Source organism: Hyperolius riggenbachi, chromosome 5, assembly GCF_040937935.1.
Source record: "Hyperolius riggenbachi isolate aHypRig1 chromosome 5, aHypRig1.pri, whole genome shotgun sequence".
Classification (NCBI taxonomy): domain Eukaryota; kingdom Metazoa; phylum Chordata; class Amphibia; order Anura; family Hyperoliidae; genus Hyperolius; species Hyperolius riggenbachi.
Window position 1 is genome coordinate 110,034,142 of NC_090650.1, and position 130,442 is coordinate 110,164,583.

Below are 130,442 nucleotides of genomic sequence, written 5' to 3' on the forward strand. Positions count from 1 at the left end.
TTTTTTTTTTGGCTGATTCTTTTGTGTATAGCTAAATACATTGTAATTGAAAATGCGCAATGTGAGGAAAAACGCAGAAGGTTGTCTACTTTTTTACTGCAGAAAAATGGAATGTGGATGAATGCAAAAAAATTCTGAGCAAGCCATGGACTTCAGCGATGAGTGTGACTGTGTGCGTGTTTTGCCCCATGCGATAAGACGCACGCAAATCAAACAAGTGTGTTCCCTGCCTAACTCATTAGAATCTTTGGCCCTGATTTTATTTACTTTTCTCCTAAGTTTTCTCATTGGAGATGTTTTTAATCCTCATCAATAAAATACTTTTTCCAGCCCCAGCAAAAAGTGCTCTATGTAAGTTGTCCCAAACTAACTTGCTTGATCTAACTTTTTGTACCTACTTTTTAATAGTTTTTCACTAGCTTACATTATTGTCGATGATATGAAAAAAACATCACCTGTGAGAAAATTCATGAGAAATTTAACTGAAGAACTGAAAAAATAAATATTTATGCTGAACAGATGTAAAGATGGCTTGTCTAATAGCTTTATGCTCAGTCTACATTATAGGTGTTCATGGCAATAGTTGTCACCTTACCATCCATGCAACGGAACACCCATGGAGCAGCATTCAGATTTGTCCATTGCATCAGACATTTCAAAATAGCATTACAATTTGTCTAGCCTCCGTGGAAGTACCAACAGGGTGCGAAACGGTCATCAAGCTACTGGACCCCTAGAACACCAACACACTGCTACTGCACCAACGTACACCTCTGTGACGATTTATATCTTATGATGTGATGCATCGTTGAATGTCTAATAAATCACACCAGCAAAGGTACTGTGCCAGACTTCTGCATTCTTTCTGCTGCATTGGTCTACTATTATGATGTTCAACTACTGTCTGGTGTCTGGAAAACATTGATGGGTACGGAACTTAAAATTCAAAACAGACAAAACAGATCCTATTGTTTAACACAGGATCTGTCGACATGTGCTTCATTTTAGGAATCGGAGCAATTTTAGGCAGAATTGTGAACCAAGCCGCATAGTAGCTCCTATGACATCTGAACACACATTGAATCATGTTAATTAACTATTTTCTCCATCTACTCTTACGGAGTACACATAACTTTGAAAGGAATGACTAAGATGTGAAATGTTGATTCATCCTTAATTAGACCTCAAGAAGGTTAAATCTGAACCTTTTATTTGGTTCCAATCCAACAAAAATATTTACAGTTGTTGGTAGAATGTAAAGGAGATATTAGTGTGCTTTTTATGTCATCTAAGTCCTTACGCCCTTTATACTTGCAAGTCAGTTTCTCTTAATATGCTTCAGCGCTGGATCCTGCAGGTGTTGTTAGCTGCTGGCATTGATAGCTTTCAGAACACATCTTATTAGCATTCCAGCTTCTTCAAAAGCATTACGCAAAGGACTTTTATTGCCAATGCTTTGGGGGCTGATTAACCCTCCTGGCGGTAAGCCCGAGCTGAGCTCGGGGTAAGCCGCCGGGAGGCACCGCTCAGGCCCCGCTGGGCCGATTTGCATAATTTTTTTTTTGCTGCACGCAGCTAGCACTTTGCTAGCTGCGTGCAGTGTCCGATCGCCGCCGCTACCCGCCGATCCGCCGCTATCCGTCGCGCCGCAGCCGCCCCCCCCCCTCAGACCCCGTGCGCTGCCTGGCTAATCAGTGCCAGGCAGCGCCGTGGGGTGGATCGGAGTCCCCTTTGACGTCACGACGTCGATGACGTCGGTGACGTCATCCCGCCCGTCGCCATGGCGACGGGGGAAGCCCTCCAAGAGATCCCGTTCTTTGAACGGGATCTCTTGATCTCCGATCGCCGGCGGCGATCGGAGGGGCTGGGGGGATGCCGCTGAGCAGCGGCTATCATGTAGCGAGACCTCGTCTCGCTACATGAAAAAAAAAAAAAAAATTTAAAAAAAACTGATTTGCTGCCCCCTGGCGGATTTTTACAAACCGCCAGGAGGGTTAAGCAAACTTCTCTGATGCCAGTTTTAACTTCCATTTTGTGAAAATTCACTTTACACCAAGTTCAAAAAGATTTAACACTCAGGAAGGAAAAAAAAGTGATCTGATTGCATTGGAATGACGAGACCATCCACCACTCCAGTCCAGATAATGTATATAGGGGTTTCCCTAGACCTCCCACACATTTGCCCAATATGTAAAATTTAGAGAAAGTAAAACTCAAGGCTTGTGATAGTACAGTAGAATATCAAAATAGTAAACTCTAACATAGTAAACCTCACATTATACAGTATTAAACTCAGTCCACAGGGGGCGACCATGCACCTGTAGGAATATACAATAATAAAAATAAAAATATTTTTTTTTCCTCCCTGGGGACTCAAAGTGCTGTGACCCTGTGGGAAAAGAGGTGGGTTTTTAGCTTTTTCTTAAAGCTGTCCAGAGAAGGAGCCTCCACAGAGTAGGGGCTGCATGGAAAAAGGCTCGGGCACCAAATGTTATCTTATTGGCAGAGCGGAGGGTGCGTAGAGGGGCATAAAGTTCCAATAGATCCGCTATGTACTTGGGTCCCATGTGGTATAGAGCCTTGAATGTCAGCTGCACGGCCTGCACGGGCCTATGTCCGCCTCTGCTTCTGGTATAGTGATCTACTGAGCCAGGTCCCTTAAAGTTTACTATAAAAGGGTTCTGCTGTTTTTTAATGTGAACTGGGATATTTATTTATTTATTTATTAATTCAAGTATTTATAACGCGCCGACATATGGATATGCCCAAGCAGTGGTGTAACTACAACTCAAGGGGCCCCCAATGTTCCCACGTCTTCCCTTGCCTCCCCTTGGTGCCCTTTACAGCCTTGGGGCCCATCTCACAAGGATAATAAAACAAGTGTGGCCATAATGAACTTCAGACCCAAAACACCCGATCTGAAGTACAGTCCCGTGTATTGGAGGAAGGGAAGGTTAGCAGTTGGAGTCCTGCAAAGCTCTGGGCCGCTCTGTGATCACTGGTGCTGCTCCCCTCTAGTTATGCCCCTGTGTCCAAGCTGAACCAAATCCCTCTTCCCCTTTTCACTGTTTATCTATTCCTACTTCAGGTCTTATCATGTATATGTATGTATAAGTAAATGTATTATTTAAAAATATTGGCTGATTCACTAAACATGCATGGCAACCTTACCAGCACTAATGCCAGGGGACCCTGGCCCTTAACATATTAGTGTCACGCGCATTGTTGGGATAATGCATGTGTTGCTATGGTAACGTGTTTTATCCAGGTAATGCACATGGAGCTAATAGGGTAACAGACAATGCACCCCCAGGGTTAATAATGGTAAAAGGCAATGTTAGCACTGTTTGGTGAATCAGGACCTTTGAGAGGTATGAAATACACCCCCTTTATCAGTGGCATAGCAATAGGGAATGCAGAGGATGCAACCCACCAGGGCCTACGAGTAGCCCACCATCAATCATTATATTAGCTGTTCATTGGTGCTCTGCTGGTAATGATTACATCTATATGTGCTTTTGAATAATGGTAATTATTGACAAACTGTCCCCTTTCCCCACCTAAACTCCTCTGACACTGTGGGTGTCCTTGGATGGTTTTAAAGTTGTAAAAAAGCAAACATCCGGAACCGCTGGCACTGTGACTTCATTGCAAATTGCTCAAAAAATGACACAATACTTTCACAACATACGTAGGTCGCGCTTTTGCACAAACTTGTGAGACATACTAAATTGTCCTACTGTGCTCTGGAAGGGAGGGTGATACAGTGGGCACTGGGCACTGGACCTAGGCCTAGATTTGCCCTCATACTCACACTTTATCCCCCCTACCATTCCAATAGACAGATGGTGCCATACACACCATACTTTCCTTCTTGAAACCTCTGGACTCGATTGGTTTTAATGCTACATTTCAATTACTAGGCATACAGTTCTTGAGGGAGCCTAATATAAAAACTCCTTAGCTATACCACCATCCATTACAACACTTTAAAGAAAAATGGAACCCTGTAAATCCCATTACTTGCACAATGTTGGTGAAAAAACTACATGTCATTCTTGTTTTGAATTGCTTTACTAGTTCTCTTCCTGTGCTGCTACCTAGCAACAGCAACTCTTATTTAAGTATATTATATGTCACTGATCACATCATCGTGGCCTTCTTAGCAAGAAGATCGTCTGGTAAAAAAAAAAGAGGCATGTGCTTTGTTTAAAATCTATAAATCAGTAATAATAATAATGATGATGTATAGCTACGCTCAGATAATGCAGCACTGCAGATATGGCCCGTTATATAAATGTTTTTATTTTAATGATGACAGCACAGCAAAAATAAAATGCAGTTCAAAGCGTGTACTGTAAAGCTTGCAAGGACATGTTAAGACAGATGCACGCTGTTCCATTATTTCTCATAAATCAAAAGCCTTTAGCGAAACATGCTCTGCTATTTCTTTTTTTCGAAACAAAAATTACGCTTCAATATGTTGCTAATGTAGCTATTTCAGGAAAGCAAACATGAATGTATTAATTAAACGTGTTCAATACCATTCCTCAATTTAAACAGTGTGTGCCCTGCCATTGTTTAGATCTCAGATTCTTTTACAGTATGCTGTTTTAGTTTTTATCTAAACCTATTTAGCATGGGAATGGGATAGATAAATCATGGTTATCCTTTGGCGCCCCCTTCTGGTTACTTATGGACTTTATCATGGCTAAGATAAGCATATATTTTCTATATACAGTACACGGGAAATGTGTATAGATGTACTCTATGATGGCTGAAATAACATGTAGTAATAAAAGGAGTTGCATTAGATGTGTTAACTTAGCTAGTGATTTTAATTTGTAGTGATCGTCCTCATTTTTGTTTTTTTAATTTTTTTGTTAAATCAGTAAAATATATATCAACACTTTCTTTTATCATGGAAATATAAAGTATTAGTATGACTTTTTTCCTTTTTTAGAGCTTTACCTTTTGGCAAGTTTTTAATTTAGATCACATTCTAGTTTCATGACTGTGTATTAAACTTCTGACTAGGGATGGTCGGAAATGCTGATTACCGATTCCGTGGGTTTCCAATTGATTTTTAAGTTTTGATTTCTGAGCAGCCTTTTTTGGGGTTATTTTTTGCATTCTCTGATTGGCCAAATACTTCGGAGTTGTTTTTGCATTCTGTGATTGGTCCAATGCTTCCGAGTTCAGTGATTGGTCTGAAATGACTGAGTTGTGGTAATGCGGTATTTCAGCCAAAATCCGTTTTCCGAGTTCCTTTTTTTCCGATTTCCGAGTTCTGGTCAGAATCTGAATAGAAATATGGATTTCCGATCCGAAATGCAGAAATTTCAGTTCTGCGAAATACGAATGAGCATCCTTACTTCTGACTCCATTATCAGCAATAGTCCAAAAATGTTAGCAATTACACCTGGCTTGTCTAATGTTAGAAACTTTTTTTACTACAACAGCAAAATGAAGATGCTTTTCCCTTTACAGGATTTACAGATGTGAAACTGCAATAGATTTACCTCTTTCCTGCTGCTTGATGCTGGCATCTTCTTCCACGTTAGAATGCTCACTTGTGTCTTTTACTAGGTATGGTCGCTAAGATGCAAATAGTTGATGCAGGATCATCATCAGCCATACTTGCCAATTAAAAAGCAGGGTGGGAAGGAAGGTGGAGACCCAATGCATTATTTTCTATGTGCATTTCTGCACAATTTTCATGCTGTTGTTCATTTTGCGTTTGCATGTTTCCCAACAATTCCCTAGCAAAATCTCCCCAGGTAAATTGCGAGAAAATTGCTTTTTCCTTGCACTCTTATTGACTTTCTCCCAAGCGCAAAAACATTTGCATTAGTGCATGGTTTCCAATATGTAGAAGCTTTCCAGAGGCGCCAATAGAATAAAAGTCACTTAAACGAGCTTAAAACCGATGGGGCAGTGGTGGGCCTATCCCATTCATGCAGACAAAGCAAACAAAGGAAGGACTGTGGCATCAACAGTCAAACAACAATTTATTTATACTCCACAGTAAAAATAGGCAACACGTTTCACGGGCTCAATCCCGCTTCATCAGGCCAATCAAAAAGGAGCATACAGCTTAACAGCATCAAAACCACACTGAGCGCCTCTGGCGCTCAGTGTGGTTTTGATGCTGTTAAGCTGTATGCTCCTTTTTGATGAAGCGGGATTGAGCCCGTGAAACGCGTTGCCTATTTTTACTGTGGAGTATAAATAAATTGTTGTTTGACTGTTGATGCCACACAGTCCTTCCTTTGTTTGCTTTGTCTGCATGGATGGGATAGGCCCACCACTGCCCCATCGGTTTTAAGCTCGTTTAAGTGACTTTTATTCTATTGGTGCCTCTGGAAAGCTTTTACATATTGCTAAGTCCACCCTTGGTGGAGGGTTGTACCCATCTTCTTCCCATCTACAGAGAGCGACTTTTAATCCTGAGTGGGGTCAGGTTAATCTCCCCACCTGCCTTCACAGTGGTTGCCTAATGGTAACCCTGGTTTGTGAGTATTAAATTGTTATATTACTCATTATTAATTATCATCTATACAATATCACACTATTGGGTTCTTGGTGTCCCCCCTTTATATTGTTTCCAATATATTGATGGTGGCCTTGAGTTATGCCAGATCTATAAACAAACTTTGAGAACGCTCAGCTGATATAAACCTGACTATGGCAAAACAGCTGCCATAGTCAGGTTTACTATAGCGTGCACATAACTTAAAGTGGATCCGAGGTGAACTTTTACTCATTGCATAATTGTGTTCCTTTCCAATTGTTTATAGGGCATTCCTCAACCCAAATACTTTTTTGTTTTAATACTCTAATTCCTTATAAACTAAATAAACCACGCCCACAGATTTTCAGAGAGCCTTGGCAGTAGCAAGGGCTCATGGGAGCTCAGTCTGGGCAGGAGGAGGAGGAGGTGTTACTAGCCATTGATTTCAGAGGCAGAGGGGAGGAAGGAGGAGGGGGGATTAGGTTTTTTTCACAGGCTTAGTGATCAAGATACAGATAAGCCTGCCTCTGTGTAATGTTTACAAACAACATGGCTGCTGTCATTGTATCACAGGAAGAAATACCGTATTTTTCGGAATATAAGACGCACTTTTTCTTCCCCAAAACTAGGGGGAAAAAGTGGGTGCGTCTTATATTCTAAAGGTACGGTATTTGGGCCCCAAAACATACTTACCGGTTCCTGCAGCCGCGATCCTGTCCTCCTCCGTCTGACTGCCGCCATCCAAGGGTCATCCGAGGGTCCCAGCTGTGGTCATCTGAGGGTCCCAGCCATCCCATCCAGAATCCCGGCTCTTCAGTGTCCCAGTCGCCAGATCGTCTTCACTGCAGACAGCAGCCATGCGGTAATCACGCGCTGCTGCCTCGCCGACATCCTCCATGGTAACGGCGTCCTCTTCCTAGTTACGGTGCCCCCTTCTGTGTGACGAGCGGCGCATGTGCGCCGGGTCACGCATGACTTCAGGCGCACGTGCGCTGGGGTCACGCATGACGTCAGGCGCACATGCGCTGCTCGTCACACAGAAGGGGGCACCGTAACTAGGAAGAGGACGCCGTTACCATGGAGGATGTCGGCGAGGCAGCAGCGCGTGATTACCGCATGGCTGCTGTCTGCAGTGAAGACGATCTGGCGACTGGGACACTGAAGAGCCAGGATTCTGGATGGGATGGCTGGGACCCTCAGATGACCACAGTTGGGACCCTCAGATGACCCTTGGAAGTCGGCAGTCAGGCGGAGGAGGACAGGATCGCGGCAGCAGGATCAGGTGAGATGCTGCAGGGGCAAAGTGTAGTGTAGTTTGTGTTGGGTGCAGGATTTAGTTAGTGTAGTGTAGTGTAGTTTGGGTTGGCTGCAGGGGTTAGTTAGTGAAGTGTAGTGTAGTAGTGTAGTGTAGTTTGGGTTTCTACAGGGGTTACTTAGTGAAGTGTAGTGTAGTTTGGGTTGGCTGCAGGGGTTAGTTCGTGTAGTGTAGTGTAGTGTAGTTGGTGGGGGCAGCAGGGGTAAGTGAAGTGTAGTGTAGCAGGATTTAGTGTAGATGAGCAGTTCAGCTTAGATAGAGACAGTTTTGGGGGGTTTAAAGGTCCATAAGACACCCCTGCAACATAGACGCACCTAGGTTTAGTTTTTTTTTTTTTCCTGATTTTTGCCTTCTAAATCTAGGTGCGTCTTATATGCCGGAGAGTCTTATATTCCGCAAAATACGGTAATCATTCTCTATTAAAGCTATTTGCAGCTATATTTGCTGTGTAAACTATCTAAACTTTAGATAAGATATATACACAAGTTACTTGTTATAGTTTTTCATCTCGGATCCGCTTTAAGGCTACGTTCACAGTGCTCAGTTACGTTGCATCATACCAGAGCTTTTTTAACTGAGAATATTGCACAGCAATGAAAAGTAAATGCAAAGTTCATAGTGCATGCGGTGCGTCAACGGGGTACTTAAAAATAATGCAAATCCTGCTCTGTATATATGCAAGTATATGTGTTGACGCGCTCAATGTTAGTCTATGGTAACGCTTGCATGTTTGAATTTTAGTGCTGCATCGCACTACGTAATAGGGACTGCACATGCGCACATTCGTTTTTAAAAAGGCGGAGCTTTATACTCTCAAATGTGCGACACAAATGTCGCACACCTATGATGCCATTTTCATTCTTATGCCTTCGTTACATCGCATGCCACCGCAACCACATTACTTGCTACTTTGTGTTGCATTTTATCTGCGTTGTGCAGCAGTACAACGCGCTAGTTCACAGCGATTAGTTGTGTTGTAGAATAATTCCGCATGTCAACTCACGTCCCATACAATTCTATGGGCCTGTTCACTGTACTGTATGTTAACATATTGCGTTGTTCGAACTCATTGAATGCAGTCTATGTCCAGTCTCCATTGCAGTTCACACTCATTATAATGCGTGTATTATGAAACGGACCACTGTGAACCTTGCCTTAAAGGAATCATCAGTGAAAAAATACAAAAATCAGCTTTACTCACCTGGGGCTTTCTCCAGCCCCTTGCAGCCGACTGTCCCAAGCTGACAGCTCCGCTCTCCACCGCCGTCCCGGGCTACCCACATGGTGCAGAAGCCGACCTCGAGGTTGTCCTTGCTGTGACTGCATGAAGCGCCGCTGTCAATCAAGGCCACGTTGTCCACGGCTTACTGCGCAGGCGCAGAACTACTGGGTAGGTACCCAAAATGGGTACTTTCCTCAGTAGAGAGAAGCCTCAGGATAATCCAGAGGGTTTCCCCATCCTAGTCGTTACCAGCACTGGGACCCCACAAACCTCTTTAAAAAAGGCCTTGTTGAAGAGTGTGCGTGGCTGCACTCCTATCCGTGAACAAGCATGACCGCACTGCACAGACACAGGGAGCCTGTACAGTAGCATGAAGCTGCAGCTGAGCTTGAGCAGCTCCATGTTATTGTGCAGGCACGAGGCACCATACACCTGCGCAGTGCTGCTGCACCCATTCAAGGGTGGGAGCATGGTCGCAATCATCCAAGGGGTCCCAGCATCCAGCGGTGGTCTGGAGGAGGATGTGGGAAGCCTCTGGAGGCTCCACTTGGCTTCCCTCTACCGAGGTAAGGATCTGATTTTTTTTTCTCCTTTTATACATACATGTTTGCTTTAAAACTTCTTACATATTTAGCTATTTGGGATATATCTGTGAAAACCTTGCACCGTGTATACAGATTGGGCAAATTTACATTGAAAATAATAGCCGCAGTGAAGTAGAATATGCCATCATTGAACCAGATTGAATGAAGAGTTGAAGACAACAAACTGAAACTGAAAAAACTAAAAATATGACTAATATTGCTTGATGGATTTGAAGAAATGATATAGGATGTTTTATCCTTTGAAAAAGAATTTATAGTAGCTCCTCTGTACATGATATATGAATATGAATCTATTACATACTACTTTATACAAGCAGAGGGTAGGTTACATACATTTTCACTGAACCATTTAACAGCTTCTGTTCATTAAATGAAATTGGCCTGATCTATTGCCTAACAAAAGAGGAAGCTCACCAATTGCACAATAATGCTTAGAGAGACTCTGAAGCCTCTGAAATTCGCCCTTTTTTTCAGCAAGTTCTGTTAAGCACTAATGGTTTAGCTAAAACGCCGCTATCCTGCGGCAAAACGAGGCTTTCCTGGTCGTGGATTTTTTTGCCCGGGGAGGCAGAGCTTTGAGCTGTAGTTCTGCCTCAATGCTAGTCAATCAGCGCTGATCGCCGCCTCTCCCCCGCCCCTCTCAGTGAAAGAAGTTAGAGAGGCGGGAGGAGGCGGAGATCTGCGGGAGATAGATGCGAATGGAGGCAGAGCTGCAGCTCAAAGCTCTGCCTCCAACAGGAAGGAGCCCCGTAATTTGCCCCAAGCATTTTGGGGTGAATAAAGCCTCGCTTTGCCACGGGATGGTGGCGCTTCGGCTAAGCCATTAGTGCTTAACAGGACTAGCTGAAAAAAAGGGTGATTTTCTGAGGCTCCAGACTCTCTTTAAACAGGGCTTGCTGTAATGTTCAGCTGTTTCCAGAGACTGCTGTCAGATGTGATTAGAGAAGTAATATAGCAATTTTAGTGGTTTGGAATTACAAAAACATATAATGAGTATGCTCATATGTTTTTTACATATGATCAGCCAAAACAGTGTTGCAGTTCATCATAATGACAGGCTCTTCACAATGTCATGCCACAGATGATGCTGGTTGTCATAAATGATTGTCTGTATCAATCGTGCACCATCATACATTGATAAATAACACTTTGTGGTTTATGCATTGAATGTACAACTTATTTGATACATCCCTCATTTATCCTGTTTATTTAAGGTGGATATTCAGGATGGGAGCACACTGTGACTTGGAATGTTATTCATTTAATAGCTTGCACTCAAGCAACTGTAACATTTATACATTTTAAACATCATGTCAAATTTGCTATTGTAATTACCAGTTCTGTATTTTGTACCAGTGTCCATCTTTGATGTATATCATTGTATCATTATTTATGTATCCCTTGTTTGTTTTCTTACATTGTACAGCGCCATGGAATATGTTGGCGCTTTATAAATAAATAATAATAATAATAATAGTAGTAGGCATTGCAGAAAACCATGTTTTACATTTTTGGGTGGGATTTTGGTGAGTTTTGCGCTTGTGTTTTTTATGCATTTTTGGGGTGTTTCGCGTTTGCATTTTTTATTATTTTCCCTAATCAATGGAGTAAAATACAGCATCATATTTAAAAAAAAAAATATGCAGCAAGTTTTAAAAACGCACAACGTTAGACATACATATATGCGTTTTTACCAGGGCCAGTTCAAGGGGCCCTGTGGCCCCGGGGCAAACTTCAGTGTTGGGGCCCCTGCCCCCCCATTACCCCTTTGCTCCCAGGGGCCCTGCTGCAATTACATGCTATCTCCCTCCCACTCTATGACCCAACGCGTCATGTGTAAACACGCGCCAGGTCATAGAGTGGGAGGGAGACAGCATGTCTCCTAGTGCAGCCGCTGCCCGCTTGCTCACCCGACGGGGATAAGGTAATTATCGCTGCTAATGTAATTGCAGCAGGGCCCCGGGGAGAAGTGCGAGCGGGCGGGCTGGCAGAAGAAAATATTGCAGGGTCGGTGCTGCTGGGGCCCGAGCAGAGGTCGGGGCCCCAGGGCAAATGCCCCTTTTGCCTCTATAGTAGTGCTGGCCCTGGTTTTTACATACTTTCATGAGCTTTTTCTGCAACGCTAGCATTTCTGCCTAGTGGCTGAATAGTGTGATGGTTAAGGGCTCTGCCTCTGACACACGAGACCAGGGTTCAAGCTCTTCCTGTTCAGTAAGCCAACACCTATTCAGTAAGGAGTCCTTGGGCTAGACTCCCTAACACTGCTACTGCTTACTTAGTGGGCCCTAGTAAAAGCGCTGAAGCGCGCTGAGTCCACCAGGAGAAAAGCGCAATTTAAATGTTATTTGTCTTGTCTAGTGTGTTCCTAGCCTCAGGAAATCTAGCTGGCTCATAGCAAACTATTTGCACCATTCTGTTTATTCACATCTGGGACTCTAATATATCATTGTTGTGCTCCAAACAGGAATAAAGAAAGGCTGCTGTTTTTCTGCTAGGGTTTTAGCTTTTTAACTTCTTAGTTCATTTCCTTTTAATACAGTGCTTTTTGTTGTCCATTAAAGAATGCAGTTACCTTGCTGTCAGTTTTTAAAGGACCGTTTTCTTAACTAGCAGGCAAGCTTTGTATACTGCTAATTAGTTGGATTGTTTACCTTTAGAAAAATGTATATATTTCAGTCTGAAATAGCTCAGGCTTTTGCTTTCAGTGGGTTCAATGATGTAATATAAAGGTGTTAGAACGCAGCCTGTAGGAATAAATATAGCAGGTCTGGTATGCTTTTAACTAGTATGTTTACAGTCACTTTTTATTTATTGCTTCTTAAAGGACACTTCCGAGCACCTTCAAAATAAAAAAAATCCACTTACCTCTGGCTTCCTCCAGCCCCTGCCAGCTGTCCTGTGCCCTCGCCGCAGCTCTGCTCCCCGGCGGTAGCCCGGTGTCCCCTCCAGCGCAAGATGCCCACTGCGCCTGCGCAAGCGGCTTTCAGAGTTGCGCTGAAGTCAGGACTGTACTGCACAGGCGCAGTAGTTCTGCGCCTGCACAGTGCAGTCTGGATGAATTCAGTGTGACTCAGTGAGCCGCATGGTGAAGCACAAGCAGATGCCGACCTGGCAAGGTCCACATCTGCACCAGAGGGGACCGGGAGCCACCGGAGCTGCAGGAAGGGCACAGGACGGCTGGCAGGGGCTGGAGGAAGCCCGAGGTAAGTGGATTTTTGTTTTTATTGTGCTCGGACCTTCCCTTTAAGTGATCTCAGCTTATAGTCTCCATGTTGCACAATACAGGACAGTGTTTATCTTGTTAAATGTATTTTTTCGAGGATATGTACTATTCCCCTGTATAAGTGCATCCTGTTCAGTTACAAGATAAGGTGAAGGAGCTAACAGAACACTTAAAATAAGGAGCCAAGATTTGGGCATTGGGATCAATATATAAGGGTTGATAATTGGAGTCACAACTAGAAGAAAGAAAAAAGTGTAAGGGAATCCGGTCCTAAATTAGCACACCATAATGGATATATGCTGGGGATGCTTTTTCTAATGTAGTAGTATTGCTCCAGCAGTCGTTATCAGCCGCCTCAGCTGACTTAATTTATGCGTGTGTACGAAGCTTTAGATCTAACCTTTTAGCAGCCCCACCTGAGTTATCTTGTGCACAAAAACTCGTGGCAGAGCTGCTGCAGCCAGCTATATCCAGGTTGCCTCCATCAGCTTAATGCAGAGCGGTGCAGGGAGCGCTTAATATGTACCTGATCTGGACACCAGATCAGCGCTTTCATATTTACCTGATCTGAGCGCAGGATCACCTCTCCTCTTCCAGTGGTGCTGTAATGCTGACATCATCCTCTGGGTCCTGATCACATGATATAAAATGTAATTGGGACCCAAAGGAGGCCTCAGCATTCCTGCCCTGCTAAGTGGTGGAGATCCGATCATGCTTCCAGATTAGGTGTAATATCAAAGTGCTCCCTGCACTACTCGGCATTAGGCTGAGGGACACAAAAATAATGAAAATGACAAGGACAAGAGGCATGCATAGCTTATGAATGAAAGGAGATTTCACCACTTGTTTATAAAAGGGGTCCTTTACAATAAGATTAAGATTTGGAGTATCTTACGAGAGGAAGTAATGTTGGCAAATGCATTATTTGCATTTGAAAGGGGCTTGTATGGTTTCCTTACATATCTGTTTGGTACTATGTGCAGTGCTAAGGAAAATGTTGACTCTATATATAAATAAATAATAATAATTAAACAGTCACGTAATAGTGTTTAACGCATAAAGGTTAGCAGTACTATCGGAGGAAAAAAACATCACGTACACAGTATAAGTAGATAAATACTTGTTCTACTTACATAACATATGTATTGTACTGTCCACATTTTGATTTAAGTGAATTTTATACAGTAAATAAAGAAAAAACTGATCCAGGCATTTTCCATCGTAACTTCCTCTGACTGAAGCCAATCCTTATGCCATTTCCTCCCTTAGGGCTAATTCACACTGCAAGAGCTTTTCTAAGCACTCTGTGATTTTAAAAGCTCTTGCTAATGATATCCAGTGTGTGTTTACTCACTGGAGCAACGTGATTTTGTAAAATCCACCATAACATTTCATTAGCAAGAGCTTTTAACGTCTCTAGTGCTTAAAAAGCCCTTGCAGTGTAAACCAGACCTTACTTTTTTCCTCCTCTGCCTGAAATGGTGTACACAGAACTGAACTGTCATATCTAGCTTGCTTTGTAAACACGTAGCACACCATCATTCAAATTTCAGCAGCTTCTGCAGAGGGTTGGGGTGATTTATCTTATATTTCTCTTCTCAGTCTCGTATCACAGTGAACTCCCCTTAGCTGATCAGCAAGGAGCAGGAATGTGGGAGGGGAAGAAGGGGAGATAACAAGGATTTTTTTTAGTTTCCCTCTCCTGGGCAGTGTATGAGAAAAGAGTCAGGCTGACTGAGATAAGATTCATTACACAGCAGACACATTTATGATTATATTGGAATGCTTGCATTGCAGGGTCAGGATGTAGACTACATAATAAACACAGATCAGTAGGTAATAGGAATTTGATTTTATGGCTGTCAATCCCCTTTTAAGATGTGTATATATGTGATAGTGTATGGTGTTAATAAATACATATGTTGAAAAGTTCTACTTTATTATATACTCAATTTATGTAGTCCTAAAAGGAAAACATAGTACCGTAACAAAAGATACAAGAACCAGAAGATGTATAAAGTGAAAAGTATTGAAATAGGATACAATTTATTCATCATAGCCACAGTCAATTCCCCTCCCCTCAATCTCCCAGGAGTACCAAAATGAAGGTGATCACCCAGTTTGAAAGATAATAAATGTGATGCCATATTGATAAACTCACTCAGCCTGAGATCAACCTTTCAGGTTACTGATATATGACAGTTTAATAACCAGTGGAAGCTCTCTTGCTGTGATGTAATCATTTTTTATTGAATTCTGAAGACAAATCATTATTTTACAATTTATTGTCTAATTGTATAACATTTTAATTGCAAGCTGAAAGAGATTGTATTATATCATTATTGATGGCCATGTTTACATGATGCTTGGCATCTATTAAAGTTTCTCCTTTCTATAAAAGAAAGTAATCCTACCTAATAAAGTGTCCCTGCGTCCCATGTCCGTGTGCAAGTGCTTTTGTGCTACTGCGCATGTCGTGCACTGGCACAGCGTTGGGAGAGGACGCAGGGGCCAGGAGATGGGTCGGCCCGGCAGAGCAGGCGGGCGGTTGTGTGCACATGCGGCGGTCAGATGCGCGCGGCGGGTGGGTGCACACGCACAGCGACAGACCTAGAGCCCATTTTTAACCGGGCTTAGGTCACTAGTTATAAATACTGTAATTGATTCCACTGGTCTACTCTTAAACGGAACAGTTATATTTAACCACTTTACCCCCGCCCGTACGAATTTCTCCGTCCCTTTTTCCATCCTTTAACCCCCAGGGACGGAGAAATCCGTACTTTGCGCACTCCCGCTCGTAAACACGCCGCCGGCCGCTCGTGAAAGACGCCGCCCGCCGCTCGCCCGGAGATCAATGAACGGAAAAATCCATTCCCGTTCGTTGATCTAAGCCCCCAATGATCCGCTGCTCTCCGATGAGCAGCGCGATCATTGTGAAAAAAAAAACACTTACCCAGCCTCCTAGTACTTCCTCCAAGAGTCCGGAAGGACTCTTGGAGGTCGCATTAAACAAAAAGTTACTGTGGCCATCTTGTGGCCGAATAGTAAAACTACACCCTAAACATTTTTCACATACAAATAAATTACTTTTACACAAAAAATTAACTCATTACCTCCCACACTCCCAATTTTTTTTTTTTTTTTGTAATTAAAAAAAAAAATAAAAAATGTACAATAAAAAAAATACATAAATAGTTAACTTAGGGACTGAACTTTTTAAATATTTATGTCAGGAGGGTACAACACTGTTACTTTATAAACTATGGGCTTGTAATTAGGGATGGACGCAAAACTGAAAAAAATGCACCTTTATTTCCAAATAAAATATTGGCGCCAAACATTGTGATAGGGACATAATTTAAACGGTTTTATAACCGGGACAAAAGGGCAAATACATTTCATGGGTTTTAATTACAGTAGCATGCATTATTTAAAAACTATAATGGCCGAAAACTGAAAAATAATAATTTTTTTCCCAAATGTTTTCCTATTTTCCCATTAAAACACATTTAGAATAACATAATTCTTGGCATAATGTCCCACCTAAAGAAAGCCTAATTGGTGGCGGAAAAAACAAGATATAGTTCATGTCATTGCGATAAGTAATGATAAAATTATAGACGAATGAATGGAAGGAGCGCTGAAAGGTGAACATTGCTCTGGTGGTCAGGGGGTAAAACCCCTCAGTGGTGAAGTAGTTAAGAAGGATTGATTTATAATTCTGCATAATTAAGGCAGGGTTGCCAGCTGTCTGTAAACGTACACACTATCAGTAAAAACTTTTTAGCCCTATTTGTAATGTCTGTAAAGATACTAAATTGTGGTTTTAAATCTCCAAACACTACAAAGGATAAAAGTGAAATTTGCAGCAAATGAATTGTCAGCAAATAGTAAGAACCTGGGAATCAACCTATGGTGGGAATAAAGAAACATAACTTTATTTATAGGACACCAAAGTACAGGCCGCACAAAGTTTTAGGCTATTGGATCCCATCCCCACTAAATGACATGCAAAAAAAATGCTATTAAGTGTTAATCCGCTTTAGCGCGAAAATCTGTACAAGGGTCGGTTCACACTTGTTTCAAAACTGTATCCATGGCGCCGTTTTTTTGCCCTGCACAAAAACGGAGCCTCAGATACCAATGTTAAAAATAGTGTCCGTCTTCACACACTTCAGATCCGTGGCCTCAGCTTTAGAAAACTGAACAGAGAGTCTGGAATTTGCAGATTTTCACGAAGCCCGGATCCCCGCTTAGGCAATGAAAGGCAACACAAAATCGGATCTCCCTCTACACAGAGAACCTTTGCACACAAAATGGAGGACAAAGCAGATTGCCTACTGCCTGCTCCTCTCCTCAGCGTCATCTTTGCAGACCTCTTTTTCCAATAGAAACACACATGAAGGAAGGACACGTTTTTGCCATGTGTTTAAACTGACTGGAAACGTATGCTGCAAAAGCCCAACATTTTGAAAAACAGACCAGTTTTTAGAAAAACTGAGCCGTTTAAAATGCATTCCGATCTGCAACCTGACAAGTGTGGACTGAGGCTATCATGCAATACTTCCTTACTATATACTGTATATACTTGCATATAAGTTAAATGTTTGGGACAAAAACGGTATCCCAAAAGTGGGAGCATCGACTTATATCCAAGTCATGTGTTGGGATGTGTCAGGACAGGATAGTTACCTCTCCTCGTTCCTGGCAGTGTCTCCCGTGCAGCTCTCCTTGCTAGATGTCCAGGTTCTTCTCATGTTTCCCTTGCAGTTCTGTACTTGGCCACTTGATAGCAGCGGCGAGTACATACATACACTGCACCACATACAGGGGGGAGACACTCTGCCCCACATCAAGAGGGGAAAGTTTGGAGGGTTAGCTTATCTGTGGGTCACACATTATTAGGTTTTTTTAGAGGCAAAAGTTTTGGGGAGGGGGAGGGAGAGTCAGCCTATACACGAGATGGCTCATACACGACTATACACAGTACACAATTTTCAGGCAGCCACTAAAGCACACTCAGTAGGCAGTAGCAATGTTAGAGAGTCTCACCCAAGAACTCCTTACTAAATAGGTGCTGGCTTACTGAATTAAGAAGAGGCAAGATTCAAACCCAGATCTCCTATAACAGAGGCAGAGCCCTCAACCAGTACACTATCCAACCACTGACTTGATTTAAAATATACCCAGATTTTTCCTTACTCTGTCTCATTGGTGTAAAAGTCTGCTCAAAGCAAAGAATAACTGTTACTGTTCCTTTGCATTTCTTTATCCGTTTGCTTTTGTTTACTGCAATGACAGCTTCTTCATTCAACGGGCTAGACTGATCATGTGTGTGAATTCTGGTAAGTGGTTATGGCCCTTTTGTCAGTGATTGTGCTTCGATTTGTTCAACGTAAGGGCACTGGCTTTATAGGGAAAATTAAAGGGCAACTGAAGTGAGAAGACTATGGAGGCTGCCATATTTATTTCCTTTTAAACAATACCAGTTGCCTGGCAGCCCTGCTGGCCTGTTTGGCTGTAGAAGTGTCTAAATAACACCAGAAACAATCATGCAGCTAATCTGTCAGATCTGACAATAATGCCAGAAACACCTGATCTATGCTTGTTCAGGGTTTATGGCTGAAAGTATTAGAGGCAGAGGATCAGCAGGACAGCCAGCTAACTGGTGTTGCTTAAAAGTAAAAAAAAACCTTTATAAGGCTTTTATTAACTACTAGTCTACCTAAGCCTGTTTAAAAACGGGCTCTAGGTAGTGATGCCGCCTCCACCGCCGATCCATTTTAGTGCGCATGTGTGCGTGCGCCGGCTCCCTGGCCTTTACTCCTGGCCCAATGGTTGACTGTACTGCGCACATACACAGTACAGAAAAACCAGGGACACACAGACAGGGAAAGATGATGACACAGGGACAGTGACCAGGTTTTATTATAGAGGATAATGTTTATTTCACTGGGGACTATTTTTAAGAGTGGAAATATAGCTGTATTTTAAAGTACCTTTACATGTTATTGTCATTTCTCTTAAGTATAAAAATCTATATCTTATCTCATCAATAATACAACTCATTTTGTAACTAAATACTGTACCATGAAATACTACCTTTCAACTCCAAAAGTATTTCTATTGTTCCAAAGGAGAAAAAATCCTAATCGATTTGTATCTATGGATTAAAGAGATTTTAAAGGAAGCCTGAGCTGAGAGGGATGTGGAGGCTGACATATTTATTTCCTTTTAAACAATGCATATTGCTTGGCTGTACTGCTGATCCTGCCAATTGGCGTTAGACAGTCCTGGGGCTACTACCGCGTTCACGCCCATCGGCGTGATGCGGTCGTTTAGAAGTCACACATAAATGGAAAAAGGTGGCAGGTCTGAATCTCCTTTAGGCCTAGCTGGAGCACACTACTTTTGAGAATCGCCAGCGCTTGTAAAAAAGCTTTGCTAACGCAAGGCTATGGTGTTGAGAACTAGAGCGATTGCGATTTTGAAAATCGCAATCGCAGGACATGTAGCATTTTGTGAACATTTGTACATACAGTATATATATCTCTATATGTGTATGTGTGTGTATATATATATATATATATATATATATATATATATATATATATATATATATATATACAGTGGTGTGAAAAACTATTTGCCCCTTTCCTGATTTCTTATTCTTTTGCATGTTTGTCGCACTTAAATGTTTCTGCTCATCAAAAATCGTTAACTATTAGTCAAAGATAACATAATTGAACACAAAATGCAGTTTTAAATGATGGTTTTTATTATTTAGGGAGAAAAAAAACCTCAAAACCTACATGGCCCTGTGTGAAAAAGTTATTGCCCCCTTGTTAAAAAATAACTTAACTGTGGTTTATCACACCTGCGTTCAATTTCTGTAGTCACCGCCAGGCCTGATTACTGCCACACCTGTTTCAATCAAGAAATCACTTAAATAGGAGCTATCTGACACAGAGAAGTAGACCAAACGCACCTCAAAAGCTAGACATCATGCCAAGATCCAAAGAAATTCAGGAACAAATGAGAACAAAAGTACTGTAATTGAGATCTATCAGTCTGGTAAAGGTTATAAAGCCATTTCTAAAGCTTTGGGACTCCAGCGAACCACAGTGAGAGCCATTATCCACAAATGGCAAAAACATGGAACAGTGATGAACCTTCCCAGGAGTGGCCGGCCGACCAAAATTACCCCAAGACCACAGAGAAAACTCATCCGAGAGGCCACAAAAGACCCCAGGACAACATCTAAAGAACTGCAGGCCTCACTTGCCTCAATTAAGGTCAGTGTTCAGGGCTCAACCATAAGAAAGAGACTGGGCAAAAATGGCCTGCATGGCAGATATCCAAGGCACAAACCACTTTTAAGCAAAAAGAACATTAAGGCTCGTCTCAATTTTGCTTAAAAAAATCTCAATGATTGCCAAGACTTTTGGGAAAATACCTTGTGGACCGACGAGACAAAAGTTGAACTTTTTGGAAGGTGCGTGTCCTGTTACATCTGGCGTAGAAGTAACACAGCATTTCAGCAAAAGAACATGATACCAACAGTAAAATATGGTGGTGGTAGTGTGATAGTCTGGGGTTGTTTTGTTGCTTCAGGACCTGGAAGGCTTGCTGTGATAAATGGAACCATGAATTCTACTGTCTACCAAAAAATCCTGAAGGAGAATGTCCGGCCATCTGTTCGTCAACTCAAGCTGAAGCGATCTTAGGTGCTGCAGCAGCACAATGACCCAAAACACACCAGCAAACCCACCTCTGAATGGCTGAAGAAAAACAAAATGAAGACTTTGGAGTGGCCTAGTCAAAGTTCTGACCTGAATCCTATTGAGATGTTGTGGCATTACTTTAAAAAGGCGGTTCATGCTACAAAACCCTCAAATAAAGCTGAATTACAACAATTCTGCAAAGATGAGTGGGCTAAAATTCCTCCAGAGCGCTGTAAAAGACTCGTTGCAAGTTATCGCAAACGCTTGGTTGCAGTTATTGCTGCTAAGGGTGGCCCAACCAGTTATTAGGTTCAGGGGGCAATTTCTTTTTCACACAGGGCCATGTAGGTTTTGAGTTTTTTTTCTCACTAAATAATAAAAACCATAATTTAAAACTGCATTTTGTGTTTAATTATGTTATCTTTGACCAATAGTTAACGGTTTTTGATGAGTAGAAACATTTAAGTGTGACAAACATGCAAAAGAATAAGAAATCAGGAAGGGGGCAAATAGTTTTTCACACCACTGTATATGTGTATATATATATATATATATATATATATATATATATATATATATATATATATATATATATATATATATATATATATATATTTGCGACAGTTTGTATGTTTGGTACTCAATCAGGCAACAATGGCTGAATGGATTTGAATGAAATTTGGCACACACATAGTACATTACCTGGAATAACATATAGGATACTTTATATCCCCATAACCAAAAAGTGGGCAGAGACAAATACAAATTTCACTGGGGAAAATGGAAACTGCAGCCATTCTTATACTGTTAATGGCAGGGATCTCAAACTTTGCACATGTGGTCACTGGATGACTGGGATTAAGATTTAGAAAAGTGGGTGGAGTCTACAAAAGCCAATCAGAATTCACCTATTGATTTTTAAGGGGAATATTTAGTTTCTGCCATTCTTGCACTGTTAATGGCACAGGCCTCAAACCTGGTACAGTTAGTCATTGGGTGACTGGAGTTCACATTCAGAAAAGGGGGTGGAGCCACAGCCAATCAAATTTGTTTCATTTTAATGCAAGCTATTGATGCCAAATACTGCAAAGCTCACAAACTAGGTCATTGAGTTATTGAGTAATTGTGTGTTCAGGTTACAAAAAGTGGGTGAAACCAACACCAGCCAAATACATACCCGGGCAATGCCAGGCCATCAGCTAGTATAGATAGATAGATAGATAGATAGATAGATAGATAGATAGATAGATAGTATATGCATATATATAGGTTAGCTTAATCACCGGAAAACACAACTGCAATCGCCTGCAAAGCGCTTACACAAAACTCTAGCGATTGCGATAGTGTTTTGTGATTTCTAGCGTGTCCCAGGCCTTTGTCAGTTTTTGTTGAATGTCAACATATAATAAATGACCTGCACTGGTACATCCTAGAGAAAGTATTATCACAGGAAGGCAATTCCAAAAGAACACTACACCAATAAAAGGCATCTTGGATTGAAAAATTGAATATTCAATTGAATGAAGATTTAATCTTAAAATGTTTTTATTATGTGTCTATAAATAATGCATGGCTGTAATCTTTTTAAGGTTTGTGGCGTGTTCGGCACGTGTCAATGTTTGTGTTCACTGTAGAGATATGTAGTAGAGCTTCTTGGACAGCACACCTCACTTGCCTTGTCGGTCGTGCCAGGTCTAGTCAATGTGGCTAGCACAGAATTAGCAGAATCCAAAAATAGCTAAATGACCAGCACCAGCCATATTTTTAAAAATGCAGATGTCTATTCACCAAAAACACGTGAACAAAACGTAGCAAGCAGCATCCAAAGCAGCTCAAAGATGTAAGCATAGCTCATCAGTATTTAAAGCTCTTAGCTGCAGGAAATGGCCAAAGACATCCATAGGACCTTAAATGTGCCTCCACTGCAGCCTAATCTGCCCCACAGATTGGGGCAGATTAGGCTGCAGTGGAGGCACATTCCAGGTCCTATGGATGACTTTGGCTATTTCCTGCAGCTAAGGGCTTTAAATACTGATGAGTTATACTTACATCTTTGAGCTTCTTTGGATGTTGCTGGCTACGTTTTGTTCACGTTTTTGTTTGGTGAGTTAACATCTACATTTTTAAAAATACGGCCGGTGCTGGTCATTTTGCTATTTTTGGATTCCAATCGGTTTCAGCGCACAGAGCATCCAATCTCGTGGACGCAATCGATGAGCTAAAACAGCTGGAATTTTGGCAGCAGACAGACTAGAAGGAGGCGTGCAAACTATAAAACACAAAATACTAGGTTGCCACCATCTCTGTTTAAATGGGAAGAAAAGCCCAATCTGACTGATACTAATACCTGCGAATGAAACGGTTAAAACACACCCTATTCTGGCTGATAACAACACTTCTCGGTAGCGAGTCTTCAGAAAGCTAGAATTTGTTCCGTGTGGCTGAATAGTAGGTTTAACTGAGAAATAAATGACTTTAGAGTCTTTTATTATAAATGCAATATAAATAATATATATATATATATATATATATATATATATATATATATATATATATATATATATATACATACATACATACAGAAAATCATTAAAATGAACAATTATAGAGACAATAGCAGAGCAGTATAAAAATAAAAAGGGAAGAGGTAAATGAATACTTAAGTTTAGGTGAAAATGTACTTTTGGGTAAATACGTTAAGTTCCTTTGTTTTCAGATCAGAGTTCAGACAAAACTTGGTTGCGAGCTCAGTCCTCTGGCCAGCAGCAGGTTTTAGTAACCATGGAATATGGAGCACTGTAGAGATATAAGCCCTTAAAGCAGAATATAACCCTGCATTTCAACTTTGCTCTAAAACATTATTTACAGTATATTATATGCAACCAGCATTTTTTTTTTTTACTAGACCAGCATTGGAAGGGTTACACAGAGCTTTAGGGCCATAGCTCATAACATTGTGCATTCTGTACTGTGGCATCATACAAATAACATAGGTTTTTATACCTACTGTAGGTTTCAGAGAATTATTTATAATTTTCTATAGTAAATAACTATGTAACTATTGACCAACAAAATGCACCGTCTGAGCTTCAGTGAAGCATTACGTTATATTGAGGTGTCTTCCTTTGAGGTAAGTTTCACCACTTTCCTCCTCCCAACTGGATTTTAATTATTTTATATATTTTTGGTTCCTCTTAAGTGTTATCAATATATAGCAGCACACAAACAGTGAAAGCTTGTTCATACTGAGGGTGTTTTGCATTTTTTCTAAGCGCCGGCGATTTTCAAAATCACCCTAAAAGCGCTTGTGCAATGATTCCCTATAAGAGAGTTCACATCTGAGCGGTTCTTTTCCGATTCGCTCAGCAAAGCGCTGCCTGTACCATTTTTGGGGCAATTTCCCTATAATGGCAGGTATATGGTAATAGCAAAATGCTTGAAAAAGCGCTTGGTATAGCGATTTCCCCAGCGCTTTTAAAGGGGCACTACAGCGAAAAACTGTTAAATTTAAAATATGTGCAAAAATATACAAATAAGAAGTACATTTTTTCCAGAGTAAAATTAGCCATAAATTACCTTTCTCCTATAATGCTGTCACTTACAGTAGGTAGTAGAAATCTGACAGAAGTGACAGGTTTTGGGCTAGTCCATCTCTTCATAAGGGAATTCTCAGCAAGGCTTTTATTCTTTATAAAGATATTTCCAAAAAGGATTTAAAAAATGATGCTGGCCAGCTTCCCTGCTCACTACACAGTTTTTTGGCAGTTGGACAGAGCAACTGCCAATCACTAAGTGCTTTTGAAAATAAATATATCCCCGAGAATCCCCTATAAAGAGATGGACTAGTCCAAAACCTGTTACTTCTGTCAGATTTCTACTACCTACTGTAAGTGGAAGCAACATAGGAGAAAAGTAATTTATACTCTGTAAAAAAATGTATTTCTTATTTGTTTATGTTTTGCACATATTTTCCATTTTACATTTTTTCACTGTAGTGCCCCTTTAAGAATAAATACATTCTATTTATTCTTTTCCGGATCAAAGAGGTCACTTCCTGACTTGCATCAGGAAGTGAAAAAACAAATCGCTCTGCTAAAGCGCTTTGAAAAGCACTTTACAAAAAAGTGGCGTCAGTGATTTCGATTTTAGATGTGAACAAAGCCTGAGAGCAAGTTTACTTGGAGAATGTCCTATGCCTCTTTCTGGGTGCAGCATACAGCCAGACACCAAGGGCTTGATTCACAAAGCGGTGCTAACTGTTAGCACTCCCGTGAAAACCCCCTTAGCACGTCTAAACAAGCTTTTCGCGCATAAAACTTTACGCGCGCAAAACTTTATGCGCATAAAACTTTACGCGCGTACTGCACAGAGCGCAGGGCGAACCACGCGAAGTGCCCATTAAAGCCTATGGGACTTAGCGCGCGTAAAACTTTGCGCGCGTAAAACTTTATGCGCGCAAAGTTAGCGCACGATCTGATTGAGAAATCCGGTGCTAACCTACTTAGCACCCTGGTTAGCGCATCTAAAGACTTTAGACGTGCTAAGTAGGTTAGCACCGCTTTGTGAATCAAGCCCCAAATCATCTATTAAGTTAGCGGAAGTACTTATTTCTAAATATAACTTTAAATATGATTTTGCTTTGTTAAGAGCCAGACATATATCCAAAGCATGCATATAGCCTATTCATTCCACAGTGCCATGCAATTAATAGCAGATTACAGTTACATGTTTTGTATGAAAAAAAAAAATCCATCCATCAAGTTCAACTGACTGGAAATATAATTAAATTTGTGTTACTGTGGCTGATATTCATTTTATTGATGTGGTTTAAATTTACTTTGTGACCCAGGTGATACTGTCAGCTATAATATACCATCATATAGATGGTATGATTTATGCTTGTTTTAAACAGTGTAATGCTTTAACCACTTCCCGACCGCCCACTACACAGGGGCGGCGGGGAAGTGGAGCCCTGCAGGACGGCCTCACCCACAGAGGCGGCGGTCCATTTAAGGGCATGGGCGGAGCGATCGCGTCATCCGTGACGCGATCCTCCGCCGGCGCCTGTCACCGCTCGCTCGCCGCAACATCCCGCCGGCTATACGGAAGCGCCGGCGGGATGTTAACCCCGCGATCGCCGCATACAAAGTGTATAATACACTTTGTAATGTTTACAAAGTGTATTATACAGGCTGCCTCCTGCCCTGGTGGTCCCAGTGTCCGAGGGACCACCAGGGCAGGCTGCAGCCACCCTAGTCTGCACCCAAGCACACTGATTTCTCCCCCCCCCTGCCCCAGATCGCCCACAGCACCCATCATACCCCCCCCCTGCCCACCCCCCAGACCCCTGTTTGCACCCAATCACCCCCCTAATCACCCATCAATCACTCCCTGTCACTATCTGTCAACGCTATTTTTTTTTTATCCCCCCCCCCCCTGCTCCCTGCCCCCTCCTGATCACCCCCCACCCCTCAGATTCTCCCCAGACCCCCCCCCCAGACCACCCCTCCCTGTTTACTGTATGCATCTATCCCCCTGATCACCTGTCAATCACCTGTCAATCACCTGTCAATCACCCGTCAATCACCCATCAATCACCCGTCAATCACCCCCTGTCACTGCCACCCATCAATCAGCCCCTAACCTGCCCCTTGCGGGCAATCTGATCACCCCCCCACACCAATAGATCGCCCACAGATCCGACATCAGATCACCTCCCAAATCCATTGTTTACATCTATTCTCTCCTCTAAACACCCACTAATTACCCATCAATCACCCATCAATCACCCCCTATCACCACTTGTCACTTTTACCTATCAGATCAGACCCTAATCTGCCCCTTGCGGGCACCCAATCACCCGCCCACACGCTCAGATTGCCCTCTGACCCCCCCTTATCAATTCACCAGTGCATTAATTACATCTGTTCTTCCCTGTAATAACCCACTGATCACCTGTCAATCACCTGCCAATCACCTATCACCCATCAATCACCCCCTGTCACCCCCTGTCACTGCCACCCATCAATCAGCCCCTAACCTGCCCCTTGCGGGCAATCTGATCACCCACCCACACCAATAGATCGCCCGCAAACCCGCCGTCAGATTACCTCCCAAATGTATCGTTTACATCTGTTATCTTCTCTAAACACCCACTAATTACCCATCAATCACCCCCTATCACCACCTGTCACTGTTACCTATCAGATCAGACCCTAATCTGCCCCTTGCGGGCACCCAATCACCCGCCCACACGCTCAGATTGCCCTCTGACCCCCCCTTATCAATTCACCAGTGCATTAATTACATCTGTTCTTCCCTGTAATAACCCACTGATCACCTGTCAATCACCTGCCAATCACCTATCACCCATCAATCACCCCCTGTCACCCCCTGTCACTGCCACCCATCAATCAGCCCCTAACCTGCCCCTTGCGGGCAATCTGATCACCCACCCACACCATTAGATCGCCCGCAAACCCGCCGTCAGATTACCTCCCAAATGTATCGTTTACATCTGTTATCTTCTCTAAACACCCACTAATTACCCATCAATCACCCCCTATCACCACCTGTCACTGTTACCTATCAGATCAGACCCTAATCTGCCCCTTGCGGGCACCCAATCACCCGCCCACACGCTCAGATTGCCCTCAGACCCCCCCCCCCCTTATCAATTCGCCAGTGCATTAATTACATCTGTCCTTCCCTGTAATAACCCACTGATCACCTGTCAATCACCTGCCAATCACCTATCACCCATCAATCACCCCCTGTCACTGCCACCCAACAATCAGCCCCTAACCTGCCCCTTGCGGGCAATCTGATCACCCACCCACACCAATAGATCGCCCGCAGATCCGACATCAGATCACCACCCAAGCGCAGTGTTTCCATCTATTCTCTCCTCTAAACACCCACTAATTACCCATCAATCACCCATCAATCACTCCCTATCACCACCTGTCACTGTTACCTATCAGATCAGACCCTAATCTGCCCCTTGCGGGCACCCAATCGACCGCCTACACGCTCAGATTGCCCTCAGACCCCCCCTTATCAATTCGCCAGTGCAATATTTACATCTGTTCTCCCCTGTAATAACCCACTGATTACCTGTCAATCACCTATCAATCACCCATCAATCACCCCCTGTCACTGCCACCCATCAATCACCCCCTGTCACTGCCACCCATCAATCACCCGCTGTCACTGCCACCCATCAATCAGCCCCTAACCTGCCCCTTGCGGGCAAACTGATCACCCACCCACACCAATAGATCGCCCGCAGATCCGACATCAGATCACCACCCAAGCGCAGTGTTTCCATCTATTCTCTACCCTAAACACCCACTAATTACCCATCAATCACCCCCTGTCACTGCTACCTATCAGATTAGACCCCTATCTGCCCCTAGGGCACTCAATCACCCGCCCACACCCTCAGAATGCCCTCAGACCCCAGCCCTGGTCACCTCGCCAGTGCATTGCTTGCATCCATTCCCCCCTCTAATCACACCTTGAGACACCCATCAATCACCTCCTGTCACCCCCTAGCACACCTACCCATCAGATCAGGCCCCAATTTGCCCCGTGTGGGCTCCTGATCACTCGGCCAAACCCTCAGACCCCCTTCCGATCACCTCCCCAGTGCATGGATTGCATCTATTTTCCCCTCTAACCACCCCCTGAGACACCCATCAATCACCTCCTGTCACCCCCCTAGCACTCCTATCCATCAGATCAGGCCCAATACAACCTGTCATCTAAAAGGCCACCCTGCTTATGACCGGTTCCACAAAATTCGCCCCCTCATAGACCACCTGTCATCAAAATTTGCAGATGCTTATACCCCTGAACAGTCATTTTGAGACATTTGGTTTCCAGACTACTCACGGTTTTGGGCCTGTAAAATGCCAGGGCGGTATAGGAACCCCACAAGTGACCCCATTTTAGAAAAAAAAGACACCCCAAGGTATTATGTTAGGTGTATGACGAGTTCATAGAAGATTTAATTTTTTGTCAAAAGTTAGCGGAAATTAATTTTTATTGGTTTTTTTTCACAAAGTGTCATTTTTCACTAACTTGTGACAAAAAATAAAATCTTCTATGAACTCGCCATACACCTAACGGAATACCTTGGGGTGTCTTCTTTCTAAAATGGGGTCACTTGTGGGGTTCCTATACTGCCCTGGCATTTTAGGGGCCCTAAACCGTGAGGAGTAGTCTAGAAAACAAATGCTTCAAAATGACCTGTGAATAGGACGTTGGGCCCCTTAGCGCACCTAGGCTGCAAAAAAGTGTCACACATGTGGTACCGCCGTACTCAGGAAAAGTAGTATAATGTGTTTTGGGGTGTATTTTTACACATACCCATGCTGGGTGGGAGAAATTTCTATGTAAATGGACAATTGTGTGTAAAAAAATCAAACAATTGTCATTTACAGAGATATTTCTCCCACTTAGCATGGGTATGTGTAAAAATACACCCCAAAACGCATTATACTACTTCTCCTGAGTACAGCGGTACCACATGTGTGGCACTTTTTTACACCCTAAGTACGCTAAGGGGCCCAAAGTCCAATGAGTACCTTTAGGATTTCACAGGTCATTTTGCGACATTTGGTTTCAAGACTACTCCTCACGGTTTAGGGCCCCTAAAATGCCAGGGCAGTATAGGAACCCCACAAATGACCCCATTCTAGAAAGAAGACACCCAAAGGTATTCCGTACGGAGTATGGTGAGTTCATAGAAGATTTTATTTTTTGTCACAAGTTAGCGGAAAATGACACTTTGTGAAAAAAAACTATTAAAATCAATTTCCGCTAACTTGTGACAAAAAAATAAAAACTTCTATGAACTCACCATACTCCTAACGGAATACCTTGGGGTGTCTTCTTTCTAAAATGGGGTCATTAGTGGGGTTCCTATACTGCCCTGGCATTTTAGGGGCCCTAAACCGTGAGGAGTAGTCTTGAAACAAAAATGACCTGTGAAATCCTAAAGGTACTCATTGGACTTTGGGCCCCTTAGTGCAGTTAGGGTGCAAAAAAGTGCCACACATGTGGTATCGCCGTACTCGGGAGAAGTAGTACAATGTGTTTTGGGGTGTATTTTTACACATACCCATGCTGGGTGGGAGAAATACCTCTGTAAATGACAATCTTTTGATTTTTTTACACACAATTGTCCATTTACAGAGGTATTTCTCCCACCCAGCATGGGTATGTGTAAAAATACACCCCAAAACACATTGTACTACTTCTCCCGAGTATGGCGATACCACATGTGTGGCACTTTTTTGCACCCTAACTGCGCTAAAGGGCCCAAAGTCCAATGAGTACCTTTAGGATTTCACAGGTCATTTTGAGAAATTTCGTTTCAAGACTACTCCTCACGGTTTAGGGCCCCTAAAATGCCAGGGCAGTATAGGAACCCCACAAATGACCCCATTTTAGAAAGAAGACACCCCAAGGTATTCCGTTAGGAGTATGGTGAGTTCATAGAAGATTTTATTTTTTGTCAAAAGTTAGCGGAAATTGATTTTAATTGTGTTTTTTCACAAAGTGTCATTTTCCGCTAACTTGTGACAAAAAATAAAATCTTCTATGAACTCGCCATACTACTAACGGAATACCTTGGGGTGTCTTCTTTCTAAAATGGGGTCATTTGTGGGGTTCCTATACTGCCCTGGCATTTTAGGGGCCCTAAACCGTGAGGAGTAGTCTTGAAACGAAATTTCTCAAAATGACCTGTGAAATCCTAAAGGTACTCATTGGACTTTGGGCCCTTTAGCGCAGTTAGGGTGCAAAAAAGTGCCACACATGTGGTATCGCCGTACTCAGGAGAAGTAGTATAATGTGTTTTGTGGTGTATTTTTACACATACCCATGCTGAGTGGGAGAAATATCTCTGTAAATGGACAATTGTGTGTAAAAAAAATTAACAAATTGTCATTTACAGAGATATTTCTCCCACCCAGCATGGGTATGTGTAAAAATACACCCCAAAACACATTATACTACTTCTCCTGAGTACGGCAATACCACATGTGTGGCACTTTTTTGCAGCCTAACTGCGCTAAGGGGTCCAAAGTCCAATGAGCACCTTTAGGCTTTACAGGGGTGCTTACAATTTAGCACCCCCCAAAATGTCAGGACAGTAAACACACCCCACAAATGATCCCATTTTGGAAAGTAGACCCTTCAAGGTATTCAGAGAGGGGCATGGTGAGTCCGTGGCAGATTTCATTTTTTTTTGTCGCAAGTTAGAAGAAATGGAAACTTTTTTTTTTTTTTTTTTCTCACAAAGTGTCATTTTCCGCTTACTTGTGACAAAAAATAATATCTTCTATGAACTCACTATGCCTCTCAGTGAATACTTTGGGATGTCTTCTTTCCAAAATGGGGTCATTTGGGGGGTATTTATACTATCCTGGAATTCTAGCCCCTCATGAAACATGACAAGGGGTCAGAAAAGTCAGAGATGCTTGAAAATGGGAAAATTCACTTTTGGCACCATAGTTTGTAAACGCTATAACTTTTACCCAAACCAATAAATATACACTGAATGGGTTTTTTTTTATCAAAAACATGTTTGTCCACATTTTTCGCGCTGCATGTATACAGAAATTTTACTTTATTTGAAAAATGTCAGCACAGAAAGTTAAAAAAATCATTTTTTAGCCAAAATTCATGTCTTTTTTGATGAATATAATAAAAAGTAAAAATCGCAGGAGCAATCAAATAGCATCAAAAGAAAGCTTTATTAGTGACAAGAAAAGGAGCCAAAATTCATTTAGGTGGTAGGTTGTATGAGCGAGCAATAAACCGTGAAAGCTGCAGTGGTCTGAATGGAAAAAAAGTGGCCGGTCCTTAAGGGGTAGAAAGCCCTAGGTCCTCAAGTGGTTAATATGTCATTTACAATATTATATACACATTTGCCTATTGTGACCATATCATTTTCCAGTATTATTCATATTTTATACCACGTTCAAACTCCGGCATCATCTGCAGTGCTAAGCGTTGTAATGCAATAAAGTGTCATTTATTTTTATGTTTATCATTGCAATGTCCCCACCGAAATCAATGATAGCATGGTATGACCCGCAGCATGATATGACTTATTGATGTTACTGATGCTGATTATCAAAATAAATCATTCTATTATGTTGTTATACTGGGCAAATGATGACTCTCATAATCTTTGAGTACAACAGCTTTTGTGAAGTGGATTCTGCTATTGTAAATGCAATTTTCTCACTGATGTGAGAATGTAAATACAGACGTCAAACATTTTATGTAATGCCTGGCTCCCACTGCAAAACACTGATGGTTTGACTAATTTCGGAATGTATCATATTTGCTATATTTTACAGTACTATATAAGCTCTTTATAAAACAGATTGGCGTCAATTCATCAAGGCTGTTTGATAAACAAAAAACAAGTCGGGAAAATACTGCATTCAGTAGTTTAGACTTTTGTGTGCTAATTCATCAATATTTTTCACAGGTGCGGTAGAAGTTCGGTAATTTCCCGAAGCCCAGTTGTCGGTAACAGCAGAGCAGTGTGAGTTGTATGTGTTGTTACATCTGTTCTCCTTTCAGAGACAGCATTACAATAGTAAGAGATATCCTGAGATCCCTTCAGATGTACTGTACATGTTTTGTTATACTGCCTCTGCTTGCTATGAATCTGTCTGTTAGTCTCCATTACTCTTTCTTAATAGTTTATTTCTTTGCCACAGCTTAGATGAACTTTTAAGAAACTTAAAACATGCCCTGCTTAAGTGGTTTCCCCCACTAGCTCCTTTGCATCTTCAAACAGGAACCGAAGAGGTTAAACTGCCGAAGGGAGGCAATGGAAACCTGTTTTGTTCCATCTCTCTCTGCTCGCTGCCTGAGAGGTAGGAAAGCTGGACCTGCCGGAGGCTTTGGGCCCAATTAAAATCCCTTGCAGGAGACAGGGGCTGTTCCTATTGGCTTCTGCTCTTGTCAGTCATAGGCAACCGTCTCTGTTTCTGTGAGTTTTTTGAGTCCTGCACTTATTCCACACTGATTTTGACAATCATCCAGGGCTTTACCGCATGCTGTAACTTAGATAAACTGACATTTACTGACATGTGTTGAGGTGTTTACCGCACAAGTCGTTAAATTACGCCACTGCTCGATAATTTCAGCTTTCCATGCGGTAACAGCCTTGATGAATTGACACTTTCCTAAGTAAAATCAGCTGTTTTCAGCATTAATGAATGGGGTAATGCTTGGTGAATTGACGCCATTGTATATCATTCTTGGTAAGTTCAGAAAGGCTGGCCTACCCACACTGTTCAATAGAACTGCAACATTGCCCTTCAATGTTCATCTGAGTGGCACTGTGTTTTGGCCCCTTTTATTGCTAAACATTTTAAAAGAGGAACGGTCACGAAAATCTTAAAATTTAAAACCCATACAAATAAGAAGTACATTTCTGCTAGAGTCAAATGAGCCATAAATTACTTTTCTCCTAGGTTGCTGTCACTTACAGTAAGTAGTAGAAATCTGACAGATTTTGGACTAGCCCACCTTCTCATAAGGGGGTTCTCAGGGTTTTCTTTATTTTTAAAAGCACTTAGTGAATGGTAGTTTCTATGTCCAACTGCCAAAATAGTGTGCAGCGAACAAGGAGGCTGGCCAGCATCTTTGTATTAATCATTTTCAGGGAATGTCTTTATAAAGAATAAAGGCCATGCTGAGAATCCCCTATAGAGAGATGGACTAGCCCACAATCTGTCGGTAATGTCAGATTTCTACTACCTACTGTAAGTGACAGCAATATAGGAGAAAAGTAATTTATGGCTTATTTTACTCTGGGAGAAATGTACTTCTTATTTGTATGTGTTTTAAAATTTAATATTTTCACGATTGTTCCTCTTTAAAGGTTCAGCATCCCTGTGACTAGTTCGTGTATGTTTACTGTTGTTATGATGTATTTGTCACCATAGAAATGATTTTGGATAATATTGTGTTTCTTTAGACTATTACAGTAAAATTAGGTCTCTGATGAAGCAATCAGGCTCTATGAAGATGGCTAACCATACCATGGGCTCGATTCACAAAGCAGTGCTAACCCAGTTAGATACTTTAGGCGTGATAACCATTGCACCACGTTGGTGAAAAGCCAGTTTAGGCGTGATAAGTTTAGGCAAGATAAGTTTAGGCATGATAAGTTTAGGCGTGATAAGTTTAGGCAAGATAAGTTTAGGCATGATAAGTTTAGGCGTGATAAGTTTAGATAAGTTTAGATCGCGCGCAAAGTCCCGCACGCAAAGCAGCGCCATTAAACTCTATGCGAAGTGCACCAGACTTTGCTAGCGCAAAACTTTTGATCAGCTGTGCACTGCGGTGCTAACCCAGTTGGTGCTATAGTTATCACGCCTAAACTTATCACGCCTAAACTTATCACGCCTAAACTGAGTTTAGGCGTAATAAAGGGCTTTTCACCAGCGTGCTAACTGTTAGCACCGTTTTGTGAATCAAGCCCCATGACTTAATTGCTAATTAAAGAAACACTATTGATTGATGTGTTTGAAAATGGGAGGGGAATAGTTTGTCTGCATCTGTTAACCCTGTATGTACTTTATATATTTTTGCAGATGATAGGCAGTGCCCTCTAGGGTTCACTCTTAGCTCCACCCTCACATGGAAAAATGCAAGTTGATTATTGGACCAGGACTTCTCTCCATAACTAGCCCCCCCCCCCTCCCCCCCCCCCCCCTTCACCCACACTGTCCAGTCAGTAGTCACATAACTCCAAAATCTGCCACCAGCCGTCATAGGTCCCATTAAATTACACCACAGCTACCTTCGACTCTGCACCCATGCCTCCCTTGTTTGCTTATTATGTTTATTGGGGCACATGGCTGTTTAAATATGATATACTGTATGGGAACATAGCTGCTCAATTATGTTATTTGCCTATCACTACTTTCCGGTCAGTACAATGTACTGTACATATCATCTCCCGGCTATTGATCTAATATGTATGTCATTCCAAAGGAGTAACTAGGAATTGCTAGGCCCACCATCAAAATTTTTAAGAGAACCTCTCCCCAGTGATCACAGATGAAATGATTAAATATTCTTTTTGAACCTTTTTGATCAGCATTAGGTAGCCTTTCTGTGCGGCCCCCCCACCTCCAACATTACCATTACCTACCCTACTTAGAAGTTAAGATACCAGCAACTGTGATACATTTCTTGGGGTGAGGAAAGATTTTACAACGGGCAAACACTGTGTAAATGATAAAGTAATATTGTAAAAAATAAGCAATTATATTATTAATTATGTTCTAATTAGTTCCCCGTGAGGATACATGTAGATTAGAATCAGTTGAGACAACCAAAAAAGACTGCCTCAGGCAAAAATCATGCGTGCATCTAGTGTGTTTACAATGCCGCCTGACATCGCCTAAAGATCTGGCATGCCAGACCCTCAGTGACTCCCAATGCCTGAGCAGTCCACTATTGCATTGTTCTCACCACTCCTTCTGCCTGTGGGAAACCACTCCGTTGCACGACACTTGTCACTAGTTGCCAGTCTGCAGGCTTGCACACAGTCATGCCTAGGAAAACCCATGGAAAAGCATGTCATCAGTTTGGTCAGGTGATAAATATTTAAATCTTTGATTTGCTAGCAGGGGCGGACTGACAACTCATGGGGCCCCTGGATAATAGAAAATTATGGGGCCCCGTACACCCACACCCGCTTGCACATTGGAGGCTTAGGTGCCTCCAATATAGGTAGCCAGTACAGTTACCCCAGTATAGGTTAGACAGATAGGTGCCCACAGTATGGGTTAGATAGGTAGATGCCCTGAGTATAGGTTAGATAGGTAGGTGCCCCAATATAGGTTAGATAGGTAGATGCCCTGAGTATAGTTTAGATAGGTAGGTGCCCCAATATAGGTTAGATAGGTAGGTGCCTCCAATATAGGTTAGATTGGTAGGTGCCCGCAATATAGGTTAGATAGGTAGGTGCCTGCAGTATAGGTTAGATAGGTAGGTGCCTCCAGTATAGGTTAGATAGGTAGGTGCCTGCAGAATAGGTTAGATAGGTAGGTGCCCCGCTGCAGCGGAGGGAGCGGGCATAGCTGTTACAACTCACTTTCTGCCGCCGATACCCCGCAGCCTCTATCTTCTTCCTGTCCTGGCGTCTGTCGCATTGGTAACAGCACCCGATGACATGCGGTCACGTCATCACAGGGAAGTGCTGTAAGCCAGGGAGAGAGGAAAAAGATAGGGGCTGTGCGGATTGGCGGCGGAAGGTGAGCTGTAACAGCTATGCCCGCTGCCCCCGCCGTTGCGCCCACCTCCCTGCCTCTCAATCGTGCCAGGGGCAGGCCCCCAAATGACCACGGGCACTCGATCCATTCCGAGTGCCATAATGGTCAGTCTGCCCCCGTTTGCTAGTCATGATCATGTGCTACAGCAGGATGTAATCACAGCAAATCAGCGTTTTGCAAATCTATCAGTTGATCAAACAAATCACATGCTTCTCCATGAGTTCTCCTCGACATGACCATCACTACTGGACTTTTGAACAGAAGACAAACTTGAACAGAACTTTGCCACAAACTGTCACCGAGGAGTCAAGTCACAATCCCTGCCAGGCGAAAGGAATTGCAAATGTGTACATAGCTTTAGTCTCTGTCTCTTGTACCACAGTGCTCTGCGTACTTCATTACATCTAAGGGCTTGTTTCCATTCAGCACAGAGCCCCGTGCGCGTCACTCCCGGCAGGGCTTGTGATCCAATTCATTATACTGAATGGGATCGCGTGCTGAAGCGCCCCAAAATGCAACAAACCATGCGCGGCGATTCGGCAGTGAATCGCTGCGCATAGATGGAAACGGCATACATCGCAGTCTATGCATTGCCTGCTTTCCCTGCGATTGCATCAAAGCACGCTATATGGAAACGAGCCCTCAGTCATGTGTATAGCTGCATGTGTTTCTGTGGTGTATATATACAGTACATACATACAGTGTGGTCAGTGCCAATCCCCCTTTTAGCATTCTCCAGTATAAACAATTCACTTGGCTCTCAACATGGACAGTATAAAGCTTACAGCAAATTACATTAGCGCTCCAAGTTTTAGGCAGAAATCATGCATTTCCAGACTCTTTCCAAAGCTACTGTTTCATAAAGTCTGTTACATTGTGACAACGGGACCTTATCTGTGTTTCTGAGTGATTGCGTTTTACAGAGCTGTTCAGTGCATATAGCGAGTCAAAGCAAAACAGGATTCAATAGCCCGTTCTGAGACTTACCAATAATGGGTTTTAGAAAGATGAAAAGGCTGGAGAAGCATTGATTCAAGTTCACTTCAAATCTGACTTCAACAGGGAACCTCTATTCACTCAGCGAGAACAGGCTGGCAAAAGGAATGACACGCTTTTTATTTAGTCCTCATTTTGATTTTGCAGACAAACCGTCTGAACAATGTTTTATTTCTCAGCAGTGGAACTGGGTAGAAGAATTTTGGCTGAAGAAAAATAAATGAACGTGCCAAGGTGCTTATAGATGAATGGGCTTCACACAATAATAATAAACAGCAGTGTACTAAATAAAGAAAAAGCAAATCAGAAAGGTCCGCTCAGATTTTATTAGATGTTGGTGTACGAAGATTTAGAAGGAACCAATAATAACTAATCTTGATTTTATTTTAAGTTTGCTTGCTATAGGAATAATCAAAAACGAGAAAAACGTAGCAGCTGTCAGTGAGTCAGCCAGCGCCGGTTTAAGGGGCCCTGTGGCAAAATATAGCGTTGGGGGCCCCCAGCGCAAAGCTTCCCCCACCCCCCCCATTACCCCTCTGCTCCCCGGGGCCCTGCAAACAGCCATAAATACCTACGGCGGGTGAGCGAACGGGCAGCGGCTACTCTCTGAGACACGCTGTCTCCCTCCCACTCCTTTGTAAACACACGCCGGGTCACAGAGTAAGAGAGACACAGCGTGTCTCCGAGTACAGCCGCTGCCCGCCCACTCACCCGCCTGGACTAATAGTTAATAAGGGCTGCCATTATAGCTGCAGGGCCCCGGGGAGTGGGGGGAGCAGGCAGGATGGAGCAGGGTCGGCACTGCGGGTGCCTCAGCAGAGGTCGGGCCCCGGGACAAATGCCCGCTTTGCCTCTATGGTAGCGCCGCCGGCCCTGGAGTCAGCCAGTATTGAATTCACAAACAGCAAACAAGCCTCTTTCTATTTTATAGCATATGGATGTAAAGGAAAAAGAAGAAGAAAAAAAGATCAACGGGAAGATAATAACGGTAATAGAAAAAAAAATTACTTGTGGTTATTAACCACTTCACCACTGAGGGGTTTTACCCCTTGAACACCAGAGCAATTTTCACCTTTCAGCGCTCCTTCCATTAATTCGTCTATAACTTTATTATTACTTATCCCAATGAAATGAACTATATCTTGTTTTTTTCGTCACCAATTAGGCTTTCTTTAGGTGGGACATTATGCCAAGAATTATTTTATTCTAAATGTGTTTTAATGGGAAAATAGGAAAAAATGTGGGAAAAAATTACTACTTTTCAGTTTTCGGCCATTATCGTTTTTAAACAAAGCATGCTACTGTAATTAAAACCCATGAAATGTATTTAACCATTTGTCCCGGTTATAAAACCATTTAAATTATGTCCCTATCACAATGTTTGGCGACAATATTTTATTTGGAAATAAAGGTGCATTTTTTTCAGTTTTGCATCCATCCCTAATTACAAGCCCGCAGTTTACAAAGTAACAGTGTTATACCCTCTTGACATAAATATTTAAAAAGTTCAGTCCCTAAGGTAACTATTTTTTTTTTTATTTATTGTATTTTTTTTTTAATTACAAAAAAAATTAAAAAAAAAAATTGGGGAGTGTGGGAGGTAATGAGTTAATTTATTGTGTAAATGTAATGTTTGTTTATGTAAAATGCTTTTAGGGTGTAGTTTACTATTTGGCCACAAGATGGCCACAGTGTGTTTGTTTACATGCGACCTGTAAGCGTCCTTCCGGACGCTTACAGGAAGCAGTAGGAGGCTGGAGAATCACAATGATCGCGCTGTTTCTAATAGAAGCAGCGCGATCATTGCGGGGGCTTAGATCAACGAACGGGAATGGATTTTCCCGTTCATTGATCTCCGTGCGAGCAGGCGGCGGCGTGCACGAGCGGCGGGTGCGCGCGCACGAGCGGCGGGAGCGCGGACAGCGGCGGTAGCGCGGAAGGTACGGATTTCTCCGTCCCTGGTTTTTTAGGGGGGGAAAAAGGGACGGAGAAATTCGTACCGCGGGGGTTTAAGTGGTTAAAGTGTACCTGAGGCGAGATGTGACATGATGAGATAGACTTGTGTATGTACATTGCAAAACATATTAAATAACCAGGCTATTTTACTTGTTTTATTTTGCTGCTTAAAGTGGTTCCGAGATAAACTTTTACTCATTGCATAATTGTGTTCCTTTTATATAGTTTATAGGGCATTCCTCAAGCCAAATACTTTTTTTGTTTTGTTTTAATACCCTAATTCCCTATAAACTAAACAAGCCTCGCCCACAGCTTTTTAGAGTGCATTGGCACTGTAGCAAGGGCTTATGGGAGCTCAGTCTGGGCAGGAGGAGGAGGAGGTTACTAGTCATTGATTTCAGAGGCAGAGGGGAGGAGGGAGGAGGAGAGGGGACTGAATTTATCACATTACACACAGGCAAGCTTGCTCTACATCTCCAGCCCTCAGCCTGTGACAAACAGAACATGGCTGCCCTCATTGTATTACAGGAATAAATAATCCTAAAATATTGAAGCTGTCTGCAGCTAGATTTGCTGTGTAAACTATCTAAACTTTACATAAGATATATAGACAATTTACTTGTTATAGTTAGTTTTTCATCTCAGATCCGCTTTAAAAGAGAGTTAACATCTAGGCATGGAAGTGACAGGTACTGTCTTGTCGGTGCCTTGTTGGGAATATAGTTAATATCACTGAAAAGCAAATTACAGCCATAAATGTTTTCTAGGCAGAATACAACTTTTGAGGGCAGGGAACTAAAATACATGAATTATTGAGCGTTTTCTAAAGGTGGCCATACACTTATAGATTTGCAGCAGATTCGACCATCAGATAGATTTCTGGCAGATGCCTGTCAAGTTGAATCTGACAGGAATCTATCTGATGTGTGCCACACTTTAGTAACTAGGAACATTTTCAACAGAATTAAATCTACTGGAAATCTATTGGAAATTGACCTAAATGCATTATTGGACCATTAGATCAAATGTAACTCTATGGGCCATCAATCTGCTGCCAGCAGCAGATCGACATAGATTCTCCATCCTGTCAGATAGATCAAATCGATCGAATTCGGCCGCAAATCGATCGATAGATTTGCTAGAATCGATCAATGGCTGAAATCGACCAGTGTATGGGCCCCTTAACTCTGGGACACTTAATAGGCTGCCACTGATTAGAGACAGTAAAATATTCAACCTACTTTGTTTAAATATAAAATAAAACCATGAGATAACTGAAAAAACAGGCATTTTTAGGAGTAGGAGGATAAATATAATTGTTTATCTCCTCAGTTTATTTTCACCTCGGCTTCACTTTAAAGTAAGCCCAAAGTGAGATAAATATGGAAGCTTCAGTCTTTTTTGTGTTTTCAGAATAAAAGATAATTGTGTGGTTGTCCTGCTGATCTTTTGGCTGAATTTCTCAGTCACAAAGCTGGATCAAATATGCAGTCAATGGAGAGAGGACACAAGAACCACGTACTCATCTTTGGCCTCTGACACAGGAAGTACTGTATGAGAGGCTAAAAGGCTGACACAACAGCAGGACAAATAGCATTTTTTTTTTCAAAAGGAAACCAGCAATAACACATTCTATATTCACAACACTTCAAGTGGACTCTAATAGTTTCCGAGTCACTGACCCACAGCGAAATTGTTTCAAACCACCCTGAAAGCAGTGGCTACATACTAGCCACAGGTATTTCTTAGAGATGGTCCATAAGATGCTAATTATTACCAGTTCATGCAGTTTTATTTACATTTATTTAAGGGGACACTATCGTGAAAATCATAACATTTTAAATACATGTAGACACATACAAATACGAAGTACATTTTTCCTGAGTAAAATGAGCTTTAAATTACATTTCTCCTATGTTGCTGTCACTTAGGCCTTGTTCACATTGCGTTCCGATCACGTTAGCGTTGGGTGGTTTTTTTTGCACTTTTTTTTTTGTGATTCCCGGCGCTTGGGTGGGCGGTGCGTTTTTGTTAAAAACGCTTTGCTAACCTCTTTTCCAGAGCAATTTTTTAATTCACTCCCTGAGGCAAGTCAGGAAGTAAACTCTTTGTCCCGGAACATAATAAATACAATGTATTTATTCTTAAAAACGCACAAAGCGATTTTGTGAGCGTTTTTGCACTCTTTCTATACGTTCCATTGGGGCGGAATCGCCTCAAAAAAGGTACAGGCACCGCCTTGCTGAGCGGATCGTAAACCAACCCGTTGAGATGTGAACTCTCTCGTAGGGAATCATTGCACAAGCATTTTTAGAACGATTTTGAAAATCGTCTGCGCATGAAAAAAGGGCAAAAACGCCCTAGTGTGAACAAGCTCTTACTGTAGGTAATAGAAATCTAATAGAACCGACAGGTTTTGGACTAGCCCATCTCCTCATTGGGGGTTCTCAGGGTTTTAATTATTTTCAATAGCACTTAGTGAATAGCAGTTGCTCTGTCCTAGTGCCAGAAAAAGTGTATTGCAAGCAGGGAGGCTGGCCAGCATCTTTGCATAAAGCCTTTTCAGGGAGTGTCTTAATAAAGAATAAAGACCATGCTGAGAATTCCCCATGAAGAGATGGACTAACCCAAAACCTGTCAGTTCTGTCAAATTTCTACTACCTACTGTAAGTGACAGCAACATAGGAGAAAGGTCATTTATTGCTCATTTTACTGTGGGAGAAACATGCTTCTTATTTGTATGTGTTTACATGTATTTTAAATTTTTTCACACAGTGGTCCTTTAATTCCCTTGAATAATAGAGGTTGTAGTAAGGAGATAGTGGACAGGAGAACCTGTCAATAACAGCCAACCTCCATAGCGCTAAATACAAGTGCAAAAGTCCATTGAAATAGCAATCAATGTGGGAAGATGTGCAATGGTTTCATGGTAGATTTGATCAGTGATAAAATTTGTCAGGGACCGACCAGGAAAATTGATGCTTGTATGGCCTGCATTAGGCACCATTAAATGAAAACAAAAGGGAAAGATGGGACAGCACCCATACACAGGAGATAGTGGGCTTGATTCACTAACCGGCACTAAGCCGGTTTGTGTGTTTTATCACTTAGTGGGCACAAACTACAGTGCTAACCTTATCTGAGGTTAGTGTGCCTTGTCTGAGGTTTGCGATGTAGCTTTGTCCATCTTTTAGTGTGCACAAAACTATTTAGGGCTTGATTCACAAAGCTGTGCAAACTGTTTAGCATGGGTGTGCTAAACAGTTAGCACGTGAAATGCCGTTCGCGGACTTTTGCGCGCGGCAAATTGCTTGCGCAAAAGTCCACGATTGCGCGAATCGTAGCACTTTGCACGCGCAAAAGTCCGCGCTGAACAGTTTGCACAGCTTTGTGAATCAAGCCCTTAGTGTGCACAAAGCTACTTAAGGCACACTAACTCAGATAAGGCACACTAACCTCAGATAAGGCACACTAACCAGCTTAGCGCTGGAAAACTCTTTTTTACTCCGGCGCTAACACTTAGTGCCGGTTAGTGAATCAAGCCCAGTGTGTGCCTAAGACAAAAACAGTATTTCACGCCACTGGAGCCGTCAAATCCAGAATCTAACTTAGTCAGGCACCACTGTAGTAATTATAGCATCTTTTTTTTTCAACAATAATTTTTATTAATAGAAAACTTCAGCAGTACAAAGGAAACAATGTATAACAGTTTCAATGATATAAGAAAAGCAATACAGATGATAACAATTATCAGCTGAATTAAAAAAGGAACACAAAACAAGAAAGGGAAAACAAAACAAAAAAAAAAAATATTAGAGGGGGAACCAATCATTGCACATTATGCTAAAACTATATTAGCTTAAATCTGAGAAATATTGTTTTCTCTCTTTTTTTCCCCTCTTATTCACTTTAAAATGCATATAAAATAAAATAATTTTTCTTAGCAAAAAGTACCACCCAACGAAAGTCTAATTTGTGGCGAAAAAAAATGTATAGATCATTTTGTTGTGATAAGTAGTGATAAAGTTTTGAATGGACACAGCGTTGAAATGTGAAAATTGTTTAAAGCGGACCCAAACCAAACATTGTTTTAATTCTAAATATTTAGTTGTACCACTCTGACACATACAAAGATAAATAAACACTCCTTCAAGCCTATGAGCATTTCAGTGCATGTTTTTCACCCTTCTCTTTTCATAACTTGGGTTATACAGGTGGCAGCCATTACTTCTGAGCTTAGTAGGAGGTTTTAAATCATGGGTGTGTTGGTCATGAGCTACCCTCCCTCACAGGGGCGTCATCTATGTGAAATCTCACACAAGCTGAGATCACCTTCCCTGTGACATCATCAGTAGCAGCCTGTGTTTTGTTTTTGTTTTTTTTCTCCTCCACCAGTTTGCTGGAAAAATCCCGGCAATATGAAAGGAAGGGAGGGGTTCCTCCAATAAATGTAAAATATTTTATATTTGTCACCATGCAGCTGAAAAAAAAGCTGCTATTTATGATTATAATTTAGAAAATAGATTTTATTTCTGAAATCTTGTATTTTTAGTTTGGGTCCACTTTAAGGGGAGAACCGTTAAGGTGAAGTAGTTAATATCAGATATTAAGTTAATTATATCACTTCTGACTTTCAATATGTCTATTTTGAAAGTGACAGCTGTATTCTATTCAGCATTTGATATGCAAGTAAAAAACTGAAAGTCAACAATCTTGCAATCAGATCTTAATTTATTTGTTGTAAACATGTATGAGGTTTTATTATATGATGTTTCCTAATTATCAGTCAACAAAATCTTGACCCATCTACACAGATTGCTGTGGTTAGCTAGTTATTTATAAAGTATGTATGGAAGAGTTAAATCTTTCTTTTGACACACAGGTCTTGAAACGTTTTACCATCACTTATATCCACCTTTAACTTTGTATATTACCTCTTCCTTTGGACGTGACTTAAAAAGATCCCTTTCGTAGACCATGTACTGTGAAAAGATGGATGGACATAGCAAACCATAGGCATTAGATTCATCTCCATAGTTGTTCCTGTCACTAATTCTGCGGATACGGGGAGGTGCAATATCTGTTCGAACAGTAGGAATCCCAAAGGCATGGTACTCTAAATCAAAAGTAAATGATGGCATGATTTAATAATTTTAACTATATTCAACTATATTTAGACCCTATCCCCCCTGCCCTGTCCTCCCCAAACACACACACAAACAAACACATAATAAAGCAGAGTTACCCTTTAAAAAATTCCCATAACAAAAGCAGGTTTTCCCTCATGATGATAAACCTGCAGAGACTGCACAATGTTATCATGTCACTATGGACTAATATCTCTGAGGAACGCCAACAACTACCCCATGATAACAAATGCAGCTACTATGACCACCAAATTAAGAATGCAGTGGTCATTAGCCCACATTAGAAATGCAGAAAACATTACCTTACGTTTGAAATGCAGCAATGACTACCCTCACAACCCCAAAACACACATATGAAATGCATCAAACAGTACCCCACATAAGCAATGCAGCAAACATTACCCTGCATAACAAATGCAGCAAACATTACCCCACATAACAAATGCAAGTAACATTACACCACATAAAAAAATGCAGCAAACATTACTGTACCACATACGAAATGTAGCAATACTTAATCCCTCCCCCTTCCTTATGAAATGCAGCAAACATCACTCTATATAAGAAATGCAGTAAACATTTCATTCCCAAAACATAATTAGGCAGAACCCCCAACCAAAACCACCAAACATAAGTAGGCAGATTTGTCTCCCTCCCCCCGAAAAACCGAAGCATGATTTAGCAGAGTACCTCCTTAAATTGCCAAACATAAGGCACTCTGGTCAGCAGCTCAGCTGATAGTGGTCTCTATGCTGTGCCCCTTACAGTTTTTCCTGGTACTCTAGTGGTCCCCCTTTCCCCTATAATTCCCTGGTGGTCTAGTGGCCCCCCTCCCCTTCAAAGTATACCCTGGTGGTCTAGTGGTGTCCCTATCCCCATAAGGCTTCCCGGGTGGTACCCCCATCACCATACAGTTTCCCTGGTGGTCTAATGGCCACCCATCCTAATATAGCTTGCCTGGTGGTCTAGTATCTCCAATCCTATCCCCATATAGCTTCCTTGGTGGTCTAGCGGTTCCCCCATCCACATATAGCTTCTCTGGTGGTCTAGCCTCCCCCCATATAGCCTCTTTGAAGGTATAGTGCTACCCCTCATCCTCATATATCATCCCTGGTGGTCTAGTTGTCCCCGTAATCTCCAATGGATTCCCTGGATGTCTAATGCACTCCCTTCTGTGCCCCTCTATATGCAGGTAGTGCTTTAGAATCACACATGCAAGAGGCTCCACCAATGCGCCCCTCCATTTTCAGAAGCAGTCTGCCTGCTCAATCTCCTGCAACTTGCATAATCACATGAGGTGAAGAAGAACCAGGTTGTTAGCACCTGGCTGGTGCTGAGCATGGAGGGCCACATCACGGGAGCCTGTTGCAGGTTAGTAATACTTACGCTGAACACTGCACCATATGCTGCCAATGGAGACCCTGGAGGAGAGTCAGGAGAAAACAGTGCTGGTGCTGCAAGTGGTTTCGGGGTACCATGATGGGCACTCTGTGCCCTGACAATCGGGGCACAGTGGGAGAAAGATGTGTCTGGGTGTCCCAGCTTCCTATCACATGGCATGATGGGGTTGGTGTAATAATGTCCTCATACAATGGGCAACCATTGAAAAATATCAATGATCCAAAACTCATGGATTATAATTGTTTTTTTTATCAAATTGTCATCTATTAGTGGCTAAAGTTCATAACCCTGTCATGAACATGGTCAGGTAGAAAGGTTAGTACAATTGCAGTTGTACGGTTGCAGTCGCATGCATGCACCCACGTTGAGAACTTCTTTTTTTTACAAATCCAGGCTGCCCTGGATTTACTAAAAATAACCTCTTGCGGTGTGTAAGTCTGCAATAAGACAAATACTAATTCCCTAAGCGTTCAGCAAATCCGACTGTGTTCTGCTATGATTCAAGCAAGAGTAGCAAACGTTTACTGTGCAATATCAGCAAATAAAAAAAAATACATCCAGGTCTGTTTGATCACTTAACTTAGGAATCAACTACAGTGTAACACCACTGAGCAGAAAACACGTACTATACCCTGAGCAATATCTAAAGTTACAGGAAGTAGCAAACAAATGTTCAAGTCAAGAAAAACAAACTATTCATGATTTAGTCAAAAGCTTATCATTTTATGCAGCAATTTAAATTTAGGGACATGATCTGCATATTTGATTTCAATGCAAAAGCTATGATGTTTTGAATAGTGTTGTGCTTGTTCTTTGTAATTCCTAATTGACAGCATTCCCTAGTCCCGGCTGGTATGGAGCATGGTCACAGTATTTACTGCTGTCAAGGCTTAACGTTTACCACGGCTTGACAGCAATGAATCTCACATGACAACACTCCAGGCCAGAAAGGGAACGTTAGTGTTTAGTGTGGGCAGCGCAGTTGTGGGAGATGGCTTAGTGTGGGCAGCGCAGTTGTGGGAGATGGCTTAGTGTGGGAAGCGCGGTTGTGGGAGATGGCTTAGTGTGGGCAGCACAGTTGTGGGAGGTGGCTTAGTGTGGGCAGCGCAGTTGTGGGAGGTGGCTTAGTGTGGGCAGCGCAGTTGTGGGAGATGGCTTAGTGTGTGCTGCGCAGTTGTGGGAGATGGCTTAGTGTGGGCAGCGCAGTTGTGGGAGGTGGCTTAGTGTGGGCAGAGCAGTTGTGGGAGATGGCTTAGTGTAAGCAGCGCAGTTGTGGGAGATGGCTTAGTGTGGGCAGCGCAGTTGTGGGAGATGGCTTAGTGTGGGCAGCGCAGTTGTGGGAGATGGCTTAGTGTGGGCAGCGCAGTTGTGGGAGATGGCTTAGTGTAAGCAGCGCAGTTGTGGGAGATGGCTTAGTGTAAGCAGCGCAGTTGTGGGATATGGCTTAGTGTGGGCAGCGCAGTTGTGGGAGATGGCTTAGTGTGGGCAGCGCAATTGTGGGAGGTGGCTTAGTGTGGGCAGCGCAGTTGTGGGAGATGGCTTAGTGTGGGCAGCGCAGTTGTGGGAGGTGGCTTAGTGTGGGCAGTGCAGTTGTGGGAGGTGGCTTAGTGTGGGCAGTGCAGTTGTGGGAGGTGGCTTAGTGTGGGCAGAGCAGTTGTGGGAGATGGCTTAGTGTAAGCAGCGCAGTTGTGGGAGATGGCTTAGTGTAAGCAGCGCAGTTGTGGGAGATGGCTTAGTGTGGGCAGCGCAGTTGTGGGAGATGGCTTAGTGTGGGCAGCGCAATTGTGGGAGGTGGCTTAGTGTGGGCAGCGCAGTTGTGGGAGATGGCTTAGTGTGGGCAGCGCAGTTGTGGGAGGTGGCTTAGTGTGGGCAGTGCAGTTGTGGGAGGTGGCTTAGTGTGGGTAGCACAGTTGTGGGAGGTGGCTTAGTGTCGGCAGAGCAGTTGTGGGAGGTGGCTTAGTGTGGGCAGAGCAGTTGCGGGAGGTGGCTTAGTGTGGGCAGCACAGTTGTGGGAGGTGGCTTAGTGTGGGCAGCACAGTTGTGGGAGGTGGCTTAGCGTCGGCAAAGCAGTTGTGGGAGGTGGCTTAGTGTGAATGGTGCAGTTGCAGGTGTGTCCGTGCATACTTAGTTATGCACGAACACACCTGTGTGTGGCGGCTAAGTGAGGGCAGCTCAGCTGTGGGAGGCACACAATTCTTTTGAGAGTCGGTGAGTTTCTGGGCAGGTACGTACATGGAACCATTATCACATGCTAACCATTCCAGTTCTCTGTATCTTTGGTTCGAACCATAGCAGACACAACAAAACCTCATATTGTTCTTTTCTTAGATATATCAGTAGATGGAATTGCACTTACTAGCAAAATTTGAAGCCGCAACAGCTTCACCAATCCTAGAAGAAGAGGTTTGATAAACATCTGGTTGTTCGTCACCCATTGAGATGGTTTTGGTTGTCTTTTCAGATCCTCCTTCTTCTTTCCAGACAAGTTCTTCAGGTTTCATTAGACCTTTGGGTAGAAATTAGGAATTTGCTTAGTCAATAATAACTTTAACCACATCTACTGTATGTTTCTGTTATATGAATACTGTATGTTTTATAGTTGGAATCCTTTAAGCAAACCTGTCCCTAGACACATCCACATGAATACAATTCAAGTCTATGGGCCTGATTCACAAAGCGGTGCTAACAGTTAGCACGCTGATGAAAAGCCCTTTATCACACCTAAACCCAGTTTAGGCATGATAAGTTTAGGTGTGATAAGTTTAGGTATGATAAGTTTAGGTGTGATAAGTTTAGACGTGATAAGTTTAAGCACCAACTGGGTTAGCACCGCAGTGCACAGATTATCAAAAGTTTTGCGCTAGCAAAGTCTGGTGCACTTCGCATAGAGTTTAATGGCGCTGCTTTGCGTTCGGGACTTTGCGCTCGATCTAAACTTATCTAAACTTATCATGCCTAAACTTATCACGCCTAAACTGGCTTTTCCCTAGCATGGTGCAATGGTTATCACGCCTAAAGTCTCTACCGCTTTGTGAATCGAGCCCTATGGAATCATGAAAGGGGCAATTGATCAACAGCAATTGTAATCACATTTCTTTCAATGGCGTCAATTCACCAGAGGTTACCAACCTATTTATCTCTTGGGAGGTAATTTACCTCCTGTGATATCTCCAAATAGCAATTCTCCAGAAGTATAGGGGAAAATATCGACAGAGAGAAATGCAAGAGATAAATGTAAGATAAGTATGAGATAAATAAGTGATAGTAGTTAGTTTTTCTCCAAATCACAATTTACCAGGGAAGAAAGGGGGTGTGGCCATTCGTTATTTTTTCATCTCTTTATCCCCTGAATGAACCTGGAGATATCGTGGTTTTCACACAGCAGCTGCTGCTGTGGAAGATGGAGCCTTTTGAGCTTACTCTGTTAGGCCTGGTGCACACCAAAAACCGCTAGCAGATCCGCAAAATGCTAGCACATTTTGAAACGGTTTTTCTTATTTTTCTGTAGTGTTTCAGCTAGCATTTTGCGGTTTTGTGAAGCGTTTTTGGTGTAGTAGATTTCATGTATTGTTACAGTAAAGCTGTTACAGAACAGCTACTGTAACAAAAACCGCCTGGCAAACTGCTCTGAAGTGCCGTTTTTCAGAGCGGTTTGCGTTTTTCCTATACTTAACATTGAGGCAGAAACGCCTCCGCAATCCAAAATCTGCAGCAGCCCGTGAGTATGCGTTTCTGCAAAACGCCTCCCGCTCTGGTGTGCACCAGCCCATTGAAATACATTACCCAAGCGTATCCGCAGCCGCAAGCGGATCGCAAAACACAGCCGAACCGCTCTGGTGTGCACTAGGCCTTAGAGCTTGCTTCTTTTATGAGGAGACAAAGGCGCAGGAGGAGGGTCTGTTTAATCGCCCCTCGTATTTTTCGTGAGAGAACAGTTCTTGATAATTTTACTGAGACAAAGGTGGTGAAGAAGTTCAGACTCACTCGTGATATGATTTATGATATGATCCGGCAGTAAAAGGCGGGAATACTCTGGTCAGGTAGTGGTAAAACTCCGCCTCCTACCCACAATGCTTCACTTTCAAGCTTACAGAGTGGAAAAGTATCCCATGTAAATCATTAATACCGATTACCTAACTCTCTGCTTTCTCACACTTTCCTCATGCATATCTCTCCATTATCCCCTGCTATCGAACACTTTTCTCTCTGTCCTCTCACACTGGTGAATTGACTCCAGAGTGTTAAAATACCTCATGAGATAAACTACCTACCTTTTTTCTCTTAGTAAATCCTCTCTGGTGAATTGACGCCAATGAGATGAGATGAGGATGTAATAGGACTCATTTAAACTACCAACTGGGAGTAGGTAAAGTAACATCCCTGTTCATTGCAATGGTGTTAAACAATGTAAGGCTCCCTGCACACTGCAAATCTGATTTGCAATTCCGATTTGCGATTCCAATTTTCCCTGGATGCTATCAAAAGAAAAAAAGCAGAAAAAAACAGCATGCAGTACCTATTAAAAATCGGAATCGCATGTGAAAATCAATTAAAAATCGGAATGGCATGTAGTGTGCAAGAGGCCTAAACAAAGTAAACCTTTAATGATGATGTTCTGCAATGTACTGTAGTTACCATGGGCACGTTATCCCTCCCAGCAGTGCCAAGTGGCCCTTATCTATCCAAGTAGAGGAGGGAGGCAAGGTGAGGCCAGCACTGCGATTCAAAAGTATTTATCGGGATAAAGAATAGTGGAAAACACTTACAGTCAGCATTAGGTCGGGTGCAATGAGGATGTGGTGGGCGCCAGGTCTAGGTCCCCCTGCGGACGTCCGTTTCGCGTGTCTAGCGCTTGTTCACCGCAATGGGGAAAGTTGGGGGCGGGCCGTTTCGGCGTGGCTAACATACCCACGCTGCGGCGGCACTTCTGCCTACGTCAGCCGGTCACGCCCCGTTTCCATGGCAGCCAACGACGCCCACTCGCCCCGTATAGAGGACGGGAGGCGTCCTTGTAGCTAGGTGATGCGGGGCATGGGGGCCGGTGCGTTCCGTCGGGCCAATCAGCGCCCAGCTCCAATGTGTAAACATAAGCACGTTAAATATATGTGCATATAGGAACTTACTATATTAGAAGTTAAGAAACATAGGAGCACGGGCAGTGACGGCGCGGTCCAACATCCCGGCACCCAGGCAACTCAACCCCAGTAAAAATTGCACATAGTAACAATTAAAAACAACGAAGCCAACCAGGGGAGGGAGAGGCAGGCAAAGAGGAGGCTAGGCATAGCCCAAAGTCAGAGCAGACATGGGGGCTAAAGAGGGGAATAGCAGAGGCAGGGAATACTTTACAATAAGTTGTTGTTAGGGAGAACGCAAATAGGATCCATGGCACCCAGAGGAAAAAAACCTCATCTATCCAAGCCCTAAACTTCTGTCATCAGCAACAAGGGACCCAAAAGGGAGGAGGTTCCAGAAACCTGAACCCCACAAACATAACTCCCCTTATAACCAGCCTACATAGATAATCCTTGGCCTAGACAAATGTTTTGGGCCATCTTGTTAAAGAATTTACTGTGTGTATAGCTGCCATTTAATGAGCCGCAGTGGCGGGTTACTACTAAATGATGAATGACAAATGACCATATAGTGTTCTTGTAACTCATTCACTGCTCATCATCCTTCCTAGTCTCCACATAGACCAGATGTAGCCCAACAGTGTGTCTATACAGTCCTTGTTCCCAAAACTTGAGCCCTAGCAATCATTAGGCTCAACAGAAATGGAGCATGTGTATGTAGCTTAAGGTGTATGTGGTCCTGGGTCAGCTGATAGATCTGTGATTGTCAACACAAAGGGACACTTGCAAAAATGTTTATCAGAGACCTGCTGAAGCGGTTCTAGTTATAATGAGGCCCCTGGGCAAAATTAACCTGGGGGGGGGGGCCTGAACCCTCCCTCCTGTAAGCGGCATAAGGGGCCCTTTATTTCTGACAAATTCCACTCCCCAGGGCCCCCGAACCAGCTGCTGTGCTTCCCCAGGTCACACCTCCATTTATTTTGGTTCCCAGGGCCCTTTCAGAATTGTGGGCAGCGTAGTGCGTGGCTGGCATGCTCCTTCATTAGTTCATACATTCCTGTCATTCTCACAGGGATACCTGCTCTAAGTGACCCGGCACATATTATTAAATAATAACATGCAGCTGGGTCACTGAGAAGATGCAGCAAGTGGGGATGAAGACTGGAACACATGGACTAATGGAGGAGCATGCCTACTGGAGAGTCCCAACCGTGCCAAAAACTCTGCAAAGGGCACCGTGGACCAATATGAAGTTGGTGGCGAGACCTGGGGCTTGGGGGCCCTTGAGCGAATGCCCAGTTTGCCCCTATGGAAGCACTGGCCCTGAAATCTGACACACAAAAAAAACACTAGGGCAGGAGCTGAAATAGGGGAACTATGTGTAACTTGCAGAAAACAGAAAAAAAATGTTTTCTCTTTTTATAGTTTTAGGGCTTTTGAATCGTAAGTACATCAATCAACAAACTCTACACTAAGTACATTTTTATAATTCATCCTGAGCTTACCCTGTGTAATTATTTTTTCTTCAGGTTTTCCGATTGACATTTTATCTTTCCAAGTTAAAAAGTTAGAAAACTCCACAAAGCTAATAAAACCATCCTTGTCTGCATCACAGTGCTCATAAAGAGAATCCAAAACGTTAGAGTCCAGATCAAGGCCAAACCTCACACAAGCATTTTTCAACTCCTTCTTGTCAATTTTTCCATCGCCATTCTATGAAGAAAAACAAAACACTTTTTTTAAAAAATGCTTCTTTGAATATTTTTGCATCATATCTAACTATCTGTATTTTCCGGTGCCAAAGAGCCTCTTATAAATGTCCTGAGCTCTTAGAGAAAGGTGACTGGGCAGTGCCATAATGCAGTCCCTGGTCTCCAACAGAGAGAAAAACTATGTAGCAATCCAGTTCTTGCTCACATGACCACCAAGTTTAAACAAAATGGTAAAAGTTAAGTGCTTGGAAAATTTTGGAAACATTAAAACTTCTATTTCTTTACCTTTACAGGGTGAGGGGTGGGATAATACATCTTTTTTCCAAGTTCTGATGCAATGCTAAGTTTCAGAAAGCAGCCTAACACAGCGCTAACAATGTTCAAGGCTCTGCTTTATCAAATTAAATCATTATGATCAGAGATGGATTAAGATGTAATGGGGCCTTAGGCAAGGTAGAGGGTTTGAGGCTCCCTTGTGGTCCTTTTTTAAGGTGAAGTGGTGAAAAATCAGAGAAGGTGACGAGTGGACCCCTCGACACCCACTAGGTCCAGGCACCTGCCTAGGTAGCCTGGTGGATGATCCTGCTCTGGCTGTGATGCTTGAAACTTTTCACACCAGTTTCTATTTCTCATCTTTTTACTATTATATATATATATATATATATATATATATATATATATATATATATATATATATATATATATATATATATATATATATATATATATATATATAAATACCAAGGGGTAAGCAGCACAAACCAAATTTTTTATGCAATTCTATGCAAAGCATGCACGCAGCACAGGAGGTCCCCAACCTCCATAAGAAATTTCCTTTTTTTCCCATTAAGTTGACTCTTGGGTTTTTGGTTTAGTTCCCACTAGACTGCTTATAAAAACTGGCATTTTGCATGGTAGAGTAGGACTCACCAGATCGGGGACACTTTGGCGCAGTTGGTGAGCTTAAGCGCGTTAAAGCGTAACCAAGAGCCCCTGTCACTGTTTTCCTGTTGTGTGCTGCAGCCCCTCTGTAATTATATATTTCTTATGGAGGTTGGGGACCTCCTGTGCTGCGTGCATGCTTTGCATAGAATTGCATAAAAAATTTGGTTTGTGCTGCTTACCCCTTGGTATTTATTTATAATTTTCCCCTGTAAGCCTGCATAACCACACCCACCTCTAGCACAGTTAAGCATATAAATTAGTGCATTGCACATGTTCAGAGAGTTCATTTGGTAGCTAGTGAAAGGTAAGGTGTTTTTAATTTCCTTTTTTTCCCATTAAGTTGACTCTTGGGTTTTTGGTTTAGTTCCCACTAGACTGCTTATAAAAACTGGCATTTTTGCCTGGTTAGAGTAGGACTCACCAGATCGGGGACACTTTGGCGCAGTTGGTGAGCTTAATCGCGTTAAAGCGTAACCAAGAGCCCCTGTCACTGTTTTCCTGTTGTGTGCTGCAGCCCCTCTGTAAAAAATATATATATATATATATATATATATATATATATATATATATATATATATATATATATATATATATATACACACACACAGTATGTTACGGCCAGAACCCGAAGTCTGGCCACTTCAGGTTCTGGCCGGTCAAAACAAGAAGTGTCCGTCTCACTGGGGCCAATGTGCGAAATGAATCGATTCCCAGTGGCTCCGTTATTCTCTTAAGGCTCTGTCTCCTCCCCCTGCCCCCCTCCTATTGGTTTCTGGCAGCCGTGGACACACTCATGCTTCCAGAGTCGTTTGTTACGGCAGGATTCCTGCCGTTCATTCCTGCAGCAGGGCGCTGGCAGAAGCAATGTCTGCAGCCTTTCCGCTCTGCTTCCCCGCCACCACGAATGACTCTGGGGGAATGTGTGTCCCCTGCCAGAGCTGAATAGGAGGTGGGTAGCGGGAGAAGCCAGAGCTGAGGAGCCGGCTTCATTTCTCTTACTATTGCCGCCGCAAATTCAGAAATCTTTCATTTCTGATATTGGCCGCAGTGGCACGGCCACTTCTAGTTTTTATCCGCCAGAACCCGAAGTGGCCAGACTTCGGATTCTGGCTGTAACATATACACATTTTTAGCTCATAGCAATAAAAGCAAAAGTGCTTAAACATTTCTCCCAAAAAGTTTGCTATTGTTGTTCTCACCTTACTTTTAGCCCGTTGGGTCAGGGATTTTATAGCAAAGCAAGTTAAATGGGAGCAAAGAGCGTCTAGTACTAGGGTGTTACTGTAGGCTGCTAAGTAATTTGTGGCTATAGTAGTGCCCAGTGAGTAATTTGGGCACATGAGTATAGGCAAACTCCAGATATCAGTGGAGCGGCATCGGAGCGAATATAGGTGCTTGGCTACAATATAGCTGAGCGCCAGGGGTGTTAATTTGGGCCCTGAGATATTATATAAGCATAGGGGGATCATAACTACCAGCGCCGGGGGGGGTGTCATTTAGGCACTGGGTATAGAATAGGCATTTAAGGGCTCGGCGATAATATAGCGTCCGTCTTAGCAGTGGGTAGGGGGAGGCTAGTGTTAGGAGTGGAGAGAGGAGAGGTTAGAGTTAGGAGTAGGTGAGGGGAAGTTAGTGTTAGGCCTAAATAGAGAAGGGTTAGTATGAGAAAACAGAGTTACAGTGAGTGATAGTAGAATATCAATATAATTAACAATATTCTACCATTGGAGAGAATAGAAAAATGGTAAAATTACTGATATTCTACTATTGGGATTTCCTTGCATACATGTTATTAGATGCCCCTTTGAAATACACAAATTTTATAACTATGGAGAGGGAAAGATAGGAAGTGAACTCATGAGAAATGTTTCATGCGTCAAAGCAATAGCCTCTGGAAGTGGCTAAAAAACTAGCATTATATTGTTTGAAATCCTGAGATGTGGGGATTAGTCAATCACGTAATACCTAGCTTCTGGATAAGTTTGTACATGTAACACCCAGATCTGTACCGTTATGACCCAGTCCTGTTTCATGCCTGACGAAAATATTTACATTTCTAAATTTAAGATTGGAAGAAAGCTGCAGTAAGTCATTAAATGTATTACCTAAACTTTTGTTATTTTGAAGAAACGTATATTACTGGATTATATCTATGCACAAACTGAGGAACAGAGCAGAATGATGAGAGTGTTGAGCAGCAGTGTTGGGCACAAAGAGTTCATCTACAAACAACACAAAGTAGAGTGGGGGGAAGGGGGATGTCAGGTAATCAAGTCTGTGATGAGGAGTGAGAGCTAATCACTAGGAAGTCAGTAAACATTCTCTTGGCAACTGACAGTTTCAAGAAGGGTGAAATTATAATTATTTATGGTATATTATAGATATATTATGAATGAAGCAGCTTTAACCACCTTAGCGGTATGGACGAGCTCAGCTCGTCCATTACCGCCAGAGGGTGCCGCTCAGGCCCTGCTGGGCCGATTTGAATGAAATAAAGTGCAGCACACGCAGCCGGCACTTTGCCAGCCGCGTGTGCTGCCTGATCGCCGCCGCTCTGCGGCGATCCGCCGCGAGCAGCGGCGAAAGAGGGTCCCCCCAGCCGCCTGAGCCCTGTGCAGCCGGAACAAATAGTTCCGGCCAGCGCTAAGGGCTGGATCGGAGGCGGCTGACGTCAGGACGTCGGCTGACGTCCATGACGTCACTCCGCTCGTCGCCATGGCGACGAAGTAAACAAAACACGGAAGGCCGCTCATTGCGGCCTTCCGTGTTACTTTTGGCCGCCGGAGGCGATCAGAAGAACGCCTCCGGAGCGCCCTCTGGTGGGCTTTCATGCAGCCAACTTTTAGTTGGCTGCATGAAATAGTTTTTTTTTTATTTAAAAAAAACCCTCCCGCAGCCACCCTGGCGATCTTAATAGAACGCCAGGGTGGTTAATAGAGTTATCTCGTATGAGATAAATGCACTGCTTTTGACCTCAGTTGGCAGAACTTGTGCTGTCAATTTTTTGAATGCTTTGATCTCTCTCTTGTAGCAGAACATATATTAACTGAAAGCAGGTGTCCTCTGTTAATACACTGCTCCCTAGTAGAAGGGTTAACATTATCTAAAAACATCCTATTACATGATGGGTCAATAAAGCAACCAACTTTGTCATAGTGTTTAAATGCTTCCAGTAATGAACCAAAATGATGATGGTTTGCTTTCTTCAAGTGTTGCTGAACAGCTGCCAGTGTGGCTCTGTGTTTGTCTTTACCACGCAGGAAGTCTCCGGGAGCTCTGTTGTGAAGAACATCCCCAACTCCTAGAGGAAAATAATAAACATGACATTTGTAAATACAGGAAACAAAGATTTGTAATTCACTTATAAAAATCATTTCATTTAATTACAAAAAAAACTCTAAGCACACCACAAATAAAGCACACGTACGGCAAACTATACACTTGTTGAAGTATGAATCATAATTGGTAAGTTAAAGATTAAAGTGGATCTAAACTCAGAACTTCTTCTCTGCTCTAAAAGATAATGTACAGTGTGATAATCTTTAGGGGGAAAAACCTTCATTACAATTTATGGAAAACCTAAAATAAACTTGAAGTTTTAACAGGATGAACTGTGCAGGGAGCACAGAAAGGGTTAAGGGCTCTTTCACATCAGACAACGCGTGCAGGAGCGCGTTGTCTGCGTTGATAGCCTGCAGCGTGTCGTCGGGTATCTGCGGTGCAACGCAATCAGCGGCGGTAGCTATGCATTGAACCCGACAGAAAACGCCGGCTCCCGGGTGCGTCGGAGGAGAAACTGCGCCCGGGTGCGTCGGGACCGCAACGTACCGAAACGCAGCGTCGGGTGTGAAAGGTAACATGAAAGTCTATGGACTTTCTTTTTACCTTGGTTAACGCAAACTTTAACGTTGCTTCAAAACGCTCAAAGTTTGCGCAGATGTGAAAGACCCCTAAAACTTCAGTCTTTACAGCAGAGGCAGAGCCAGCCAGAGCTGCTGTGCTGCCATGAGTCACATCTACTTAGGCCTCTTTCACACTAACAACGCGTGCAGGAGCCGTTCTCCTGCACGCGTTGAATAGGCTGCGGCATGTCTTCGGGAATCTGCGGTGCGACGCTGAGTAGCGGTGGGAGTAATTGATTAACCCGACGGAGAAACGCCGATTCCTGGCGATAAAATGCTCCCGGGTGCGTTGCAACGCATCAAAACGCAGCGTTGGGTGTGAAAGGTAAAATGAAAGTCAATGGACTTTCATTTTACCTTGGACAACGCAAAGTTTCGACTTTGTGTTGAAACGCTGAAAAAGGGCTGTAGTGTGAAAGAGCCCTTATAAACGAATTATACTTTGATGTAGCTAAAACAAACACACAGGGCACACTGCAATTGATTTCTATAGCACTTTTATGTGGAATTGACACTGTGTAATGTGCTAGAGTTCAGGTCTGCTTTAAGCATAGTATCATTTTAAGAATTTTGTCTAGCCCTTATTAAAAATGTGGCCCTTTGTAAAATTGTCTGAAAAAAAATGTGGATCTCTGTCCTATTTCAGTTCAGCATGCCGGATCTAATGCTTGTACAGGCATTTAAGCAATGACAAGAGTTGGAGTTGGGGGATACCTTCCTTCTCAATCTGTATTTAGAATTTCCGGTCCAGTCAGGTAAAACTGATAGAAAACTGATGCAAACAGACAGGACAGTACTGGACTGTAATGGAAATGTACAGATTTATGTGTGAACCAAGCCTTAAAGAGAATCTCCGACCAAGAATTGAACTTTATCCCAATCAGTAGCTGATACCCCCTTTTACAGGAGAAATCTATTCCTTTTCACAAACAGACCATCAGGTGGCGCTGTATGGCTGATATTGTGGTGAAACCCCTCCCACAAGAAACGTACTCTTGGCAGTTTCCTGTCTGGTAACCTTGCTGCATTGTGGGAAATGGCTGTTTACAGCTGTTTCCAACTGCCAAATAAGCATGCAGCAGCTACATCACCTCCCAGCAGTAAAAATGTCACCATGTAATAAATGTCAGAATGTAAATCAGGGATTTAAAAGATTTTACAATGGGCAAACACTGACTAAATCATTTATACATAATTATTGTAAAAATGGAGCACTTTTTTTTATTACATTATTTTCACTGGAGTTCCTCTTTAAGTGTACCTGAGATGGGGCAGGAGTAAAGGAGGAAAAATTATACGTACATGGGGCTTCCTCCAGACCCCTCAAGGGTAGATCACTTCCTCGCTGTCCTATTCTGCAATTGGCCACATTAAGTTGTCCAGTCTGCGCAGGCACGGTCTGGCCATGCGCCCTCCCCGTTGCGGTCCCGTGGCCGGGAGCATGACGGGGGAGTGCGCGTGGCCGGACCACGCATGTGCAGTAACCCCGGACTGGAGGTCTTTTCGGAATCATAATTGTAATGCAAAGCCCTCTTATATCAAAGCAAATTTCCTCATAAGAATTAATGGAAACCCAGGTGACTTGTTACACAGCCCCCAAAATATATCTGCTTTCTGCAGATTTTTGCACCACGCATCCATTTCCCATGTAATGATTTTCGATTATGCTAGCTAGGCGCATGTGAAAATTTGGATAAACATTTTCATACAGGAACACAAAAATTTGCATATGAGAAAACGCATATGAAATGTAATGCCCTTGTGGAATCCGGGCCTAAAAGGTCTGATCGACCGCTGCCACCTTGTGGTAAGCTGGATAAATAACATATGCTAACAGTTGTAACTGAAGAAGGATTTTATGTTAATACTAAATGTGGGTTCAAAACCATTTGGTGGATGATCCTCTTGTGGTTTACTCTGCACATCCACAGTCACATATAACACTATAGAACAGAGGAAACGCTCTAATGTCTACTCAAATCTGCAATCATGATAAGTGTGAGTTTACATACATTTTACATTACACTGTATGTAAATGTGCACTATGTTCCTAATGGTCAATTGAAGTGAGAAGAATATGGAAGCTGCCATATTTATTTCCTGTTAAACAGTACCAGTTGCCTGGCAGCCCTGCTGATCTATTTAGCTGCAGTAGTGTCTGAACACACTAGAAACAAGCATGCAGCTAATCTTGTCAGATCTGACAATAATGTCAGAAACACCTCATCTGTATGCTTGTTCAGGGTCTATTGCTAAATATATTAGAGACAAAGGATCAGCAGGACAGCCATGCAACTGGTATTGCTTATAAGGAAATAAATATGCCAGCCTCTATATCCCTCTCCTTTCAGTTGTCTTTTAAAGAAAACCTGTAATGAGAAAAACCTCCCTTGGGGGGCACTCACCTCGAGTGGGGGAAGCCTCCGGATCCTATTGAGGCTTCCTCATCCTCCTCGTTCCCATGGCGCCGGCGAAAATCCTCTCGGAACGGCGGGGATGTAAATATTTACCTCCCGGGCTCCAGCGCAGGCACAGTATCGGCTCTCTGCTCGGAGATAGGCGGAAATAGCTAATCGCTGTCGGGCCGCTCTACTGCGCAGGCGCAAGTCTCCTGCACCTGCGCAGTAGAGCGGACCCGACAGAGATCGGCTATCTTCGCCTATCTCCATGCGGAGAGCCGCAACAGCGCCCCCGCTGGAGCCAGGAAAGGTAAATAAATCAGCGCTTATCAGCCTTGTCGAGGGAGGATTCCGGGACACTTCTGGGGAGCCAACGCTGGACTGCCTGCAGCTACTGCGGAGGGGGAAGCCTCATTGGGACCCTGAGGCTTCCTCCTACCAAGGTGAGTACCCCCCAGGGGATTTTTTTTTGTTACAGGGTCTCTTTAAAGTGAATGGGAACCACATTTAAAAAAATGAGACAGATACTTACCCAAGGAGAGGGAAGGCTCTGGGTCCTATAGAGCCTTTGGGCTCCTCTCCTGGTCCCGTCGTTCCAGTGCTGGCTCGCCCAGTAGGAGTATTTGACTAATTTAGTCAAATACTGCTTTACCCGGCCGAAGGAGGCTTCAGAAGTGTTCAGGGAGCCTGAGTGCTCCTGATGAAGGGCGGCCCTGTACTGCGCCTGCGCAAGCACGCTCTCTTGCACGCTCACGCCTGTGCAGTATGGAGCCACACGTCTTCGGGAGGACACGGCTCCCGAAGACTTCCAAATACCCTTTCGGTGGGGAATTAAAACGGGGGGGGGGTGCCAGCACAGGATAGAGGGCACCGAGAGAGGAGACAGAAGGCTCTATATGACCCAGAGCCTTCCCTCTCCTTAGGTAAGTATTTGCTTCATTTTTTTTTAAATGCGGTTCCCATTCACTTTAAACAGAAGTTTGAAATGACACCCAAGTACCTTCTCGGTTATATATTACAGCAAGGAAGACCCCCTTATCCAGAACTCAGACAAATGGAAGTTTCAACTAACTGGCATGCCTGAGAGATAACGGGGACTTCTTTGGGGGGGGGGGGTGTTGGGCAGGTTTGTAGGCATTAAAATACTCACCGAATCTCTAGTGACTTCTTCCTGCAGCTCCTTGTGGCTTTCTGGCGTCCATGCACGGAAGCCGGCGTGTCACCTGACCAATGCGGGCTTCCGTGCATAGAGGACTCTGGAAAGCCACAAGGAGCTGCAGGACGGCTACAAGACGTCGCTGGATACTCTGTGAGTATTTAGAGGGAGGTTTGTGCTTTTTGGTCAGTTGCTCAAGCCTGCCGGTGCCGAACACTGGGGACTCTACTGTATAATTTTAAATTTGCATTTGAAACAGCTAATGTGCAAGTTTATGATAAAAGAAAGGTGTTACCATATTTCTCAGAATGGAGAAGAACGCCAAACGTATGATCAACAGGAACATTCATAGTATCTGCAATGCTGTAAGAAATGCAAGAAATAAAGAATGTTAATTTTTGTGCATAACGCAGTTCAGGGTACTTGAATGCTTTTATCTCTGAAAGCTCATAAGAATGGCTGGGATGCAGTTTGGAATCAGAGTGCTTCATGTCTAGCTCCTAATAGACTCTCAGTGTATCGAATCAGATTAGTGATTGCCACCTGCCTCAACATCCAGCATAGAGAAGTCTCCCCATGCCTTATTAACAACCTTCATATGTGATGTCATTCCCTTAGCTGCAGATGCCAGAATGGTGACGTAGTTAACCAGCTCGATTGAATGCTGGTTCTTTTTGGTGCCATCATAAGGCCAATGGATATCGCTAGCAATATGTGGTTCATTGATGTCAGCTGTATCAATACGTCACAGACATTTGGTTGTTGTACAGTCAATTGGCTATAGTGCATTTCTGAGTGTCAGACTATAGTGTATAGCTGAGCTCTCGCACCCAGGTACGTGAGTGCCAGCACCCAAGTGATACACCTGACATCAAGGATGATGGAAAATATCAACTAGGGATAGTGATTAGAGTATTAGGGAATAAGCCAGGGGAAGGTTGGAAAAGAAGTATGAAACTCGCGACCAATACCCCATTCACTACAGTCATGCCAGTCACAGGTCCTATTTGGGATAAAGCCACAGGAGTCCATGATTTCTCCATATCAGAGCCAAAGTGCCATAAATATGTTATGACATTCAGCTCCATGTTTGTGGCCAAAACTGGCATACTAAACGAAGGGATTCAAACTGCAGTTCAGGCTACAATCAGGCTCAGTGTACCACGTTTGATACAGGTTTGCTCTACAGTTGACTACTGTTGGCGTTTATGTTTTGCGATATGATTTGTAATGTTACTGATACTTACGGATCACGAACTTTCCCCAGCTGATATTGAGTACGTTCGCGAAAATCATCAACCCTTTTAGAAATGATGTTAGCACCTTCATTCCTGGAAACGAAAATCATAAACAGCTACCATATTAGAATTTTTTTTTTATTGATCGATATACCGGTACCTACATTATATACAGGGATTTAAATAAAGTAAAAATCATCTTATTAGTAGAGACAAATGCAGAAGAAAGAAATCATGAGTGAGTAAAAGAGTTTGTCTGTATTGCAATAGTTAACCAATCCCAGTTGACAAAAATCTGCCGGAAACTACTATGACCTAAGGGGTAGGGTGTACCTAAACTGTCGGGAACAATCCTAGTAATTTAGTTGTCCAAAGAGGATGAGAGTCAGCACATTCAAATGCTAGTTTTACTTATCATTCTCTTTAAACACGAGCCTACAAAGACCAACAGCACATTTTGGGGTTTTTGCAGGGTTCATTTCCTCAAAACACAAGTAAAAAATAACTTATATCCCTTGCAAGAACCAATAACCATAGTGTGTGATACCAGATTAATATTGTTATCCTATTACAGATACATACAAATTGTAGCATCTGCATTAGTGTGCAGTTTGATCATGTGATATTTGATCCTTTCTGACCATTTTTATGCTTCTGCTGATTTGGTAGATGTTTAGTGGGAACATGGGCAAGTAGCAAATATTTATTTGCCAAGATTAAAAAAAAAATCTCCACTACAAATTCAATACAAAATATAAAACACGCCTCTTTCACCCTTCTGGCCCACCCTTGTATCCTATTTACCTCCTTCTCTGCCTCTCAGAACTTGCACATGTGTGCCTGCGCCGCTTCACTACAGTCCTTAGCAGCGAGATCTGAGAGGCGGTACCAGGAAAGGGCGTATCACCCGTCATCAATGATGCCCGGCGTATAAGACGACCCCTGACTTTTCAGAAGATTTTCAAGGGTTAAAATGTAGTCTTATACGCCAGAATATACAGTGTGTGTGTGTGTGTGTGTGTGTGTGTGTGTGTGTGTGTGTGTGTGTGTGTGTGTGTGTGTGTGTGTGTGTGTGTGTGTGTGTGTGTGTGTGTGTGTGTGTGTGTGTATATATACACACACACACACATAAATATACACTGTTAGATCCATAAATATTTTATTGGGACAGAGATAACTTTTTCTAATTTTGGTTCTGCACATTACCATGATGAGTTTTAAATGAGTGGGGTGAACAAAATGATTGCATACAATGTAAGGCAGTAAAAGCATTTTTTAACACAATCTCTTCATTTCAGGGGCTTAAAAGAAATTGGAGAATTAACTCAAAGGCTATTTCATGGGCAGTTGTGAGCAACAGCAAGTAAAGTCTGCTACGATTGTGCGCACCCGAGAGGGAAGATTAAGGTGTCATATGACAGCTGACATCTCCCCTCTGTGATCAGGAGCCATCGTGATTGACTCCTGATCATGTGATCACTATGATCGCTGGCCGCTATCTGAAATGGGGATCTGTCTGCCTGATCCCCCCCCCAAACCTGCCCCTCCCCCCCCCCCCCCCCTCGGCATGCAAAATGGCCTGGTCCTTAAGGGAAGTTAGGCAGCCAGTATATATACATACTGTTTATATAGATTGTGTGTGTGTGTGTATATCTATCTATCTATCTATCTATCTATCTATCTATATATATATATATACACAGTTCTGAGGGCACGGCGGCACCACTGCTCATGTGGATGGGTGCACGCATCAGGTGGGATCCTCACCTCCAACATGTTTAAACAAAAGCACCAAGGGTTGCAGCACACCAGCTCTGTTTGTTCAGGAGCAAATCATATATTCACACAGCTATCAAGCTTGATAGCTGTATGAATATAAGATTTGTTCCTCAATAAAAAGAGCTGGTGTGTTGCAACCCTTGGTGCTATATATATATACATACACACGGACTGAAGGAGCAGAGAGTTTAGCTCTCAAGAGATTTGTTTCATTTATAACTCCTATGCAGACTGGTTATTTGCTGTCCTTGATTTTAAAAGTGAACAGGTAAGATTCCTTTTAACTCAACAAACTGAACACATACATAACGGGTACTCACGTTTTTATTGCTTGAATCCATTTTAAAGTACGGGCAACATTCCTGCCATCATTGAAATGAGGCGTGTCAATTCCAAATCTTCTGTCTTTTCGGTATTTTGACCAGTCATATTTTCTGTCCCTTACTTCACCTAAAGTTTAAGTAATAAATTCATAAGTCGTTTCAAGCGGGTATTGCCAACTGTGTCACTTTCTTCGCTTTTTACAGTACATTGAAAGCACAAAAAAAGCAGAGTTTTCTCCCTTATTTTGAGGTGAGAAATAAGTAAGAAGTGGTAGTTTATCAGAAGCGTTTTGAATATTAAAACCAGCAGTACTGTCTGTTGCTCTCTGTTATGTAGGGCTCTGCCAGCAAAACTGGACTTCAGTTCTCCATATGGTGATCCTGGACATTGCGCTGTGGTGACAGCTCATTGAGGAGCAGATATAGTAGGGTGAAAAGTGAGTGCATGTTACCTTGTCAAGAGTCGCCAGGCTAAGGGAAGGTAACTCCTAAAACTGCATGGCACGCTTCACATGACTCCGGTGCTTCCTCCTTCCAAACCAAAATGAGGGAGCATCAATCACGGGAAGCACAGCGCGAAGCACAAGGAAGTGAACTTTCTGTGACTGTATCCACTTGTTTGGGTGCTGAATTGTTGTGTTCCAGATAATATGAGTTTCCAAATTCAATATCCCAAATTCGACCACCACTCAACACTCTAAAGGTGCCCATACACTGCGTCGAATTCCCGACGATATACAGCAGATTCGACCACTGTGATCGAATCTACTGTTAAATCGATAATGCAAACGCTGACCGGTCAACCGATTTCTATCCGAAAATCTATCCCATCGATCTGTCTTAGCAGAAATTTTATCTCGAGCGCGTCGATAGCGGCGTTCAATTGGCCGATGACTAACGCAGCATAGCGGCAGCAATATATTACCTCTCCACTGGCGAGAGTCCCAGCTGTCTCTTATCCGGCTGGCCATCTTCTCTTTACTTCCTGTCACGTCCTGTCAAAGGAAATTCAAACTGTAGAGCGCCCTCTACTGTTTGAACTCCCGCTGGTCACAGGACATGACAGGAAGTAAAGAGAGGATGCCCAGCGCGAACAGAAGGAACAGCGGGGACTCACGCCGGCGGAGAGTTAATGTATTGCTGGGAGCGGAGGGCAGCGGCAGATCCACAGATTGTGAATGGATTGCATGCTGAAATCGATTCAAAATCTGTTTGCAGTGTATGGGCAGCCAATAGATCCCTCTGTGATCAGATTAGATGAGAGAGGGATCTATCTGTTGGTCGATCTGGTGGCAATCGACCAGTGTATGGCTGCCTTAAAGTAGAATGAGCAGGCTAGGATTAGTTAATAATTAAAAGTAGTAACCAATAAGCTAAGGGAATTATTTCACTGGATATTACCTGTTGTAGAAAGGGGATACTGAAATTTAAAACATGGAATATTAGGAGTATTAATGCGAAATAGCAATTCATTAGAATTTCAAAGAATCATACTGGAAATTGCTGCAATCCAAAAAACATGCAATAGATAGGCCAAGAGTGTTTGCTATTGGATGGAAACCCTATATTTCTCTATTCTGGTGTGTCCAAGACAGCTCCAGCCAAATGTATTGTGGGTTGTTTAGTGACAAACTTCAAAACTGCATTAATAGATGGGGATATGTTGATGAAAGAATTATAACTATGTAGAGTTGGAACACCACATCAAACCATATGCAATAACAACATGATGTGAGGGCCAAGAATCAATTCTTTGAAATGGTACATAAAATGATTAATGGCACACAGGGCTCTGGTACAAGCTTGGAATATTTTAATAAAAGAGTCGGGAGGCAGACGAGGAGCAACAAAGACGTTATGTGAAACTTTGAAGAGAATATAGAGAGTGATGACAATGGAGAGAAAATCGTGAAATTGTGTCTAGCAAATAATTAGTTCATTGCAAATACACAATTCCAATACAAGACAGTACATAGATTCACAAGGGAAGAAATAGCAGGGAAAGGAAAGTTAATCATAGGTTATATCATTACTGGCAAAGATGTTAGGAAGGAGCTGATGCTGATGTTAAAAGAGGAGTGGAAATAAAAAGTGACTTTTTGGTAATAGGGGAATAAGTACATGAGAATACCAACCAAGGAAGAAACAGGAGACCAAAAGTCATTGCATTATTTAAAATTAAATCCTATGTATCTATTGAAGAAAAAGAATCACAAGAAAACTTCCGCATTAAAGTCAGAGAAATACTGCATCTAGTAGCATCACTTGGCGAGACCGAGGATTTAGAAAGAAACTTAGAAACATTTAATGGGCGTTTGCTCACAGCGGGAGAAGATACGTGTGGGGAAAGCTAGAGTAGGAAATTCGATGAAAAGTACTGCTTGGTGGAGCATCAAGATTAAGAAGAAAGTCAAGAAGAAAATGGACAAGTACAGAGAACATTAAAGCTTCTAGAAGTTTGGGAGACCTTCATTAAGAGCAGAGGAAAAAGTTAAACAAAACAAACGAATAGGAACGGTAAGCGCTGCTGTGTCACAATTATTTTAACCTGCTGCTACCCAGGGCTGTTTCTTGAGCAGTGCCGGCAGGGCGACCGCCCTGGGTGCAGACCAGCAAGTAGAAGAAGGGGGGCGCAGACAGAAGGACATAATCACTAGGGAGCAGATGACGCGTGGTTCAGCCAAATGGAAGAAGAAAGAAAATTACCAGAGCAATCACCTTCCTTGACTCCTCCTGGGCTGTCTGCGTCTGTCATCAAGTCATTATCACGTCACCCCCGCGTGATGACACCTGATGTCCTGTAGCGGTACTGCAGGCTGTCAGTGCGCGGCGCCCATGGAGGAGTCGGCTTTCCGGGCTCTCTTCGCCTGTGTGTTTTCCTGGTCCTTTCTACCTCCTGGATGAGCGGCTGGTCACTAGTAAGTAGGCAGATCTACTTGTGACCTGTGGCTGTGTGAATGTCCCTAAAGAGGGTTCAGAAGTCCACAGGGGTGGGGGGAAAGGGGGCCCAATTTTTACACCGTCGCCCTGGGTGCAATTTAGCCTAGAAACTGCCCTGCTGCTACCTATGTATGCGAGTAGGAAAGGGCCCCATAGTCACTCAAAACAAAAATGAATAAAAAGTGGTCAATAAGGAGCACTGGATACCAATTATAAAGATATACAAGCTTCTATTTTATTGGATAGAAATAGTACTTTCAAATATTACGATTGACAATCCTCTGTCATTAGGATTTGTGTGTAAATGGAAAGCTCATCATTGAGCTGTCATACCTGCTTTCACATTTTTGTGTGGTTACAGTGTTTATAAAGCTGACTACCAGTGTAAGGTGGCTTTGGATAGAAGCTCGAAGGACTGAAGGAAGGAAGGAAGGAAGGATGGGCCAGGTTGGCTACAAAAAGCAAATGACAAACACTTCCAGGACTTCATGCTCTTACTTAGTCTATTTATCTGGCTGGTGAGCACAAGAGGTGTACGTGGAGGAGTGGGTTTAGTTGTGATTGCCATGGTATGGCAGTAAAACCCATATCAAGTATTTGCTGACTGAAGGACCACTGTCTGAGAAAGAACAATCTCCATTGCATCACAGTTAGAGATGTCGGTGAACAGTTCGTGGACCCATTCGCGGGCGAACCCTCACCCTGTACTACTTCCAGGTCGCTATGACCTGGAGTAGTACAGCTGCGCTGGGCCGGCGGTGTGCGTCCTTCATCGCGCGCCTGCTGCCGGGAACTTTATGCGCATGTGCGTGACGTCATGAGTGACGTTACGCTCATGCGCAGAGAGTGCCTGGCAACAGGTGCGCGATCAAAGACGTGCACCGCCGGCCCAGAGCAGCTGTACTACTCCAGGTCATAGCGAACCAGAAGTAGTACTGGCCCATAGGGATTCGCTGGCGATTGGTTCGCCAACATGTCTAATGACAGTAAGTATACCTTTGAATATGATACCATCATTGTAATGTCAATATGTCCTTCAAACACTCTGTCATCATATGATGTAAAAAATCTCTGGTGAATTGGTGAGGAAAGTCCACAGGGAGTACCTGACTTACAATCACCCGCTGATGCCAACCCTGTATTGTCCCCATGTCTTCCTTCACTCCCCTGTGTCCTCCTCCGCCACCTCTGAATAAATGAAATCAGCGGCAGAGCGTCACTCACCTCGTCCATAGGAGCCCGAGGTAATCAGAGACGTCTCTTCTCCCTCACTGCTCCCCTAGTGCCAGCTTCTGCTGATGACGTGATCAGCAAAAGCCAACTGACACTAGGGAAGCAGTGAAGGAGATGAGAGGTCTCTCATTGCTGCGGGCTCCGATGGATTAGGTGAGTCGTGCTGCCGCTGCTTTTGTTTATTCAGGGGTGCAGAGGAGGGCACGGGGAGCAGAGGACACATGTGGGACAGAAGGGGACACATGGGGGACACAGGTGGACACATGAGGTACAAGGGTGACACAGTAATTGGGGGAGAACATCTACAAGATGCTCCTGGAGAATAGACAAACCAGGATTAGTATATTTTTTCCCTTATTTTTGCCCTCTAAACCCAGGTGCGTCTTATAGTCCGGAGCATCTTATATTCTGAAAAATATGGCAATAAGACTGATAGAAGGTTGCTTTTTCACTGTGGTACAGGGACTTTTCTACCTCTGTCAGTTCTCAAGAAGGTCCTCAGAATGCCCAAGTAATGTCATGAATTGGTTTAGCATTCAGACATCCTCTTAATAATCCATTAAGTGGAGTGGACCTCTCTTTAAAGCCCTCAGTAGTGAAGTGGTTAAAATCACTGATTCACAGAGATACCAAAATCCATGTGACAATTGTTTCAGGATGACCAAAATTTTTAATGTGTTTGGATTGTATTAAGTGCTACAAAAATTTCCTGATGTGCAGGATGGCAGGATGGTCTTATTAAAACCAAGGCAGGCTTTAGCTAAATTACTTATATAAAATGTATCACTCACCCACATCATAATCGTTATGTGTAACCACATAGATGTCATGTCCTTTGCGTGATTCCTCTTCTATTTCTTGCATACTTTTAGAAGGATTAACAAGAACCCCTGCTGACAAACCTAAACACATCATAAAAACATTTTTCTGTCATTAACATAAGTTCATAACATATCTGATGTAGTACAGCAATGCTTTCTCTTTGATGTAAAGGTTAAATTCATTTATATAATCTACTAAGTTATCCCTAGATTGTCTTTTCAGCAATAACTAGAGCAATACAGATGGTGCCCAAAACTTATAAAATATTTAAATAATTGAATAACTTAAGTACCTGCGGTCTCTGCTCCCTTGAAGACCAGAGACCGCTGGTACAGAAACGCCAAAATCCTGACGGAAAACCGACGAAGCGCCACACATGCCCATCGCAACCGCCGTATGTCGGGATTCTGGGCCACCCACTTTGCTATCTCTATGACAGCAGAGTTCCTGTGAGCCGGTCAGGAGCCGCTTTCAATGGGAGAGGCTTACATTCAAAGACGGGCCAGGATCCAATGACATCGGCTCCTGACCCGCTCACAGGGCTCTGCCGTCATAGAGACAGGCAGAGCCAGTGAGCTGCGGCGACAGACGACGGGGATTAAGCGATGGGAGAGATGGAAACGGCGGATGAGCGCAGCGGCGGCTAATTGAATCTACGCCCTGCCAGCCAAGTGACCACCAAAACATGCCGTAGATTTCAATTAGCTTGGTCTTTAAGTAGTTAAATAGAGATACAAGACTGGCTTCCATCTCCGCAACCCGAATGAAACTAGTAAGTAATAATTAACAGGAATATACCAACCTCTCTCATACTTCCTCCCAAATACCATTTTATTGACATTCACTGTGGATGGGAAGGCTACCGCCTGGTCATGTGATTTTCCGAGTGGAGTTTGCCTGTGGCTAGAATATAATGACTCTCTCTTCTCAATTAATCTTTGCTGGAACAATGTTTTGGGTGGTGTATTAATTAACGCACCAGCCTGCATGGGGACAAATAAATAAATACACACATACAGGATAAAGCACATGTATATGGTACATTTTATAAAAGCATATTCCTAGTTACATAGAAAAAAAGAAAACTGCACAGCAAGTGTAACCAGCCTATACAATGCAACAGTATATCTATGCTCTGCATCACATCTTTATAAATAGGATGTGGCAATTTATAACTGTAAAGGGTACACATGTAACATGGGGCCTGATGAGCGAAGCGCTGGTAAATTTGTGCAGGCTGTGCAAGGAAATTTTACAGGTACTAATGCCAAAGGAGCAAAGTGCATTACACTATTAGCATAATGCGCGTTACTGGGGTACTGCACATGTTGCTATGGTAATGTGGGGTATGCTTGCATAATAGCACACCGCACAGTACTATGACAACGTACGTGGTACCCTGGTAACACACTAAGCGTAAGCTTTGGGAAAATTTCCATGCTCTACCTGCGCATTGAAAATGTTACCATTGCTTTATGCATCAGATCCATGATGAGATAAATATGTGTATACACAGTCCCAGTCCTGCTTTAAACTAGGCTGTGTAGTGTGTACCCTTTTTCTTTCTTTTTTTTTTCAATCACTGTAAGGCTAGTTTTACACTGGGGAGCTGTGTTGTGTTTCCTGGGGAGCTGTGTAAAGTTTCTTGGAATTTAATCTAAACTGTGGCAATTAAACAGAATATTAAAGGGGAACTGAAGTAAGAGGTATACAGAGGCTGCCATATTTATTTCCTTTTAATCAATATCAGTTGCCTGGCAGCCCTGCTGATCCTCTGCCTCTAATACTATTAGCCATAGCCCCTGAACAAGCATGCAGCAGATCAGGTGTTTCAGACTTTAAAGTCAGATCTGACAAGACTAGCTGCATGCTTGTTTCTGGTGTTATTCAGATACTACTGCAGAGAAATAGCCCAGCAGGGCTGCCAGGCAACTGGTATTGATTAAAAGGAAATAAATATGGCAGCCTCCGTATACCTCTTACTTCAGTTCCCCTTTAAGAAAGACTAATAGATAGATTTAGAGAACATTCAGAGCAAGCAGAGGCAGTATAACAAAACATATACATCTGAAGGGATGTTGGAATGCCTCGCAATGCCCTCACTGCATGGAACAGCTTGTAACAAGCTGTTACCGCAAAGCTTTTTGGCAATGGGCTGCAGTAATTTACCGCAGTTCTACAGCACCTGTTAAAATTTTCATGAATTAGCACACAAAAGTCTAAAATACCGATACTTTCCTGACCAGATTTTTGTTACCGCACAGCCTTTTATGAATTGACCCCCATGTGTGTATTTAGAGTTAACAGTCTGTCTAATTCTCCCTTATCAGCTAGTAATGACCCACTGTAATTTGAGCTGTCAGCTCTGTCTGATCTGTGCAGAGGTTTGTGCCGTTCAGACAGGCTATATGTAAACACAGGGGGTTAACCATTTATGTGCTTTCATAAAACCAGAAAGTAACAAATCTGCATAATCTTAGTAGGAGTTCTGTGGGCTGTAACAAATAAAATGTTTTTCTGTAACGGTTATCATGCTGTTGCTTATCTTTTAGAGTAGTGAGGAAGTCCTGGGTTTAGGTCCGCATTAATGCTAACAGATGCGTTGCACCACACTGCTAAAGCGCCAATGTGAACAAACTACAATATAATTGCATTGCATTAGCTATGCGGTTATACTGTATTGTCCAACGCAACACAAACTATAAAAGAAACTACATTTTCATGCCATCCCAATTTGTTAGCTGTCACAAAATAAATGGACGTATTCTAAGTTGAGTTAGTTGATGTGATTTGAACCAAGCGTTAAAATCAACTTCAGTACTCTCTTATGTGCAAACTCTCCCACAATCATTGTATGATATGGCAGGAAACCAACACATTAATTGCTAAGTATGTCAGGCCCAGAGCTGTAGGTATAAGGTCAAAGTAGTTGTACTATGTCATTTAATTATATCAGTAGCTCCTTTGTTCAAAAACAACATCCTGCCTTAACACAAGCTATTTTTGAAAGCATTGCTTCAGGTTGCATTAACAGTGGTACGTTGCGTAGCTGTGTTATAAACTCTTATAACGCAGATTACGCACTGCAATGCTAATCCTATGGGATGTTCACAGTGCGACGTTGGCATTACATTGTAACGTGTAGAGTTATGGTAATGCACTGCTGCACTGCTAAATGCACACTTTACCAGGTACAGGAAAGCATACTTTTCACTGTTTGTATGCTTTACTGTACCTACTGTATGCGACGGTAACGCAGTATTAATGTGCGTTATCACCTTTTTTTGCGTTGCGTTGTAATGCTGCATTGTGACTTAAACATCACATTACAACGCAACGTCCCACTGTGAATGAGGCCTAAGATGAAAGGGAAAGCCAGGTAAGTGGCCTATGGATGCCAGATCACTGGTAGTGATGACGGAAAATTTTCCTAATTCGCTCATTAGGAGAGGAATGCCGAGTCTCACAAATCATTGCATAATTAAAGGGGCAAAAATTCTGCTGTTTCCTTATCCCTGCCATCAGTTATTTAAACACTTGAGGACCGCGTTAAACCCATATAGCTGAATATTGCCCCTGTTTAACTCTCTAGTAAGGCCACATCTGGAATATGGAATTCAGTTCTGGGCACCACATTACAGGAAAGATATTGCAGTTTTAGAGCAGGTGCCGAATAGAGCAACAAAATTGATACGTGGGATGGAAGGTCTCACTTACCAAGAAAGGTTAGATAAACTGGGTTTATTTAGTCTTGAGAAAAGACGCCTTAGAGGGGATCTAATTAACATGTATAAATACATCAGAGGGCAATATAAAAGCTTGGCAGATGAGCTTTTTGTCCCTAGGCCTTCTCAAAGGACTAGAGGACATGATCTGTGCATGGAGAAAAAACGTTTTAGCAATTTATTTAGGAAAGGGTTCTTTACAGTAAGAGTGATTAAGATGTGGAATGCATTGCCACAGGAAGTCGTTATGGAAAATTCTATACCTGCATTTAAAGGGGGCTTAGATGCTTTCCTTGCATTGGAAGACATTCATGGCTACAATTACTAGGTAATGCCCAGTGATGTTGATCCAGGGATTTTTATCTGATTGCCATCTGGAGTCGGGAATGATTTTTTTCCCTTTTGGGGCTAATTGGACCATGCCTTGTAAGGGTTTTTCGCCTTCCTCTGGATCAACAGGGATATATGAGAGAGCAGGCTGGTGTTGTACTTCTCTGGTTGAACTCGATGGATGCATGTCTTTTTTCAACCCAAATAACTATGTAACTATGTTAAACCCCTCTAGTGACTAGGCCATTTTTTACTAATTGGGCCACTGCAGCTTTAAGGCCTAGCTGCAGGGCCGCACAACTCAGCATACAAGTGATTCCCCCTCCTACCTTTTCTCCCCACCAACAGAGCTCTCTGCTGGTGTGGTCTGATCGCTCCCCAGTTATTGTTGTTATATATATATATTTTTTTATTTATTTTAAATTCCCCCCTCCCTCCCTGCCCCCGCCAGCCAATCAGCGTGATCGGCTGTCATAGGCTTCAGCCTATGACAGCCAATCACTTCCTGGACTACAGAGGGGCCAGCCGTGTCACACGGCTGTCCACATTTCAGTGCTACCTTACATCACAGCGCTGTACAGGTATATTAGACGGCGTTTTCGCCGTCTAACAGTCTCCAAGTGGCGATCGCTGCTGGGAGACTGCTCCGCTCCGCCTTCGAAGCGGAGATGCGCGCAATCTCCTGCTAGCCCCATTCCCAGCCATTCACACCAATCGGCATGGAGTAGTCCTGGGGCTGCCGCCGCGTTCACGCCATTTGGCGTGGAGCGCTGGGCAAGCAGTTAATATGGACAGCATAAATTTATCCATGGAGCTTGTGTTAAAAAATAGCTCCTAAAACCAACTCTACTCTTCTACACAGCTGATCTGCATCAGTACATCAGCTTTTTCTTAATACGAATGCAACAGGCTGGGCTGTTTCCCTGCTTTCTGCTGACTGCTAGCAGCCTTCTGACTCTCTGCCACAGCTGATTTATAATTCAGCTCACCCACTCCAGAGCCTGCTGTTGTTTTTCATATGTAACTATAGAGTAACTAAATAAACAGGCTGCTAATTAGTTACTTACTTAGCTAGTTACATTATATCTACATATGAGAAACAACAGCAGCTCTGGATTGTGTGAGCTGCATTATAGATCAGCTGTGGCAGAAAAACAGAAGGCTGCTAGCAGAGCGCAGGGAAAGAGCCCAGGCCATTGCATTCTTATCAGGAAGAGCTGATGTAATGACACAGATCAGCAATGTAGAAGAGAAGAATTGGTGTTAGGAGCTATTTTTTTTACATAAGCTCTATGGTGAAATTTATGCTGTCCATAACTAATGGTGGGGATAATGGAACAGCATAATTTGTCACCATAGTGCTCCTTTAATGTAGATGTTAGTAAATGGGATGATCTGCTAACGCGGTGAGGCGAAATACTGCATTGGAAGAATTGTTATAGTTATGGCTAGTAAATGGAAGGATGAACACATCATTCACAGGCATGTCTATATCCAGGTTACAGAATAGTTAAGCATACAGCAGACATACTTACGCTAAGTGAAGGACGAGTGCTCACACCATGCACTATGTAATTCTCCACATCTGGATCATTGGCTTTGCCATAAAATATAGTGCGAACACCTGGATTTGAACGTCTAGTGTTAAGAAACTTCTGCACAACAGGGGGAGTTGCAGGCTATAATGATAATGGTTAGAACACAGCAATGTTATATTATTATTACACTAATTTAGCTTCTTCTCAAAAAACTACTAAGACAAAAAAAGGTAAAATGTAAAATAAATGTGTACACATACCTCTACTTACTACATTTGTCACAGAGTAAAATGCACTATAGATTACTTTTTTCCTATGAAGCTCTCACTTATAGTAGGTTCCATTAATCTGAAGGGATACTCAAGGTTTCCTTTGTGCTTTCAAAAACACTCCCTGGCAAGGACCTATATAAAAATGTTGGCCAGCTTTCATGCTTACAGATACAATATTCCGGCAGTTAAGGACTGTACCACTGTTATTCGGAAATGCTTTGAATGTATAAAGGGAATCTTTAGAATTCCTCACGAGGTGATGTACTAGTCCAAAACCAGAAAGAGCATGAGAGCCAAAGCTGGTGTGTTCCAGAAATCTCTTGTGATGTATGTTGCGCTTCTTCCTTAAAGTGGATCTGAGATAAACTTTTACTCATTGCATAATTGTTCCTTTCATATAGTTTATAGGGCATTCTTCAAGCCAAATACTTTTTTTTTGAATACTCTAATTCCCTATAAACGAAACAAGCCTCGCCCACAGCTTCTCCAGTGTGCCTTGGCACTCTCAGGCTCATGTAGCAAGGGCTTATGGGAGCAAAATTCCTAAATAGTCTCGGCTGTTAATTCTTCCATGAAGGGAAATCATTGCCCCGGCGGATTTTCAAGAAATAGCACCCCAGATCATCACAGAACCCCCGACATGTTTTACAGTTGGGAGAAGGCAGTCTGGGTGAAATGCTTCTTTCGGCTGTCTCCAAATGTACACTCAGCCGGAGGTCGGAAATAAGGTAAACAATGATTGGTCAGAGAAAATCAAATTTTTCCACTTCTCGAGCGACCAATTCTGGTGGTTTCTACACCACTCTAAACGCTTTGAAACATTTGTCTTTGAGAGCAGAGGTTTTCTAACTGCAGTTCTTCCGTGGAATTCAGATTTGTGCAGCTCCCGACGAACAGTTTTTGTGGAAACTGAGTTCTGTAGGTGTTCATTCAGCTCTGCAGTGATTTTAGGAGCCATGGTCTTGTAAGCTTTTCTAACAATTCGATTTAGAGTCCGATGGTCTCTCTCAGACAACTTCGACTTTCGGTCACAACTGTGCTTTGCTGAGGACGTTTTTTCTTCTCTTTCAAAGGCAGTCATTACTTTTGAGACAGTACCTCTTGAAATTCCAAGCATTCGGGCAGTTTCTTGTACAGTAGTGCCTGCCATACAAGCACCAACAATTTGTCCTCTTTGAAAGTCTGAGAGATCTACCATTTTTATAAATTATAACCAACTTTGGTTTAAATATCTGTAAAAAACAATTATTTTAATTAAACATATCAAATAACAAAAATAATAAACAAAAAAATTAACATATGTCAAGTTTTGATTGCTTAACATATTCAAAGATTATTTTGTCCAACCCCTGTATCTCAGCTTTAGATAAGATATGTAGACAAGTTACTTGTTAAAGTTAGTTTTCATCTCAGATCCGCTTTAATGGGATCACTGTGACTAAAAGAGTCACAGTGGTCCCACCCTGTTGCTACCTCCGGGCACTGCCATTTTACAGCATGTATCATTATATCGGCATGTGAATTGGGTATAGTGAGAAAAAATGAAAAATGTTTTGTGTATGATTAAGTATTTGAAGCCAGCACAGACTAGTTGAAAATGACTTTGTAATTGATCACCCCACATTAATCTAAAATAAAACAAGGAAACAAGCAGAAGTAAACTTTTTCTTATGATACTTTAACCCTCCTGGCGGTAGCCCCGACCTACACTCGGGGTAGCCGCCACAGAGGATTGCATGGCCCCAGGAGGAATTTTTTAAAATAAAACTTGTTGTAATACTTGTAGCTAGCACTAGGCCAGTTACCTGTGTCCCCCAAGTCTCTCCGGTCCCCTCCGATCGCCGCCGTAATATGTAGCCCCAGGGATCCAGCGATGGCGCAGCCTCCCAATCAGCTCCAGGCTTCGCTATGGGGAGGATCTGGACTGCGCATGATGTCATGACGATCGTTGCCACAGCGACGACTGAAGCTGATTGCGGAGGCTGCGGCTCTCGCGGGATCGCGGCTGGGTAAATATAAGCGTTGGCGATCGGGGGGATCAGAGAGGTGCGGGGGACTTGGGGGAAACTGGTAGCTAGCCTAGTGCTAGCTACAAGTATTGCAACAAGTTTAATTAAAAAATTCCTCCCGCGGATGCAGCCACCGAAACTGCGTACCACCAGGAGGGTTAAGACCCTGTGCAAGCTAATATTAATAAACACTAGTCAAAAATCTGTTTTACTTGCCTATTTTACTGTATAAGGCTATACAGTATTTATCAAAGTACAAGGGTGGGTTTAAAGCAAACATCAAAGAGTGCTTTTCATTAAATAATTTTTAAATCCTTTAATGTAAAGCTCTATCTCAGAGCTGCATGATTGGTGGGTGTCAGTGGCAGTAACTCACCTGCTATATATGTAAATCCTTAGAGGTCTGAAACTCCGCCCTTTTCTAAAATGTTTAAAAGCTCTGTGGCTAAAAACTTTTGGAACACTTCAGACAAAGATGGCCATGGCTGTTTTGCTGTGCAGTTTCAGAACTCTAATGATTAACTGGAGGCAGCTGACTTACTGCCACTGTCACTCCCCAATCAAGGCAGCTCGGAGTTAGAGCTTTTTATGAAATTATTTTATATTTATTTTAAAAAAGTACTCTTTAAGCGGGACTGAAAATATAAATAAGATACAGCATTTATCTCAATATTGGGAAGCATCTCTGGATAGTCCAGATGCTTCCTCAATCCTTCTCGAGCTCACCAATCCTGGGTCCCTCTAAGCATATTTAACAAGTACTTGTCGAATATGTTCTTGTGGTCGCACTCCTGTACTCTGTACTGAGCATGTGTGAGTATTGTCTGCGAATGACCAGTACAATGAAACCGCTCATATTAATTTATTTTATTTATAAAGCGCCAACATATTACGCAGCGATTTTTCTCTGTGCACGAGTGGCTATATGTTACTGGGCTTGCACAGACCATACTCGCACATGCACAGTATGGTTGCGCTGTACATGGATGAGGGAGTGACCACAAAGAAGAAGGTCTTGGGAAACAGCGGTGCACTCAAGGAGGATCTGGGAAGGTTCTGGAACATCCAGAGGCTTGCCACTACTTAAAGGGGTTCTGTGGATCATTAAAAAAACAAAAACTGACACTTACCTGGGGCTTCTTTCGGGCCCCCCTGCAGCTGTCATGTCCCACGCCGTCCTCCTATGATCCTCTGGGCCCAGTCCAATTATTCTTCTGATTCAACTGCGGCTGCACAGCCGTGGCTTACTTCGGGAGCTTACTGCGTAGGCACAGTACGAGAAAACCTCATACTGCATCTGCGCAGTAAGCTACCAGAGACGCGAGCGAGAGTAAGCTATTAGAGGAGTAGTTGGCACTACAGCATGTAAATGGCTGGAAACATGGGGGTTAGGCAGGGCAGCACACACTCCTCTCACTCGGATGCAGTTAGCGTGCTCTGGTCCTATGACAGCAGCAATCTGAAAGTCAAAAAAGTCGCCACTGCAATATGCATTTATTTCCAAACGTGAGGCACAGTCCATTAACATGCGTGCAATACAGCTAGGCAATAATAGTGGACATACCGGTGCTGGGTAGTGTGGGAGTCATGGTGGGTGCTGGTCACTGATCGCCTGATGGCTGTTTCGCTCTAAATTGTGCTTCTACGGAGGCGAGCGGGAGCAAGCACTATTCGTCTAGTTAGACGCATAATTGACCGGTGCCAGCGGTGGGGAATGGAGGATCGTAGGAGGACGGCGCAGGACATGACAGCTGCAGGGTGCCGACAGAAACCCCAGGTGTCAGTTTTTGTTTTTTTTAAATGATCCACAGAACCCTGGCTGGTTGGATCCTCTGCTGCCTGGATCCTCTGCTGTGGGTCCCGGTAATTTGGCCAGTCGGCGCAGGAGCAGTCATGCTGCTCTCCTATCACGCTCCTGTGGCCGGGAGTGTTCTGCGCATGCACAGTGGTACTGCGCAGGCCTCTCCCGGCAAAGGGAATGCAATGGGGGCACGCACACGGTGGGCCATGCATGCGCACTTTGCTTCCGAAATTAACTGGTTTAGAAACAGGTTTAGCAGTTCATGTTATTTCCTTACCCTTGGGTAGTTTTCATGTAGACAGCTTGCAGCTCTTTCACCAACAGGAAATAGCTTCCCAGCCTACAATACAAGTTAGCAAACTTTCAAAAAAAAAATTCAACATTCAAAAAAAATCCCTGAAATTCATATAATTCATCTTATGTTTTTTTCTGCACTGTAAGCCAGGGTAAGTTATTTTTCTCAATAAAGTAAGTCACAATTAAAAACAAAAAAAAAAGGATTTACAACACACATTGTTAAAACGCATACTTGTGAAATAGCCGCCAAGATGCTGCTTCTTTTCGCACTACTGCACTTTAGTCCACATTGTTATACTTGTCACCTTGGTACCTTACTTTACTGTGTACCTGACCATACTTTGCACCATATTGCCTTTACAGAGGCTCCTGCCTCTGTACTCGTCTACTTATATAGGGGTACAAAAAAATCGCTTACCCTATTTCGGCTACTCCATAAAATTTATGCACATAGAACTTGATCTATATACTATTTGCAACACCCATGTAACATTTTTGCAACAACTCACACCCTGTATAATGTACTGAGATAAGTTTTCTAAGGAAATATACGGATTATTGTAAATTATGTGGCTCACTACAGCATTGTATTTTGTGCCTTTGTCTACAGTTTGTCCCCATCCTATTGCCTGATGAAGCGGGCCTTGTCCTGCGAAACGCGTTGCATCCAATGGCTGTGACGGAGATGCTGGGAGGGACATGTCAGCTGCAAGGGGCTGGAGGAAGCCCCAGGTAAGTAGAGCAGGGGGGAGAGTTTTTTTCTTGATGACTCCTTTAAGCAGCGTCTTCTGACGGCGACCAAGTTACTCACTGTGCGCTGCTATAACCGTAATTGCTATAACGGCCTATGGTGGCGCCGGCTACGCCCAAACCTTCTGTGCATTATGGAGATGAAGATTTCATTTTTCAGCACAACCTGGCACCTGCTCACAGTGCCAAAACCACTGGTAAATGGTTTACTGACCATGGTATTACTTTGCTCAATTGGCCTGCCAACTCTCCTGACCTGAACCCCATAGAGAATCTGTGGGATATTGTGAAGTGAAAGTTGAGAGACGCAAGACCCAACACTCTGGATGAGCTTAAAGGAATACTTAAGTCAGGAAAAAAAAATGACATTTACTCACCTGGGGCATCCCTCAGCTCCCCGAAGCTGGATGGTGCCCTCGCAGCCCCGCTCCGATCGTCCTGTCCCCGCCGGCGGCTACTTCCGTTTCGGCGACAGCCGCCGACAGGCTGGGAACGCGGCTGATTTTCCGTGTTCCCAGCCGCTGCTATCACCCTCTATGCTGCTATAGCGTCTATATATACGCTATAGCAGCATAGAGAGTGATAGCAGCGGCTGGGAACGCGGAAAATCAGCCGCGTTCCCAGCCTGTCGGCGGCTGTCGCCGAAACGGAAGTAGCCGCCGGCGGGGACAGGACGATCGGAGCGGGGCTGCGAGGGCACCATCCAGCTTCGGGGAGCTGAGGGATGCCCCAGGTGAGTAAATGTCATTTTTTTTTCCTGACTTAAGTATTCCTTTAAGGCCACTATCAAAGCATCCTGGGCCTCCATAACACCTGAGCAGTGCCACAGGCTGATTGCCTCCATGCCACGCCGCATTGAAGCAGTCATTTCTGCAAAAGGATTCCCGACCAAGTATTGAGTGCATAACTGAACATAATTATTTGAAGGTTGACTTTTTTTGTTTTAAAAACACTTTTCTTTTATATTGGTCGGATGAAATATGCTAATTTTTTGAGATAGGAAATTTGGGGTTTCATGAGCTGTATGCCAAAATCATCAATAAGAAAAACAATAAAAGGCTTGAACTACTTCAGTTGTGTGTAATGAATCTAAAATATAAGAAAGTCTAATGTTTATCAGTACATTACAGAAAATAATGAACTTGATCACAATATGCTATTTTTTTTAGAAGATCCTGTATATATATATATATATATATATATATATATATATATATATATATATATATATATAATTTTTTATTTTTTTTTGCCCATTATTTTTTGGTATGTTATTTTATGCCTGTGGAATTTTAAGGTGGTCACACACCATAGAATTAAAAGATCCAATTTTTCACCAATTCTATCATTTCGATCGGCTGTCAAAAAAAAAAATCAAGAGCTTTTCATTGTTTTTGAACGATAAATCTGATTGCATTTCCCATTTTTTTTTTAATTTTTGGAGATTGGACATGTTGGTAAATTTAGACTAACCAAAAGTGTATTTAACTATTCAGTACATTTTTCTTTCGATTCTTTAAACCAACTAATTATTCTGAGCTTTCGATTGTTTATCCCGAAATTGCGGCAATCTTGAATATACGTGTATGGTACATCGAATATTCTGATTGAAACCTCCAATTAATCGGAAAATTGGTTCAGACTGCTTGAATCAAAACAAAATTAAAAAAAAAAAAATGTATGGTGTGTGGCCACCTTTAGGAGTAACCAATCTGTAGAAATAGGAGTCAGGGGACCTCCCTACTCGTTTTATTTAAAAAATGATGGTGTTTCAGTGACTACGGATTACAGAATTCCCTGAAGGAGAATCATTCAAATGTGTTGGATTCAACATCTGTGGTTCATACTAAGTGTATGTGCCAGGTACTGGGGAACGTCTAAGCCGATAGTGAGCAACCTGGAACGTACCTTATATACTCGCGTATAAGCCTAATTTTTCAGCACAAAAAAAATGTGCTGAAAAGTTACCCCCCTCGGCTTATATGCGAGTCAGTGGAGCAGAACAGATGGTGGAGCAGGTTTTGTTACTGGCAGAGGAGCATAAGGATCTTTCACTAGTGATCATGCTCTTGCCAGCTGACTCCCTGATGTGTCCGTGTCCCCCATCCCCTGCAATATGGTGTGCACTGCACAAGACTACCTGTGTCCCCTGGCTTGTGGAGCAGAGCCTGCAAGCAACATGTCAGCTGTGCAATGATTGGGTGTTCTTCCTGTATGGCAATCTCTGTGTCTCATATCTATGACGCCATCTAGTGGCATCTTGAGACACAGCTGTATCATCCTTGGGGCAAACCTGACTATGGGGAGAAGGAATGACTTGTACTGGGGGCACATCTGGCTACTGTGGAGGGGGCTATACTGGGGAGGGGCTTACACACAAGTCAATCACTTTTTTTCCTGGCTCCTGAGGAAAAAGTGGGTACCTCCGCTTATACATGGGTCAGCTTATATGCGAGTATATATGGTAAGTAAATTATAGCAATAATACACATTTGTTGAATGCCTTTAAGTTTACAAAAAGCTGCATATCTATAAAGACTCTGGGAACACAACAGTCAGAGTTGGTACTGAGAGGGTAAAAAAAACTGCTTACCTAGCAAGGCACAAGAGGGGCGTGAGTATACTATCCGGGTACGTATCCTGGGCAGCCGAGATGGGGTGCATTGCTCTGACACTTTCACATATTGAAGGTGGTCAGTGTGGGTATAGCAGGACTGGTGCTCCCACTCAGCAAACTTGATCTAGAAGCTGTTGTTTACTGTCTACCTGAGCCTACATTGCCAATGGCTTTATGAATCTTCCATGCATATTTCAGCAGCCTTCATGAGCAAGGATTTGTTCCACTATATGCTGAAGGAACAATAAGTCATCCTATGTCTGATTTGCTTTCTGGACCTTAGGAACATTGCTTCATTCATATCTACAAATATCTAACAGCAATGTAAAGCTTGGCTGCAGTTCGCTATTAACCCTTTCATTGCCTGAAGGACTTGCCAAAATCTCGCACTAGGTTGATTGAGGTTGGCATGTGTGTGGTGAAAGTATCTGATGGAAGCTGGCCAGCAATGTGTATATAGAGCTCCGCTACTTGCTTTGCTTTTAACACTGCTTTTATGTCACTAACTAAATTCATTTATTTAAGTATTTATATAGCACCGACATATTACGCAGCGCTGTACAGAGTATATTGTCTTGTCACTAACTGTCTCTAAGAGGGGCTCACACTCTAGTCCCTACCATAGTCATATGTCTCAGATCAAAACAAGGAGTGAAAGGTTGCCGGCACTACAAGGCCTAACGCCGTGTCACTGGGAATGAGGATGGACAGATATTCTAAAAAGCCACTTTGATAATATGACAGTTACTGCGTGCTCATGACTGATTGACAAAACATACACATAGGATCAGCATCAAAAAAGAAAAGCAATTGAATCAGGCACTGCAGTGATTGCTGTTTTAATGGCGTTTCAGATTGTGAATAAAATCACCATTGATATTGCAAAAATTGTGACATTCAAAAAGGTAGATACAAAACATCATCATCTGTGGTGGCTGAGCCTCGGAAGAAGCACCGCCGTGCGAAACGGCCGTTAGGCTGCCGTTTTTGCCCTGCACCCACCATCGCCACCTTTTGATATGGTAGGACATCCTCCTCTTGCAACTGTTTGAATGCACAAGATGTTTGCACATGACGATTTTTCTACAGATGATGATGTTTTGTACCTACCTTTTTGAATGTCACAATTTTTGCAATATCAATGGTGATTTTATTCACAATCTGAAACACCATTAAGGGCTGGTGCACACCGAGCGGCTTTTTGGGCGTTTTCAGATCCGCTTGCGGCTGCGGATCTGCTTGGTCAATGTATCTCAATGGGGTGGTGCACACCAGAGCGGCAGGCGTTTTGCAGAAACGAAAAATGCCTGGGTGAGGCATTTTTTGGATTGCGGATGTGTTTCTGCCTCAATGTTAAGTATAGGAAAAACGCAAACCGCTCTGAAAAACGGCACTTCAGAGCGGTTTTGCAGGCGTTTTTGTTACAGAAGCTGTTCAGTAACAGCTTTACTGTAACAATATATGAAATCTACTATACTGAAAACCGCAGCAGCAATCCGCAAAACGCTAGCAAAACGCCTCATAAAAATAAAAAAAAGCGTTTAAAAATCTGCTAGCATTTTGCGGATCTGCTAGCGGGTTTTGGTGTGCACCAGCTCTAAAACAGCAATCACTGCAGTGCCTGATTCAATTGCTTTTCTTTTTTGATGCTGATAGTCATATGTCTACAGTATGTATGACTATGTAAATTAAAGCTTATTCACTTCTGGCATCTACATTGCTACCAGTTTCTTCATTAACTAATGTATATTCATTAAAGTCCCTATGTAAGTTATTTTCAATATACCTATGTCTTGACATTCATTTGGCTATGCCTTTATTCTGTCAGTGCCCGGCTTGGTTGTTTATTGGCCCAAACCACAAGCAATTAGCAAATTCAATGATTACAATTGTATCGAAAAAGAAGCTCTCTGTATTTGGGACACTAGCTTCCATTTTTGTATGCCTATTTTGTGTTATTCTTAATATAAAGATTGTTGCACTAATTTTAAACTTTGCTTGTCACATTAAGATACTAATGCTGTAATCCCCATTTTGTTTCAGAGTTGTTTGATGTGTACAAAATACAGCTTTCAGCTGTGAAATGAAACAATGAATTCACACAATTGCTCCATTTTTTTCCCCTTCCAAAAGCATCTTTACTTGTTTTTCTCCCACAAAATTTGATATAAAATGTAAAATTATGCCCAAACATATATTTTGTCATCCAAAGTTAATGAAAATGTTTATTAATGAGTCAGTGCCAGGGGGCATGGCTTAAAGTGCTGGGACAGAATCCGGCAGACTGGTGAAGTAGGAGGTGTCTGGCAAAGGTAGAAATGCTAATGGCTGCCACCTGTATAACCCTAGTTATGAAAAGAGAAGGGTGAAAACCATACACTGAAATGTTTATAGGCTTGAAGGAGTGTTTATTTATCTTTGTATGTGTCAGAGTGGTGCAACTAAATATTTTTAATTAAAAAATGTTTGGTTTGGGTCCGCTTTAACACCCAGGCAAGATAGCCACTTACAAAATGGACTTGCAGGGTAGTGGACCGGCGGACCAGGAAAACACAAAGAAGACAGAAACCAGGAGCCAATAGTGCAATATTAATCCAAACAGAGGCGCCAGAAATTTCTATTTTTAGAATGAACACCTAGCCCAGTGTTTTATGCTTTTTACTTACTCTTGTATACTGCCTGATGAAGCGCCTGATGTAGTGCATTTTATCCTTTTTTTTGGTGACTCAATCAATTATTTACCTACATGTCCACCCCTGATGGAGGGGTGCTCCTCCCAATCTTCCTAACTACAGAGAGCAACTTTTTAACCTGCAGATCAGTCACGAACACCTCACTGGAAATGAGGCTCTCAAGATGCTATGTTACCACACAGAAGGTAGGCCAACTACTATTTCTTCTCTTTTAAACGGTTTTTAATTATTTTATATTTTTGGCTGCCGTTATCCACAAGTTATTACTTACAAAATTGAGCTTTTGTTATGGTCTTCTCTGGCAACTCAATAGAAGCTACTGCAGCAGCAATGGATAAAGGGAGTAAGTTGCAGTCAACCCCTAAATCTAAACATGACCCTAACTCCCAGCTTTCCCAGCCAATGCCAGTCAGGTGGTTAAAGATGGGGTGGAGGGAAGTGTACAGACAGATTTCTGTCCACTAAATGGCCTCAATTCACTAAGATTTATCAAACACTTTATCAAACGTTTGATAATTTACCTCATGCGTAAAATCTAATTTTGAATTCACTAAAGTGTTAAATATTTATCAAATGTTTTATTGATAAAACGTTCAATAAATATATAACATAATATAACACCTTAGTGAATTCAAAATTCGTTTTTACCCATGAGGTAAATTATCAAACGTTTGATAAAGTGTTTGATAAAGCTTAGTGAATTGAGGCCATTATGTGCTGTTGTTATAAAAAATGAAAATACATGAACAAGTCAGTCAGGCACATTTTAGAAAGTTTATTGAAAAAAAGTAAAAATGTCCAAAGCACAAAACATTTTGCGTTGCTTCCTTTGTGAAGAATGTGTGACTTGATTTTATGGCCTATATGCAATTCACTTTTTCTACTATGTTTTCTCCTAGGTGATAATTTTTTCATCTTCTTATTTAAAATTTCTTTTCAGCATTCTACAGTTGAAAAACATATGAAAAGTATGTGTAAAAAATACTGCCAAAATTATTCTGAGTATTTTCTTGCTTGCTGGGGACTTAAAAGATATTTTATTTCTAAGGTGGGAAAATATCACCTAGGAGAAAACGTAAAAAAGTGAATTGCATATGGCCCCATGTAACCTGTATAGAACACAAAAACAGCATGACTAAACTGTAAGGCCTCTTTCACACCAAGACGTTGCGTTTTAGGGGACGTTAAGGTCGCATAACGTAGCCCTAAGGCAACGCCTGTTGGTGTTGGAGGACGTCAGAGTGAGCTGCGTTGTGTGGCTGTTGGTGCGCCTTTTTTGTCTGATACTCTGTGGGGACCATGTGATCGGAACACTCCGCATCACGTGGTCCCGCCAGCCAATCAGTGGCCGCTCCAGGAAGTAAACACTGCAGCAGTGATGGGAAGTTTGGCTCGATTCATCGAATCGATTCAATGGATCGATTCATTGAAAGAGCCGGACTTCCAACCTCTACTGTTCAGAATCGATTCAGAGGCAGAGCAGCAGGACTGAACCTAGTGATGGGAAGTCCGGCTCTTTTCATTAAATCGATTCTGAACAGTAGAGATAGGAAGTCCGTCTCTTTTCAATGAATCGATTCTGAACAGTAGAGATAGGAAGTCCGGCTCTTTTCAATGAATCGATTCTAAACAGTAGAGATAGGAAGTCCGGCTCTTTTCAATGAATCGATTCAATGAATCGAGCCGAACTTCCCATCACTACACTACAGTGCAGTGAATATTAATTAGCCATGTGGCTAACAATAGCGGATTCTCCCCTCCTCCTCTCCTGCTCAAAAAAAACAAACCACACAATACTGAGCATGTGCAAACAGTCTGACGCGGCGTAGAACGCACAGCATGCTGCAGTTTCAAATAACGTGCAGCGTTACAATGTAACGCAACGTGGCACTGTGAACAGCCCATTGAGTTTTCATTACTGTGAGTTGGGCTGCATTACAGGCTGCTCTAACGTGCGCCTGTAACGTCTCACTGTGAAAGCAGCCTAAATGTCTGAAAGCACATAATAATATTGGTGGATGGGAGTACGGGGAAGAGGGAATATCAGAATTAGCCTTTGTTCATCTGAATTCCGGGCATAAGGAATACCCAATGCAACATCCCATTGTTTGATTGACAAAGTCCCTTCTATTTCCCCCCCCCCCCTTTCCTCATCACAACCACCACCTTCCCAATGTTTACTCACTCTTCCTTTTTTTTTTTCTCCTTCCTTTCCCTCTTCATGTCTATTCTTGTTCTTCTTGTTTGTATTTTCTAAGGTGTCCGCTGTAGAAAAAGGATCCCCCCCCCCCCCCCCTTAATTCCATTAAAATGGCAGAGGAGGTAAAAAGAATCGATCTATGATTCTTCATGCATGTAAGCCATTTTTATTGGAACAACAGAATACTGAGTGTAATAGTGAAGGTTGATTGTTTTGGGGCTGCTCTTAAGGTGCCCATACACTCGTCAGATTGGCAGCAGATAGATAAGAAATGCATCTGATGATCTATCTGATGCGTTTTTAGAACATTTTTTACCAGGATAGAATTCCAATAGATTTCAGTTTGAAATCTATTGAAATTCGATCTGATGGCATTTTTTTGCCATCAGATTTCCATTAAGGCCAATGCAAACTGATAAGCAATCTCATCAGATCGACCTAAATTTTCCACCCTGCCAGTTCCCTGCCGAAATCGGCCATCGATTGGTCGATTGGCAAACCGATTTGCAAACGATCAATCGATCGATCGGGATCGATCGGTCGGCCAGAAAATCGGTTGAGTGTATGGGCCCCTTTACTTTTTCTCCCACCCCAGAACAGTGCTTGTTTAAAGAGACACTGAAGCGAAAAAAAATATATGATATAATAATGAATTGGTTGTGTACTATGAATAATTACTAGAAGATTAGCAGCAAAGAAAATATTCTCATATATTTATTTTCAGGTATATAGTGTTTTTTCTAACATTGCATCATTCTATAATATGTGTAGATTACACAACACTCAGCATTCAAAATGAGTCTTTCAGAGCAGTCTGTGAAGTAATGAACTCTCCTCTAGCAGAGGAAAAGTAAACAGTTCAATTACAGTTGAGATAATAAAAGTCAGATAACAGCCCACTCCACGACTAATGCTGGGAATACACGTTAAGTTTTTACTTTAGATAGATGGGTTCGATAGATAAATTTCAACCTGTTGGATCTGGTCGATTCTACTTTCGTTTCGATTCTCCTCATTCAAGTGAATGTAATTGATAAGAAAAGATAAGGAATCGAGAGGGGAATCAAGCAGTGAATCGAGAGTAGAATCGATCGAAAGCGAAAACGACGGCAAAAACGAACGCAAAAACGCATCGTGTATTCCCAGCATTAGTAGTTGGAGAGCTTAATAGCTTTTTTGCATAGAGATAACAACGGGAGTTTCTCAACTCTTCCTGTACTGGAAACAATTAGACTGATGTATCTGATCTTAATGTTTTATTTCTTAGCTGTACTACACATACAAATCATAATATCATCATTTTTTTTTTCGCTTCAGTGTCTCTTTAATTTCTGCTAATTTATTATCATTATTGCTTTATACAGTTGAAGTTGTAATGTACAGTTGAAGAATAATGAAGATTTATGCTTTATGTAGTGATGTTAATGTCCCATACGGTGATGATTAATTGATCCTTGTCTGATTGGTGTGACTAGATGGACGATTCCTACCCTAGTTGACATGTATTTTATATAGCTGGAAAAATTATTAATGATGTAACATTTCCATTTTAATTATAATGATTGATCTGATACAATTCCCTTGAGTTAACAGAAAAAGAAAGATGTCAATTCCATCTTTCACAGTCAATCACTTCAGCTGACACTGAATGAAATAGGAACCAAAAAAATAAACTTAATATAACATTTTAATTACATCTGCTCTCTGGAGTTCTTAAGCATAAACTACACTAAACAGGACGATATGGTCTAGACACCCATGACATGGCTGTTAAAGCATACCTGAAGTGACATGTGACATGATGAGATAAACATATACACATATAGTACTAGCCCTACTAAGAAATTATCTGAATTACCTTTCTGTTTTCTAGTACAGCAAGAGTAAAAAAAAACAAAAAAACCTTGAGCTGTTATCTGTGCAAGAGCCTGTTGTTAAGGGCCCATTCACACTAGGGGCTTGATTCACTAAACCATGATAACTCATAGCACGGCTGCGCTAGCGATTTTGCTCACGTTTTTGTGCACAATCGAGAATTTACACGCGCAATCGCGAATTTACGTGCGCATCTCCATGCAAATATTCAGATGGAAAATTCGCATAGAGAAAACACAGGAGTATTTCCTAATAAATACATTACATGCGAATCTGATGGCTCTGCCGTGCAGATTTTTTCTGCACAGTCCACCGCACAGATTTCCTGACAAGTGGAAACAGGCTTATTGCAGGCAACAGGCAAGATTGCATGGTGTGTACCAAGCTTTAGATATTGGAGGGTAGAAATCTCAATGCCTTTCTATAGTCATCTGCTGTATAATAAGTCTAAAAGTTACTGTATGACCTACATTCAGAACAATGTGCACAAAATAAAGGCTGATGGGAAGCAGACAATTTGGACACCAGCCCCTAGTGGACAAAATGGGAGCCGCCATTGACACCAATACAAAGTAGTGGCAAGCGGGCACCCACGTGGAAATTTGGGCGCTCAAAAACGTATATCGGTTCTTCTGCAAACGGATTATAAAAAAATTACTTTTAAAATATCTGACTTCCTTCATCTTAACTCTGTTAACTTAAGGTACCCATACATTGGTTGATTTCTGCCATTGATATACCGTTGATTCAACCGCTCTGATCGAATCGGCTAGAAATCGATGCAGAAGGCAGCATGATTGATCGACCGATTTTTGACCAATTTCAATCAATTTACTCGATCAGTCCAGCCGGAAAATCTACGTCAATCGGCTGCTGGTGGCAGACCGATGGCCCATATCGTTGCACTGGATCGAATCAGGGGCGCCTCTAGCCATTTTGTCACTCCAGGCGAGAAAGCCTGTGGCGCCTGTGACCTCCCCATGTAAAAAATAATTGGAATGCGGCAGTGTTTCACCAAAAAATAATTGTAATGCGCCAGCGTTGCACCTGGAAATAATGGTAATGCAGCAGCGTTTCACCAGAAAATAATCATAATGCGGCAGCGTTTCACCATAAATTACACTTACTGCGGCAGTGTTTCACCAAAAAATACACATAGGCAGGGCTCCACTTTCATTAGGCACAAAGGAAGAAAGAAGGAAGCACAAAGGGGGGCAGAAGGAGGCACAGGGGTACTGAATAGTGCACACAGGGTGACATAGGGAGGCACAGGGGGACAGAAGGAGGCATGAGGGTCAGAAGACGTCACAAGGAGGACAGAAGGAGGCACAAGGGAACAGAAGGAGGCACACTGGGGGACAGAAGGAGGCGCAATGGGCGACAAAAGGAGGCAGAATGAGACACAAAGGAGGACAGAAGGAGGCACAGGAGGACAGAAGGAGGTACACAGAGGGAAAGCGGGAGGTACAGGGGGACAGAAGAAGGCATGAGGGCCAGAATGAGGCACAAAAAAGGACAGAAGGAGGCACAGGGGGACTGAAGGAGGCACACAGGGGGACAGAAGGAGGCCCAAAGTGGGGCAAAAGGAGGCATAAAAGGGGACATAAGGAGACACAAAGGTGGACAAAAGGAGGCACAGGAGGAAAGAAGGGGGAACAGGGGGACTGAAGGAGGCACACAGAGGTCAGAAGGAGACACAAAGGGGGCAGAAGGAGGAATGATTGGGGACAGAAAAAAAAACACAAAGGGGGCAGAAGAAGGCACAAAGGGGAACAGAAGGATGCAGAAACGGAGACAGAAGGAGGCACAAAAGGGTGACAGAAGAAGGCAGAGGGGGGTGTAAGGAGGCACAGGGAGACAGAAGGAGGAAGAAGGGGACAGACAGAGCCACAGGGAGACAGAAGAAGGCACAAAGGGGCACAGAAGGAGGCACATGGGGACTGAAGAGGCACATGGAGACAGAATGAGGCACAAAGGGAGACAGAAGGAGGCACATGAGGACAGAAGGAGGCAGAGTGGGACTGAAGGAGGAATGGGGGGCAGAGGCAGCACAGGGGGGCAAAGAAAGGCACAAGGGGACATATGGAGGCACAGGGGGACAGAAGGAGCCAGAGGTGGCACAGGGGGACTGAAGGAGGTACATGGAAACAGAAGGAGGCACAAAAAGAGACAGAAGGACAAACAGGGGGTCAGACATGCAGAAAAAAATGCAGAAAAATCGCAGCATGCAGTAACGATTAAAAATCGGAATCACATGTAAGAAACGATTAAAAATCAGAATCGCATGCAGTGTGCAGGGAGCCTGATGGTTGACTCTGCTGTAAATCTATAAGTGTACAGGTACCATTACGTTTATATTCTGTACTATACAACAATTTTCTTTAATCTTCTTCAAATATCATGTATCGATTTTGCCATATGCTGAACATTTTTTTTTTTTTCATTTTTATATAGAATTACTTCCTTCACTCTATTTTTATCAACTTATATAAACTTTGTTATTTATAGTGGGAAGATTTTAAAGGGGTTCTGTAGGGGGGAGCTGAGGATAAAAACCGCCACTTACATGGGGCTTCTATCTGTCCCATGTAGCAGTAATGTCCCACGCCGTCCTCCTCTTATCCGCCGTTCCCTGCCGCCGGCCCAGGTCTAGCGCGGCACGCCGTCCAATTGCGGCTGCGCGGCCGTGGCCTGCTTGCTCCTGCGTCATTGAAAGCTTACTGCGCATTAAGCTTCCGATGACGCGAATGTCAGCGCGCATTATTCGGCTATGACAGACGAATAATTGCCCGGTGCCGGCAGCGGGAAACGGCGGATCGGAGAAGGACGGCGTGGAACATTACTGCTACATGGGACAGATAGAAGCCCCAGGTAAGTGGCGGTTTTTATCCTCAGCACACCCCCACAGAACCCCTTTAAGGTTAGGCGTGGGATGGTTAAGGTTAGCTATCATGGGGGTTTGTGTGAGGGGGGGGGGGCACGGTTAGGCATCAGGAAGGGTGTTTGTGCGAGGGGACGGTTAGGGTTAAGCATCAAGGGGGATGGTTCTGTGTGAGAATAGGCTTAGGTTTAGTAAAATATTAGTATTTAAAGGACACCTTAGTCTTTAATTTAATCGAAAAATGCCGCCTTGTGTGTGTGTGTGTGTGTGTGTGGGTGTACATAGGCTTATCGCACCTCCTGGCGTCTGCCTCCGTTCCTCTGTAACCAGCCCTGTCGGCGGGGTCGGCACAGGCGCAGATGTAGCCAGCGGGCGCGGTCACCAGGTGCCCAAGCGGACATATTGCACATGCTCGTGCATTATGTTCGGATCAGAGCGCACTTGCACCGGCTAAATCTTCCCACGGGAGCACGCACATACTCCTGCGGACATACTGCACCTGCGCCGACCAGGGTTTTGGAACAGGACTGGTTACAGATGAACAGAGGCAGACGCCGGGTCACGGGAGGTGCGGTAAACCTATGTGCACCTCCCCCACACAGGGCATCAATTTCCAAATCAATTAAGGACTAAGGTATCCTTTAATACCAAATTTTTACTATAGGGATTACGGCACTGAGCATCCACATTTCTGAGAAATATTTCCCAAATATTCTATTTTTGCACAAAAAAAGGTGTAGTTTTCAGTCCTAGTGGGAAAAGTTTCAATATACTTTAATAAAATCTGTAACCCTAATGCATTTTCTGCCTAACACAGGACTAAGTACGGTATTTTGAAAAATAATTTTACAGATTTAATTACCATCTGTCTCTACAGTAAAATGTTCTTTGAGCAAGTGAAAATGAAGAAACTAAATCACCTTTCTATTCGCTCTCCTTTAGAGATACTGTATTATGGCCAGGCTTAACAGGTGGGTCAGGCTGCAGTGCACTGTGTGCTTCAGGCATGTACAACTCGAAATAGTAACAGGATATAAATGATTAATCAATAAAACAGTGACTGAGGCAGAGACCATAGGTTTTGACATGTAGAAACCTTATCTTTTCCTGCTCAGACACTACCAAGGTTCATTGCTGTGATTTCATTGTAAGAACCGAGCAAGCATCTCAAAATTTAAAGGTAGCTAAAAACTGTACAATTTTTCTGTTCGATTTCCCCACAATTTCGATGAAAATGATCAGTTGGACAGAAAGATCTAAAGTTTTATATATTTGTTTTATTTAACTGAGAAATCTGATCAAATTTCCCTTTTTTTTTAACTTTTCCAGACCAACTTTATTAAGAATTGTATGGTGTGTTATATTGTATTCAACCTGAATAAATTGTATGTACTGTAACTATTCAGAACATACCAAACTTTATTTATTGTTTGTATAAACAACAGAAAGTATGGAGTTATGAAAGAGTGTATATGCCTGTTTAAGGCTATCTGTGTGCAGCTACTTCTGCTTCAGGCTGATCGGAAGCAGCATGCACTGTACTGGCTGCACACTGTATGCACAATACTTGGGGGACAGAGGAGGACATGGGGGTGGGGTGGGCAAAGAAGGGCGCAGGGGGACAGAGGAGGACACGGAGACAGAGGAGGACACAGGAGGACATATGAGGACACAGGGCGACAGAGGAGGACAGAGGAGGACACAGGGGGACAGAGGACACAGGTGGCCTGTAAGGCTTGGTGGTGTATTCTCCACAGTCAGCATGCAACGCATGAGCTGACGTGAAGGAGGTACACACACTAGCACAAGGAAACAGGCTATCCCTAGTATAGTGGAGGGGAGGACTGACTCCAATAGGAGATTGTGGCGCACAGAGCCGGTGCAGATCCGACAGCCACAAACAATACTTTCGCTATAACGTCTCAGCGCAAAGTAGCGCTGAGCGCATAAACCAGAACTGAGGAGATCAGGACAGGTAGACAGAATGAACGCTTGCTAGCTAGCCGCTACTTAGTGACAGCAAGCGTCCACAACAAGACAGACTGGAATGAGGCAGCCAATGCGTTTGCAGTGATGGCGTGCCTCACAAAGACAGGACAGGATAGTCAGGAAATAGCAGGATCAAGATAGATGAACGTAACACAGACAAAAATACAATAAGTATGTTTTCCTAGCGTATTACAATTACAGTTATCAATGAAACTATTTGTAACGTCTGACTAACATATGTATATATCGGCAATGAACCGATATATGACATAAGCAGGAACACTGACTAGGACTGGAGTAATACAGGGAACAGGATTCAGAAGGATTCGCTATCTCTTCGCAGAGATGAACGCAATCCATAAACAGTAACAGAACAGGATTCAGAAGGATTCGTTATCTCTTTGCAGAGATGAACGCAATCCACAAACAGAACCAGGAGCAGGGTAACTAACTCAGCACGGGTGATCACGATACGCACAACCTACCAAAACGTGCTGGAAAGCTGACTAACTGCACACAGGATATAAACAGTTCGTGTACGTATACATCAGCGACACTGATGTATCAACGTAACACGAATACAAGGAAAATAATAAACGTGCTGGTATGCATATATATTGGCAATGAACCAATATATGATGCAAAGACCAGCAAAGTATCTTTAGAACAAGAAACACGATCGGGGGCTGAAGCAACAGCAAGACAGGCTTAAACTGAAGCTATGAAAACCCGAGGAGTCCTGCAGGAAGCAGATCTTTATACTGAGGTCATCCAATGGGAGCAGACATGCAGATTCCCACACAGGTGAATGATAATCAGTCACAAGCTGACAGCAGGGAAAGGCAGACAAAGCTATGCAGCTTGCATGGAAAGAGATCAGAACTGCCTGAGCTGCAGCACTACTACTTCCAGCAATACCTGCTGCAGCAGCGATCATGACAGTACCCCCGCCCTTAAAGGCGGATACCAGACGCCTCTCAAAACTGACCTTCCCAAGGAGACAACCTAACTGATAATTCATGATGACCGGGACAGCCCGGCAAGACCAAATTCCAGAATCAGTCATCACAAGACTGGACCCATCAGAACCAGAACCTACAGAACCATGCCCATCAGTACTACAAGTCTCAGTGTGACACCCATCAGAACCATGATTTCCAGAAGAAAGCCCCCCGAAGCTCTCTGAGCGATACCCACTGCCTTCCAGGGACCGTCCAAAAATGCCAAAGCCTTTGCAATGCCCACCGGAACTGTCTTTACCAACACAAAACCCACTGTTGAACCAGTCCAAGGTACCAGGACAAGCTTCTTCAGAGATCTCCCAGAACACTTTAAAGCTCCAAAGAGATCCCAAAAGGTCAGAACGCCCTTTAGGCTCACATGGAGAACTATCAAGAATCCCCATGGAACCTATGGCAATTCCCGAGTCAGGGTTACAAGGGCAAACATCAAGATCAGGGCTTTCAGGGACCAGAACCATCTCTGGGCATGCAGGCAGACTGGCAACATCAGAACATGTCTCCCCTAAGGAAGCATCTGAGTACGCTAACACCTTAGACACACTTGGGCATTCTGGCACACAAAGCACATCTGGGCACACTGGTACAAGAGAAACTTCTGGGCATGTCAAGGAACTGTGAACCTCAGGGTCAGCCAAGATAGGACCGAAACCAGGACTGGACAAAAATTCATCATGACTAGACTTCACAAGCACTGGACTCTCACTAAAGAATGCAGGAACAGACTTGGATGTCGCTGATTCTAGCAAGGTTGTTAACAAATCAGGTTCAGGGGCATAAACAAGACAGGACAAGTCTTCTGATGTATGACCTGAGCTAGATAGGAATTCCACAACTTCCTCTGGACTGGACAGAGACTCATCTAGTACCTGGGATTGGGGCTCCAAAGTAGCTGCAAAACAAGTCAATATTACAGCATCCCCCACTGAACTGGGCAAATCTGAGGAATTCCCTGGACAGGAAGGGAACTCCGGAATCTCTGCCACACCGGACAGAGAATCAGAATTTTCCAAAATACAAGGCAGGGTTTCAGGAACGCTTACTAAATCAGACTGAAATTCTGAGACTTCTGTTATTTTGACCAGAGAATCAGAATTATTCATGTTACAGGGCAAGACTTCTGAAACATTCAGAGGACAGGGCTGGAGTTCCTCGGCTGTTACAACACTGGAGAGGGACTCCACAATATTGGTTAAATCAGACTGTGTACAGGGCAAGGTATCTAAGACACTTGCTGACAAGGACAATATTTCAATGACTTCTGCTTCCTTAGACAAAGATTCATCAAGTTTATTTAGAGTGGACTTTAATTCTAAGACAGCTGCTAAACAAGTGAATATTGCTGCAACACCCACTGAGGTAAGCAGTGCCTCAGAGTCTTCTGCTAGAGGGTTTGAAGTTTCCAAAGTACTGGGTGAAGCATAGGACTCTGCGACCCCAGCTTCACTGGACAGGATCACTGAACAGTCCATATTGCAGGGCAAAACCATGGAAGCACCTGCTGGACAGCATAAGGATTCTGTGACCTGAGCTTCATAGGAGAGATCTACTGCACAATTCATGGTACAGGGCAAATTTACTGGAACATTTTCTGAACAAGGTACTAATTCTGCGATTTCAGGTTCACATAGCAGATGCTCTGAGCTATTCACGATACAGGGCAAATTTACTGGAACATTTTCTGAACAAGGTAATTCTGCGATTTCAGGTTCACATAGCAGATGCTCTGAGCTATTCACGATACAGGGCAAATTTACTGGAACATTTTCTGAACAAGGTAATAATTCTGCGATTTCAGGTTCACATAGCAGATGCTCTGAGCTATTCACGATACTAGAGCGAGGTGTAGAAACAGGAAGATCAAGACACAATGTTTGCGCATCTGAATCACCATTCATTTGTAAAATTGGGAAATTCAGATGCTGGGGTTCTGAGGTTTCTAGGCAGGATTGCTGGGACTCAGAAGATAATGTAATGTATCTATTGGCATCTGCTGGATCAGACAGGAGTTGAACTTTATTAACACAGGTAATTTCTGCAGAAGTGTTTGCAGAGGCAGGCAAGATTTTCCTGATGTCTGTTTCACTGAACAAAGAGTCATGAGTACTGGCTAGGCTGGACTCGGAAGTCAGCAAGACCTCTGGATTCTCTGCTGAGAAATTTGCGCAGGGCAAGGTTAAGAATGTATCAGTGGCTTCTGTTTTACTGGTAAGTAACACTGAGTTATCCATGGTACAGGGTGGAATTGCAGGAACTTCAATTTCACACAAAAAGAGCTCCGAATCACCTGCTGAATCAGCCATAGGTGCTGAAGGAGGCGGGTCAGAACGCCAAATTTGCGAATTCGGAGTCACATAAAAATCATCCAAAATCAGTTCCCACACATCAATCAATGGAGCCACAAAGTCATACCTACACACACCAATCTCTATTAGGTTATAGGCCGACTTAATGCATGCATTCAATTCGAATTCACTTTTTGCACTGTAAAATTGACAAAATGAACTTGAATCATTCTTCCATTCACAGACCAGGGCTTCTATCTCTCCCTTCTCGAATGGGGGATCCCATGCATACTTAGCTGAACATTCAGGCTGATCACAGTTTGCAGATATGATTGTGGCAGGGACATGTATTGGGTTAATTAGCAGGTGATTGGCAGATTCCTTATTCTTAAGAATCTCCAATACCTGTAGCAAGTGTTGAACTGTAGTGTATGCAAACTTCCCTTGCTTCACAAATAAGTTGATTTGTTCAATACTCTGTAATATTTCCTCATAATCATACTCAGATAATTCTTTTAAACAAAAATCTTTATTTTCCCTAGCCAGTGATGAAAGTTCATTAGTAGTTTCATAAGTCCATTTAACTCCCCTGAAAGACAATTGCATTTCATTATCTGTTAATGGCAGAATCTCATTATAGGTCTCAGTCGCTAAGGATAACGACTCTGCAGATCGGACACGTTTCTTATAACGTTTGCGTTTGGCCTTAGACCCTGCTGCCTTTGGTGATTTATTCAAAGCTGCAGGAAAATTATCAGGAACACTCTCTGCTTGCTGATCATTTTTGCAAACAATTGAAGGGGAAGCTGATTGGCCTGCTGCCAGGAGTTCATTTAGAGGAAAAGGCAATGGATCTATGCGCAACCAGTTATGGATCACAAACGCTAGAAATTCCAGCGGTCTCTCTTTCAAATCCGAATGATCGAGGACATCAAGGGCCCACTGGAACAATTCCCCTTTAAACAAAATATAAACTAGCTGGAGTGCCCAGGTTGAAACAGGAGTCGCTTGGAGATCGGGATTGGCCAGGAACCTGGCACATTCAGAGAAAAACTCATTTTCTGTTTCAGAGCTAAGTTCTTCAAATTTCTTAAAGGAACAGGAACCATAATTAACAGTGTCATACTTTCTGGGAATCCCCCCCACAATGGGGATTGGTAATGGGGTTTTCATAATGTAAGGCTTGGTGGTGTATTCTCCACAGTCAGCATGCAACGCATGAGCTGACGTGAAGGAGGTACACACACTAGCACAAGGAAACAGGCTATCCCTAGTATAGTGGAGGGGAGGACTGACTCCAATAGGATATTGTGGCGCACAGAGCCGGTGCAGATCCGACAGCCACAAACAATACTTTCGCTATAACGTCTCAGCGCAAAGTAGCGCTGAGCGCATAAACCAGAACTGAGGAGATCAGCACAGGTAGACAGAATGAACGCTTGCTAGCTAGCCGCTACTTAGTGACAGCAAGCGTCCACAACAAGACAGACTGGAATGAGGCAGCCAATGCGTTTGCAGCGATGGCGTGCCTCACAAAGACAGGACAGGATAGTCAGGAAATAGCAGGATCAAGATAGATGAACGTAACACAGACAAAAATACAATAAGTATGTTTTCCTAGCGTATTACAATTACAGCTATCAATGAAACTATTTGTAACGTCTGACTAACATATGTATATATCGGCAATGAACCGATATATGACATAAGCAGGAACACTGACTAGGACTGGAGTAATACAGGGAACAGGACTCAGAAGGATTCGTTATCTCTTTGCAGAGATGAACGCAATCCACAAACGGTAACAGAACAGGATTCAGAAGGATTCGTTATCTCTTTGCAGAGATGAACGCAATCCACAAACAGAACCAGGAGCAGGGTAACTAACTCAGCACGGGTGATCACGATACGCGCAACCTACCAAAACGTGCTGGAAAGCTGACTAACTGCACACAGGATATAAACAGTTTGTGTACGTATACATCAGCGACACTGATGTAACAACGTAACACGAATACAAGGAAAATAATAAACGTGCTGGTATGCATATATATTGGCAATGAACCAATATATGATGCAAAGACCAGCAAAGTATCTTTAGAACAAGAAACACGATCGGGGGCTGAAGCAACAGCAAGACAGGCTTAAACTGAAGCTATGAAAACCCGAGGAGTCCTGCAGGAAGCAGATCTTTATACTGAGGTCATCCAATGGGAGCAGACATGCAGATTCCCACACAGGTGAATGATAATCAGTCACAAGCTGACAGCAGGGAAAGGCAGACAAAGCTATGCAGCTTGCATGGAAAGAGATCAGAACTGCCTGAGCTGCAGCACTACTACTTCCAGCAATACCTGCTGCAGCAGCGATCATGACATGGCCATAGTAGGACACAGGGGTACAAAGGAGGACACGGGGACAGAGGAATACACAGGGGAACGGGGTGGACACAGGGAGACAGAGAAGGACACACGAGAACAGAGGAGTACACAGTGGGACATAAGAAGTACAAGGAAGGCACAAGTGGGACATAATAATTAGGGGAAAAGGTCCTTAAGACGCCCCTGCACCATAGACGCACCAGGTTTAGCATGTATTTTTTCTCTGGTTTTGTCCTCTAAACCTAGTTGAGCCTGGAGAATCTAATAGTCTGAAAAATACAGTATATGGAAAAGTGATTGTTAGGTAGAATTAAAATAAAATGTAACTGAATTGTACATGGTTTATTTCACTGTTTTGATTAATAAAAATAAATCAATGAGTAGTTGCAGAAAAAAATAAGTGTGTTAAATGCTGTTTTACATAGCAATGTGGTGTTCTGTGGGTAGTGGTAATGCTTAAAGGAAACCTGAGACATTTACACTATAAGCATTTATACTTACCTGGGACTTCCTCCAGCCCCATGCAGGCCATGGGCTCCCTCACCGTCCTCCCGGGCTGCTCCGTTCCTCTACTGGCCGCCCCGGTAAATCCTCCAGTCGTCTCCAGGTGCCCTCCACTGTGCATTTGTGGCCATACGCACCACACATGGATGGAGGCACAGTTTAAAAGTGAATATATGCTCATATGTAATAGGCTAAATTCACACTATGGGGTATATTCCCTAGCCGGCAGAAAGCAGAATAACGTGCATAAAGTTACCACACGATAAGTAGAGCAGTGTACAATACTGTACATGCAATGCATTAAAGGGACCCTTAGCAGTAAATAAAAATGAAATTTGGACTTACCTGGGGCTTTCTCCAGCCCCCCCCTCCCCCCTGCCACCTGCGAGGTCTTCCGACATCTTCTTCTTCCCTCTCCTGGTCCCGCTGGTGGCTCCAGTAATCAGCGAGTTCGGGTTGAGTTGCACCCGAGTGCCCCTGTCTGTCATTGTAAGCCTACTGTGCATGCACGGTCCAGTCTTTAGAGAACCGCGCATGAGCAGTGGGCTTAAGGAGAGCCGCGTGATGACGCTACGGGCGCATGGCGGGGGCGCACTCGTGTGATTTTTCCCGGTCGACAATTACCGGAGCCACCAGCGGGACCAGGAGAGGGAAGAAGAGGATGCCGGAAGACCTCGCGGGCTACGGGGGGCTGGAGCAAGCCCCAGGTAAGTCCAAATTTGGTTGTTTTTTACTTCTCAAGGTCCCTTCAACCACTTCGCATCCAGACCTTGTTTTCCCCTTATTGACCAGAGCAGTTTTGACGCTTTTGCGGTGTCCCTGTTTAATCACCAATAACTTCATCTGTACTCGTGCCACATAAATGATCTATATATCTTTTTTTTCAAGACAAACTAAGCTTTCATTGGGGGGTATTTGGTCCCAAGTAAAATGTTCCTCTCTATGCATGTTAATGGGAAAAAGGGGGGGGGGGAAATAAAAAAATTTCACTATTTCTCAATTTTGACCAATTTCTGTTTAAAAATAAAAAGTGCAATTGACATAAAAACTGTGCCACCAGTTAAAGTCGCCCCAGTATAGATATCCAGATGTGTCCCCAGTATCGCCCCCCCCCCCCAGTATAGCCAGATGTGTCCCCAATATTAGCCCCCCCAGCATAGCCAGATGTGTCCCGTGTTTGCCACCCCCAGAAGAGATTAACAGATGCACCCCCTGGAATAGTGCCCCTCTTTATAGCCAGATGTGTCCCCCGATCAGGATTACCCCCATTATGGCCAGATGTACCCCCAGGATTAGCGCTGCCCCCCATTGTAGCCAAACATGCCCCCAGTATTAAGTTATGGGCCCCCCCAGGTGCCCAGATGTGCAAAATTTGTAACCCCCCCTCCCCTTGGTTCCTCAGATGCCCCCCAGTAAACATGTATACCCCCTTTGCATATTTCCTCCCCTCCCCCCAAGAAACTATAGCCAGATGTCCCCCCCCCCCCCCATCAGGCAGCCCCCTCCGTGCACATAGAGTTAATAAAAATGCACAAGCAAGCAGCGACACTCACCTACCTCGGTCCTGCGACGAGCCTGAAGTCTGATCCTCCGATCCCCGCTCTGCAAGTCAGCCGCATATTGCCGGTAACCCGGGTCCCGGCTTGATGACGTCATCAAGCCGGGACCCGGGTTTCCGGCAATATGCGGCTGACTGCAGAGCGGGGATCGGAGGATCAGCCTTCAGGACAGTTGCAGGAACGAGGTAGGTGAGTGTCGCTGCTTGCTTGTGCATTTTTATTAACTCTATGTGCGCCGAGGGGGACAGGTGAAGGATCGCTGCAGTTCACTACTGCAGCGATCATTCATGGGAGGAGGGTATACTAATTGGCCAAAAGGGAACATGTTCCCTTCCACCAATTAGTATTGCAGCTGACAGTGCCGGAGGGTGCACTCTAAAGAGCACCCGACCGTGCACAGCAGGGCTGCAGCCAGGTCAGTATATCTACGTGGCTGTGGCTTGGAGGGTGCCACAGCTGACGTAGGTATACTGTAGTGGTGGGGAAAGTGGTTAAGCTGTACTCATCTTGGCTAAGACTTGTCATACTTTACTCTGTCTTCAGCAATTTAGTAAAGATACCCCAATGTGTGTTGCATATCGCAAACACTATACAAACAAAGGCATAATTCATTGCACACTGTGCACGTTATAATGAGCACATTATATTCAGAGCATGCATTTTTGCACAGGTTATCCTAAAACCAGGAGAATGTTATCAATGCAGAGATGTGACCAAGCCCTTACAATTGTACGAGCAGCGACTGAGTTCACACGCAGTGATGCGCTGCTTTATCATTCATTATAAAGGTTCCAAACAATGTGAATAGATAACGAGTGCCATTTCTTGGGCACTTTGAGTGATCCAAGCTGCTGGATTTGTTCGGGGCTACAGACATGCGCTGGGACACGACCGCAACCCAACCCTAGCACCGGTTAATAAACTGGCCTAATGGCTAGTTACTTACAATATGGGCTGGGACCCACTAGAGTGCTTTTGTGAGCGTTTTTGGATCCCCAACATTTTTAAAAATGATAAAAGTAGAGAAACCGAGAGCCCAATATGGTGTAATATGATGAAAACATGTGATTTATAATGAAATGTGAGATAAGTATACTCACAAACAAGGGTCACCACAAAGGCAACCACTGTATAGGCTGGTGAGGAGTTTAGACCTGTCATCACTCAGGATTAAGAAGTCGCTCTCTGTAGGTCGGAAAGAAGGGGGTAGGTCACCCCTCCACCAAGGGTGGACACAATATCGCAATGAAAGAACAGAGGCGCCAGCAGGATAAAAATAGATAAAATATTTAAAAATTGCTTGGAGGAAGCGGTGGACTTATCTCCAGTAAGCAGACACGAAAGACTGTCTGTATAATTATAAGTATATTTATTAAAGAGTACCCAAGAAAAGTGCAATGCGTTTCGCAGGCAGCGCCCGCTTCATCAGGCATAACAAGGGGACAAACTGTTGACAAGAGACAGATAAACATTGCTATAGAAGATTCTGTATTGGGTATCAGCTTAACATATTGTTAGGAATTCACCTGGAGGTTCCCGCAATGCGACCGCTCATGATGAGAGTTGCGTCGGAACCTCCACTTCCGCATGTCAACGGCCATCCTCCGCTGGTGATGCGTGCACTGGGGATCGCTCTGCGCATACTGGTGGGCGGCTTTTTCGCTCCTCTCGGCCACAGTATGGTCTGAGGCGGCGACAGAGGTAGTGTCAGCTGACAGTTTAGTCAACTGACATGGGTTTTAATAAATATATAAAATATGAATACTGTCCCTGGCCGGATTTGAACCCTGGCCTCTCACGCCAGAGGCGATGACTTTGACCAGTATGCTATAGCTAATATACAGCCAGGAGGTTTTGTTAGTCAGCTGAGTAGTTACCCAACTGACATGTATTGCTACCTGTGTCAGCTGATCTCTTCAGCTGACACTTAAACAGGATTATTGCCTGCGTGTGATTGGCTGCTGTGTGCATGTGGTCGACCACTGATTGGTTGCATGAAGTATTTAAACCTGCTGAGTGCTTCCTGTGATTGCCCGTGATAGCTTTGGCTGTGTGCTTTTGCTGGGTGTGATTTCCTGCTTATTGATTACCTGTGAACCGACCTCTGCCTGGAATCTGACTACGCTTTGCCTGCTGCCTGAACCGACCTTCTGCCTGATCCCTGACTATTCTCTGATCTCTGCCTGGACCGACCTAGGATTACCTGACCTTGATTTTGCCTGCTCCTTGTGTACCTCGATACTTCTGATTGTACGTGTATGACCTCGGATTGTTACTGGACTCTGCTTATCTCCTGTTAGGTTCTGGTGAGTTACATAGTTCACTCTACGTTCAGCTCCTATACCTTGCACCTACAAGGCCTGGGTGTAACCGAAGTCGGGCAGGTGTTGTTTCCTCACCTCCCGTTCAAGCGGGGACGCGCCACATAGGGTGAAGAAGGTGGGGATAGATTGGGGCATAGGAGCTGAGCTGTGAACTGATAACTGGCCAAGCCTGACATAACATTATCACGGGCCAACTTACCCCAATATTTTACTAAGATGGATGGTAACGGGGAACGTTCCCAGATGGAGATCCTATGTGAACTTGTCTCTCAACTTCGGATTTCAGTCGAGGACGTTCAAAGGAGCTATTCACAAATCCAGGAGCAGTTACGCAATCCAGCAGCTCCCTCAACTCCTGCTCCGCCTGCTGCTCCAGTATCTATTCCTATCGAAAACTCAGTTCCTGTTCCTGTTCCAGTGGACCAAGCTGTGTCTCTTGCTCCTGAGCCTAAACTTCCTTTGCCAGAAAGATTTGCGGGAGATAGAACCAAGTTTAGACTGTTTCGCAGTGCTTGTTATTTGCATTTTTCACTTCTACCCAGAACTTACGCTAGTGAAAATATTCGTGTTGGAGCTGTTATATCCTTGTTACAAGGGGAACCGCAGGCTTGGACACTACGATTGGTGGATCAGCAGCATCCAGCCCTCTCTAGTACTGCGAGTCTTTTTGAAGCACTGGCTGAACTGTATGAGGATACAAGTAAAGGGACCACAGCAGAGATGGCCCTGCAGTCACTCCGTCAGGCTAGACGCCCTGTGGAGGAGTACGTTACGGAATTCCGACAATGGTCAGGGGATACAGCATGGTGTGATGCAGCTCTGAAGCACCAATTCAGACATGGACTTTCTGAACAACTGAAAGATGAGCTTGCCAGGGTCGGGATTCCAGACACACTTAAAGATCTCATCAAATTGTCTATTCAGATAGATCGACGCCTCAGGGAGAGACGTCAGGAGAAGTCTTCTTCTTTCCGTCCTAACTGGTCCACTTCAGTTCCAGTACTGCCACCTCCTGGTTCTCCTCCAAAACCACATGGGTTAGATGATCCAGAACCCATGCAGTTGGGGGCTTCTAAGTTATCTGTTGCTGAAAAAACTAGAAGACGCTCTATGGGTCTTTGTCTGTACTGTGGAGCTTCAGGTCATATGGTTCGCTCCTGCCCTGTAAAGCAGCCGGAAAAACTCCAGCGCCTAGGTGAGATCGAGGAAACTCACCTAGGCGGTCAGGTATCTCCTCATAAGAATCGTTTATTATTACCTTGCAATATTATCTGGAGTGACAATTCTTTTGATGGTCAGGCTTTTGTGGATAGTGGGGCAGCAGGTAATTTCATGGACCTCACTACCGCACAAAGCCTAGGTATTCCTGCTTTACCATTGTCTGAAGAAATTTGTGTCACAGCTATTGATGACTCTCCTTTGGTGTTGAGCCAACCTATAACTGTCACACCTGAAGTCCTGTTAAAAATTGGTGTTTGTCACTGTGAAAAGATTAAGTTTTTCTTGCTTGATTTACCTTCCACCCCAGTCGTATTAGGTCTTCCTTGGTTACGCTTGCATAATCCAACATTTGATTGGCAGTCGGCTCAACTCACATCATGGTCTAATACTTGTTTTAAAAACTGTATTAGTTTGCTTCCTTTACGTGGTACTGAGGTTAAAGCCAATCAATTGCCTGTATGTTACCAGGAATTTTCAGATGTATTTTCTCCACAGGAGGCCGACAAACTTCCCCCTCATAGACCATATGATTGCCCTATTGAGTTATTACCTGGTACCATACCTCCTCGGGGTAGGTTGTTTCACCTTTCAGGTCCTGAGAAAGAGGCTATGAGGGATTACATAAAAGAGAATCTTGAGAAGGGTTTTATTAGACCTTCTTCCTCTCCTGCCGGGGCGGGGTTTTTCTTTGTGGAGAAAAAAGATGGGGGACTCAGACCATGCATTGATTATAGGGGGTTAAACAAGATCACAGTGAAGAATCGTTACCCTCTCCCACTCATTGACGATCTCTTTACTCAGATGGCTGGAGCTCGAGTTTTCACTAAATTAGATTTGCGCGGAGCTTATAACCTCATCCGCATCCGGCAGGGAGATGAATGGAAGACTGCATTTAACACTCACGAGGGTCATTATGAATACCTAGTCATGCCATTCGGTCTTTGTAATGCCCCAGCAGTCTTCCAAGATTTTGTTAATGACATCTTTCGAGATTTCCTAGGGAAATTTGTTGTTGTTTATTTGGATGACATTTTAATATTTTCAGCCTCTGTTTCTGAACATCGTACTCATGTCAAAATAATTTTACAAAAATTACGTGAAAATCGTCTATATGCTAAATTGCAAAAGTGTATCTTTGAGACCCGACAGGTTTCCTTTTTAGGTTATGTTATCTCTGACTCTGGATTGTCCATGGATCCCTCCAAGTTATCTGCAGTTTTAGAGTGGCCACAACCTCAGGATCTCAAAGCACTTCAAAGGTTTCTGGGGTTCGCTAATTTTTATAGAAAATTCATTAAAAGATTTTTCTATTAAAGTAGCACCATTGACTGACCTTACAAAAAAAGAGGCTGATCCTTCTCAGTGGTCTTTACAAGCAATCAAAGCCTTTAAGGATTTAAAACAGGCCTTCTGCACTGCGCCTGTTTTGATCCATCCTGACATTCAATACCCATTTGTTGTTGAAGTTGATGCTTCTGAGCGAGGGGTGGGGGCAGTGCTTTCCCAGTATGCAGGCAAACCGGAAAGATTGCATCCTTGTGCTTTCTTTTCCAAGAAATTCTCTTCTGCTGAACAGAATTATGATATTGGCAACAGAGAATTACTGGCAGTCAAATGGGCATTCGAAGAATGGAGACATTGGTTGGAAGGAGCTTCTCACCCAGTCACTGTATACACCGACCATAAAAATTTGGAGTATATAGAAAATGCCAAAAGACTGAATCCTCGTCAAGCACGTTGGGCTTTATTTTTCTCACGGTTTAATTTCATTATAACTTACAAGCCAGGCTCAAAGAACACCAAAGCTGATGCTTTATCTCGTAATTTTGAAGTCCATTCTTCCAAGGTAGAAGCTCCAGAACCAATCCTCCCTTCCCAATGTTTTGTTGCAGCCTTGTCTAGGTCCACCTTGTCAGAGGATTTATCCAGTCTCTTGAAAACTTTTCAAGATGACCCACCCCCGGGGCAGCCAGCCCATACCTTATTTGTTCCACCACAATTTAGACTGCAGGTTTTACAACAATTCCATGAGTCTAAAAGTGTTGGTCATCCTGGTCAAAAGAAGACCCTGGAATTGTTATCACGTCTTGTCTGGTGGCCCTCAATGATAAATGATGCTAAGGCATTTGTAAATGCTTGTACTGTATGTGCCCGCAGTAAAGCTCCCAGATTGGCTCCTAGTGGATCTTTACTTCCGCTTCCCATACCCAGTAAACCTTGGACGGATTTATCTATGGATTTCATAGTAGATTTACCTCCGTCCCAAGGTTTTACGGTAATCTGGGTAGTGATAGACCGGTTTAGTAAGATGGCTCACTTTGTACCCTTAGTCAAATTGCCTTCGGACAAAGAATTAGCTGAGTTGTTCATTAAACATGTCTTTCGTTTACATGGTATACCTGAAACCATTGTCTCTGACAGGGGGGTACAATTTGTGGCTCAGTTCTGGCGTTGTTTCTGTGCCAGGATGGGCATTTCTCTGTCTTTCTCTTCTGGGTTTCATCCAGAATCTAATGGCCAAACTGAGAGGACTAACCAGACCCTTGAGCAATATTTACGTTGTTATGTTTCTGAGAATCAGGAGGAATGGGCTGATTACATTTCATTTGCGGAATTTGCATTCAATAATCTGGTTAGCTCCTCCACCGGTTTGTCACCATTTCAAGTGGTTACTGGTTGTCACCCTAAATTTGCATCATTGTCTGGGTCATCATCTAATTTCCCTGTTTTGGAAGAATGGTTGAATTATATGTCATCCATATGGAATAAAGTTAAAGAAAATTTGGAAATCGCTAGTAAAAAACAAAAAGATTTTGCTGACCCGGCATAGGTCACCTGAACCTGAATTTATTCCGGGAGATCTAGTTTGGATTTCCACTAAGAATATTCCTTTACGTCATCATTCTTCCAAGCTGGGTCCCAGATTTATTGGTCCATATCCTATCCTTGAAAAAATTAATAGAGTGACTTACAAAGTGTGTTTACCGCAGTCTCTGAGAATAGTCAACTCTTTTCATGTGTCGTTGTTGAAATCTGCCAGTGATGCCATTTCCTCCTCTTCCCCACCTCCACCCATTGAGGTAGATGGTAGTCCTGAATATGAAGTAGAACGTATTCTGGATTCTCGTAAAGTTAGGAATTCCCTTCAATACCTTATTGACTGGAAAGGGTATGGACCAGAGGAGAGATGCTGGATACCTGCTCGTCAAGTTCATGCTGATGATTTGGTTAAAGATTTTCATTCTAAGAATCCAGATAAACCAGGTGTTGAGTGTTCGGAGCCCACTCCTCAGAGGGGGGGTACTGTTAGGAATTCACCTGGAGGTTCCCGCAATGCGACCGCTCATGATGAGAGTTGCGTCGGAACCTCCACTTCCGCATGTCAACGGCCATCCTCCGCTGGTGATGCGTGCACTGGGGATCGCTCTGCGCATACTGGTGGGCGGCTTTTTCGCTCCTCTCGGCCACAGTATGGTCTGAGGCGGCGACAGAGGTAGTGTCAGCTGACAGTTTAGTCAACTGACATGGGTTTTAATAAATATATAAAATATGAATACTGTCCCTGGCCGGATTTGAACCCTGGCCTCTCACGCCAGAGGCGATGACTTTGACCAGTATGCTATAGCTAATATACAGCCAGGAGGTTTTGTTAGTCAGCTGAGTAGTTACCCAACTGACATGTATTGCTACCTGTGTCAGCTGATCTCTTCAGCTGACACTTAAACAGGATTATTGCCTGCGTGTGATTGGCTGCTGTGTGCATGTGGTCGACCACTGATTGGTTGCATGAAGTATTTAAACCTGCTGAGTGCTTCCTGTGATTGCCCGTGATAGCTTTGGCTGTGTGCTTTTGCTGGGTGTGATTTCCTGCTTATTGATTACCTGTGAACCGACCTCTGCCTGGAATCTGACTACGCTTTGCCTGCTGCCTGAACCGACCTTCTGCCTGATCCCTGACTATTCTCTGATCTCTGCCTGGACCGACCTAGGATTACCTGACCTTGATTTTGCCTGCTCCTTGTGTACCTCGATACTTCTGATTGTACGTGTATGACCTCGGATTGTTACTGGACTCTGCTTATCTCCTGTTAGGTTCTGGTGAGTTACATAGTTCACTCTACGTTCAGCTCCTATACCTTGCACCTACAAGGCCTGGGTGTAACCGAAGTCGGGCAGGTGTTGTTTCCTCACCTCCCGTTCAAGCGGGGACGCGCCACATAGGGTGAAGAAGGTGGGGATAGATTGGGGCATAGGAGCTGAGCTGTGAACTGATAACTGGCCAAGCCTGACATAACACATATTTGCCATATTAGAACACGATGTTAGATTTATATAGGTGTTGTTTATCGTGTTCTAATATGGCATATATGTTAAGCTGATACCCAATACAGAATCTGCTATAGCAATGTTTATCTGTCTCTTGTCAACAGTTTGTCCCCTTGTTATTGCCTGATGAAGCAGGCGCTGCCTGCGAAACGCGTTGCACTTTTCTGGGGTACTCTTTAATAAATACACTTATAATTATACAGACAGTCATTCGTGTCTGCTTACTGGAGGTATGTCCACCGCTTCCTCCAAGCAATTTTTAAATATTTTATCTATTTTTATCCTGCTGGCGCCTCTGTTCTCTCATTGCGATTTTTAAAAATGCATTGCCAATGAAAGCGATTCGTGTTGAACCCCCTAGAGCGATTGAGATTAGAAATAATCGGAACCGCAGTTGGAGCAGGAAAATCGCTTCTAAAATCACTTACAAATCGCTACCACAAAACGAAAGTGATTGCGATAGCGCTTTTTAGTGGGTCCAAGCTCTAGAATGACATTGGGTTTGCTAGGCGATTATACTGCTCAAAGCAATGCAACGTGTGCAAGTAGCTTAAACATTAGGCCCCTTCTCCAAGTACAGCAATGGCACTTCAATTTTGATGCGATTCCTCCCAATTCAGTTGTGATTTCCATTCATTCAAAGAATGGAAATCACAATGCGTTTTTGGAAATTTGTCTGCAACCATGCGCTGCGATTCTGCTCTAAATTGCAATGCATGCACGTAGACATCAGGCAATACACTTCAGTCTATGCAATTCCACGCCCACAATCGTGGTAAGTATGTAAGAGGCCTTATAAAGGTAATTTGCATTATCTCATGAAAGCCAAATCATAATTAAAGTGACATAATTTAAACAGACCACTCATGATTGAGGAGTAGTGAAGGACAAAGCCAGCAGAAATAGGCACAAGACTTAAAGAGGAACTGTCGCAAAAATCTTAAAATTTAAAACACATACAAATAAGAAGTACACTTCTCCCAGAGTGAAATTAACCATAAGTTACTTTCCTCCTATGTTGCTGTCACTTACAATAAGTAGTAGAAATCTGACATTACCGACAAAGTTTGGGCTAGCCCATTTTCTCATAGGGGAGTTCTCAGGGCTTTCTTTATTTTTAAAAGCACTTATTGAATGGCAGTTGCTCCGTCCAACTGCCAAAATAGTGTGCAGCGAGCAGGGAGGCTGGCCAGCATCATTGGCCTCGATTCATAAAAGTGCTGTCGAGCGGGGAAAGTCGAGCGGGGAAACACCGCTGTCGGTATTTCCGCCTTCAGGGTGATAATTCATAAAAATGTAGCTAGATGTGACAGGCGTGCGGAGATATTCCACTGTAGGCAGGCGTTAGGCTGTCGGGAGACATGCGGAAACCGGACAAGCAGGCGGAATCCCTCCGTGCGGTGTTCTCTCTGCAGCTGCTTGGGAGGTCTGTCCCATTCACTGCACTGTATTCCGCACGCTTCTCGCCACATCAGAGGTAGTGGTAATACCCGTCCGCATACCGCTACCTCTAATCTTTATGAATTGACTACTTGTTACTTTTGCTATGATAATCACCGCGCAAGGCGGTGATTTATCACTCTGCTCGCGAAAGTCGGCTTTTCATGCGGAAAAAGCCTTTATGAATAAAGATTCTGCTGTGTGGTCGGTAAAGTGTGCCGTTTTCAGCATTCCCGCATGCGGGAATGCTTTATGAATCGAGGCCATTGTATTAATCATTTTCAGGGAATGTCTTTATAAAGAATAAAGGCCATGCTGAGAATCCCCCAGATGGACTAGCCCAAAACCTGTGGGTAATGTCAGATTTCTACTTCCTACTGTAAGTGACAGCAACATAGGAGAAAAGTAATTTATCTCTCATTTTATTCTGGGAGAAATGTACTTCTTATTTGTATGTGTTTTAAATTTTAAGATTTTCGCGACAGTTCCTCTTTAAGTGGACCTGAACTCTTGCGCAGGACAGAAGGAAACCGTAGAGAAATGCACCCTGTATGTATTTAGAGAGTTTAGCCTTTCTAATTCCCCCTCTGTGACTAATCACCACTGTAATTTGATATATTCAGCTGTGTCAGCTTAGGAATCTCCTCTGCCATGGCAGAGCTGCTAATTTGCATACACAGGATGTGAACCCTATGTCTGCTTCCATAAAAGCAGGAAGTAGACACTACAGATTTATTGCAGGATTTATATCAGCTGTAACAAAGACTGTTTTTCTTTAAAGGTTATTATGCTGTTGCTTATCTTTTAGAGCAGAGTGGAAGCATACCTCCCAACTTTTTGAGATGAGAAAGAGGGACACTTAAGCCACGCCCCACCACACCCCTGATCATGCCCCCATCACACCCCTAGTCACACGTACCATAAAGATTTCATAAGAAAAATATGTTGTTTTATAACCACACTAGTCCTTTCTATCCTGGTTCATTTTCCTTCATATTAACATTTTAAAATTTGTAATATATCAATTTAAAAGATGGGAATCAAGTTTAGAGTCAATCAAACACATTTTTAGTAGAGAAATATATATATTTACATAGAAAGAGGGACAAAGTCCTGAAAGAGGGACAAATGAGGAGGAAAGAGAGACAGAAGGACAGGGATCCCAAAGAGGGACTGTCCCTCCAAAAGAGGGATAGTTGGGAGCTATGGTGGAAGACGTTCAGGCATAAACTATACGATTATTTGCAAAGCATAACTTATCATGGCCGTATAACTTGATGCATGAAAGTTTGCTTAGAATAATTGTGACATTCACGCGTGCAGGGAGATCATCAGCACTGGTATTTCTCAAGACAATGCGGTACAGCACCATAATGTAATAAAATGTATTAATAGTGGTAAACCCTTTATCATCCACTAGCACGGGTCGGATAAGTAAAGTTTGCTGGGACAGCTGCAGCTCCTATGAGATACTCACAGAGCGGACGTGAGGTGTGCGATCCATAAATCTTCCCTCGTAGACTTGAGCGAGGCTTTCTTCTTTCGGGACACCCATTATATGCCCAGCAAGGTCCACCAGCTGCCCTGGACTCCCTAGACTCTGAGCACCGGCGGCTCCCCGCACTGTTTACGGTTGCCTAGCAACAAGGAGAGCCCTGTCCTGCGCTCTGCTAGCTGCGGTGCACGGCACAGGAGCCTTCTGCCTACATAATTTACGTGCTCAAAGCATCACATGGATCGGTTCGTGTTAGGTTACAAGTTTTAAAATGCAAAATTATTTACTTGTTGAAAAATATACTTTATTTTTTGCTTATAATTAAAAATATGCCTTTTTTTTAATCTTATTTTATGTATTCTTATGCTAAAGGTACAGACAACATTGTGCTCAAACTCAGGAACATATCTGTATTTGATAATACTGAGCACACACAAAAGGAAGAAGTCTATTTAGTACTCAGAAAATATTTGGGTGACATTTTGGCTAGTCTCACACTGGGGTGATGTGTCGCACATCTTGGAAAAACAAGATCGCATCGGAAAACTTGCATAATGCATTATGTGGGCCATTCGAAGCATGCAGTGAAGCATACAGTAAGTGAAAAGTATGCTTCACTGCAGCTGTTTGGCAGCGTTTTTCCATGGAAAAATCTGCATTTGTCTGCTCAGTTGTGGCCAACAGCCAGCTGACAGCAGTCAGCATAAGGGAATTGTGCAAGAAAACACACATTACTCCCACTGCATTGACATTATGCATTGGGAAGTATTATGTGCATTTTTTTATTTTTTGTCTGTCTCATCACAACATAATCGAATAGTGTTTTCAGTGTGTTTTCTGTGAGTTATCCCACTGCAGGTTTAAGTACACCTGAGTCTTTGATTAGAAGAAAAATCAGATCCTTACATCGTGAGGGGAAAGCCTCTGCATCCTATCTAATGAGGCTTCTCCTGTCCTCCGCAGTCAGCTCGATCCAGCGCTGGCACCCCCTGAAGAAAATAATAACAATAACAATTACAGTAGCCAGTGTGTGCAGGCGCAGTAGCGTTTTTCCGCTCCGGCAGAAACAGCCAAGCCCGATTAGGTCTGCTGTACTGCATAGGTGTGAGACGTCTGCCAGCGCAGTGCAGCGGACCTGATTGGGATTGGCTATCTCCACCAGAGCCTGAGGGTAAGCCGCTACTGCAGATACACAGAACTGGATCCCTTCTTCTGAGGAGGAAAGGGAAGCCTTAGGATCCAGAGGCTACCTCCTCCCAAGGTAAGTAACCCCCCCCCCCCCCCCAACCAGGGGCACATTTTCCCTTCAGGTATACTTTAAAAGCAAAATCCAATCCAATTGCATTACAATTAGAAAATCGCAAATCATCACATGCATATTTCACAAAGGTTTGCAAATCACACTGTAAGAAGTTTCCCCGTCAATAGTTATGTACAATAAACATTCTTACAGCCACAGGGCCAGATTTCTGGAAAGGTCAAACAAACAGGCCTTGGGCAGCTGCAAACCAAGGGGACATCTGAGCATGAAAGAGGGGTTGCTACATATGAAAGAGGTGGCTGAATAGGGTTGCCAGGTGTCCGGTTTTACACCGGACAGTCCGGTTTTTGTGCGTTGTGTCCGGTTGAAAAATGCATGCTAAACCGGACAATTAAGTTGTCCGGTTTAGACTAGTCAGAGCCCCCCCCCGCAGCGCAGGAGGAGAACAGCGCAGCAGAGAGAGAGCTGGGAGCAGCGGTGGAGAAGGGGGGCAATCTCCCCCCCCCTTCCCTCACCTTAGGGTGCTCTCTCTCCCCCGCTGTCTCCTCCAGGATGATGTGCAGGGCTGGCGAGTGGCTGCAGGCGGAACTTACCTCTGTGTCGCTCCAGCGCCGGAAGTTCGGGTCCCGCAGCCGCTGAGAATCTCATTCATGAGCCGGACAACGCTAATCAGTCTGAATAGTGTTGTCCGGCTCATGAATGATTCGGATCTTTGATCCGGATCTTTTTTGAGTCGAATCGCTCAGCGGCTGCGGGACCCGAACTTCCGGCGCCTGGCTGCGACACAGAGGTAAGTTCCCCCCTCAGCCAGCCAGCCACCCGCCAGCCTGCTGCACATCATATTGGAGGAGACAGCGGGGGAGAGAGCACCCTAAGGTGAGGGTCGGGAAGGCAAGGGGGGGGAGATTGCCCCCCTTCTCCACCGCTGCTCCCAGCTCTCTCTCTGCTGCGCTGTTCTCCTCCTGCGGCCTGCGGGGGGGCGGGGGGCACCTGGCTACCTATTCTGGGCACATATAGCCCCTGGCTAGTGGCTATTCCGGGCACATATACCCCCTGGCTACCTATTCTGGGCACATATAGCCCCTGGCTACCTATTCTGGGCACATATAGCCCCTGGCTACCTATTCTGGGCACATATAGCCCCTGGCTACCTATTCTGGGCACATATAGCCCCTGGCTACCTATTCTGGGCACATATAGCCCCTGGCTACCTATTCCGGGCACATATACCCCCTGGCTACCTATTCTGGGCACATATAGCCCCTGGCTACCTATTCTGGGCACATATAGCCCCTGGCTACCTATTCCGGGCACATATACCCCCTGGCTACCTATTCTGGGCACATATAGCCCCTGGCTACCTATTCTGGGCACATATACCCCCTGGCTACCTATTCTGGGCACATATAGCCCCTGGCTACCTATTCCGGGCACATATAGCCCCTGGCTACCTATTCTGGGCACATATAGCCCCTGGCTACCTATTCTGGGCACATATAGCCCCTGGCTACCTATTCTGGGCACATATAGCCCCTGGCTACCTATTCCGGGCACATATACCCCCTGGCTACCTATTCTGGGCACATATACCCCCTGGCTACCTATTCTGGGCACATATAGCCCCTGGCTACCTATTCCGGGCACATATAGCCCCTGGCTACCTATTTTGGGCACATATAGCCCCTGGCTACCTATTCTGGACACATATAGCTCCTGGCTACCTATTCCGGGCACATATAGCCCCTGGCTACCTATTCCGGGCACATATAGCCCCTGGCTACCTATTCCGGGCACATATAGCCCCTGGCTACCTATTCTGGGCACATATAGCCCCTGGCTACCTATTCTGGGCACATATAGCTCCTGGCTACCTATTCTGGGCACATATACCCCCTGGCTACATATACTGGGACATATATACCCCTGCCTACGTATACTGGGACATTTACACCCCTGCCTACATATACTGGGACATATATACCCCCTGGCTACATATACTGGGCACATATATCCCTGGCTACATATACTGGGAACACTGGCTGTTTGTCATTATGTGCATTTAGTGGTGAAAAGCTGTCTCTTTTGTGCATTTACTGGTGAAAAGCTGTCTCTTATTATGTGCATTTACTGGTGAAAATCTGTGTCTTATTATGTGCATCTACTGGTGAAAAGCTGTCTCTTGTGCATTTACTGGGGAAAAGCTGTCTCTTATTATGTGCATTTACTGGCGAAAAGGTGTCTCTTATAATGTGCATTTACTGGTGAAAAGCTGTCTCTTATGTGCAGTTACTGGTGAAAAACTGTCTCTTATGTGCACTGGACCAGTACTACTGGTGAGGACAGTTAGTGACATGGCTATGTACTCTGTAATGTGCTGCAGAAGATGTCAGTGCGATATAAATACTATAAATTTTTTTTTTAAAAAAGCCCATTGCTTAGCCCCACTCTACATAAAAGTGCGCTTCTGACTCCACCCCTAACTCCACCCCTAACTCCACCCCCTGTCCGGTTTTCTCCATCAGCCGACCTGGCAACCCTATGGCTGAAATGGGGATCAACACATGAAAAAGAGAAAATGATGCTCAAGGGAGCTCTTCGTGAAACAGAGGGCTACAGTGCATGCATGATACACATGGAAGAGGGGGCTGCACTTGGAATGGGAGGGGAGCTGCTGCTCAAGAAAGGGAAGCCACAGCATACTTTGCCTAGGGGTACAATAGCTGTAAATCCACCCTTGCAGTACCTGCTTGTTTGTTATCTATTTAAATAACAAATTTGAAAGGCTTTACTGTATTAGTGCCCTTCACTCCATCCAAAAACCTTGAGCTGGTAACAAATACAGAGAAACCCCAGAAACATGGAGGTTACCCCCTACTCTGTTTTCCAGCAGTGGAGGAGAAGTGTCTTATGAAGAGGGGGGACATGGCCTCCTAATGCTTTTCAAAGCTTCCATGTCCACTGCAGGTGGGCAGGGGAACTCTTTGGATACCCTGTTGCCCAGTTGGGGAATAAGATGTGAGAGTTTATAGCACTGTCCAATAATCACCATGAAATCGGCGCACCCCTGCCACAGCTACCAGAAACCTCTAACACATTTGCCCAATGTATTTAAGATTAAACAAAAAAACATGTGTTACCTAGTTACGTAGTTATTTGGGTTGAAATAAGACATACTGTACGTCCATCGAGTTCAACCAGAAAAGAAAGTACAACACCAGCCTGCTCCCTCACATATCCCTGTTGATCCAGAGTAAGACGAAAAACCCTTACAAGGCATGGTCCAATTAGCCCCAAAACGGAAAAAAATCCTTCCCGGCTCCAGATAGCAATCAGATAATATCCCTGGATCAATATCACTGGGCATTACCTAGTAATTATAGCCATGGATGTCTTCCAATGCAAGGAAAGCATCTAAGCCCCCTTTAAATGCAGGTATCGAATTTTCCATAACTACTTCCTGTGGCAATGCATTCCACATCTTAACCTCTTGAGGACTGCAGTGTTAAACCCCCCTAAAGACCAGGCCTTTTTTTACTTAAATGGCCACTGCAGCTATAAGGCCAAGCTGCAGGGCTGCACAACACACGAGTGATTACCCCCCCCCCCCCCTTTTCCACCCACCAACAGATTGATCCCCCCCCTGTGTATTTTTATTTTTTAATAAATATTTATGTTAATTTTTTAAAATTATTTTTCACTATTTCTTTTTTTTTTTCCTTTTGAAAACCCCTCCCTCCTCCCAGCCAGCCAATTCTGGCGATCGGCTGTCATAGACTTCAGCCTATGAGAGCCGATCGCTCTCTTGATCCCCAGGGGGACAGCCGTTTCACACGGCTGTACCCAGTACAGCTCTGCTGCTAATCACAGCGCTGTACTGTGTAAATAGACAGCTATTACGTCGTCTAACATTCTCACGAGCGGCCTGCGCTGTACTGTGTAAATAGACGGCGCTCTGCCCACCAAGCAGCAGATGCGCGCGCAGCCTGCGCACAATGTCCTGCAGAACAGAGCCCCAGGTAGGCGGTCCTGGGTCTGCCGCCATGGCCACGCCCATTAGCGTGGGGAGGCCGGCAGGTATTTAATCACTCTTACTGTAAAGAACCCTTTCCTAAATAAATGGCTAAAACGTTTTTCCTCCATGCGCAGATCATGTCATCTAGTCCTTTGAGAAGGCCTAGGGACAAAAAGCTCATCTGCCAAGCTTTTATATTGCCCTCTGATGTATTTATACATGTTAATTAGATCCCCTCTAAGGTGTCTTTTCTCTAGACTAAATAAACCCAGTTTATCTAACCTTTCTTGGTAAGTGTGAGAGATCGCAGAAAAGCCGCCGCGTGTGCTACTGAGCAGGCGGCTGATTGCGCGTCCAGCGCGTCGGTTTGCACGCGGAAGCGTGTGTCTAGTGGCAGAGCGGAACGCGGAAAAGCTGCCGCATGCAACAACAGTCAGGCGGCTGGTTCCATGTCCAGCGCGGCGGTTTGCACGCGGCAGCGTGTGTCTGGTGTGGCTGAGTCTGTTAGTGCATAGTGTTAGGAATACAGGCGCGAGCGCTGAGAGGCAGAATTCTTATACTGGGCAGGGAGAGTCAGCTGACCACGCCAATCAGCTGACTCCTGAGCGGGATACTATTGGTTGAGCAATTAGGGGTGGTGCTGGAGAGCACTACTCCATATATAGTTTCTGCTGGCCAGTTGCAAGTTGTCTGCCGTTGCGATCACTACGTGGAAGCACTCAGACCTCAGTCAGATCCTACAGTGTGTTTGAACCAGGTGGACCTGGGAATTCACACTTAGCCAGATTACTTGAACTGTTATTCTGTTTATGCTCAGACTAGTTCCAGGGTGTAGAGACCAAGGACCTCACACCCAGCTTAGGGAACTGTACTTTCATTTGTGTTATACTCCAGACTAGTTCCAGGGTGTAGACACCAAGGACCTCATACCCAGCTTAGGGAACTGTACTATCATTTGTGTTATACTCTAGACTAGTTCCAGGGTGTAAAGACCAAGGACCTCGTACCCAGACTAGGGAACATTATTACCATCTGTGTTTCTTCAGACTAGTTCCAGGGTGCTGAGACCACGGACCTCGCACCCAGACTAGGCATTGTTTGATATCTGTTATGACTTATTGCTTTTCTGACTACTCCTCTGTCTTCTGATTCGGTACCTCGCATATCTGATATTCCGTTGCCAGACCCTGCTTGCCTTGGATACCGAATCAGCCTTCTGTCTTTGTACTTATCTGTCCGCCTGTTGCTGACCTGGCGAGCCCGACCTTGAGAGCTCTCTCTCCTATTAAGAGATAGTCTCCAGACCAGATAGTGACATCCACCTTCAGGTGTCACTCACTCTCTGGCCTTCCCTATCTTCAGCCTGACTCCACCTCTTGAGGAGTCTCAGGCTGCTGGAAGGTTCCTGTGCTCTCAGAGCAGTGTCTCTTTACTGTCTATTATCACCTGCCCAGCAGGTGCATTACTCAAAGTACTACTGTTACACCAAACACTCACATACCAAAAGGTGTCCAGAGGTTAGCAATATATCTGTATTGTCGGTGATTCTGCAGATCATCAATAATCGGTATATATCTGCATTTTTGGTGATACTGCAGATCACCAATAATCAGATTCTCTCTGCGTGCTGACACCAATCGTTACAGTAAGTGAGACCTTCCATCCCACGTATCAATTTTGTTGCTCGTCTCTGCACCTGCTCTAAAACTGTAATATCTTTCCTGTAATGTGGTGCCCAGAACTGAATTCCATATTCCAGATGTGGCTTTACTAGAGAGTTAAAGAGGGGCAATATTATGCTAGCATCTCAAGTTTTTATTTCCCTTTTAATTCATCCCCAAATTTTATTAGCTTTAGCTGCAGCGGCTTGGCATTGAATACGATTATTTAAATTGTTGTCGATGAGTACCCCTAAGGGCCCATTTCCACTATCGCGAATTCGCATGCGTTTTTCCGCATGCAAATTCGCATAGCAATACAAGTGAATGAGACTGTTTCCACTTGTCAGGATTCCTTTGCGTTTTTCTGTGCAGAAAAAATTTGCATGGCAGAGCCATCAGAATTCGCATCCCGCATATCGCTATGCGAATCGCATACAATGTATTTAATAGGAAATTCGCTTGAGGTTTGGGCATGCGAATTTTCATGCGAATTTGCATAGAAACAATGGAAAGGCACACCAGCACTGCCATGGTTAAATTCGCATACATCGTCACCCATGCGAATTCGCATGAAAATTCGCATGGACCCGCATTTTACCGCGGCGATTCACATGCGAATGTGCATCGCCGCAGTAAAAATTTGCATGCGGATGCGAATTTCGCATGCACGCGCATGTGTATGCGAATTTTCATGCGAAATTGCATGGATGACGATGTATGCGAATTTAACCATGGCAGTGCTGGTGTGCTTTTCCATTGTTTCTATGCAAATTTTTCATGCGAATTCGCATGAAAATTCGCATACCCAAACCTCATGCGAAATTCCTATTAACTGCATTGTATGCGATTTGCATAGCGGTATGCGATATGCGAATTCTGATGGCTCTGCCATGCAAATTTTTTCTGCACAGAAAAAACGCAAAGGAATCCTGACAAGTGGAAACAGTCCCATTCACTTGTATTGCTATGCGAATTTGCGTGCGGAAAAACGCATGCGAATTCGCGATAGTGGAAATGGGCCCTAAGTCCTTCTCCAAGTTTGATGTTCCTAAGTGTATCCTATTTATTTTGTATGGTGCTAGACCATTGGTACGACCAAAATGCATGACTTTACATTTTTCAACATTGAATTTCATCTGCCATTTATGTGCCCATATAGCCATCCTATCCAGATCCTGTTGCAATATGTCACTATCTTCCTGAGAGTTGATGATTCTGCACAATTTTGTATCATCTGCAAAAATAGCAACATTGCTTTCTACTGCATCTACTAGGTCATTAACAGTGGCGTAGCTAAGGAGCTGTGGGCCCCGGAGCAAGTTTTACATGGGGCCCCCCCAAGCACTCTATACATAACAATTGATTTGGCGCACCAAAACCTGCCAAAGACAACCACAGAGTCAGAGTTGCAAGAAGGAGATGGGGAGCAGTGTGTTTATGATTACCACTATTCAAAGCATGTATAAAAGTGATTATTACCAGCACAGGACCAACAGAGAGCTAATACTGTGATGAAGGGTGGACCCTTCGGGGCCCCTCTGGCCCAAGGGCCCCGATGCGGTCGCTACCTCTGCACCCCCTATTGCTACGCCCCTGGTCATTAATAAATACATTGAAGAGCACAGGACCCAGTACAGAACATGAACATGAAGTCATGTACAGTATTTCTTAGTAACCCCTCAAATAGTTTGCATACAACTGATGTTAAGCTTACAGGTCTATAATTTCCTGGATTTGATTTTTTGCCCTTCTTAAATAATGGAAAAATGTGGGCTGTACGCCAATCCACTTGGACTCTGCCAGTTGAAAGAGAGTCACAAAATATGAGAGAAAGGGGTTTATCTATAACAGAACTTAATTCCCTTAGGACCCGAGGATGCATGCCATCCGGGCCAGGTGCCTTGTCTATTTTTAATTTATTTAGTCTTGCCTTCACTTCTTCCAGCGTTAAGTATTTAATATTACAATTGTAAGATTGAAACTCTTCTGCATCTGTAATTTGCAACAGAGATGTTTCTCTTGTGAAGACAGAAGCAAAGAAAGCATTTAATAACTCTACCTTACTTTGGTCATCCAATTGAGTTCCCACCCTCATCCTTTAGGAGCACAATACAGTCAACCTTTCTTTTTTCCCCTTCATTTTATCTCTAACCTTTCTATTCATCCATAGATGCCTTTTTTATTGCTAGAGGTTTTGTTTCCCTCTAGCCGCCTCTATTGGGCGCAGGGGGCGTGGCGCCCTGGGTGACTGACACCCAAGGGGGTGTCGCCAGGACCCCCCATGGAAGGGGAAGAGCAGCGCTAGAAGGAGAGTGGGGACAGCGGCGGGGAGGGGGGACAGATCCCCCTCCCTCACCTGGGTCCCCTACTTCTGCCTCTCTTCCGCCGCTGCTGCCCGCCAGGTTAATCTCCCTGCTGTGGGGACCGCTTCCTGGAGGCAGAGCAGGGCTACTGCAAGATGGCTGCCGAAGCCCTGCTCTGGAGACAATTTGTGTCTCCAGTACAGGGCTTCGGGCGCCATATTGCCGTAGCCCTGCACGCTGCCTGTCAGCGCGGGAGATCGTCGCTGGAGATTCGTCCAGGGTAGAGGCGCATCAGAGGCCGGCCAGGTGAGTGAATTTTTTTTTCACACCACTGCTCTCCACATAACAATTATTTTATGGTGATTGCTCCCCACATAACGATTATTTTCTGGTGAATGCTCCCCACATATGATTATTTTCTGGTGATTGCTCCCCACATTGTGATTATTTTCTGGTGAATGCTCCCCACATTGCGATTATTTTCTGGTGAATGCTGTGCACATAGCGATTATTTTCTGGTGATTGCTCCCCACATAGCGATTATTTTCTGGTGAATGCTGCCCACATTTTCTGGTGAATGCTCCCCGCATAACGATTATTTTCTGGTGATTGCTCCCCACATTGCGATTATTTTCTGGTGATTGCTCCCCACATAGCGATTATTTTCTGGTGAATGCTGCCCACATTGCGATTATTTTCTGGTGAATGCTCCCCGCATAACGATTATTTTCTGGTGAATGTTCCCCGCATAACGATTATTTTCTGGTGATTGCTCCCCATATAACGATTATTTTCTGGTGATTGCTCCCCACATAACGATTTTTTTCTGGTAATTGCTCCTCACATAACGATTATTTTCTGGGTGATTGCTCCCCACATAACGATTATTTTCTGGTGATTGCTCCCCACATATGATTATTTTCTCGTGAATGCTCCCCACATTACGATTATTTTCTGGTGAATGCTCCCCACATTGCGATTATTTTCTGGTGAATGCTGTGCACATAGCGATTATTTTCTGGTGAATGCTCCCCACATTGCAAATATTTTCTGGTGAATGCTGTGCACATAGCGATTATTTTCTGGTGAATGCTCCCCACATTGCGATTATTTTCTGGTGAATGCTGTGCACATAGCGATTATTTTCTGGTGATTGCTCCCCACATTGCGATTATTTTCTGGTGATTGCTCCCCACATAGCGATTATTTTCTGGTGAATGCTCCCCACATAGCGATTATTTTCTGGTGAATGCTCCCCACATAGAGATTATTTTCTGGTGAATGCTCCCACATAACAATTATTTTCTGGTGAATGCTGCGCACATAACGATTATTTTCTGTCAAATGCTCCCCACATTGCAATTATTTTCTGGTGAATGCTCCCCACATAGCGATTATTTTCTGGTGAATGCCCCCACATTGCGATTATTTTCTGGTGATAGCTCCCCATATTGCGATTATTTTCTGGTGATTGCTCCCCACATAGCGATTATTTTCTGGTGAATGCTGCCCACATTGCGATTATTTTCTGGTGATTGCTCCCCACATAACGATTATTTTCTGGTGATTGCTCCCACATAACGATTTTTTTCTGGTAATTGCTCCTCACATAACGATTTCTTTCTGGTGATTGCTCCCCACATAACGATAATTTTCTGGTGATTGCTCCCCACATAGCGATTATTTTCTGGTGAATGCTGCCCACATAATGATTATGGACATGGGTGTGGTTATGTGGTTGGGTGCAGTTAATTTAACCACTCCCATAGGCGCCAGAGAAAATCTTGCACCCAGGTGCCAGGCACTCCAGGCTTACCCCTGTTAGGGATGCTCACCGCGTTACGTGGAATTCTTTTTTCCGCGATTCCGGACGGAATTTGGTGATTCCGTTCCGTCGCATCGGAATGGAATTGCCTCAGCGCTATAGCGGAAATGCGTAATTCCAGCGAAATGCGAAATTTTGTAAGCCAATCACAAGGAAGCCCCTAGAAGAAGTTTAAAGTGAAAACAACAGGATTTCTTCATGAAAATAGGAATTTCTGCACCAATCAGAGGCTTCCAAAAACCACCCAAACGGAATTCTGCATGACCAATCAATCAATCCTATGTTAGCAAACAGCTTCCTAGCTATCTCACCTATCCCAACCATTTTGTATAGGTCCCAAAGCTTACGCGACACCTCCTTCGGCGCAAAAACCACCGCTATGGGACCACCGCCAGGTCCCAAAGCTTACGCGACACCTCCTGCGGTGCCAAAATGACCGCCATGGGACCACCGCCATGGGACCACCGCCATGGGACCACCGCCAGGTCCCATAGCTTACGCGACACCTCCTGCGGCGCCAAAATGACCGCCATGGAACCACCGCCAGGTCCCATAGCTTACGCGACACCTCCTGCAGTGCCAAAATGACCGCCATGGAACCACCGCCAGGTCCCATGGCGTAAGGGACACCTCCTGCGGCGCCAAAACCACCGCTATGGGACCAACGCTAGGTCCCATGGCTTAAGCGACACCTACTGCACTGCCAAAACGACCACCATGGGACCAACTCTAGGTCCCATGGCTTAAGCGACACCTCCTGCGGCGCCAAAATGACCGCCATGGGACCACCGCTAGGTCCCATGGCTTAAGCGACACTTCCTGCGGTGCCAAAACGACCGCCATGGGTCCACCGCTAGGTCCCATGGCTTAAGCGACACCTCATGCGGTGCCAAAATGACCGCCATGGGACCACCGCTAGGTCCCATGGCGTAAGCGACACCTCCTGCGGTGCCAAAACGACCGCCATGGGACCACCGCTAGGTCCCATGACTTAAGCAACACCTCCTGCAGCGCCAAAATGACCGCCATGGGACCACCGCTAGGTCCCATGGCTTAAGCGACACCTCCTGCTGCAAAAATTTTTTTTTTTTAAAATGAAATAAAAAATAAACAAATGAAAATAAAAAATGACCGGGGGAATAGCCACTAGGTCCCATGGGCTACCATTTAGCATAAACAAGGTTTCATTTGCGAGTACTTTAATTTTTCGCTGGAATGCGGAATTCGCTGGATCATCCCTAATCACTATTTCCCAAATGTTTGTGAACCTGCACATTTGATACAGTATCTCGTCTATTTGAAATGATCAAATTTAGTAACGCATTCCCCTAGTTGGTTCCGTTACCATTTGAGTCAGGTAACAGTCCTGTAGTGATGCCAGAAATCTGCTGCTTTTACCAGAATGTGTAGCCTCAATACTCCAGTCAATGTCTGGAAAGTTGAAGTCACCCATAACTATGACCTCATTTTTACTTGCAGTTTTTTCAATCTGCTGAAGTAGTTGCAGTTCTGCAGGTTCATGAATATGTGGTGGCCTGTAGCACACCCCAATAAGCAATTGGCAACCTTTATTTCTACCATGAATATTTACCCAAATGGACTCCACATCTTCGCAATCTTCATCCATCTCATCGTTGAGGACAGCTGTAAAAGAGTTCTTAACAAAGAGACAAACTACTCCACATTTTTTCCCTGTTCTATCCCTCCTAAACACATTGTATCCCTCTAAATTCGCTATCCAGTCATAGCTTTCATCCATCCATGTCTCGGTTATTCCCACAATGTCATAGCCTTTGTCAATCAGAATGAACTCTAGTTCGTCCATTTTATTTGCAAGGCTCCTAGCATCGATTACCACGCACTTTATATTTTTACCACCACATTTTCCAATTTTGGTTACCTGAAATGGGCTACTTGAAGTTTTACCAACCTCCTTACTCTTTACACTATCTCCACCCCTCTCTCCACCCCCATAATGTTAGGCTGCCACTGTCTTTTTACCTTATCTTGTCTACATATTGAGACTTTACCCTCCCGCCTCCCCCCAGATCCTAGTTTAAAATCCCCTCCAACCGTTTAGCCATCTTCTCCCCCAATGCAGCTGCACCCTCCTCATTAAGGTGCAGCCCATCTCTGCTGTAGAACTTGTAGCCGACTGCAAAGTTGCCCAGTTCTCCAGGAACGCAAACCCCTCCTTCCTACACCAATTTCTCAGCCACTTATTTAACTCCCTAAGCTCCCTTTGTTTCTCAGATGTAGCACGTGGCACTGGCAGTATTTAAGAAAACACCACTTTGGAGGTCCTTGCTTTAAGTTTATCTCCAAGTACCTGAAAATCATTTTTGAGGACCTTCCATCTCCCACTAACTTTGTCATTGGTGCCAATGTGTACCATGACAGCCAGGTCTGCCCCAGCCCCACCCAATAATCTGTCAATTATTTCCGCTAATGTTTTATTATCTTTAAAGGGATACTTAAGTCAAAAATAAAAAATGATTTTTACTTACCTGGGGCATCCCTCAGCCCCCCTGAAGCTGTATGGTGCCCTCGCAGCCTCGCTCCGATCCTCCTGTCCCCGCCAGCAGCTACTTCCGGGTTCGGCGACAGGCTGGGAACGCGAGTGATTCTCCGCGTTCCCAGACGCTATATCACCCTCTATGCTGCTATAGCGTATAACATATACGCTATAGCAGCATAGAGGGTGATATAGTGGCTGGGAACACGGAGAATCACTCGCGTTTCCAGCCTGTCGCCGGCTGTCGCCGAACCCGGAAGTAGCTGCCGGCGGGGACAGGAGGATCGGAGCGGGGCTGCGAGGGCACCATACAGCTTCAGGGGGCTGAGGGATGCCCCAGGTGAGTAAAAATCATTTTTTATTTTTGACTTAAGTATCCCTTTAACTTACTCGAGATTCCAGGGTCCTTCTCTAGGACCTCCATTTTGATCCACCACTTGGTTGCAGTTTGAATTTTTTCCTTTTTATTATAGAGAGCCAGACTGCAAACAACGTGACAGGAACTGTCATGTTGTTTGCAGTCTGGCTCTTGACCTGTTGATTGCAGCCATGTCTGTTTACTTTAGGAATCTCTAAAGGTGTTAAGGCCAGTACACTGTTTAGTTCTTCTAAACGGACCAGATCCTAACAGATGGGAATGGATTCTATGTTAATAGGATCTAGTTCAAATTGCTCCGAACAGATCCATTAGGCCCGTTCTGCTAAACAGAGTGCAAGTTTGGGGTGGCCGTGATTTTTCCTGGTCAAAAGATGCATCCCACTGACCGCGTGCTAAGGGTCATTGATCAAAAACAGATGCCCAAAAAGGGGACTTTTACTTACCTTCCAGCCCCATGTAGTCTGTCGGCTCCCTCTGTGTCTTCCCAGTCTGATCAGTTGTGCTTCTGTAACCAAATTAACCTCTTGGCGACTACGTCACGCCGATGGGCATGAACACGGCGCCAGCCCCAGGACTGCCTAACGCCGATCAGCGTAAAGTCCTTTGAGCGGAGTTTGCAGGGAATCGCGTGCGCCAATGCGCGCACATCCCCGCTTCAATGATGGAGCTCCACTTTGCCATCAGCCTCCCAACGTCAATTGCTGCTAGGAGACTGTTAGACGGCGAAACCGCCGTCTATTTATTTAGTACAGCGCTGCGATCTACGGCAGCGATGTGCTGGGGACAGTCGTGTGACACGGCTGTCCCCGTGGGAGACACTGCAGTGATCGGCTGTCGAAGGCAGATGCCTATGACAGCTGATCACGGTGATTGGCTGGCGGGCGGAGGGAGAGCGGGCTAGAGAAATAAATGTTAAAAAATGGTACAATTTAATAGAAAAATAATAACAAATATTTATAATAAAAAAATAAACATTGGGGAACGATCAGACCCCACCAACAGAGAGCTCTGTTGGTGGGGTGAAAAGGGGAGATCACTTGTGTGCTGATTTGTGCGGCCCTGCAGCGAGGCCTTAAAGCTGCAGTGGCCCAATTTGAGAAAAGTGGCCTGGTCTTTAGGGCGGTTTAACACTGCAGTCTTCAAGTGGTCTGGATCTTACCGGGGCTGACAGGGGCGCAGAGCAGCGGAAACAGTAGGACAGCGAGAGAGCTGACAGACTACAGGGGGCTGGAAGAAGCCCCAGATAAGTAAAAATCCTCTGGTTACCCCTGTCACAGGTACACTTTAACCAGTTGAGGACCATAGGCTTACACCCCCCTAGTGACCAGGCTATTTTTTACAATTCAGTGCAAAGCTTGCTGCAGAGCCATAGTACTTAGCACACAAACGAAATGTGCTCCCTTTTCTTGCCACCAACAGAGCTTTCTGTTGGTGGCATCTGATTCCTGCAGCTATGTTTGTTTGTTTGTTTTTTTAATTAATTTTATTTATTTATTTTTTAAATAAAAATCCCTATTTTTCTTTACATTTTCCTGCTCTCCAGCCCTCCCTCTCCCGGAGAGCCAGTCAGTGTGCCCGGCTCTCACTGACCCCCGCAGAGGCGATCATCTTCTGGGTCAATTGAGATCGCAGAGCTGTACTGTACATGTAAATAACGGCTGTTTTCAGCCATTGCACAGCCTGTCAGCCGCAATCACGGCTAGCAGGCTGAACATGGAGCTCCGCTCCGTGCCACGGCAGGGAACGATTGCACATGCGCGCGCATTCCCTGCTAATCCCCGCCCAATGCTCTTGACGCCACACTGCCCCTGGTGTCTGTCCTCACATCACACAGGCACCAGGGATTTGGGAGAGAAGCAATGTGTGAAAGCATTTAAGCAGATAATGATTAGAGGGGGTTCTATTTGTTGGCCATATCGACCAGTGTATGGCCAGCCTCAGGGCTCCATTATGCTGCTAATGTAGATAAGTGTGATATTACTTACTCCATTATATCTCATGTGGAGTATAAATAGGCACCAATGGCCATATGCAATTCACTTTTTCACCTGAGTTTTCTCCTGGGTGATATTTTGAAACTTGTCAATAAAATGCCTTTTAAATCACCAGCAAGCAAAAAGATACTGAAAATAATTTTGATAGTACTTTTTACCTACTTATTGATACTTTTTTCCATTGCACAGTACTAAAAAGTTATTTTAAATCAAAGATGAAACGTTTTCTCCTAGGCGAAAACGCAGGTGAAAAAATGAATTGCATATGGCGCCAAGTGTTTAGAAGAATTGGTGACACTCTTCCTTTAAATTTAAAGGGACTCTGAGCAGAAGCCATGGGTATGCATATAAGCATACCCACGGCTATTTAGTAAAGAGGGGACACCCACTGGCCCCTTCAGTAAGAGATCCTGCTCCCCAGGTGGCCGCTATAAAGTACATTGAAACAAGCGACTGAACTAAAGTTGTGCTGTGCTACGGAAGAGGAAGCCTGCAGGTCCTCACTGGGCATGCGCAGGCTTCCTGGCTTCTTCCTCCCCTCCGCTTGTGAACCACATAAAGGCGCGCAGCAGAGGGAGGGTGAGTGTCCCCTCTTTACTAAATAGCCGTGGGTATGCTTATATGCATACCCATAGGCTTCTGTTCAGAGTCCCTTTAAAATCACTCTGAGGCCACTTTCATGCTATATACATCGCCCATCCTAAAAATGGGATCGCAATGCAACAGTGATGTAAAGTACTGTGCGGGATAGTCCATAGACGTAATGCCTGTACCGGATGCGTTGCACTGCATACGTTTCCTGGTAACATACTGCATGCTATGTTTTTGTCGCCTGCACCACTAAAGTACAAGTGTGAAAGCCCATTGGAATATAATTGCATTGAGTTTTGATGAGATTATATTGTCTGTTGCAATGCAACGTAACAGACCTAATGTGACAGGAGCCTAAAGCAGGGTTTACAGCAGTGAAAACCACATGCGTTTTGGTGCAACGCAGAATCACAATCACCTAATGGTTTCCTATGTGCCTAGTGCTATCTCTGTTCCCTTCTGCGATTTGGTATTGCACTTTGTCTGTTTAAAAAAACCTGACAACATGCTCTACTTTTCTCATTATGCATTCAAATGGGACAAAATGCATCCAAAAACACTCCTTGGAAAAAACACAAACACATCAGAAAATGCAGAAATGCAGTGGCTCGAAATTCAGCCAAGGAATGCCAGTCTGAAGAAAGCAGTAGCTTCCACAAAATTTAGAGGTTAGTGGCACACTAAGCGGAATCGCTAGAGCTGCGAAAAACAATCGCGTTTTTGCCCATAATTAAAGTATATGGGCTGCATGAAAAAAAAAAACCGCATATGTGCGTTTTACAATGTACCGTTTTCAAAACACACAACTTGCTGTATAATACTCAAAAACGCATGATAGGCCTCATTCATATCACTTAGCGCAGATGGCAGTGCGATCGGAATGCAACACGTACGATCGCACGCCATCTGGGCTGCTGATCCCGTTCACTACAGTGAAAGAGTCAGCGCTGCGCTTCCCCAAAAATGCATGCAGCAGTGCGATAGCGCATCACCTGTGATGGGAACAGCAGAAGTGCTGTCTATGCATTTCTGCCGTTCTTGCGTGTCGCACATCATACGAGCTGCCGAAGTGCGCATGGCAGCGCATATGTGAACGAGGCCTAAAATGTACAATGTATCTCAAATTGAGATGCAGAGGACTGCGTTTGTACATGCGTTTTTATGTTTTAAAACATTATACTGTATGTTACGCCACTTAAAAAGGATTATAAAAAAACGCAAAATGCACACACATACAAAAAATGCAGCAATTTTTTTTTTTTAAAAAACGCACAGTTCCGCACTGCCTAGTGTGCCCCTAGCCAGATATTTGCCAGCACATACCTCCCAACTTTTTGAGATGAGAAAGAGGGACGCCCCTGATCACGTCCCATCACACCCCTAGTCACACATACCATAAAGATTGCATAAGAAAAATATG

General features: G+C 43.7%; 1 protein-coding gene across 1 annotated transcript; it reads right to left on the reverse strand.

Moving 5' to 3' along the window:
• Positions 1-43,615: 43,615 nt before the first annotated feature.
• Positions 43,616-112,623, reverse strand: EFHB (EF-hand domain family member B). The gene is made up of 12 exons (XM_068238681.1): positions 112,464-112,623; positions 78,903-78,965; positions 74,541-74,684; positions 69,753-69,933; positions 68,920-69,030; positions 63,953-64,082; positions 61,863-61,946; positions 60,911-60,978; positions 56,305-56,459; positions 52,007-52,214; positions 47,783-47,932; positions 43,616-43,994 (listed from the first exon to the last, which is right to left on the reverse strand). The coding sequence occupies exons 1-12, from the start codon at positions 112,539-112,541 to the stop codon at positions 43,780-43,782; spliced, it is 1,587 nt and encodes a 528-aa protein (XP_068094782.1). The 5' UTR covers positions 112,542-112,623; the 3' UTR covers positions 43,616-43,779.
• Between the last annotated feature and the right edge of the window lie 17,819 nt (positions 112,624-130,442).

What these genes read in the sequence shown, in the direction of transcription:
- EFHB (XM_068238681.1), bottom strand. Translation starts at nt 112,541, where the DNA reads ATGGGTGTCCCGAAAGAAGAAAGCCTCGCTCAAGTCTACGAGGGAAGA. An exon ending in GCACTCGTCCTTCACTTAGC is followed by an intron (nt 69,934 to 74,540) that starts GTAAGTATGTCT and finishes GTCCCCATGCAG; the next exon opens with GCTGGTGCGTTAATTAATAC. An exon ending in AGAAAAAATAATTACACAGG is followed by an intron (nt 47,933 to 52,006) that starts GTAAGCTCAGGA and finishes TTCTACCCAAAG; the next exon opens with GTCTAATGAAACCTGAAGAA.